This window comes from Paramisgurnus dabryanus, chromosome 6, assembly GCF_030506205.2.
Source record: "Paramisgurnus dabryanus chromosome 6, PD_genome_1.1, whole genome shotgun sequence".
NCBI classification, from domain to species: Eukaryota; Metazoa; Chordata; class Actinopteri; order Cypriniformes; family Cobitidae; genus Paramisgurnus; species Paramisgurnus dabryanus.
In genome coordinates, this window is record NC_133342.1 from 25033760 (window position 1) to 25145465 (window position 111706).

Here is a 111706-nt window from a genome sequence, read left to right on the forward strand (position 1 = left end):
ATTTTATTGTACTTGGTTAACAACACACACAGGTCAAAGTACATACAGCTCAAAGGACATTCCAAGCTTGGCCAATGTACATAAAAATATATAAACTCTTGCAAACCTACAGATACCTGCAGCAAACTAAGCAGCTGTTAATGTACACAGCCACTGCATTCTCAAACAGTTAATCCGGTCCCGCACAGGGTTTAGATTAATCCACGACTAGGCCTGTGCATGCTGATTAATTGTATAATTGGAATGTACTGTAAGTTGAAGTATCCTTTAAAGGAACACGCCCACATTTTGGTAATTTAGCTTATTCACCGTATCCCCCAGAGTTAGATAAGTCCATAAATACCTTTTTAATCTCTGTGCGTGCTGTAACTTTGTCTGACGCAGCCCCCGCTAGCCTAGCTTAGCACAATGACTGGAAGTGAATGGCTCCAGCTAGCATACTGCTCCCAATAAGTGACAAATAACGTGAACATTTTCCTATTACTGTGTTGTGATTTGTATAGTCACAGTGTGTACAAATATCAAGGTGATATGAGACACAGCGATCTTTTAACAGTATACATACTGAGAACTATATTCTCAGAAGGCGAAGCACTGCTAACGTTACTTGGGCGGAGTGATTTGCTCGCAGCACCCGAGAAGCCCCCTGGTGAGGAGCAGAGAGTTTAATCAAATCACTCCGCCCAAGTAGCAGTGCTTCACCTTCTGAGAATATAGTTCCCAGTATACTGTTAAAAGATGGCCGTGTCTCATATGACCTTGTTATTTGTTCACGGTGTGACTATACAAATCACAACACATAAATAGGAAAATGTTTGCGTTATTTTGTCACTTATTGGGAGCAGTTTGCTAGCTGGAGCCATTCCTTTCCAGTCTTTGTGCTAAGCTAAGCTAGCGGGGGCTGCGTTACAGCATGCAAGGAGATGAGAAAGGTATGTATGGACTTATCTAACTCTGGGGGATACAGTGAATAAGCTAAATAACCAAAATGTGGCCGTGTTCCTTTAAAAAGGCTCTAATACATACATAAATACATATTTATTTGAAGTATTACTTTTACTTTGGGGCTTTTTGTTTTATTTATTTATTTATTATAATTTACAGGATAATTCCATAATGCAGTGCAAAATAAATCATACATCAAACGTACATTATGATTATAATCAAATCTGCTTTTAGACAAATAACTCTTTGATAGCGATCTTCGAGCCCGCAACTGCTTTATTCTGTGTGCAACAGACAAGACAAATGATTCATTTAAAAGAGATTACCGACTCTCCCTGCAATTTCCATTTGCTCCGTCATGTTTCATTAGACAACCGAAAAAGATCAGAATTCAGAATGCAGTTCTTGTAAATCGATTTTCGCCTTACTGTAGCAGCTTCAAAGGAAGGAAAACAGAGCCCATGAAATTAAATCGCGAACAATTTGGTGCTTGTGACCCATCCAAAACCTACAAATACATGGCAGCTGTTTACTAGAGCAATTGCCTGCAGGTACACTTTACTGAAAATACAGGCCAAAGTGTTGTTTGTGTTGATTATATGCCACCGACAGGGTGGAATAACAAAGACACATCCAAAAAATCTAAATCTTTTAGTCTTCTAATATACTTCTAGTTTTATCAGTAAGCAGCAATCAATAACCTTATTATCACCAATTATATTTAAGAATGGCCCCATTACAATGAGTATAGTCAGGCTGCACTTTATCAAAAAATTTGACAAATGTTTTCAGTTAACTGCTAGACCATTACATCATTTGAACTTCTGGCAATCTAACGTTTCTAAATTGCCAAGTATCAGAAAAGACTGGAGGATCTAATCGATGTGGTAGGCCACGTAAAAACCAAACCATGTGTGTTCTGACTCAGTGTCGGCACCGATGCCTTCTCATAATGAAACTTTGCTTTTAGCATTAGACATCTTTCACACTGTGAAGATTGTAACATTCATTAATATATGAATTTACAAGGGACAAAACTGAGACATGATTAAAGGCAGAGAGAACTTAGAGACTTACAAAGATTTAAAGAAAAAGAAGCCTGTACACTGTAAAAAGTGAAAGTTGGATTAACTTAAAAATTGTGTCAATTGTTAACACCTTAACAATTTTAGTCATCTCACTTTAAGTGAAAACTTAGCTTGAAAAAGCTTAAAGTTATTTAAGTCTTCTCAATTGAAGTTAGATCCAACTTTTACTTCTTACATTATGTACTTTAAGTGACTCACTCACTTTACTTTCTGTTGTCGGTTTTCTCTTCCTCTACAGAAATTGCTTCTCATTATTTGAAGTAAGATTCAGTCATCTGACAGAGATACTTGGAGGATGTTTTTTAATGATCCCATGTCATAGTTTGAAGATGGTTGGCTAAAGGAAAATAATAGTTATTTATTTATTTATTTATTTATTTTATCATTTGTTATTGAAGAGACTTTAAGATAGCATTATTAATTATAAATAGCATTATTAATCTAAGATCAAATCTATTGTCTTTTAAGCCTTTATAACGTTTTAATGAACAGATCTTTTAAAGGGACATTCCACTTTTTTGAAAATAGGCTCATTTTCCAGCCCCCCTACATTTAAACATTTGATTCTTACCGTTTTGGAATCCATTCAGCCGATCTCCGGGTCTGGTGCTACCACTTTTAGCATAGCTTAGCACAATCCATTGAATCTGATTAGACCATTAGCATCACGCTAAAAAAATAACCAAAGAGTTTCATTATTTTTCCTATTTTCTTGTTATTATTCCTGAAATTAAATTTCAGAATCAAATGTTTAACTCTAGGGGAGTTGGAAAATGAGCCTATTTAAAAAAAAGTGGAGTGTCCCTTTAAGCAGTGTGTTTGTGTGTACTTGATGACCAAATTTCACGACAAAGATAGTAAGTAATACCAGTATTTTTTCAGTCCCCATAAGAAAACAAGCTTATAAATCGTTCAGAATGATGTTTTTTTGAAAATCTAAAATTGCAGTTTTCTGTGAGTGTTAGGTTTATGTGTGTGCGTGTGTTTGTGTGTGTGCATTGATAAACATCACAAAATTGAGAAACTCGGACACGGAGAAAAATCGAAAGTCCATCTGTGAGTCATGTTTTGAGTAAAGGTCCACATCTGTATCTCATGAGGTCTCTAAGCAATAACTTCTCCACATTGGGAGAGCTGAACTCCAGAAACAAGCTCATGTTACAGAGAGTCAGCAGGCTGCTGTTTGAAGCACTAGCAACACTGATTGTCATAAGGGCTCGAGCTAGCCTTGTTGATTTCTCTTGGGAGAAAATAAAACGCTTTCATATGATGTGATGGCATGAAATTCAGCACTGTTAATGAAAAAGTAAACCATAAATGTTAGAGCTACTACATTCAATGGCTTTAAAGGAGTATGTGACGTGGGTAGAGATGGGCAATGTGATGACTGAGAATGGTCTGCAGACTGCAGATACCATGATATGGGTCAATTTCTTGAGATTTGAGATATGAAAGCTGATAAATAAGCTTTCCATGGATGTATGCTTTGAAAATCTGGAATCTGAGGCTGCATAAAGAAATAGCACTTAAGTTATTCTATAATTTCGATTCAATGGTTTTGAATGTATGTTTTATTTGGTATGGGCTTGAATGCGTGTGCCTGTTTACTCTTAGTTTTACGGTAATATGGAATACATGTCGTCACCTTCCTAAACTAATTGCCTAACTAGTTATTTTTTCAGGTATCTCAGAAAACACAAATAAATGGAACTTACTTCAGAGGTTGAGTAGATTTGTGTGCTTCTTGAATCATCTGCCATTTAGAAAAGCTTGTAAAATTGCCTAAGTCTCAATGTCTTTTGACGTAGGCAAAAAATACAGCCTAAAACATTTTTGTCAAAAAATGACAGGCAATTAGTTTAGGAAGGTGACGATGTGCAATTAGGAAAGGTCTAGTGAGTTTTTTTTATTTTTTAGTTAGGAAACAGGCAACACAAATGTCGGGTCAGGTGAATTTTTGACCATTTTTCTCACTTATGTAACATTTCATGCTGGATTGGAAAGAAGGTAACCTTTGTTTAGGTTGTAATATTATTTACCCATAAATGGATATTTTTTTTTTATAAAGAAAGTGTCAGAAGTGCATACAGAGGGACCACCTGTTCACTCGATCCACCGCCTTAATTTGGATTGTTAAGAACCTTTGGAAGGCCGATACAAACCCATACAATGTATTTTTTGCTTTTGCTACAAATATTCCTGTACCTGGACTGGTTTTGTTGTCCATGGTCACATATATAGATGCAGATAAAATTAGATTTTTTATTTTCTAATGTAAACAATTAAATTTATTTTATTAATGTAGTTAATGCTAGAATTTGATATATTATTTGTATTATTCTATACACTTACAAAATACACTAAAATATGTACCCCAGCTGTCACTAGGGCAGTACCTTTTCAAAAAAAAAAAAAAAAAAAATCTTTAGGTGCAAAAAAATCTTTGCACCTAAAGAGTATGCATACAAATCTCAGAGGTAGGCTTCATTTTGGTAACAAATGAATACATGTCTGTACCTAAATTTGACACCTTTTTAAAGGGTAATGCTCCAGTGACAGCACTCTAAAATGGCTGGGTTATTTTTAACCCATAATGGGTAAAATTTTAGACAGAACAACCCACTTGCTTAAAATTGACCCAATGCTAGATTGTTTAAACCCAACTGCGGGGTTATTATAAACCATGGTTGCATAACAACAACCCAACATCAGGTTATTTTTAACCCAGCATGTGTTGGGTTAATAAAACCCATCTTTCCAATATTTACTCATTATGGGTTATAAAAACAGCAGTTTTTTAGAGTGAGCTTGCGACCATTTGACTATTTTATCCTAAAAAATTTGCTGTAATTATGCAGATGGTTGCCAGTAACTTACTGTAAAAGATAAAGACTGAAAATGTTTCATGTTCATTTAACTTTGAACACACTTGCCAGTAAATAACAAATGTAAAATCTACAGTTAGTTACACTGTAAAAAAATCCTTAGAAATTACAATGTTATTGTATTGTTATTGGGTTGCCGGTAATTTACAGTAATTGTTTTTTACTGGCAAGAGTTTGTTCAAAGTTAAATACATTTTAAATATTAACAAGTCTTCATCTTTACAGAATAAAACTATACAATAAAAGCCTCATGCAAATCATTCTTCCATCATCAACCTTTTTCTGTTTTTTGCTTCAGATTTTGTTTCCCAGAATGCTTTGCTTGATGCTGTTTTTTTAGTTTTACTCTGTAAAGACATAGACTTGTAAATGTCTAATGTTCATTTACTTTGAACAAAATATTGCCAGTAAATAACATACATTTAAATCTATGGTAAGTTACAGACAACCCAGCTGCAATAACACTGTAAATTCTACTGATTTTTTTTACAGTGTACTGGCAGCTATTTGCCAGTAATACCCAGCAGTAATACTGTAATTTCTACAGAAATCTTTTACAGTGTGTGTAGATTTTTGTTATTGTTCTTTAAAAATATGAATTTACCACAGTTTAAGCTAGTTTTAAGTATATTTGGTCAGTTTTTTCCACCTATGGACACTGTGAAGAATTCCTATAGGGCAAACATTGAACTTTAATCACGGGTTTACAGCACAATGAAAACTATTAGGTTCTCATGGAAATGCACTCTAAAATTGATACATGCCTTTATTCAGTCTTTGAAAATATTTCAGTTTGAAACAGCATATTTGCTGCTCTTTTAAATCAAACAGACACAAAACAGACATTTCCACTCATATTTGGGTGTAGTTAAAGCATTCCTATTCCTGGAGAAAATCATGAATAATCCTAGATGTTTTCATGGAATAATCATGCTTTGGCTTTTTTATCCCAAGAAAATGAATGGTTTTACCGGGCACATGACATTTGCTGCATACTTTGACAAATAACTGGGACCTGCTACAATCAGTTACCTCTATTTTCTCTGTTAAAGGTCATAATGTATGTCAAATATTACATTGAAGGTTCTTGATTTCTGCTGTTGACATGTTGTTAAGTTCACAACTCCCTTAGAGTAAAGAATCCCTTATTATGCTGTAAACCATGAAAACATGTGAGAGTAGAGATCTCTACTGAAACCGGCACAAATCTCTCACTCTTGCCAGATCACATCTTAACTGATCTGGTTCATTCTGATGAGTCAGGTTGGGTCAAAAGCTTCATGTCTTAGGGCAATATTCACTACGTACCAACAGGGGGCACTCTTGACCAGACAAATTAAGTGCATTTTTCATTGTATCAACAAACTTGAGCAGCATAGATTGTTTTATTTGATGTTGAATTGTGATCGAATTTAAAAAAACAAATGTATTGTGCTAATCTGCATATGACACATGAAACATGTTTGACAGTTTAAAATAAAACCACAAAATATTTTATAATGGGTAAAAATAATGAATATCATATTTAACATTACACAATACAGCAGATAAAGACAACTTCACAAATGGCACTTAATCAATGACATAAACTTTACATAGATAATTTTCTTAAACATTCACAAAAATCTCAATCACAGAAAAGATAGCAAGATTGCTCTAAAATTCATTTTATTGGTGAGTCAAGGATTTCTTCATACTCCTCTCTTTTGCTCTTCCCCACCCAGTAAAGCTTTAAGGCGGTCAGCACGACAACACTGATGATGATGATGAGACCCCCGATGATGTCATAGACCGAGGGAACCATATGGAGAACGATAAGCTGCAGAAGCATAGCCACAACAATCTCCATGTGCTGCACGGTGCTCACGAGAGCAGGGTGAAACTTGTTGAGGGCATAGTAGACACCTAGGAACGCCACAGTGGAGCAGAGGCAGATGCCGATGAGATATCCCCACGTCTCTCCATCCAATGGAATGATGGGTTCCTGCAGGATGAACATTGTGGACACACCCCATACCGATCCTGTCCATCCAAAGGTGAAAAGGGCTGTCCACATACTCACCCGCTCTTTGATTGCCCGATATATGATCATAGACAGTGCAGCCGTTAGGCCTGCCATTACCGTCATAGTGTAGCCGAAAGCTTCTTTCCAGAAACCCAGAGCCCTGTGCTCGCCTACAATATTAGGTATCATTACCAGGCAAAGGCCAAAGACGCTACTGATGACCGTCACCACGTCTGTCATTCCCAGTCGCTCATCGATGAGTAAAAACGCCAGCATTGCGCTGAAGACCGTCGTGGTGGCCCTCCACATGATGGTGCCGTTGCTGGGTGGCACTATGGCAAAGGAGGTATACGCACAAGTGATGGAAATCACATTGCACACACCATAGAAGAAAAGACGCAGTCTGTAGCCTTTGGGCCCAAATGGGGGCTCGTGGTAATACAACACTACAGCAATGGACAGGACCTGAATGACGGAGCGGATGAAGAGGAGCTCCAGTGATGGAACCCTGGAGCGGTCAGCAGCCAGACGCGTGATGAGAGCCACACAACCGTGAGCAAGAGCCGCCCCGAACAGAGCTGCCCACGTCATGCGTGAGGCAAACACATTGGCCTCCCCGAAGCTCTGCAACTGACCTCCGACCCCTTTATCCTTCTGATCCCCGGGCAGCTTGGACCGACTGTCCAGTGCTCCGAAAAACGTTCTGCCAGGTTTACTGGAAGTAAGATTCTTCTTTTCTGAGGTCTCTTCAATAAATGAGCCAAAGTCTTCAAATGACGGGGCATCATCGTAGCCCTCATCTCCAGGTTGGGGAAAGTGAGTGGCGTATTTGACTGTAACTGTGTTGGGGTGGATTTTGACTCTCTTCTTGGAGCCAAGCAAATGCTTTGTTGGTGGCTCGTCCATTTTGGTACAAAAGCAGCTGTCGAGTGGCTCCTGAATGTAAAGGGAAGGAAGAAAGTACAGAAAATGTATAAATGCTTGTACTATAAAATATTGGCGATGTTTTGTGGTTGGGTAAATATTGGACAGAACCTATGCAGTATTTATTTATAACCAAACAGCTGGTTCTGTCCAATATTAAACCTAATGCAGATTAAAACAACCTCAAATTTTTGAGCATGGTTACATCTCTTACCTATTTGCATTCTTGCATTCAAGGAATATTTTTTATTAAATTAAAAGATACTTTACAGGGACTATCCTCAAGCAAAGCATATTTAACATAGCTTTCTGGGATACTGAAGGGTTTTTTTAGGATCTGGAACAATGACATTTGTCTTAAAATGACTCTAACCTACATAGACTTAACTGCAGACTGAAATCTAAGGCAAACCATTCTTTACGTGAACTATTAAGCCCGATTTAGATTTTGCATTATTATACTAATTTTTACGTGTAATAACAGATTATACACGTATGGTGTTTATATTGTCACCAGTAACCTTTACATTTATAAAGACCAATACATGTGTAGCTTCTATAGTTTCTCTCTACTGCGCTTGATTCAACGGATTCAATGATGTCACTTGACGCAAAAAGCAGCAGATTTTATCCAATCTTTCGTTAATGACATTCATTAAAGAGCAGCTGATCCGAGATCAGATCTGATACTTCACTAATTTTATGAATGGAGCAGAACGCGGCGCGCGCTGTCAGTCTCTAGTACTACAGATCGCTGTATCCTATTTAAATCCAACGTAGCCTGACAGTTAAATTATAGCCTAGGCTACAGTATCCCTATTATATAATATAATATATGGGTTTTATCAAGCAAATGATTTGGACATCTGTTTAAAAGCAGGTGCGCAATGACACAGAAATCAGATGTTTAACTGAACATCTCACCTGTCCTCTCAGATACCTTTCGCCATTGGAGACCCTCGAACGTACAGTATAAAATCCTTTGGCGATTGCTCTATTTTTGAGCCAATATGTTTAGTCCTCCCATGTCGTTCTGTATGTGAAAACGTTCAAACCAAGGCACCTCAATTTCTCGCAGTGGGTTTTCTCGCAGGATGCTGTCACGAAGGCAACACAGGGTTGTGAATCGAGCCTGAGATCTCAGACGAGCTGCATGCGTGAACCGTGATGAGGAGAATGTGGAGAGGCGTGCGTCATCATTCAGGAGGAGCGTGTCATTGACGCAGTACAACTTCACATAACAACCTTTGTATTCGATGATCATCTCCTCAGATAGACACGCCATTATTGCAAAGGAATAGAAATAGTTTTGATCAACCACAATATTTATTTGCATTTTCAAGGCTGCGTGAAAATAAATAAAGAATGCATACTGGTCCAGGCTTACAATATGAGTCGAAAGATTTTATTTAAAAACGCACCAACATCGCATGGGTTTGTACAGTTCTCTTATGTTTTATTAAAACCTGATTTTTATTTATTTAAAGATAAAAATTAAACTTAGCACGTATATATTCAATCATAATATTGTATCATGCTATAGGTCTGAATTTATTCTAATTAATGCAGAAATACATTTCATAACTAATTATATCCTTATAAAATATGTCGTGTATTACAAATCTGTTATTATTTAATGATTTAAATGTTGTAAACAAAATGTAATACTGTAGATTTGCAGAGCAACAAATTATGTCATTAGCGAATACATTTTTTTAAACTGCTTTGCCCTTTACAGCCTTCAAAACATGCATTCAGAATGTAACCAGATTTAAGAGCCAAGAAGTGCATCATTCATATTTCATGATATGATATGATCCCCGTGACTTCTGTTAGCATAATGAGGGAAGATCTCAGTGGGAATTGACCACCCATTAACTGCCTGATTGTTTCATAGCTGTTCATATAGACATTGTGTTAGCTTATTGCTTATTTATTTAAAAATACGATTAAAAACAACCACCAAGAGCAAAATAAGTTTATATATATATATATATATATATATATATATATATATATATATATATATTTAAATTTATATAAACTTCTTTTGCCTTATTATTAGTATTATTATTTTTATTTATTTAATTTTTTGAGAAAGACAAACAAGATACATTTACTTTGTTAATCTTTAAAAAATTTGATGTCTTTATCATGTGATGATATGAATTTGCATGAATTCGCTGTTTCTAATTAGATGTTGAATGTTGTTTAGTGTTTATAATAGCCAACACAGGCATGTGAAAATAGCAAGGCCTTGTTACCATAGTAACTGCATCAGAGAGTTCACCAGAACATGCAGTTCAGTCAAGGAGCAGTCATTTCTCTTTAAGTATTTATTTTGCTTAAAATAGTCCGCATGTGAGGCTCCCGACTGTTGGGTAAATTGGGTTTTCTTGAGTCAGACAGGAAGCTTGATGATCTCACATTCACCAAGTCATCATCAGTGTTCTATTTCTATTGATTTCACAGATTGTTGGGGTGGATCAGGAAAATGATTTTTCAAGCATCTCTTTTTACCTCTAATGGATTAGAAATGCAGATTTTATGAAACTGTGTGTCTGCTGGTGTCCATTGTACTCCAGTTATTCACCACCGTGTGTCTCAGCAGACAGATTAGTGATTGAATAATCCTCAGACACCTCCAAGCTAGTTTTCTCTTGGTGCTGTGTGGTGAATGATGGATGAAACTAATTCCACAGGCACAGAAAACAAAAGTCATAATGTCAATGTTATTATCTCTATATGGCCCAATAAAATGTGCTTTGGTGCACTTAGAGAAACACATAAGCGAAGAGAAAGCATGATTTATGTGGCATATTTATGGAGTGTTTGGTGATTTTCAATATATATTTTTTCAAAGTGTACCGTTTTTATTTACAGCAAGTCAAGTCAAGGTAAATGGAAATGGGTTAATTTATTTGTCACATGTAAAAGGGTTACTTTTTCATCATTTCACTTTCATATAACTGATAACTTGTTTACGTGCAAAAAAAGAATCACAGATAAATTTACCACAGCATGCCAAAATGCACTTAGTCAAAGTATAATGAAATACTCAGTGGATAGCACTGTTGCCTCACAGCAAGAAGATCCACGGTTCGAGCCCTGGCTAGGTCAGGTGGCTTTTTGTGCATGTTTTTCCTGTGTCGGCATAGGTTTACTCCAGGTACTCTGGTTTCCTCCCACAGGCCAAAAACATGTGGCCTGAATTGGATACCAAATTGGCCCTCCCCCAACCTGTGTATACTAACTTCTGTGGTTCAACTTGTGTATGGATTAACCGGTTCTCTCCATGAATATAGCCATAGATGCTGGAATGGCGTAAAGGATTAAGAAAGACAGAACCAAATTGCTCTAAGCAGAATGTCTAATTTCTAAGCATGTTTTAGTGCACAATTTCTATTTTCAGGTTTTTACAGATTTTGACAAATGCACAATGTATTCCAGAATCAACCCTCAGGATTTATTTTAATACTTTTAATCCAGAAATCCATGATATGTTTTTAAATTTTACGCTGAGAAAAGAGGAATAATAACATTGTAACAAAGGGACAACAACTCCTAGGCAGGAGCAGAGCCACAGTAGTCAGTAACACAGAAAAGCAGAGAAGACAATTGTATATGAATATGTAAAAGAATTCAAATAAATGTTCAAAGGAGTTCACATGCACTCTCTTAAATTTTTTTTACAAAAGCTGTCATGACAGTATCCTTTACAAAAATGCTTAATTTGTACCATTTACGTATAGATATGTATGTGTGAGATAGACAAAATTATGCACTCTTTACGTAAAAATTATCATTAAGGTACCGCCCTAGTGACAGCTTTGTTCACAGAATAATGAACAACAACATAAAATTCAATAATTTAATTACTACATTTTCCAAATAAATATATTTATTAGGGTGTTTAGGGCCATAAACAACTTTGCACCAGCAGTTCATTTATTATATTACATTTCAAAGAGTGATTTGGCTTTGACTATAATTATGGATAATATCCATAAACAGCTCATTCATATTCAGAGAGATTCACAGCCTCATTGATTTTAACAATATTGAGAAACACATCATGTAACAAGGTTTGTGACCAACAAAATATATTTCAAAAGTCGTGACTGACCCAATATTTACACACAGATTTCCTGGGTTTTCACTACACAGGCCAGATGGTTAAACTGGATTAAAGAAGCAACCTATACCTGCACTAACACTGTTTGTTTTTCCTGGGTAAACAAAACCACTCTGTAAATGAAAGCCCCACTTTCTCTATACGAGCTGCTCATAATGAAAAGGCGACAGCTTTTCTGTGTTATTTAAAAGCATTAAACACAAATCAGATCACTCGAGCAGGAAAATGTTGATAGACTACAGCAAAAGTGCCGCAGGAGAATCAATATAAAGTAAATTCTCCTTCCATACACAGAAGAGCACTTTCATTTCTGCTTAATGGATTTAATTTTTACATTTATTCATTTGGAAGATATCCTACATTTTTTTATCAGCATTTGTGTTCCCTATGAATCAAATCCACACCTTTTGTGCTGCTAGCATGAAATATTTGTTACATCTATAAATAAGAGCATCCATTTATACATCGAAGAACAACAACACATAATCTGCATTACAAACAACTGTATTTAAACTCCATGTCCATTTAAGACTGTCATTCTCTGGTAATCACAAGTGAGCTGAGAGAGAGAGAGAGAGAGAGAGAGAGAGAGAGAGAGAGAGAGAGAGAGAGAGAGAGAGAGAGAGAGAGAGATGAGGCTGTGCCTGTAGCATACAGTACAGATGTAGCTCTCTCCTGCTCATTGACATCATCATGCTGTAATTGTTACTAAAACACATAAAACTTGAGACATTTCCTGCAGGAAACACAAATTTAATCTGCAGTAAATGTAATGCTTTCCTTCGGGAGCTACAATCTAGTCAAGCAAAGGCTATTTTAGTTTTCAATTCATGCTGGAAGTAGCTGTTTAACTAGGAAATTTGTCAACATGACAGAAAACAGTTATTGTTAGGTTTCTATGGGGTAACTTCATTAAATGAATTACTGATCAGTGCATTAAATATACAATTACTTAAATACTAGCTAAGTTCAATATGCTATATATATAATAGCCTATCTTAACTTAAAAATGCAGTACTATCAAGTGGTCCCAGTTCTCTGTGTTATGCTCTGTTTGTAACAATAAACCTAACAATCTTGCAAATAAGGCAATTTATAGCATATATTTCTTAAATGGTGTGGGCTCAGCTATCGAAATAAGTACAAAGCCCTTTAGGGCTACAAAATTCTCAGATAATAAATTTTCAACAGCAGTACATCATACAAGTCCCAAGCAATGTAAATGGCCTTTGACAACATGATTTCAAAATGCTGACAGATGGTGGAGCTTGTGGGCTCTGTATGGCAGATCAGTGACAGTCCATCATGACACTGAGTGTGTATATTGCTCTCAATCTCATTCATTTTTTATTACTGCAACACCAGTGGGGGGAAAGTGACAGCTTCAAAAGCTTTATGTACAAATTATTATTTTTGCAACTGCTCATAGAGCTTGCAATGTTGCAGAGGCTATAATGTGAATTTATGGATAGCTGAAGGTATAAATCTTGTTGGTCAAAAAGTGTAAAGCAACTGTTTTCTGCATTTTCTGCACGTAAATCGTCTGTATGGGAAAAATAATGTGGCAATATAACTCAAAAAAGGCAAAACATGTTTTGATCTACACAGCTGTGAAGAATACATTTCAGATGAAAATGTTTTATGATGAAGATAAGGTTCATATTCAGCACAATGTTTAACCATGCACTCTAAAAAACAAAACTTAAGAGCAGTTTCCCAGACTAAAATGCATGTTTGGGCTACCTTAAGGTATAGTTCACCCAAAAATAAAAATTCTGTCATTATTTACTCGCTCTCATGTTGTTACAAACCTGTATACATTTATTTTTTCTGATGAACACAAAGAACATTTTGAGTTCCTAAGACCCATTTAAATCCATAGTAGGAAAATAGAATATGCAAGTGAAAATCATAAACTCATATGCATAAATTGAAGATGCAAGGTTTGTTATATAACTAGTCCTGGATTCATCTTAACCCTTTCTGGGAAACTGCCCGTTAAGGTTTTTCACAGAAACTGTTGTTAAATGTTAAACTTATCAAACCCCAAGACAGCTGTGTTTTAACTTCTTTTTAAACCACAGGTCTGTTGAATGCTGTATTCTGATTGGCTGAGAAATGTTTCGTGGGTATGCATTAAATTCTGATAACCGTACACCTAACTTGTAAATAAAAATAGGCATCAGAGCAATGTTTGTGGTAACCGTGGTATAAAAGAAATAATTGACTCCGGTCCTTTGAATTATTTGAAAATAATGCACACCCACGGTGTGCATTATTTTCTTATAATTCAATGGCCTGTCGTTAATTATTCCTTACATATAAGTCCAAAGTTTTGGGTGTTGGGTTATCTATTAATGGTCAATTCCTATTTCATTCAGTTACTCCTTGTTCCATATGGGGCATTATCATACAAAACATCACCCCAATATGCTTCATTATTGGTCACTTTGTAATAACTAGCAATGACTTTTCCCTCTTACAGGACAGGTTGGTCCAATTTTATAACACTTGTATATATAAATTTGAAACTCTTTATTGTTTAATACCAGCATCTTGGTATAAGGCCATGAGGTCAGCCGTGTGAGTTAAATAGGTTATCACTGAGTTAGGTAAGGCTGTTATATTTATTTCCACCTACACTTGCCACCCACTACTCTAACTGTCTCCTAGAGGAAGGGAAGCAGGGGATAAACCATTTTCAAGGACTTTTGGCCAGTGTAATTACATCTCCTATGTCAAGTTGCTATGGAGACAAGAGGATCAGTACAAACATTTAATGCAGTTGTTCAGAATGGCTTTGCTTAAACTTACTGCTTCTCCAAAATAAGAGTTTACAATGTCAGAAAAAAGTGTAATGAAATGTACCCTAGCTGTACACCTTTGTACCTAAAGAGTTCATAGTCACTCAAAGGTATACATACTGGTACCAAATGTTTACATATCTGTACCCTAATGGTACATATTAGGACACTTAAAGGGTTCTGACCCAGTGACAGCTGAGGTAAATATTTTTACCTTTTTTCTTTCTATCATTCTGGCCAATAGATGTGTTTTATCGTAAATAAATTATCGCTGCACCCATTGATTCTGTGCATCACTGCGCACCATCCTTAGCAACCGAAACATGTGTGAAACATTTTCTTCAGGGACTGTTTTTCCAGCAGCATGAAGGATTTTAGTTATTTTACTTCAGTGGTGTATTGAAAAAGAGACACGACTGAAGGACGTTGTTAGGCACCATGCAAAGCAAAGTGCCTGCAACCCCCTTTAGCCGTGTCTCTTTTATTTCATGTCACTCATACCTTATTACATACACATACTGTATGAATTATGCACTTTATGATGCTATCCTACCTATGGATTAATAATACCCTCAATGGTCAATCCACTACTCATACTAAAAATATAAATAGATATCAAAGAAATGTTGATACTATCCGTACAGCAAGCAATAGCCGTCATCATCTAAGTTAACCAGACCCAGTATAGTCAGTTTATGAGTGACTCACTTATAGCCAAAATAAACTTGAATTTGGTTGTTTTTGACAAAATAACTTGAAAAATGTATGAGCAAAATCAACTGTGATTACAAGCTGTTTGGTTTCATTTATTTATTTATTTCATTTGATTTTGGGCTATATGGTTAAACATTGATTATAACATTTTCAATGACTGCCCAAATTTTGCCTTGTTTTAGCCTTGACGCCTGGCTGGGCTTTATTTGGGCAGCTATTAGATGCCTTTAAATTGCTTGCTGGATTACCAAAATGTTGAGGATGACGAACCGGACTTCCTATACTTTTTGTCCCTTTATTATTTGCCAGACCAAAAAAGGTTATATAAATAGATTGCTTATGGGAACATTTGGATTGCTTATTTAAGTAACACAATGTCCAAGAGGTTTGTGCAACATTCATTGCTTTAGCCTGCATATAATCATTAAGAGCTTCTACCATTGCTGGTCCCTGATTCCCATTAGAAATAACTGCCTAGACTTTGTTAATTCCTGTCTGTCTCAAAGGAGCAACGTGTATGTGTTTATATTTATCCCCTTTAAGCAGGAAACATTTCATCAGGGTGTGTAGCAGCAAATAGGGCTCCGTTGAGAGATGATAGCAAACTACATTTGCTATATGAACTCTGGAAAATGGAACGAAGATATCTAGTTGATAAAAGACAGAAGAGGGAGTAGAGCCCAGTGAATGAGTCACCACTAAATAACATATGACACATGTAAAGCCACCTAAAATAACATTTGTCATGTCACTGAAAAAGACATCAAAATTCACTCAACACTGTGGACCATAAGATGGTTTGCTACATCAGTGACTCACTGTTTCCACCCCTCGTTACTATTTTCATTACCCTGCCTTTTGGAGAAAAAATGAGGCCTAGTTAAGTCTTTTGTCCTTCTTATACACGTGAATACAGTAACTGGATTAGAAGTACTCAAATCCATTAGCATGAAAAGCCACCATTACAGACCATCACATACACAAATAAATACATTAAAAAATGATAATCATCATTGTATATTGTGGTCGTGTCTTCCACAGTAATGGAGATATAAAACAAGGTGAATTTGTATGAGAATAAAAATGACATTAAATAACATGTGCAAATAATTTATCCTGAATTACATTAATTTTTTCTTATCACATTGGCAATGCATATCTTATTTGATAATATATGTATATCTTATTTATAAGTTGTTTTTTTATTTTTGTAATGTATGATGCTTTTAATTTATCTGTATATATAGTGCAAGATCAATGTACATCTTTCAAAATGATCTGTGGTGTTTGCATGGCTGTGAATCTGGAGAAAGTAAAGCTGGTCTGTCTTTATCAACCTTACAATTGACTCCCAGCAATGTTCTGACATCTCTAAAGAGCAAATATCATATCTGCATCTTTCTATCTCCAGGCACTCCGTATCATTTCTGGTGTAAACAGTATGAAACATTAAACCCAGCAAATAGACAAACAGAATACTGCTGCTCCCTGATACAGCCTGCTAGTGAATATCTCTGCAGTGTATAACTACTTGTTATTACATTTCATGATTCATCACATACAGTATTTAACATGCACATTGGATAGGAAAAACAAAACATATAAATAGAATTTTAGAAATTTGTTTTTTTATGTTTGTGTCGTCTAGTCACATTTTGTAATGCAAAAGATGAAATATTTAAAAATAATACTGAAAACAAAAAAATATTATGTTTATTGAATTATAAATCAATGTGAAAATACAATACAAATGGTTGCTATTGGGGTTAAGTTGCTGTCAGTCTGTACACACAGTAAGCTCTTAGATTTGTGTTGTACAAAAAATCTAATTAAACAAATCTTGTTTCAGCTGAACAACATCTGTGGTGGTCCGATGGCTTGTTTTCTTTGTGGGCATTTTATTTAATTTTAAATGACTCAACAACAGTCTGCAGGCTACAGGACAAGAGGTCAATGTTGGTGTGAACCCCAACAACATGAACATTACTTTAAAACTACTATAGTAAATTACACAAAGGTCACTATTGATTCGTCAATTAATGGTGAAGGAAAGCTTTAATATGCACAAGGAAGGTAGTCAACAAGGTTTTATTAAAACAGTGGTTCTCAAAGTTTTTCACGTCCCCACCCGAATAAAATTCATGACATAAAAGAAATCTCAAACTTAAATTTAATGAAAACAAATATATTCAATGATACAATTCAGTGCTATTGGCCTTATTTTTCTGAGAATTACACAGAATTTATTCATTTAAAGTACTTAATTTTTTTTATAAAACTGGGGCACTCCTGTCACTATCTTATGCCCCCCAAGGGGGACCGTCCCCCAGTTTGAAAAACACTGCACTGTAAAGTAACTCAAACAAAAAAATCAATTGATTAATCACTTGTATATTCTGTCAAATTTTCTCTGTCATTGAAAACATTTATCAAAGAGTCAAAAAGGGCATTCATTATATTTTATGTATTCAGAATTTAAAAACAAAAAGTTTTCTCTTGAAATATCAATAAAGCGATGGTTTACTCAAAAAAATAAATTATTTTAACACTTACTCATCCTCATGTTATTTTAATCAACACAGTATGATTTTATTTCTTTGAAGATCACAGAAGATTTTGATGAAGTTTGGTAACTAAAAAACAATGGCCCCCATTGACTTTTATTGTAGACACAACCCAATGAGATATTTCTTAAAATATCTTCTTTGGTGCTACTATAAATGACATGAGGGCGAATAAATAAAGGAGGATAGCATTTGGATGAGCTATCCTTTTCAACCGAATCAATAAATCTTATAAAGCTGACCATTTTACAAACACACAGTCAATATAAATTATGAATTGCTTCTCTTTATAATACTAAAGCAAATCAGCGCCAAATATTGAGCATTTTACCGTCTAGACTGAAGACACGCTCGGCCTGCATAAGAGGGTCTCCTCGTCCTCCCCCTCCGCCCGCAGCGCCTCTGTTGTTACCGGCTGTGTCCGCAAGAGGGCACTCGGGCTCCGGTATCAACACGCGCCATTCGATTGTGGAAAATGCCACCAGATGGCGGTTTAGGATTGCTGCTCTTCTGAAAGGCGCGGTTCCTTCTCCCGGTCCAATTTGCAATTAATAAATCCATTTATACATAAACTTTTGTCCAATTTCGAATCGCGGGAACGCCAATGTACGCGACCATGAGCACCTCAGGTGAGTTTTGTGTGTTTTTGTGCCGTTAGTGCTGTGTGAAAGCTAGCGGGTCTAGAGATTAAAGATGGAGGACAGCGGGGTTGGTGGGGGATGGGTGGCTTCTCTTCTCACACTGGCTGCATCTCCTCAGGCCAGATCCACGCATCGGCAGCCGAGCTTTAGCTGCTCATCCTCGGCTCTGCCTGCACACATGACCCGGTCGGGATGAAGTTGTATGTTTGTGCAGAAATGTGACTGACATTGCGTGTTTGCAAACGTGCAACGGCTTTGTCGCAGACAGTGAGCTGCGCTCGTTATATAAGCATCAGTTTAATGGCAAACACTGATTACTGCGGTTTTGCGCTGATGGGTTGTTAATGGTTTATATTATGATACACCAGCAGTCATAATGAAGGTCCCGTTATATGATGTGTGATATCGTCCAAAACCAAGAATAGATTTCAGAGTTTAACTTCATCAATATCTAATCTTGTGTGTTTTCCGTTATATATTCAATCATCTGAGTTTTAGTTAAGTTCAGTGTAAGATACAGTGTCTGCAAAGGTTAAAGAGCGGTACAGGTGTGATGTTGTTGCTATAATATACGCATATGCATAACGCTATGTCAATAATACAGTACGTGTGAGAGGTTTTCGCGGGTAAATGTGTGTGTATGTAAGGGGGAGGGGTTGAGTTTTCACCTTTGTTTTCATCTGTAGTTGCTGACTGAAGGGAGATTACACTTGTAGTGAAACTTCACGCTCACTGTACACATCAGTTGTGCTCTTTTACACTCTTGTCTATTTGTATTCATTTAAGGTTTTATCCCCTTTCAACTTTGCCTAGACAAGTGAGAGAGTTTTTATATTTTTAAGCACATACACAGGCTTTTTGTGTTGACGTGAGAGTCTTGTAAAACACCTGTTCAATATGTCTATCTCTCTTGAGATTTATGCTAAACTAAAGTTTTTCCTTCAGAAAGGTTTGTCAATAATTTTATAAGAATTTTATATGGCAAATTCTCAAAGCCTCTGTCTTTACAAACAAACGCTGTTATTAAGCTGAACTCTGTATAGGGTTATTATTACAATTTTTTTTATTTTGCCCATGGTTATACAACAACGATTCTTTGTTTTGCATAGGACTGGATAAAGATATATATATATTAGCTATAGACTCTTTATATAGATATAAAGAGTCAACACCATAGGAGAACTGTGTGTGTGATGGATAAGTGAAAAACTCACATCCTGTACTGATCTTTCGAAGATCTTTCATCATCAAATTCAGAGAAGCAAATTAAACTGCATTTAGACATGTTATGCTTGTTGCATATGTGTGAGGGGAAAAATGATTGTATCAAGCTGTGGCCCACAATCGTTTTTTAACATAACCTGAAATGATGAGATGAAGCGCAATGGATTTTTATCTATAACTCGCATTACATGGACGAGAAAGAACATCAAAACATGTGAATCGAACTAAAGTCGTACAATCTGCATATTTAGTTAAATAAGCTTTTTGGAAAGGTTTTGCTCATTAATGTATTTGAAAAATAATGCAATGCAAACTTGCATTGTTGTACTATTGTACACCGACAGTGCATTCCACGCTTTGACACTGCAGGTAACCTTTATATATACATAACATTATACATTTATAAAACAGTTTTTTCTTCATTGACAATTGATTAAATTGTACTTAAACTTATCATCAAGAACTAAGAAGAACTGTGGCTCCAAAATCGTCATATGAAACGAACTGTGGCATTGGTGTATTTTTGCCCCCCCCCCCCTACTTAATTCTGTTATGGTCAAACTCTGTTTTCAAGGTAGAGTAAGGGCATGCTTATATTATTCTTAAAGCGGAACTCCACCCTAAAACAACATTATGCTCCAAAACTATATTTCATCACACATGTAGTTGATTTTGCTGCCATCAAATGTACTAATTCCATATAAAAAATTAAAGCTTTTAACTGCTAAAGTAACGCTGGTTTGATGCGTCGTCATTTTTTTTCTTCATTGACATTTGATTAAATTGTAATTAAACCTATCATCAACAACTGTTCAACATAATCTGAACGTTCTGAATGGGGCGGGTCTTGAGGCGAGCTGATTGACAGTAGATGATAACGTTAGCTTGCTTTGGTCGTGTTTATAATAATAACATGATAATAACTTTCTATGTAGTATGTTTATCGTAGTTACACAAAACAAGCAACAACTAAGCCAAATGATGTTTTAGATATTTTGACCATTTTACATTATCTGAGTCTGCGGAAAAACTGGGCTGAACAACAGTACTCGAAAGCCTCCTGACGAAAGTGCTGGCTGCATATTCTAATTTTAGTGGTGTGTCAACTGAGAGTCGCATTGAGGTAAACGATAAAAACTTACTCCTGGTGGCCTGAATTTGTTGTCCTTACATGCACATACTGCATACTGGTTTTGGTGATTTCGCCTTTAGAGGCGGTAAAAGCAGAGTTACTCTTTGGTTGGGTTCGTCGGCTGGTTAACTTCAAGTTGACTTGAGTTGATTTGAGAGCAGGTTGAGCGGTAGAAGAAGCTATTAGGCTTTTTCGACTTTATGCGGTGCCTGAATCGACAGCCGGATGACGTCAAAGTACAGCGAGAGCGATTTGTGAAATCACATGGAGGAGTTTGCTTTTAAATCGCTCTTGCGGAAAAAAAATCGCTCTTGCGGAACTATCGGTTTTTGCGGCGCTGCATGAAGTCGACAAGCCTCAAGGCTGCAACAATCGGTTAGTGGGTGGAGCCTATTACTTAGTTTCACGCAGTGCATTCTTGTTAAATTAGTCCATCAAAGACCTTTACGATAATTTCGCTTTAACCCAAACTTACTCACGTGCGGTTGTCCCCTCTCCCCACTTCCCTGCTGCTCTGTGCTCACACTACACTATATGATCCATACCCAAGTACACTTGCTTCAATAAAAGATGCGATTGTTTTGGACAAAACTGGAATATATGCATGATGGAGCTAATCGTAATTCTGAGTATATGGTTTATTAGGTTTGTTGGAAATCATGCACGCTGCACAGATTGATTGGTGTATGAGATTAAATAGAGAGTTCAGTGTAAATTTTATCGTCCGCTACGTCCTACCCTAAAATTCTCTGGTGAATGCGCTTTGACTGCTGCCGGAAGGAATTATTAAAGTTTATAATAATAATAGAGCCATTTGGATTACTTCTGTAAAGGATGGATGCACTTTTCTGAGCTTGAAAGTCATGGACCCTGTATTTCACAGTCATTTTCATTTTTTGCTGAAATATCCCTTTAAACTAAGCAAGCAACAAGATAGTGATTGCAGAGCAGACTGCTGCTGTATGCTTTTAAATCGTTGCGGTGATGCGGTGCGATGTTTGTTCTGCGCATATAATTTTTTTTACAGTGACAGCTAAAGTTTCACACATGTGCCCCCCCTGAATCAAAGCGCACCATGCCAGAGATCACCTATGCAAAGCGTACCAGCCCAAACACCCCAACAGTGTGTACACACACACACACACACACACACACACACACACACACACATCAACATATACACACATTACTGTCAACACTCTAACTCTGCCTTGGTAACAGATTTGACATTGACTAATTAGGACAACATGAAATCTTATACTGTTATGGACTGTAATATCTTGTGATCTATGACAATTAGTTCCAAATTACTAAAATAATAAAAAATACAACCATTTGAAAATGTATCCGCAATTATATAATTATTTATCACCCATACTGAAGAGAGGAAAAAGGAAATATATCCATTTACATTACATCTTCTTTAAATCATTTTTATCTTTACAACAGCTTGATACAAGCATTTCAGTTCCAATGATGTGTTTAGAGGGCGAACAAAACAGAATGCACTTTATTGCTTTATATTAACTGATAATAGTGTTTTACAGTCATAGTTTCTAGATAAAAATGATATGGCAGTTTGATGAAATATATTGACTGGACTGTAGTTTCATTTTATAACGGCAGTATTACAATTGTGTCGAAGTGTCATTTGCTGCGCATAAAGACGACCAGCGGCCTGGAAAATATCTAACTGACTTTGTCTGTGATTTGCAAATGATGTAACTATTTTCATGCAAAAGAAGTCAGCAGGAGTGCAAAGCACATCCTGTGGTAGATGACAGTCATAAAACATATCTTGACAAAACTGACCCCAGTTAATAGGAGCCTGTCTGAACAAGCCAACATTAGAGTTGCTTTTTTGCTTTACATTACATTTAAGGCTAACCGCACATGTAAAATTTCTATGCCCGATCTGCATCCTCTGCGTTTGAAAGGACGAGTGGCCCGAGTAGTGTTTTACTAGTTGTGTGTGACTCCATTGCGATTATTTCGCTGCTCCCCAAATTGAATCTTGATCGGGCTGCCTCCGAAATGACAGTTGCAGTAGCCAATGAGAGCGTGCAAGCTTCAACCAGATGTTGCATGCTTTTATAGCTGAAACAAGACACCCACAAACATGACACAAAAGAGGAGTATTGAAAAAGAATATTGACTTCTACAACTATGGTAACAGTACAAATGCTTTTATAATGTGACATTTGTTTTTCTCAAGTCACATTTGGCGTTTCTGTGAGGATTCGTGGCATCTTGAAATCGTTACTACAGAGTCATTATCACGTGTGTGATCTCGCAGTCTGGTTGAATCATCCAGTGTGTCCGTTCTGAGGATTATGTTGTTAAAAACCATTTAACACTGTCCCTATGGTTGTGGTCTCCCATGGATTTAAAATGGTTTAGGATGTATCTGTTATATCTGTCTGTGGTCTGGCCACACTGGTGAGAATAAGTAAGGCCTTATGATTAATCTGGAAAACACGGATGAAATCATGGAATCCAAGCATTAAAATGTCACGGAATAGGCAAATATTGGATTTAGTCATTTTTAAAACCCATTATAACTCATTTTCAAATGCCAGTTTTTTGAAAATGGTTTCATTAATCTGCAAATGAAACATTTCCTTTTGTGTAATGTTGGACATAAATAAAGGTACGTCCATTTTTCATCATGGATTGCAAACAATGTATGACAAGTGTTGCATCATCATGGCCCGGGACACAGCAGGCACAAGAGGTAGCCACGATCTGCAATTTTTAGATGTTTTTAAAGTCAACTTGAAATCAAAATCTATCGTGTGTTTAATCCATGGTCCTGGTTTTATGGTGAATGTGTCATTGGTGCTAGTTATTTCAAAAATAAATTCCTAATCTGATCAAATTGTAGTAACTTGCTTTTCCTCTGAAACACCATTTCTACATTTGGCAGATGCTTTTATCCGAAGTGATTTTCAGTGACTTGCAAGACTTGCATTTTTAGTATGTGTTCCCTGGGGATCGAACCTATGGCTTTTGCACTGCTCTACCAATTAAGCTGCTAGAGAAACACTGTGTGTGTTGCATAAAACATCAACCAATAGAATGATTTTATCTTGACAAACTCATATTTATGCCACTCATTCTGTTCTAGTACCTAACATCCACTAACAGTTCAATGAATTGCCAGTTAATAAAAATGATATACAGTACTGTGCAAAAGTCTAAAGCCACCATCAGCTTTGTTGTTTTAGCAAAGTTTATCCATAATTATTTATTTTTACCTTTTTAAGGAGATTGAAGTTATTTGATTAGAATTATAGGATTTAATTTCATTAAGGTTTAAGAGATCTTGCAGCTGCTGCTATTGCTCAAGTGGAAGGGAATATTAATTATTAATATTATATTATTAATAGTATTATTAAATATTAATTAATATTACATACCTATTTTCTAATTTTGTGTTCTAAAAGAGGCCGACAAATAATTATATATGATCATTACAAAAACAACAAATCTAATAGTGACATGCTGGCCTAAAGGGAGTTGCACACCGGAAAAAAAGCGCCGTGCCATGTCTAGGACAACTCGGAGGTATCGTACACCGGAAGTGCACATTTAATGGTGCAAGCTTAGTCAGATAGCGTCTACTTCAAAATGCAAAATATAGCAGCCAATGTTAATCATGAATGATTTGTGACAAATATGATGTTATTAAATGTTAAACTATGTGTGTGGCGCTCTGTGGCGCGACAGGGATTTGAGCAACTTCGTAGCTGGGCGCCGCGGATAGGCGCCACCTGTCGGCACCAGTGTGCATATACTCATAGAAATAATGTGTTCAAATTTTTATGACGCCACGCTGAGCTGCGCGTCCGGTGTGCTCCCCCCCTTAAGATTTTGCACAGTACTGTGTATATATAGGTTACTGTTCTACAGTTTGTTACATTGTACTGTAAAGTGAGTTTAACGTTGACCTAAACATTGAGTCCCATAGCAGGCATAAACCTGTTCTGTGTCGGCATATCCAGCCGTTTACCATTATACCGCCCAACACATAATGACATTTTCCTTCCCGTCAGTCTGTTTAAATGGATAGTTCACCCAAAAATCTTCATTTACTTATCCTCATTCTGTTCTTAACCTGTACAAGGTTATTTTTTCTTTTGAACACAAATTAAGATATTTTGATAAGTATTGGCAAGCACAAAGTTGAGGGTACCCATTGACTTCTGTAGTATTTTTTTTCCTACTATGGAAGTAAGTGCCTTCAACTCTACATTTTTTTAAATAAATAAACATGCATGAGTGGGGGATGTGCAGAACTTTATAAATGACAGGTGTTACATTTCTGTGGAAATCCGCTGAGTTGTCTTTGGCCACGGACTTAGCATGGACTTGTTAGTTTTGATAGCTTCTATTTATAACTAGACCAGCCTAGACAAAGTATTCGTAATGTTGTCGTGTTTTTAGGTCATAATGACATGAACCTTTTTAATTTTAATCTTCCTTTTAAAGGGAGCATGGTTAGGTTTATTGTAGTTTGTATATGGTTGTATAAAAGCTAACTTCTCTTTCTAGCATATATATTCAGCTTTGCTTCAGATGTCTACAAAAATGAATCACATTATTGAATGTCTCTGCTGAGTAATTACTGTGCACATGTCTTTTATCATGCAAAACCATAAGCATAAAATTAGCTTTGCACAGAGTAAAGGTTGTGTTGAACTACTTTTAAATTCATACACTTGGCTTAGAACAACAGTTTCTTTGCTGGCAGTTAATCAAAGTCTTACTCAGACCTAAAGCCAAAGTCTCCCTAATGAAAAGAGTGAGCTAGTTGAAAAGATCAGTCTGATTAAAATCATATTAGCATCAGAAAAAAGCTATTTAGGGACTTTAAAGCATATTTATTAAAAATATAAAAGCATATAAATGAAACGGCTTAAACACAATGGGGCAGTTTCTTGTACAGGTTTTAGATTAATTTAGGACTAGCCCTTAGTTATATTAGGACATTTAAGTAGTTTTGACAAACATACCTTACAAAAAAGAATATTGTTGTGCATCTTGAGACAAAACAATAACACGAATATATGTTAAGATTTGTCAGTGCAAAATGTTTTTAAATTAAGGCAGCTCAAGTATGCATTTAAGTCTGGGACTAGGATAAGTCCTGTCCGGGAAACCATCCAAATAAGTTTTTTCCTTACTGTGTTGAGAGAATTCCTATATAAACATTAAGTTAGGTCTCCCTTTTTAAGAAAATATAGACACTTTGCTTTAGTTTACCTTTAAGCTAGCTGTAGATCATTATTTACTATCTGCTATTGCTAGCCAGTGGCAAGTGGGGGAAGGGCAGTGCCATTCACATTTTGGCCTCGTTTATACCTGGCATTACGATAAGAGCCCGACCGATAAAGGATTTTGAAGGCCGATACCGATACAAACGTTCGATGGTTTAAAATCAGATATTCCGATATATCGGCCGATATATTTTTAGAAAACACAAAAACAACAACAACCAAATCAAAGTTACCAGTTTTAAAAGATTTGGTTCATAAATATAACTTTGAATAGGACTGGAGACAAATTCTGTTAAGTTCTGATAAATAACAACAACAGCGACATATAAATTGCTGATCACTTGACTCAGGCAGTGGCTAGACGCCTAAATCTGGACCCCACCAGCAGCTACTGGTTCAGAGCGCTCTGTCAAAAACAACAACAGTGAGGAAATCTAATGAAGGCTTTTTCATACGTTATTTTTTAAAAATATATATTTTTCGGCCATTATGAATGCCGATACCGATAGTTTGGAAAATGCCTAATATCGGCCTGCCGATATATCGGTCAGGCTCTAAATAAGATGGGTTTTGGTCGATCGGACCTGGTGTTTTAATCCATCCTCTTTGGTACACTTTCGGCCGCTTCTGTCATGATTACTTCGAGGGGATGGTCTTTGGGTGAGTGGTTGAAACACGAGTGATAAAAATGGGGGGGGGGGTTAGTTGACACGCACATATATTATGTCAGAGTGCCGCTGCTTGTGTTGTTAGTAGGGGTGACCCCGAATAGTCGAAGATTCGATGCATCGATAGGAGAAGCCTGATTCGACTACCAATCTCATAGTCGAATCGTCGCAGATGTGTTATGAAATGAGGATCATTCAATTTTGGCCGTATATGGGTGCACATTATCTGATTTCACATATAACAGCTTTCTCACAATATATTAATATACTGCATATTATGATAATGCTGCAAATAATATGTGAAGTAGCAGCTTTCAATAAATATTTTTAAAATGCGTTAATAAATCCAACAACCCCTGTGACCGGGCTTCACGTCCATAAGAGGTCTCTATGTTAATAAAGCCTTGCCTCTTTGTTTCGACATTTAAAAGACAAAGCTGGCAAATTAAACTATGACTTTCGTTCTTTTAATAATTTCTATATTTTATTTTATTTATAAATCACTTTGGGTTATCTGATTTAACTATTTGGCTTGTGTTTTGTTTCCGTGCACTTGAGGCATTTTGCATATTTGTTCTGCACTTTGTTACTTCTGACCTTATTTTATTAAAAAAAATGTATTTATTATAAACGTAAATTCCGATCTAATTTAAGTATGTAAATTTTGGATAGCTTTTCGTTGTATGGATGTTGCGCTATTGCGTGCTGGCCATGCTTGCGCATGTAATTTAGCCGAACGGGTTAGGTGTGCTCTGCGTCTCATATTTAGGAGTTCATCAAACTAAACATTAAAAAAGGATGTTTTTCGACGAGTATAAGTTTTTAAAATGTATTTAAAACAGAGTGGTTATATTGTCTATCTTAAAGTTAAACTACAAAACAGGTAAGCCGTTTTTTTTATTTCGGTGATGAAACGGAAACTATCTGCACCGAACCTATTTCTGCCTGACACAACCTATTTCTTATTTCTGCCGTGTTCACTTTCAAATGATAGCAAAGAGACTCCTGAAATAAATAATATCATCCGGTCTTTCTGTATCTAAAGTGAATACAGAGATGATCAAAGTCAAAGCAAGCAAGCAGGTATTTCTGTGCTAAATAATAACGCGTATGTCTATAAAATCATTAATTTCAGTGTTTTTCTTGTTATAAATTAAAATTTAATAAATTGTATATAAAGATTAGTTTTTATAATTTACAGTCACAATCACAAATTATTTTTCATTTCTCATTTGTCGGGTTTTTTGGTCATGACTGCTTTGACGCGCTATCTCCAAATTAAATAAAAACACTGAATTGTAGCCGGAGTTTCCAAGGCAGGATCACCTTTGTTATTTTTTAGGTTTAGTTATCAAAATTTATTTTTGTGTGATGTTCTGTAGATCGTGGCTTTAAAATGTTATGAGGAATAATTAAACAAATGTTGCCTTTCATTTTACCTTAAAAATATATATATATGTAAATGCATCGTCAGTTTTGTCTTCGTTTATTACTTGAAAGACAGTTTTGGTCACTTTATCAGACAGTTGTTTATGTGTGCTGCTTGTGAAAGAAAATAAAAGTTACCAATTTGTACCTGGTCTGGCCCCCTCCCAACCCATGCACACAAACATAGATGATTCGACTATCGGTCGACTATGGAAAGATTCGAAAATTCTGATTCGAATATGTAAATCCTTAGTCGAGGACAACCCTAGTTGTTAGTAAACATGTACAACATTTTGTACATATGTACTCTGATATTTCAAAGCAATTGATGAAGTAAGCTCACTCAACTTACTCACACGCTTGCAAAAAGAAACAAAAATGAAAGAGACTGCCACTTTAGTTTTATCAATAAAAGCCTAAAAACCTCGCTGAACACTGCGGGTTCACTCTAGAAGTTAGGACCAATATAATCATACTGTGCTCGGTACATCACATATATTAGATAAATTTGCAGAAATTAGGCGATCTTTTGTGGCTGTTGTCACAGTGCCGCTTTCTATTTGAGCACGCTTGCGGCGCAGATACATTCAAGGTAATGTATTTAAACATGCAAAAGACACGAAATGTGAATCGCCCCTAAACTGCAATTCATTGAGTCCTCCCATTACAACTGTGAGGGCGGTGAATTTTTAAATAAAGTAAATATGAAGTCTTAAGTTAAGTTCTGCTTTGGTCAATAACATGGAGCGGGCGTGTTTCAGCAACCAGGCGCCTCAGCTCCACCCACGTCCTGCCTTTTGCCGATTTTCAGTTATCTGTGAGTGATGCACAGTGACGTGTTGCCAAGATGGCGACTACAGGCCTTTCCAACTATTGGCTTAAAAAAAAAAACTCTTCACAAATCTAAGGGTGATGTCACAGATACGACATCCATATTTTTTACAGTCTATGGTTTAAACTCATTCGACCACATGAGCATCCATAAAGCACTGCATAAATGATGGGTTTATTATTATTCTTAATGAAAAACACAACAACAAAACGATCTCACTTATATTTAACATCATATATGTATATTATAACAAAAACGAGTAAGCACGCGGCTTCTGCCATGATCGTCTGGTCAGTAAGCTTGCCGCAGTCTGACAGGAATAAATGAAGTCTGACACCTGCTCTGTGACGTGACGCGCGTTGAGCTCCACTGAATTCAGGCAGCACACACATTCAGTTGTTAGTGTGTTTGCTCTCTCTAACGAAACTAAATTATTTAATTACAAGAAAATATCAAAACGACGGTGAAAGACAGTGTCGTGGTGGGCAAGTTATCCAACCGGTGAGAGGCTGAAGCACTGGTAATCACCGTTTCACTGACTATCGCAACAAGCCTAAGATGCAGAGCTAAAAATTAGATTTTATGGGCCCTATCATACACCTGGCGCAATACAGCGAAGTGTCTTTTGCTAGTTTGAACCCGGCGCAATTATCATTTTCACGTTTAGCATTGTTTAAATAGCAAATGCATGGTTCTGGTCTGAAAACAAGGTGTGTTCAGGCGCATTGTTGGTGCGTTGCTATTTTGAGGCAACTAAAATAAACTAAGCCATTGACCAACTAAAACCTGGTCTAAAGTCTAGAGTCAATGGCACAATATTGTTTTTGTTATTTAAACAGGGTACCCGCGGAGTCTTAAAAGTCTTGAAAAGGTATTGAATTTCATTTTCCCATATTAAGGCCTTAAAAGGTATTGAATTTCACCTCAAAGTCTTGAATTTTTCACGGAGGTCTTAATTTTTCAAATGATCAATAGATTTATATGCTGTTAATTCATATACAAAACTCACGTGCACGAAAACCACGCGCGAGCGATAGATATGAGCGCAGAACACTATCCATGTTTGGAAAAGCATCTTAGCAAGCGCGCAGAACAATATTCGCGCGCGGGAAAGCATTCTCGCGTGTTCACAGAACACTATTCGCTCGCAGAAAAACGTCCTCCCAAGAGCACACCTCTGTTCAAAGTGCCAAACACAGCCACGCGAGCAAAGTAAAAAGTTAAGTAAAAAGGCTGGGATGATAAAGTAAAGGCTGGGATGAGCACTCGCTCGACTTTAACTATGCGCTCGCAGCTGCACAACACGCACTTGCTCGATCAAGATGACTTGGGACTGTGGGGGCGGGACAATGACGGGTGTCCAAGCACCTGTGATCGGTTGTTTGATTTAATCAGTGACACACACAATCTTCTGTTCCACAATCCGTCTCTAGTAAATCTAGATAGAGAAGACACGTTTTTATATGATCATTATGTCGAGAAGGTAATTTATATGTTAAACAAAAGTCTGTGATCCATGCAATAAGCTGCAAACAATAACGCAAATTTGAAAGCTAATATATATTTTGTTTACTGTTTAATTAGATAATATCATCTTGCAATATATACTATAGGCTACATATTTACATTGTCACACTAAGTTAGCATTATAAAACTTTAGAATGGTCCTGTAGAAAGATTAACAGAAAAGATTAACAGAAATATATCTGTATATGAGCTTGTGTCCAATTTTTTGTTTGGTGCAGTGAACAGATCTCTTGTCTTTTTAGGGTCAAAATAGCATTACATTTTAATTTGTTGTTGTGTTTGAGGGGTTTTTGTTTCATTTGCCATAATATGGTTAATTTTGTTTGTCAGTATTATTCTGGTTCAGAGCATTACTGATGAGTGGTATTACAGTAGATGTTGTTATTATCTTAACTATATTAAACAGCAAAAAAAAATACCTTAAAAATGGTGTTATTGTTTGGTTTGCAGCTTATTTCATGGATCAAACAAGGCTATTGTTTTAACATAAATTACCTTCTCCGACATAATGGTCATATTAAAACGTGGCGGGCTGCACAAGATAAAGAGGAGGGCCGCATGTGGCCCCTGGCCCTCCAGTTGCCCATCCCTGATTTAGGGATTTTCAAATTTACAATAAATGTACATTTAAATCTATTAAATCTATTTGATTGTTGGTTTTGATTGTTGGGTAAAGATAAGGGTTAGGCTATTTGGGCCTTGGACTCAGCCTTTCAGAGGCATGTTGTCATGAATGTTCAAACACTTGTAAATAGTAATTATTTGAGATATATTACGTTATTTAAAATGATTTATTCTACCCGAATGGGTGCGATGTAGGTATTAAATTTCATTTGAAGTGGTATTAAAAAGGTCTTAAAAAGCCTTGAATTTAGGTTTGACAATCCTGGGGGTACCCTGTTAAAGAGCGCGTAATATGCGCCCATAAAAGGGCCGACAAAGCGCGTTTGCTTATCACACATGGATGCGCAGCAGCACACAAACGTTTAGAAATATGAAAAATTAAAGGATTAAAATGTAAAAGATTATTATTGAGTCTCTTGGACATAAATGAGGACCGATTACAGCGCTCCAGACTTACTTTTTTCACTAGGAGCACAGTGGCCCCCAACTGAAAATTTTAGGGGCGAAACATGAAAATTTAGGGGCACACACCGTAAATCAACATCCTAACCAAATATTCACATTTCTACTTATTTCCACTGTATTACTAATAAATAATTTAATGATAGATGCAGAAATTACAATGAGCTGTTTCAAATTCAGTGTCACATCACAAAAAAGGTCAAATTTACTTGTCGCACATGTGCGACTGGATGTAAAATTCAGTGGCACACTCTCAAATTTTGGTGGCAAAATGCCACCATTTGGTGGCAGTCTGGAGCCCTGGATTATTAGACGTTAGATGGCGTAAAGAGCTGCTTCACCTGTAGCCTGGTAAGTAATTACATTTTTTGCTTTAAACAAATGCTGCAAATATTGCATCTAAGTTTTTTTAAATGCTACTCCACGGATTTATTGTATATGATGACTTTGTGAATGACTTTGTCTAAATAGGAAATCGGGATGAGAGCTTAGACTGTCATTGGTTTATTGCTCGTTATGCCGAAAAAACACCCATTACGAGAATAGGAACAACCCTTTTGGACCGTGTGCACAAACCATTTTCCCCATCGATTAGCTAAAGTAGAATCAGACACGTCCGTTTAGACCTTGCGCAGTGCGCTTTAGACGATGCGCTTAGATCGTTAAAATGGGGCCATGGTCTTTTAAATTAAACACTAGTCCTATTTCTAAATCTGAACAAGATTAAATGAAATCCAGTAATACATGCATCTATTAATGCAAATTAGGTTTGGTATACATATTTTGATATGCTTTAATTGTACTGTACTTATTGTGTTTCTTTAAATATTCAAGACCTTATCAACAACCAGCCAGTAATTACGTCCATTGTAGTCACACAAGTCAGAATGAAACTGTAACAGTCCTCAGTTTTGAGTTGCTCTGAGTCTGGCCTTTTCAGAGAGTGAGTGATTTGTTAGACCCATCAAACCAGTACCTCTTTTTTACCCATTTATAAAATACATTTTGAATCTGACACCAGTATGTCAAGTCATGCTGTTTGTTTAGTGTTTCAAATACAGATGTTTGAAAAACAATTAATGAACCAATTCAATTTCAGTAAATACTTTTTAAAAACAACACCTGTTTTAAATGGGAAACAATTCTGGATTAGCACCCCTATTCATAAGCAATTGTTGCCAGTAGCTGTTTTCCTCCTGGCGGTGTGTGTTCGTACCGAGCTGTAAGATTACCAGTTATTTCACCAGACATTTTTAGTTTGTCAGTAATACTGCTGTGATATGTATGACTGCACAGATATGTGATTATCTCTCTCTGGCATTACTCTGAAAGCAAAGTATAAATGGGGCTGTTGTGTTCAGTGGAAGACTCTGTTTGAAGCTTGTTAAAAAGAGCAACAGCTCTGACAGACGACTCCATGCTGTGGCTCTCCCTCTCTTTTCTCTCCAGCAGTCTCCATTTTGTGAGCCCCGGCAGTAGGGCAGCCATGACTGCTTCTGTTCTGACATTGGCACAAAAGCTGACTGCCTGTCACATTCAGCTACATGCAAGGGATGTTGGGATAAAAGTACTGTTGATGTTTAGATTGTTGTTCATAAAGGATTTAATGGTTTAAAGGATTGACAGGATGGTGAATAAGCTTGTTTCTTGCGAGACACAATTATAAGCACATTGCTAGCTAGCTCCCAGTGGATCTGTCTCATCAGTTATTACTGTAGTTTTTCACACATTCAGCACCAGCTGCGCATGTGAGAGAAACACAGACATGGGACTTGGGACGTTTGTCCCTTTTTCATTGTTAACCCTAACCGGACATGGCGTTGCCGATACATTTAACCAAGCTCATTTCAATATGCAGTTACTTTTTAATCATTGGCTATAAAAAAATCTAATTGCTCCTGAAAATCGATAAATTGCACTTTTTGACCATATGTTTTTTTTATCACGATAATTTCTTGCTTTCTATCAACCAATCACTGCTGTTTTTGTGGAGAGCGAAATGGGGCAATTTGAACTGCGAGTCATGGAGCGTGTTAGGTTAGAAAGCACCAGAGTGAATGTAGTAAAAATGCCTGGAGAACTGGGGTAATAAAACTTCTTAAATGTAAACTGTGTACATCAGTAGCACTAAAAAGACTTGTATGTATGTACAACAGTATATTTTTCTAGTCTAAAGTGTTAAACTTTTGTTCACTAGTTAAAAAAAAAAAAAAAAATATATATATATATATATATATATATTTCTAAATAAAAACAGTACATTTTTGTCAATTTAAAGTCTATTTACAAACTCACAACACACAGTAATGATAAATAATTGTCATTAATTGAAAGCCCTGTGTTTTCTAAAAAAATGTATACCTTGCACTTAATGATAGCACATTGTGTTATAATTTGACAGTCCAAAAAAAAACTAAATGTATGAAAACAACCTATTTGTCATTCAGGTTTTAAAGGGTTTTAAGAGTTTAGCCTAGAGATGTACTGATGTTAAATTTTCTAAATGTTATTCATTCAAATAATGAGCATTAATACTGAACCTTAAACTGTTTCTTTACATTTTCTATACACAGAGGGTCAAATAGCATTTATAGCATTTTTCTGTTCTCTTTTGATTAAAAGGATATATCATCCATGACTATGGGTTGTTTTGAAACTATCGGACTATAGCGAGAAAAACTTATTTTATTGTCCAATATTGATTATTGGATGGCATATCAGTGCATGTCTAGTTTATCCCAAAATTTTAATTTTATTATTTGCTTATAGACCGTTTCAGCAGTAACAACATAAACAAGGGTCTGTCACGGTCCGCACGTAACTTCCGGTAAACTCCGCTTAGAATAAATAACAACAAAGTTCTTTAAACGTAGTTTATTTATATAACAAGCAAAACAACAACACATAGATTACCTAGGAAACCAAAACATTTGTTATTTTCGACGAGGCATTTGTTCAAGAGATCAGTTTAGCAACTACTCAGACCATTAAAAAAACGAAACCGGAAGTAAGATTTGGATCCAGACGTGTATCGCGTGCGTCCGATGAAACCGTCTATATCCATACAATGATATAGTGACAATACAGCATGTTACGGCACCAAAGTCCTTGATTATTACCCTAGCAGGAGAGTATCCTTCCTAGCCATATCAGACTAGAAAATCGCAACTTTTAATTTTCTGTCGGTCATAGTACACGATGTAACTACAGAAGAGTCAAGTTTTAAATAGGAAAAATATTTAAACTCTTTGGTTATTTTTTTACGTGATGCTAATGGTCTGATCAGATTCAATGGATTGTGCTAAGTGCTAGCGCCAGACCCGGAGATCAGCTGAATGGATTCCAAAACAGTAAAAATCAAATGTATAACTCTAGGGGAACTTAAAAAAGTGGAGTCTCCCTTTAAGTCTGAGGAAAAGAGTAAAATTTAAGATGTTATTTTCTGATCGTTATTTTCTGATCTTTAATTTGTGTTTATACATACTACATACTCGAGTCAAGATTTTTTTTAAATTGAGCAACATTGAACCATCATGTGGTGACCAAGGGGCAACCTTCCGATCTCTCTGATGAAGCCAATACGGAAGTGATTTAAACTGCAATTCATCAACCGACCGCTTGAGGCTGACTCCAAAAGGGAGTCAATTCCCATAGACCCAAATGTTAAAATGCCCATCTTTAGAGCAGAAAATAATATGTTTACAGCCTAGTCTGTATAGCTGATTTTGTCCTTCACGACAACTGGGAGGGGGTGAATTTTTTTGTAACTCATCATCCGTTAAATTATATTAAGCTTTAAAGTTCTGCATAATTAAGGGCGTGGCCACATGAGTGAAGGTTTCAGCAACCAGCCACCTCAGCTTCACCCACGTCCCGTCTTTTGACCTATTTACAGATATCCACGTGTGACACGCGGTCAAGATGGCGACGGTAAACACCACCTACTTTAAGCTTCAAAAACGATCTTCAAAAACCTATGGGTGATGTCACAGAAACTACGTCTATATTTTTTTACAGTCTATGGTGTTAACAAAACATAGTGCATCAATTTATATGTGGACGTGAACAAGAGATAAATGCAAACTTTGGGGGAGGGGAAGATTACATATCTGTCTGTTCCTTAAAGCTAAAATATACCAAAGCTAAAGGTATAGTATGACTTTAAATAAGATTCGAGGACTGAAAATAACTATTGTATAATATAATGGTATAAATATATTTAGTTGCATAAACTTCTTTTGGCATAGACTAACGAATACGTTTTGGTAAAAGGGTGATTGAGTAATAACAAAACTTGTTCTTTTTGTGTGCTGATCAAACCCTACTGAAGAAAACCAGGAAGTCAGCACAATGACTTTCTCTCAGAGTCACAGCTGCATTTGCATGCCCCACCTAATAAAGAGTTTTTACAATGGAGCCTACATTCTGTGTGTTTGTTTATCAACTTTGATGTGTACTAAATGTAGTCCATCCGTTATCCGGTCAGTTTGTTGTGACCTAGTATACTGGACCATCTTTTAGACCAGTGGTCTCCAACACAATGCACATTCTATTAATAGCCTCAATTTTATTATTTATTACGTATGTTTATATTAGCTTGGTTTCTTTTATGCATGTTAACATTTTAAATAATGATAAAACATAATCACAAGTAAAAAAAATTAAATCAACAAGTACAACAAAAATGTTTTGAGTAGACAAAAAAAGTAATATTCTTTATTATGGTCTTTATAGAGGTACTTGAGCAGGTTTGAAAAGGTGCTTTAAAAAAATTAGGATTTCACTTGTTTTTTCTGTTCCATTTTAGGGAAAGAAAATCCTAAAGAAACTGTATAAATTTTGTATAAGAATTAAAGGTTGGATAAGTTGACACTGATGTAGATAGATTATAGCATAACTAATCCTGTAGCCTCCATCACTGGAGAAACATCCCTGAAGATTTAAGGTGCCAGAAGTCCCCTGGGTCAGTCATCTGTTGCTCTTTTAATTTAAATTGTGTGCTGTGGTACAACTTAGATGTTATGTTAAGCAGAGTGATTTTTGCGGACATCGGCGGTTTATAGTTATACACTAACGCCCTATGAAAAATGCATGAATCTTATCGCATTAAGTAATTTCATAAAGTGGCATCTTTGAAATGTATACAAATAGGGCTGGGACAACGCGTCGACGTAATCGACGACGTCGACGCAAAAAATACGTCGACGCAAAATATGCGCGTCGATTCGTCAGACCCAAAAAGCAGTAGTAGCAACGCGAGTTGCTTCAGGTCCGTGTACCTTTTGATAGTTTGTTTTTCAACTTCAAATGAAGTAAGCAGAAACGAGAAAACGGCCCCTTTGTTCGTTTTTTCGTTTTTTACCGAAAGACGAAAAACGAGATTTCGGGTTGATTTTTCGTTTTTTTGTTTTTTGGTAAAAAACGAATAAACCACTCTAAAATTCGTTGTGACGTGTGGGCGGTCGCTAGACGCACCTCTCCGCCAATTGGTCAACCAAAATATGAATATGTGACATCATCCGTTGTTCCTCAAGTCTGTTCAACAAAATAAAAGTCCTCCGCTGCTGTAGCCTACTGATCTGTTAAATGTACAGGTCCTAGATTGAGCTATCTTCTGTGTAACCTAAGTTTTGAATAAATATTTATTTCTGGACTGTTTAATGTTATTATGTTATTTTATTTTAGATGTTTGGTAAAGCGCGCTTCCCATATACAGCGGCGACTAGAGGAGGTAGATAAATGTTCAGCCAAGTGTAATACAGTCATAACTTTTCTTAAACTTCTTAAAATCATGGAGGTAAAAGTGAAAAGTTTTTTGGATGCTGCAGCAACAGCTAGCGTTGCCACATATCACATAAAATACAGGATTGTCCGGAATTATTTATTAGATAAATAATTGATGTGTACAGAATCTTACCGTCTCTTATACAGTACACAAATTTAATAAACACACAAAGAAAATAATTAGGACCTCATAGTAAATAATCAATTTCTAAAATAAGAGAAACTCAAAATATCCAGACAGAAACAGTTCTGCGGGGGAACTTCTCCTGATTGAGCTTCACGTTTCTTTATTGTCGGAGATCACCCGCATTGGCTTGGCTAAAATTTATCACGAAGGAGGCATACATATTTCTAAAGACATCCTCATGAAAACAATTTCGTCGAAATAGGTCTATAGTAACTGCCTACAGTTTACATTTTTGCTCATAAAATTGTAAATTTCAATATTTTTTAATCTATTTAAGCTCTTTATCTATTTTATATTATATAGGCCTATATAACGTATTCGGCTTCGGGCAGATCTCAAGTTTTTAGCAAGGCAGAATAATATTCACAGTGCAATATTTGCTACTGGCTGTATGAGTACATGACTAAAATGGCTTGTTTTTAGTCACATGTTTGTATTGAGGCCAGTCACGCATGTTTGGGAAGTAACAATGCTTTTACGTAAGTAGATTTTTCAGTATTTCCACCCCTGCAAACATGACTCTTGCAGATATAATAGAGAGTAGGCCAACATTTTTATATTTCTCCATAAACCTTCGAATAATAACAAAAAATGTTAAATAAACGTATATATTATATATTTATTATTGAAATATATTTTAATATTTTTCATATAATTCCACAAATTCTATTTCCCAAACTCAGAGCAATAAAACACAGGCCTAAATAAGAAACATTTTTGCAAAATTGTTCTCGACTGTGTGTAGATCACCCGGTTCTTGCCATGAATATACTCAGAGATGTTAGAATGCCTTAATAAATATATAAATAAATAGTCAATAAACGAAGCCAATTAGGAAACCTAAAACATTCAAAACATAATTTCCCGAGAAAAGATTATAAAGATTTATTTTATAAGTAATGTCAAACTATTCATTATATTCCTTATCAGTTGGTGTTGCAACCCTACCTCAAGGCATTATGTGGTATAATTACGAAATATTTTATATTTATTCGTATTCATGGACACGCTTTTCTGCTTTTTTCGTGTGACCACATTTATTTCTATAAATAGTTTTTCGTGTCCCGCCCGGCTCGCACGACTTTATTTTTAATGTTATTTTAAGTATTGTTTTTCCTGTTTATTTTATTTTTAAATTATTGCTTGGTGTTGGGGTTAGATTTGGGGTTTGGGTTAGGATGTAATTTTATGTATTGGTATTGCAAAACTATGAAAATCATAGCAGATTTTTTTGTTAGTATTCGAAGGTTAAGGTTTATGGAGAAATATAAAAAGATAGGCTACTTGTGCAATAGTCATATTTGCATGAGTGGGAATACTAAAAAAATCTAACGACTGAAAAGTACTGTCAAACTTCCCAAACATGCAGTGTGACTGTACTAAATACAAATCTTTGACTAAAAAGAAGCCATTTAAAAAGTACTCATGCACTGTAAACCCGAACAGTACAATGTACTCATTTAAAATGAGTGAACTGAACTCAAAACTGTGAAAAAGTTTATTGAGCTTAAAATTTTTGTGTGTTTTCAACAAGTTCGCCATTTTAAGTTCCACAAACTCAAATAAAATGAGTCAAAGAACTCAAAAAATGTATTTATTACTTCCAAATAGAGTCATTTCAATACCACAGCCTCATTGTAACAAACACTGCAAATAATTACAAACTTTTGGTGATTGTGATCAGTTCAATTTGCCAGGTTAGCTAAGAAAGAGTCTGGCACTGCAAATTTACTTCAGTTTAAAGTTAAATCAACACGATTGGTTGAGGAGGTTCCAGTTCCCAGCATGCTTTGAATGAGCCTGCAATACGAGAGCATTTTTTGAAATTAAGTGCTTTTTTATGTGGTTTTTAGTAAAGAGAAAGACTCAATAGTGTTAAACATTTATTTATGTTGGAGATTTAGAAGAGTTTGCTATTTTTTAGTTTTGTGGTTACCATTGTTCAGAAGTGAAGTGCCTGTGCTTAGGCTGTAGGTCGGATACATGTTGGTTTATCATATAAACTATGACTGTGTGAAAGTCTGCACTGAGTTCAGTCTCAACACACTTTCACTGGTATTACATTTTCATGAGTCACATGATCTGTTTCTGTGACTTGTGAACAAAATTTAATGGTAAAAAGAAGTTTTAAGTATGGTATACATAAAATATATATGGTAAACAGTCCTTATAATAAACAGTAGTTTTATGAATATTGTACTTGAAGAATTAATAAAATGAAGCGTAAACTTTTAAATTTGGGTTAACTGAAATTTTTTAAGTTATCTTTACTTAAAATGTTTGATGTTGGTTTACTTAAAAAAATTTATGTAATCAGTTTCAACAAAATTTTTGAGTACTCTGAACTTGTCGGGTTTTACAGTGTGAGTATAGCCATGGCAAATATTGTACCGCGTGAATTCCGCTTGTTAATGTACCATGTAATTTGCAAATGTATCTTTCATTCATGTTTTTTTTTGTTGGTGCTAACACTAAAATTAGAGACATAAAAATAAATATATCTAAAATTATTATATTTATTTATTAATTAATTATTATTATATATATTGTTTATAAATAGGTCTAACATTCAATATTAATATAAATATAAATGAACAATTATTACAAATCTATTTAATTAATAATGTCTTAATAATTATCATCATTCTTACCAGCAATGAGCTTAGCTCGATCATTATAAGCCAAGCCAATGCGCGTTATCTCAATAAAGAAACATGAAGCTCAATCAGCATTTATGCATTATGCAGAACTTGCTTGTCGTATTCTGTCCTCTTATTTTGAGTTTCTCTATTTTTTAGATATTGATTATTATTTACTGTTAGATCTTGTTATTCACCACACAGCAAATATCATCGTGTGTTTATTAAATCACGTGTACTGTAAGAGATTGAATCAATCCAATATTGATTTGATTCAACATCAATTCTTCATAAAACAAATAAATCCGGCAAAAATGTGCCAAAGCTTTCTGTTGTTGTGTTGAAGCATCCACCAAATTACTTGCTTTTACATTCATGAAGTAAAAAGTTGTAATAAACAGATTAAAAATAAGATAATTTCCTCTTCACAAGAACGCGATTTGTGGTTCATTATTAAAAAACAAAAGCGCGCACACAGAAATCAACCGAAGACAAACCGAAATCATCACTTCAACAAAATTACCACATGACATTGTATTTTTAATAACTTTTCATATCTGTCATATAAATCAAACTTTATCTCTTGTCCAAAACTGAAGAAAGGTACGTATTTACACTTGGTTGAACATTGCACTTAAGAGCGCTTTCTACGAGCTACTTAACGAACATTTGTGGTTCATTTGCGTTTCCCAAAGATGCACGTAACGATCGCTCGCATCTTTATTTAATATATTAAATATAATAAATATTTAATATAAAATACCAACTTTTCCAAAATACAAAAAAAAAAACTTTTACCAACTTGTACCAAATACGTTTTACTTCTTTATTAATTTATGTTTTGTCGTTTAAATTTGATTTCTCATTTGAATTTTTAATTTTTATATTATATATTTAATATAAAATATATTATATATTTAATATAAAATAAACAAATAAGAACCCAATAAATAAATATAGCCTACATTTAAAACATTACATTATCGTCATTGCAGGAGTGCAATTTGCTGGTTGTCCTGCAGGTGTCCTTGTAACTCTGTTGTCTTACGATGCACTTAAGAATTAACGATTACTCCAGACCACTCGTAGATCTTCGATGATTTTCAAGTGCTTGTTACGAAGCTTTTGGGAAATTCTAAGATGATTCGTACGATCGTTCCCTTACGAAAATACTCCATGGTTTTACTACAGTTAAAACTAAAAAACCATGGTTACTGTAGTAAAACCATGGTAACCACAAAATAGCATGGTTTTGACAACTATGGTTTTTAAAAACCATAGTTAAACCATGGTTAGTGTAGTAAAACCATAGTTTTGCTGATAGTAATCCATTCACCAAAAACATGGTTACTACAGTTTTACCACAATAAAACCATGCTTAATTTTCGTAAGTGTTTTTACGATCTAATTAGCCTTATAATGCTTTTGGGAAACCCTATCCTATCTGCGCTGTTTATAAAGGGTAGCGCGGCTTCACCAAATATCTAAAATAAAATAATAAAATAAAACCATGCAGGTGCAGATTAATATTTATGGGGAAAAAAATGGTCCGAAACCCGTTAAGTTACAGAGAAGAAAGCACAATTTAAGACCTGACCTGTAAAGTTTAAAGATTAGCCTATTGCTACAGCAGCGGAGGACTTTTATTTTGTTGAACAGACTTGAGGAACAACGGATGATGTCACATATTCACATTTTGGTTGACCAATTGGCGGAGAGGTGCGTCTAGCGACCGCCCACACGTCACAACGAATTTTAGAGTGGTTTATTCGTTTTTTACCAAAAAACAAAAAAACGAAAAATCAACCCGAAATCTCGTTTTTCGTCTTTCGGTAAAAAACGAAAAAACGAACAAAGGGGCCGTTTTCTCGTTTCTGCTTACTTCATTTGAAGTTGAAAAACAAACTATCAAAAGGTACACGGACCGCTTCAGTCCACGCCGGTTTCACACAGCAAGGGTGAGCAGTGGCTGCGGCCGCGCGGCGCGTGGTTTTCTCAGCACCCATGTTAACAAGCATGCACCCCGCTGCATAAGCAGCGCGAGCTCGCGGCTCGAAACGGATATAAACGGAGGTCGGAGCCAGCCGCAAATACTTGGGCGGCTCTGTAGCAACAGTGCTGCAATCGTTTCTGCGTGGTTCTGCTGCGCTGCTCACGCTCAATTAAAGTGAAAGTGCTTTGTTTATGGTTTAAATGCTCGTGGATTTACGCGAAAAAGTGTCATTTTACCATAAAATCATGAATGTGATGCCAAGTGTGTTTTAAACAGTCATTTGAGCAATTTAACAGAAAGCAATGAAATATGTCACTGTTGCCAGAAGACTGCGCTTTCATTCACTCTCTGTCCAGCAGTAAATTAGTCCTAATCTATTTTAACAAACTTAAGAGAAAGAGATTTAATAATATATGTGCTTCTTAAGTCTATAATAAGTCTATCTTAAGTTTATATCTGTCATTAAATGGACTAGAACAGCACGAAAACAATGTGGATTAAACAAATCTAGTTATAAAAATTACACAGACCATCAAAAGGCACACTGAAGAGGTTTTGCTCATAAATGCATGTAAAATAAAGTAATTTGAACTTGAGATTTTTATACGGTTACTTAACTGCACAGTATGCACTGCAAATGCTTTACTGAATGCTACCTCTGTCTAAGAATGCATTATTTTGCACTTGTATAGTCTTTTTTTATTTTGAAATTTTAAGAGCAATAAAGATATATTGAAATGTTTACATTCAGATATGTAAATCAACATGTATAACTTGCTATTAGTTAATTAATGGGGAGATAATCGAGAATCGAATCGAAGTCGAATCAGACTGACAAAATGAATCGTTAGATTAATCGATGCATCGAAAAAAGAATCGCTAGATTAATCGTTAAAAAAATAATCGTTTATCCCAGCCCTATATACAAATATGTGTGTGTATATACCTGCATGTATGTAAGATTTCAATATTGAAAAACATTGGTGAACCATAGCATTTCAGTAGTGGTTATTATGTCCCAACCGTCCTTTTTAGCTTTTGTAAGTATCTGTTCACTTGAAGTTATGATTTCTAAAATGTCTCACTGCTCAGACACCATCTCTCCCACCCTTTCTTTCACCTGGCATTCCTCTTCTGCAGGTGAATAGTCCCTTTGTAGTGTACAGCTCAGAGCTATGCCACGAAGCAGGCTTGTCTTAACAAAGCTCTGTTGTTAATACTCTGCACTCGGCTGCTTAAGTGCACACTAAGGATTTTACCCAGTCACGTTCCATATGTTCGCTAGGCTAGAGGCTATTTCTTGAGGACGAAACCACAAACTGAGGGCTCTGGAATATCTGTGATTCGAGGAGAGCAGATGGTATTGCAGAATGTGGTGTACAAATCGACAGAAAACTCAAGCTGCTGTCTAATAGAGATCTGGTTTCAGTGTGTTGTGCTTTGTCACGTAATTCTACTTGTAAGGTAGAAATTGTCCACTTACCCTGACAGCCAGATAATGAGTTAGGATGAAAATAGTAACTGCGTTCGTATTGCACGTTATTACTTCAATATCGCACACTGCCTTATTATTTCTCCCTCTGCAGAACAGATGGCAATTTTAGTATTCAAGCAAATGCATAAAGGTGAAGTGCGTAATTTCCGTGCCATCAGCGTCACAATAACTGTTTTGCCTACGTGCAACATGGCTATCTTGAAGCATATATAGCCAAAACAGGTTTTAGATACTTTGATCTTTTCCTTTCTTTTAGACAAAATATTGTAATAATTAACACTTGTCTGGACATTTCCATGTTAAATGCTCTCTGATTTGTAAGTCGCTTAAAGCATCTGCAGAATGGATAAATGTGAATACAATAGTACACAAAAAATAGCCCAGTAAATGCTAACAATGCTGACTTAACTAAATATGAATGGTTTCCTAAACTTTGTTTGTCATTGCCTGTACAAACAGATACTCCCACTCACACACTGTTGGTGGAGCCAGTGTGGCTTTTCGGGCTGGTTAGGTTGTTAAAACAAACAAAGCGAAATCAAAATTTCCAATTGTGCCTTAGTAAACATCTAATGACTTAAATAGATAGTTCACGCAAAAATGAAAATTCTGTCATCATTTACTCACCCTTATGTTGTTACAAACTTGTATAAATTTCTTTTGTCTGATGAACACTGATTGAGAAATGTTTGAAAATAACCTGTTCATGAGCCCCATTCATTTCCATAGTATTCTTTTATCCCACTATAGAGTGAATGGGATTTTTGATCGGTTTGGTTACAAACATTTATTAAAATATCTTTCTTTCAAGTTTGTGACAACATAAGAGTGAGTAAATGATGAGAGAATTTTCATTTTTTGGTGAAGTATCCCTTTAAAGGCTGGGTCCATGATCTCTAAAAGCCAATGTTGACATTTGAAATCACCTAAACAAACACACCCCTACCCCAATAGAATCTGGACCTTCTTTTGATAGAGCCGCCCAACACATACGCAGCTCAAAAGAGCGGAAATGTATTGTCGGGGCTCACGCCTTTAGTTACTTTAACGGGCTGCTTTCGCGGCTCACGTACGCAGTCCGTTCGGCTACCGCAACCAGCGGTACACAGTTCAACACAGTTACAAATACAAGAGTAAACAGATGTTTAAAATCTTATTATTTAATAAAGAAATTTAAGAAAATTGGTTTATTGGTTTGTTTAGTGGCGTTAATTGACCGATTTGTGGCCAGAGAGCCGTGCATCTGTTTGCGTATCCTGTGCGCTTTCGTCATTGGCGGAGAAGTCGGTCAATCCCACCTTTCCAGTAAACACGACTTGTGATTGGACTGTACGTCAGCAGACAGCAAAGCATTGGCCAAGAGCAGAAGGCTCTCCCTCCACGCTTTTTTTTTAAAGTTGTGAGGTTGCGAGGCTTCATTTTCGCTCAGTCTGAGTTTCAGAGTTTCAGAGCAGAGCTGCGTGACAACGCTGCCACAAATCACGTGAGTCGCAAACTCGCAACTTTGTGGGCGTATCTCCGCAAAGTGGGTGTTGTAAACTTAGCTCTGAAAAAATGTGAGTGCAAATGTAATGTAATGTAATAAGTTTAGCCCTTTCAAACCTCAGTTTTCAGAGTTTCAAAACTTTTTTTAACCTATTTGCACACCAGTTTTCAGTTCACCATTTACAAGGTTTCAAACCTGGAAAACAAACTATACAGTGGGAGAACACTGACAAATTTGAAACTCTGAAAAATTGTTTGCGCAACATCGTAAAAAAGATGTTGCGGTTCCGAAAAAGGAAATCTCAAAAACAACATAATGTTTGCAGATATATTTTTATTTTTTTACATTTTGCAAGCTTGCAAATCTTATTTTTCGATGTTGCAAAACTTTTTTTTGTAAGATTTTGAGTTTGCAAACACTAAATTTCAACCTTTCAGAGCTTTATTTTCAGTTTTGAATCCTGGCAGGATTTAAATCCCATAAAAAACAATTATGACAAAACATTTTTTTATATGTGACCTAGTCTGTAATAACCATACTACTGTTTTAAAAATCAAATTCTGAGATAATGAGCATCAAAGTCTGATTTTAGCCATTCATTTCATTATGATTTCAATCTTTGACGTGACCTTATTCAATCAATATTACAGATATAATCAAAAATAAATTTGACACACCATTTTTGATAAGACAGGCACATTTTTTTGTTGGCAGCCAGCAATTATAAATGTTTAAAACATTTAAAACAACTGCAAGAATTACGCTAACATTAGCCCTTTCATATCATAATAGCTGAGGGGTTCGTTGTAACACAGCATTGTGGGTGAAAATATATTTAAGCCCACCACAAAAGTTGCTAAGAGCTGCAGACATATTTCAAAATGATGCTATGTTTTAGTCAACAAGACACTGATTAATATGACATAGCATTGAATTTGGTATCACACACAACCAACCTAGAAACCTAAAAAAAAACATATGATGAAAAAATGTACTTACATGCCACCACTTGTTCATCCATTACTCTCTGGGAAAACATTATACATTTCCAATAATTTGCGAGAGATCGGTTTTTTGGCAGCGTAAAAAATACCGGAAATACAAAACGCTCGACCTTGTGCAACAATGTAAACAGTCTGTGTTACAACTAACCCTGCGTTAGTTTTTGCCCCGTGCACCCCTACACTTATGCTAAATATTGTGTTCATATATTTATTTGTTTTCACTGCAGTCATCATCCTTTTGGTTCCTTTTTGTGTGGTGATGATGGCCTTACACATTTCATAGCAGTGTGTTAAAAAATCCCAGGCAGAAAAGATTCGGGCTAATGTGTAATCACAATACTTTATTTCTGCTTAGTTCTCCTCAGAGACATCAGTTTCTGTATCCCAGCACATTATTTCACCCTTTTATCCTGCCCTGTGTCAGATTAAAAGGCGATCAGTTGCGCCAGGCTCCCATCACCCTCCGTTGATTTACTCTTAATGGGGATTCTGCCCTTGACCGATCTGGGCGAAGGACTGTTCAGCTAATGCCATCATCGTACTCTCAAATCGGCTGCAATGTGTAAATCATTTCAAAACACCAGACAGAACTTTTTTATTTTTATGTAGTCTACTGAAAACTAATGTTTGTTAAAATCTGCATGAAACCCCATCATTAATTATTCTATTAATGTAAAGTGATCTTTAGTGATTCAGGATTTAACAAGAAAAAATATAGGAATTTATTTAATATAGCAGGAAATTGGTTGGATTGTAAGAAGTGTTTCTTACTAGTATGGAGCCAAACCTGGCGTACAGAATTGCATAAACGGTGCCTAAATATTATTTTTGGTTATTTAATAATATAACCCAATTGCCTGCATGGCTTTGTATTGGTTCAGAAAGGGTAAATAATAGCCAAGCAAGTCATACACTTTATTCTTCATCTTGGGCTTCTTGAGATAGGAATCATCCCAATGTTTTCACATTTAAAGGTGCTTTTAAATTTCACTGCATCTTCCTTCGCCAGATCTGTCTTGATAATTGAACAGCTTGCTGATGCTGCAAAAAGCAACTCGAGCGAATGGGTAGACATTTTCTCTTGATCTGTCTTGAGATTTTACATTTAGCAGACTCATTGCAGTAGACAGCAGCGGTTTCTAGTCAAGTAGTGCTGTAGTTTAATGAAACCACATTAACTAGTGTTTTCCATTCACTCATAGTTGTGGGTCGTTGAATCTGGGTCATGTTAGGCCAGTTAACTCTCTTTTAATGCAGCGCAACCTTGATGTAATAAGTCTGTATAATGTATACGTTTTATAGATTCATTCTGAAAATTCTTTTAAAAGTTAACATTCTTCAGTGATCCAACGTTTAGTCTGTAGTAAAAAATTATTTCCCTTTTTTGGCTGCATACAATTTTATTGAAGTTGAGTGTAACTGGATATAATTTTGTTTATCTCTTAAAATAATTCATTCAGTATTGAATATTATTACTTTGTAAAGCGGCCTGGCTACTGTCTCTCAAGCACACGTGTGCTACTTGTCAAGGTCTGTAGCCATTTGTGGCCGGTGGATTAATAGGTCCATTGTGTGTGTGAGTGCACGTGTGTATGAGAGATAGTAGTGCTTGCCGGGGATGTGAACGTGCTTCACGCATGCGCATGCTGCTTTTACTGTACAGCACTTAACATGCATAACATGTATTCCAGAAGGCAGGCGTTACCATGGCAACCCTTTTAGGTCATAAGCTGCAGGTTTGATGTGATTGGCTGAATGAAGAGAGCACACACAGGAGCGTGCAGTATTGTTTATCTACAGGATGTCCTCTTGGATCTGCGTTACCAATCTTATTTTTTTTCTGTATTATCTTTAGAGACAACTTAGATTGTTTTGGCTTTCATTATTTAAATACGTTGAGCATGTGTTTTACTTGGGGATATTAACATAGAAGGGTGGGATTAGGTTTGGTTCAGTGCAAAATTCAGCTTGTGTAAAGTTGGGTAACATATTTGCATGCAAAAAGAGTTTCTCAATTTGTTCCTTGTACTGTTCAGCTCATTACAGTGGTATGGGTGGTATGAACAAAATGTCATTTCGTAACATGATAACAGTGCCTATGCCAATATAGGTATTTATTCTAGTAACGGTATCACTGTGCAATCCAGTAATTTAATAACAATTTAAAAGAATTTATTTAAATATTTGGTAATTTCCTTTTTAACAAATAGCAAATTAATGTGGCAACTAATGTGCAATGTTTTTCAGAAAATGTAAATGACTAATATTGTGCACAAAACACCTCTAATTAGTTTGTACACCAAAAGCAAATTAATTTTTTTGCGCAAGTAGATTACATACAAAGTCAATGCAAAGATGCAAATTACGTTAATTGGGCAACCCAATTTCCGTGAATACACAATATTTGCCTCATCACGTCTTCCACGCAGAAAAATGTATCAGCTGGAGTGGAAAATTCACATGACACTTTGTCGTGCGAGCCTTGTAAAGAGCTTATTGCAGGCCTTGACCTTAACTACACAGTCTCACGGAGGTTTGTAATATAGACACGTAAAGTTTTGATAATTTTTTCGTGATATTTTCATGAATTTCCGCGTTTTTTTCGTGATCGTATAACGAATTTCTGTTTTCGTATGATTATCACGTATAGACCCTTTTACAGTTGGTAAACATTGTGACGTATTTGTGTGGGCGGGGCTTAGCTGGAGGCAGAAAGAGCCACATAGGCTATGTTGACAAGCTTAAACTAGCACGTTTTAGGAGGGATTTATTAAACATGGATGCAGAAGAAGTTTCGGATCTGTCCGAATATGTACAGTCACTGATTCTGCGGGACCGTGACGGTATTTTTGTAAATTAACTCTTGTGATTTTAACCAGGTTTTAGATATTTCCTAGACAACATATGAATTACTTTCAGGTGGTTTTGGGTAATTTTGTCTAGGCTTACTGTCTTATGTAACCTATCACTGGGCTAACTATGATTAGCAATGTGGATTATTTTAAGAGACTATTCAAACGATGGCATACACATCTATCGCTGTATGTTTGTTTAACATTTAAGCTAAACAATAGCGCGGTTGGTGACTTTTCACCTATAAAACAGAAACTTGCTGATTTGTACTAGATAAAACCAACACAACAGTACATATGCATAGATTATTTTACCTGATATGAAGTGTGCACTGCAAACACGAGCATTATTTATTATCGTCTCCGTCTAGTCTGTACGCCTTAATGCATTCAACCACAATTGTCTTCTTGATTTCTGTGAAGAAATGTCTGCCGGGATCCGGTAAAACTTTATTTTTGAACCAAAAGTGCTGTTCCTTCTAATCTGGCAGCCAAAAACACAACAAGATGACATTTTAAAGTCAAAAACTCAAACTTTTAGCGCGCCGGCTATGAGTTCCTACTTATTTTTTGCCTCCAGCTAGAGCGGTGACGTCACAGTGACGTGGGTGATTAAGGGGTCTATTGGTTACTCAACTGCTTTTTCCTATTTTCAAACCATTCTCGCTTCAGTTTAGGGTTAGATTTGTTGTTTGCATTAGAATGTCACTTTGTGTATTGGTTTATTTTTTTTCTGATTTATTTTTTTATATGTCGTCTGGCCTTAGGGTTAGAGTTGTGTTTGGGTAAGGATGTCATTTTATGTAAATCTAACCCTAAACCGAAGCGACAATGGTAAGAAAATAGGACAAAACAGTTGAGTAACCAATACATGATAATCATGCGAAAACAGAAATTCGATATAAGAGCACGAAAAAATGCAGAAATAAATGATAATATCACACAAAAAGAATCAAAAATGTATGTGCCTATATAACGAAATTTCGGGGATGGAATTTCGTCTGGGACAAGTGAAGGTTTTCAATGGGCGAGTGAGAGAGAATTTTACTGCCGTGCACAGAATTTTTGTAACTTGCGTGTGGCCTTTGCATACCTGACAGCATATTAGTTACCCATTATTCACCCATCCCTCTGTTGGATCGAATGCCACAAAACTGAAATGTCAATGCAAATAATGTATTATAAAAAATAACTGCTTTATTTGTGATATAGCCTTTGTTCTATACCAATCAGGTATAGGGCTGGGGCGGTTTGGATTTTTTCTTACCGCGGTCGGTAATCAACAAATTCCCGCGGTTTTGCGGTTTATTGGCAAGACAACGAGTTAAATAACATGCATGATTTATTTATCTTCAATACAAAACATGTGCAAATTACTTAAGGAACATGTAAAGTGAATATTATTTCCTTCCACATTTCTTCAATTTCAACATTCAACAACATGAACAATTAATATTATCAGTTAAAAAAAAAATGTTAACGCATTGCACGTGTCTAAACGTGCCTACAGACATTTCGCCACTTTTCTATCCTTAATTTATGAATGGCATGTAAATGACGCAAATTATTGCTGCCCTGATGGTCTGGTAAAGTAACCATTTGTATGAGAAATCATTTGTACTGCATATGTATCCGTGCCTGAGTATAGCTGTGAAGCTGCACGGAGACACGTGTATGTGCGCAAGATGATGCGGTCGTCATTATAATTAATAGGAAATCACTGTACAAGTATGATTGGTATGAAAAGGGCATTGTTTTTGTAATCGATATTTTAGATGATACTGGTAACCTTTTGGAATATAAAGCTTTCCTTGAAAAATATAAATTAAACTGCACACATAGTAAATACAAAATGATCTGTAAAGCAATACCAGTACAGTTATTACAGTTAATTCAAAACATATTGTTTTATGCTAGTACAAAACCCTCACCAACTTTACCAAACTTAGTTATTAACGAATGTACTTTATTTCACAATAAATGTAATAATAAATTTATTAGTGATGCTTTGAAATCTAGATTGTTCTTTGGCTATAACAGAGGATTGTGTGTACAGGTTCCAAACATGGATACATTGTCCATAGAAAAAACACATTTTAATTTTATTAAATGGCCCATCTCCCCAAAAGTCAAAGAGACCCACTTTAAAATAATTTATAAGATATATCCAGTTGCTGAATTTCTTAGAAGAAGATTCAAATTTGATGTAGACCCTTGTGTTTTTTGTGAGGAGGCTGATGAGACTCTGGAACATATGTTCTTTTTTTGCCCTGTTTCTAACAGCTTCTGGTCTGAGATACATAATTGGCTGTCATTTAAAATGGATAATATCCCTACTATCAACCTGTCACACATACTCTTTTATATGGACAATTTAGATTCATCAATATCAGATTTGCTCAATATGATTATTCTGTTGGGTAAATATCATATTCATTGCTGTAAGTGGAGGTCTTCTAAGCCTTCCTTTGTCTGGTTTATAAATGACTTTAAATTGTTTGTTTCTTCACTGAAAAAGATCCAATCTACTAAAATTGCAAGGAAAATGTGTAGTGTCATATCTAAGAAATTACTATTTTGATAAATCTCTCCTTATGTACTGCTCTAACTATTTTTTGTACTTTCTTTAGCCTTTGTCTTTGACCTGTATTTAAGCATCTCCCCTTTTATTTTATAATTTTTTTTTATTCCTGGCTGTTCCCTTATCAGGAAATTCTTTATGTACATTGGCAACATTAATATTGTATGTATGTATGTATATTTTGTTCCCCAACGAGAATTTTGTATGTTGGTGCTTTTGTTTAATAAAAAAAAAAAAAAAAAAAAAAAAGATGATGCGGTCCGTCTCTGTCTCGCGCGCGCCCGGGCAGTCCGCGTCTGTCTCGCGCGCGCCCGGGCAGTCCGCGTCTGTCTCGCGCGCGCCCGGGCAGTCCGCGTCTGTCCTACCATAAACATCTGTCTTTTTTCCACAAACGGAGAAAGAAGACGCAAAAGCAAAACTTTTTGAAATGTGTCCTGCTTTAGAAATGGCCACTGTGGTAGGCTAGATGAAAAAGAGACAATCTAACCTCTTTGGATATCAATCCTCGGACTGATCGCGTGCTCTATGTTGCGTAACAATTTAATAATGTATGAAACCTGATTCTGTTGTTGATCTGTTGCGGCTGAATGACAAATTAATATTAAAAATCATATTAGGTTAATGTTCAGTTAACAAGCTGCGGTTGTTAACAAGCTGCGTGTATAACTTCCCCACATATACACACAAGTGCAAGCCAATGTTTCAAGTGTATTTTTTTTTTTTTTTTGCGGTTATGACGGTAAGGAGCTCAGACCCGCGGCATGGGTCACGTGACCGCGGTATGGCGGTAATTCGGTTACCGCCCCAGGCCTAATCAGGTATAACAAAATTTACATGGCAAATCTTTTTCTTCGGACAGTAACTTTTACTTGAACATTTACTTGTAAATGACAAATTTACTTGTCTGAAGAACAACAACATGATCGTGCTTAAGTCCTGTTATTGACACATCTGGTTTAACATGCCTGGTTTGTATCAAAAATCGGAGGATTAGTTTTATTTGTGCAAATATGACGGCATATTCATCCTGACATCTGTGAAACCTTTAACAATCTGATCTGTTTGGGTTCACACTTACGTTTCTTCCCCTCCCATTAAAAGTACAACACAAGCAGTTATGTGGTTTGGTGTCTCTCAGTGCATGTAATCATCAGGTAATCATTGTAGTTTTTGATTTGGGGTAAAAGTAAAGTTGGAGATACAGATCACAACATTACAATGTTGAAATGTGCAGCCATTAGTACTTTATATACGTTTGCTATTGAAACCATGCAGATTATATTTCTACAGTTAGATTTATAATGTTATGTGATGAGGGGCTGTTTAAGTCATCACAGTGAGAACAGTTACACAGAGGTTAACAAATGCCCCTTTTATGTGATTTTACATGCTGTGTGACTTTTCACTATTAGAATGTTACTGTTAATGAAGTTATATCAGTTATATGACTTGTGTGGGAACTGATTGTTTTTTAAAATGTATGTAAAAAATGTAAATGTATGATGTGATTTGATGTTTTTATGGATGTGGTTATGTTGCAAAATAATGTGATTTTATGTTTTGAATAGATTTGATTTTGTATTGAAAGCACATGCTTAGATGAGCAAATCAAAATTCCCAAGTAAACATGCTGCTTACTGGTTTTTTTACGTTTTTAAATCATTGCCTCAAAACTTTCGCATAATTTTAATTTTGAAACCTTTTCTATAGACAAACTTAACACGTATCAGTTATTGTTGTTGGGAACAAAAAACTTTGGTCAGCATGACGCTTCAGCATGACACAGGGAGCACATTAAAACTTATCTGGCAAAAAGACAATGATTGGTTCTTATCTGGCAAATTGGTTCTACCACCTGACTGATTTGAAAAGGAAAATGGAAAAATATTGTCAACTAAAATCATTAAAATGTTCTGACTTGTGTTCAATAAACAACTTCTCACACACATATGCATTACATCCATTTTTTTAGATACCTTTTTTACGAGCTTGTTTTCTTATTGACCCATATATCTATTTCCTAGAGGAGCTTTGCTTTACTAAGGTCCAGGCCTATTACAAGCACTAAAACTCAATGTGCTTTACACTGCTGAATGCCTCTTTGGAAACTTTTATTGGCTTTTTTGTGGGTCTGTGCTTTTAGTTATGGGCCATTATGGATTAAAGTGTAGCCGATGATCAATAATATTGTCCCAGCTCGGTTTGGCAGTCATCCTGAGTTGGCAGCCAGTGACTGAAGGGCAAAAAGGAATACACTCACAAACATAAACATAATTTATGTGTCTCATTTTAAAGGGTGTTGCACAATTTCTGGTATGCCCTCAAACCACAAGTGTAATTCAATTATAATCTGTGCAAGTAATAAGATATAACAGTGAGCCGATGCATTTTTTTCACATTTAGCATAAAGGTCAAAAATAGCTTTAAGTGAGTTAAGAAAAAATGCTATGTGCTATGAAAGCTAAACGGGGTAATTGATTTTCCGTCAAGTTTAATAGAAAATGCAAAATAATTGTTTTTTAATTTAGTCAGATCTCACTAATTTAATTGACCTGAGCAATTAAATCTGTTTAAAACATGAGTTACATCTTCTAACACCTCCAATGCCTCCGTTAACCAATTTACAGTTTAAATTTGATTATAATAATGATCTATGACCTTTCGTTAATGTTAAACAGGAAATATTGCTTGAATTAACTCACTGCAACACAGCCACCTGTTTTGTGACAGGTTTTATATGATGATATTGACTTTTATATATGAACAAATATCTTCTGCTGTTTGTCAAGAAAATTCAAGAATAGAAACTAAACTTCATGGCTGATAAGTAATTCATGATATCCAGTATTGTTTCTCACTTTATCAAAGGAGTTTTGAATCCTACAGGTGCGTCCAAAGGTTTTAAGGGAGGTCATGTTGTTTGTCACACTTTTCTAAATGTATTTAAAGGGTTGATAGGCTTAGGAAGAAGGAGGGGAATTGCTCAGGTGGTCTCAGAGCTGTGAAGCAGAGGGGATTATATTTGGAAAGACAGATCCCTGGATAAAACTGCACTTTTTTTCCTCACAGTACAGTTCATTAATCATATCTCCACGAGAGAGAGAGAGAGAGAGAGAAACCCGCTAAACTACCTAGAGCCAAATTACCTGCCCGTGGTGACATTTTTCAGTTTTCATGTTTATCTTTAGGGCTACAACAAAGGGTTGTCAATGAATATAGTTGACAACAAATATAATTACCTGTGAGTCAGGTCTTTAGAGATGTCGTCCCTAAAGGCACAATATGTAATTGCTGGGGTCTTAAACAATAACAAAGGCATATATTGATGACACCTGAAAGAAGCGTGGAATGATGAGAGAGTTATTGAGATATAAAAAAATTTTTACCTTACAAAGCAACAGACTGGAGTGTTATACTAGCATTTTTTAATGGGATGCAATGTTTTGCCATAAGGAGAGTTTAACTGTAGATGGTGCTGCTCAGATCCATCAATATATGACATTATTACACGGCTCTCTGGAATGCTTGATTCTGATTGGTCAGTTGAGACATTTGCAGGTTCGTTCTTTTCAAATAATAACCTCTCCAAAATAATAACGCATAGCCGGACTACTTGCACGAGTAAAATCGCTCCGCGCCAATAAAGATAAATAAAGATTACTGTCTGTTTGGCGCCATCTTGTGACAAACACTCGACAACCACGACAAGAGACAGACAGCTTACTGAGACTGAACTTGACAAAATAGAGCATGACAGCTACGAAGCCAACACACAAAAAAATACAGAATGGGCATTAAAACTTCTCAAAGACTGGCTAAAAGAGAAAAAAATGGAGACAAGTATGAAGCAGAGGATCTTAATAAGGTATTACGATCAGTTTATGCATCTGTGCAAAGTTTCGCGGAAGGATAAAAATTTTAATTTAAAACAAATATGCCAATAAAATGTTTCAAATTCATATTCATGTCCAGTTTTTTTTCTTATGTGGCAAGTAGCCGTGTAATAAGCGGGATAATGTAGAGGCAGCCGGTAGTTATTGGGAAATAAGCCCCTTCAGTGTGATACAAGACCCTCCGCTTCGCGTCGGGTCCTGATCACACTGTCGGGGCTTATTTCCCAATAACTACCGTCTGCCTCTACATTATCCCTTACTTAAAGTATCACCAGGCTGCTTTAGAATCACTCTTGCGATACTTCGATGCCATGCGCCAATTGGTCTGTGCAGTGCCACATTAAGACAAACACACCAAATTTTTTTCTACGACTGTAATATTGGAAACAAAGGACAAGGTGGACATGATACCATTGACAGGCGATGCATTTTACTGGATTCAAACATTGTTGGAAAGTATGATGCAAGTAAACATGTGAACAAAATATAACGCAGTGCTTGTGATTTTGGGGAATTTTTAAATCGTACATATGATGTGCTTTTGCTGTCACTTTAAATAGTTAAAAAGTAATAATTTTTATGAAAAACACTCTTAAACTGGCACAGGCTGTATAGAATAAACAGCAGAAGAAACAAAAACATTCAATCACAGCAATCTGGATTACAGAGAGTTCAGCAGCATAATTTATTAAAATCCTATATATGAATTACTTTTCAGCAAATAAATTTGTCTGATAATATTATCCAAAGTGACTTGAAATCAAATGATCTTTGTTCCGCTAATGCAGTGATATACTAATTGAGCTGCAGGAACACGTAATTGCATAAATGCAATGCAATAATAATCCTTTAATATTGATAGTTTTATTTCTAAATCAATTTTGTACACACTGTGCATACTGATGTGTGTATAATGTGTGCTCTACTGCATTTAAAAAAAGCATGGACAAGGTATAGGCCCTACAGGTGGTATGTAATTCAAAACATATCTAGTAAATAGACATTACCTCCAGTACTGTTTGTCTTCTTTAATGCTTTGTTTTGTATTATTGCTTTAGCAATAGGAACAGCTTTGCAACAGCAATGAAATGGTTTGGAGAGAGAGAGGGAGGCCATCTCGACCTCATAAAACCATTCAGTGTGCTTCACATTGAACACGAGGAACAAGTGAAGGACGTCTGTTCACGCCCACTTCTTTTACACAGTAACTTTTTGATGGTTGTTGTCATTTCTCTTATAGAAATACTCATGGTGTAGATTTAACACAATCACTCCGGCAGCTTTCAGTTTTGATGTTGGTTTGAAATATATATTTGATGTGCCTGGGTGCATGACTCATGTTTTCTCAAGCCAAGTCGGGCTGTGAATTCAGTAACAGACAATCAATAAAACACAGCCAATGACTCACTGAATCACTTCCAGAAACACACAGAAAACACCTTTATTTGGACATTTATCTCTCCACTAGCCCCTCAGTCGACAGAAGCCAAAGCCACGGTCTGGAAAGTAGTTTGATGTGAAGGATTAGTGTGGCATACGGCTACTGTGTTATTCTGTTACTCTGTTCATTGAGAAAAGCAGAGGATTTGATGAGTTCGTGGGTTTAAAGCAGTGTATCCAGCTTTGCTTGTAAGCCGTTCCCATCTGTCCGCACTGAAAGTGAGTGATGTGCCAAAGTTAAAATGTCAGAGTTGTAATCACCAAAGATTTAAATGATTGCAGCGTTGGATGGCTTTATTGAATGTGATAAGGACCTTTTGGTCCAAAATTAATAATCACTTAGTTTTTGAATGTGAATAAAATAGGCTTTGGTGAGTAAATTAAGTTACTCATAACTGCTAAACAAAAATGAAACTCGAATCAGGTCAAACTGTCTAATAAAAAACTACTTAATCCATCATATCAATTCAATTTAAGAATATTCAGATTTTTGATGCTCCATAAGGCCTATGTGAAATAATGCTCGTAAAGGCCACCAAAACAAATATATGTTAAGAAAGTCATAACATCTTTTCACTTTAGTTTCATTGGGATTGTAACATTGAGTAGTTTCATTGAGATTGTAACATTGAGAGTAACATTAAAAACCTGTTGAGACTAAATACATTTTTATAGTCATAATGATGAAAATGTTTTTAATAAAATGCAATAAGCTTTTATGACCAGTAAGAAATATCTTGCCTGTTTCCAGTGTCAAATAAAATACATTTTATTTGTTTTTGAGCAATGTGCTGTTAAGGTTATGGTATGGTTTCCCAGACAGGGTTTAGACTAGTGTTTCTGTTAATCTCATGTTAATCTTGAGTACCTATGGAGTAGTATTGCATCCTTCATAACGCAGAAGAGTAACAAAGTGTACTGCTACTACTTTCCCCCCAAAAAAACAGCCTTTGGAGGCATACCGTGGCTGAACAAATCACGAGCACACAACACACACAAAACATTATCCCACTATCTCTGGACAGCTTATGATTCTCTACATGTTGATTAAGTTTACGTTAGTGATGCACCGATGTATCGGCCGCCGATATTAATTGGAAACCATCGGCCTATCGACAATAGCACGAGAAAGACTGATACTGATTGTTTATTAATTAATTGGATAAAGAAATCCATTATATGTAAAAATGAGTTAATGTTGTTAATAAAATAAATGCTGTCTATCCAAAACCACCTTTGAAGGTTGTCATGCTGTCTTATTATATTTGTTTTAGCTTAATTTGTGCCTCTCTTATTATGTTGGTCAGTTGAATGTTAATTAGATCCAATCCATGTTCAGTAAAAATAATTTGATGCAGAAATAAACTAGCTAATAGACCAACTGTATAGTATTGTATACAAGTGTTTAATATCGGTATCGGCCAGAAGTTTTCTGTTTAAATCGGTATCGGCCCAAAAAATCCTATCGGTGCATCACTTGTTTACATTATATGCACTTAGGTGCCAATTGCAAAAAACCTGACATTCGATGCAGTTTTTCTTACTGCCTGCGACTCATTACCCAGTTGGGACCACACCATTTCCATGAAATCTGGTTAAACAAAGTCTTATTTATCGGGAAGCTGAACAAGCTGTTGGTTTGTGTGTGAGCAGTTGAAGTTCCCATATAAGGACTTCCACACTACTTTCAGCACTGAAATGATCCATTAAAGAAATAAGGCAAGATTGTTACATATGAATCTCTCATTTTCAAAAAAACAAATCGCCACAGAAAAACGCTGGCATACGTCCCAACTGCTTTTTTGACACTTTGCCTATGTTTTGCATTAGGAACTCCAACTCTTTAGTCAGAATGCATGAACTTTAGACACCCCCAAGCTGAAAACAACGTGCACTGACGTATCCTAAAATAAATCATTAATTCATTGCTTTGTCTTAAGATCCATGCCAATAATGTTTTTGTAAGGTACGTTTGTAAAAACTACTTAAATGTCCTATTTTAACTAAGGCCTATACCTGTATTAATCTAAACCTTGTCTGGAAAAACTGCCTGCATATTTTTATAACAGAGACAAAGTAGGAACCTACAGGGCATTTTGGTCACTTTATTTGGCTGGTTTCACTCTGTGTGCCGTGGTTAATTTGTAATCTGGATCTGTTCTGTGTTGTGTTGCATGCAGTGTGATCGGGCTGTGTGCTGTGTCATCATATTGTGTTTAGCAGTCCAGAGTGACATGACTGGGGGAAGGGAAGGTCATATTTAAACCTCTGCCACATTCACAGGACGGCAGATGGGGGTCAGACTGAATCCAGACAGTTCCCCTTACTTACTCAAATTACTTAACTTTACTCCTACATTTTTTTTTTTTATGAAAGTTCTCACTAGGGACACTTTACAGGCTAAGTGAGTTTTAGTTAACTTTTTGTTGAACTTCAGTGCAGTGCAGCTCTCACACCTGTAAGACTGAGTCCTTTAAAGACACCTGCAGTGTACAGCCATCTAGTGGCAGCCATCTGTCCTCTTAAGAGGATAATCTTCACCTCACCTGTACACCACTGAAAAACTGATAAACACTGACTATTTACCCTACTGTAACAACATGATGTAGTGAAATCTTACTCTATTACTTACTTATTAATGTACTACACTTATCACACAGTGATGGTCTATATTTTTGATACATAATGGGTTTGGATTTATATTATTATTACTTTTAAAACAATGATGTATTAGATGTTATTTTCAAATGTTGTATTTTTCTTTTTTCCCCATATCTATATTGATTTTGCCTATATAGGGGCAGTATATACGGCCTGCTCTGTGAGAAAGTAAGAGTGTATTGTAAGATTCAATCCTTGTGCATTTTCTTTGTAAGTATTAGAGGGAATATTTTAATGAAAACTTTCTTAGCCTGCCCCCTACTGTTGTCCAAGAAGTGCTTTACATTCTTTAGAATTAAACATTCAATAAAACAGTTATATCTGACACTAAACGTGTTTTTATGGGCGGTGCTGCCTGTTAGACTTGACCGAATTTTTTTTTCTATTTTTTAGGGCTTAGAAATTATATGAAAACTCATGTTGGTACTTTATCAAAGAATGATTAAAGGTCAAGTACTTTATGGTTCATACTGCCCCTAGTGGTTAAAGTTAACTTTTGTCAGATCAATGCATATCTACACTCAAAGTCTTGTTTTATTATTCTTCTGCTGCATTTTATGAAATGCATAATACTTTTCTGTTTTGTTTTGTTTTGTTGTAAACCATCAAACAGTTCCCTCTTGTGTTGGGATGTCTACATAACAAATAACAAGGTTATCAAATAATCTCTAACCAGTCTGGCACAAGTTCATTTTATGTTTACCCTTGACAAACATTTAGCAAATCAAATTGCCAAAATGTCCATTTTAAAATTTGGACGTGCTTTATTTAAACCTACAAATTGAAAAAAAAAATGTATTCAAAAAGTGATATTAACATAGAAAGATTGTATTATTTATAATTTAATTATTACATATTTTTTTATAAGCTATATAAGGTTTTCCTGTATTGTGTAGTAGAGATTGACATCTCTGTTAATGATGTGCTGCTGCTGCTGCAGTTCATAAAATAGCCAGTTGGTGTCACTGTGTAACCCTTTTGTCCACATGACTCATCCTTAATGTCTCAGCAGGTTTAACTAAATATGAGTTTTTGCAGGGTATTCATTTAAAAAAATAAAAAATGTACAAATTATAAATAAAAATGTGCATCACCAACTGTTTAATAAGTCACATAAAGTCTAAATAATGATTTATATGTTTCTGTTGTCTTTTTTACAGACTCAAAATAACAGTGTTAATACTGTGATCAGCACTTCAAACACAAAGACCTCCAACAAGCAGAGCTCTGCAACATACAGTGCTACACAACAGACCTGTAACACACAACCTGGCTGTACATTACCATGATCACCTCAGAGCTGCCAGTGCTACAGTGAGTCCCTGCTATCATTCATGTTGTGCATGAGTATATATGACCTAACAGAGTAGGTTTACGATAAATGTATGTAAGCTTTAAAAAATATCTATTTGTGTTTGTTGCATCTATGTCTTCTTAAAGCTCGTATATGATTCTTCAAAACCTCATTGTGTGTTTTTGTCACAGGGACTCCGGTGAGTCGGGTCAGGACACAGTGGGTCTCAGCATGAGTATGAGCGAGCTGGATGACCCTGGAGATGGAAAGACTAAGAAGAAGAGAGGAAGACCTGGCAGACCACCTGTACGACTCTTGCTAATTCTATTTACGTGATTGACTACAGTGGGTGGTCTCATCTACATGTTATTTTTTATTCAATTTGGTGTTTCCCTTCTCCCTCCAGGCTCCCAACAAGAAACCCAGGAAGACGCCATCGGAAAAGGCTTCTATGGGGGTGGCACGTGGACGTAAGGCCAATGGGATGTCCCAGCAAAACGGAGAGGGAGATCCTGTCACTCTATTTGACGTGGTCAAACAGGGAAAGAGTGCCATGCAGGTATAGTAACAGACTCTTATGTAATCATGAAATGTATAATAACGCTATCATTTCATAAGACTTTTTTAAGATTAAAAATAAGTCTTTGGTGTCCCCAGAGTGCATGTGAAGTTTTAGCTCAAAATCCCATATAGATAATTTATTATAGCATGTTAAAATTGCCACTTTGTAGATGTGCCGTTAAAATGCAAATTAGTTGTTCTCTGCACTAAATAGAAGTGCCGTGGTTGGATAGTGCAGATTAAGGGGCGGTATTATCCCCTTCTGACATCACAAGGGGAGCCAAATTTGAATGAGCTATTTTTTCACATGTTTGCAGAGAATGGTTTACCAAAACTAAGTTACTGGGTTGATCTTTTTCACATTTTCTGGGTTGATAGAAGCACTGGGGACCCAATTATAACACTTAATCATGGAAAAAATCTGATTTTCATTATATGTCTCCTTTTAATATCAATTGTCACAATATAAATGTCATTATGACAAAGTATGTGTGCCTAATATTATTAAACAGGTCTTTGAAATACATACATTGGATAATATATTACGTCTGTTAATAAATATTTGTTTATAAACATTGTAAATGCTGACATAGCTACCCATGATTTTTTTCAGTCGGTGGTTGATGACTGGATTGAGTCGTACAAGCAGGATAGAGATATAGCACTTTTGGACCTCATAAATTTCTTCATCCAATGCTCTGGCTGTAAAGGTACTAAATGACTGGCATGCATAAATGTCACGCAGTGTTATTAATGTGTCACAAAAATATAATAGTATGAGCTTTACTCATTATTAATAATTACATGCAATAGCATTCACTTGAGAGGCAGGAAAATTGTTTGATTATCAGTTATTTATTTATTATTGAGGAGGAAATTAACTTAAAAATGTCTTTAATAGAGGTGCATGTGATTCCCACACACACAAACTTTAATAATAACAGTGAGTGCTTTTATGACTGTTATACAGGGACTGTTAGAATCGAAATGTTTCGGAACATGCAGAACGCCGAAATCATCCGCAAGATGACCGAAGAGTTTGACGAGGTATGTGTTTACAAAAAGTTGCTCAGTTATATATTGTGGCACTGTAGGGTGAGTAGATCATTCTTCGCTTGTTATCGTAGGACAGTGGAGATTACCCCTTGACCATATCCGGTCCATTGTGGAAGAAGTTTCGCTACAACTTCTGCGAGTTCATTGGCGTCCTTATCCGACAGTGTCAGTACAGCATCATATACGACGAGTACATGATGGACACGGTCATCTCTCTGCTCACGGGTCTGTCCGACTCACAGGTCCGAGCCTTCAGACACACAAGCACTCTGGCAGGTAAACACTTTTTATTCAAATTTCTGTGCCTTTGGCATCACCAGATGGAATTGCAAAAAAATATTGACTTCCGTTGGTTGGCCAAACAGATTGGGTTGCTGTGTTAGTTTGGTGGGTGTGTTTTGATTGTACCTTTTTTGGGAGAATTAACCAATAGCTTACTTATAGTTGTCATGCATATTAAAATGTTGCTCAGCATTTGACCCTCCATTGTTTTTGCCCTCAGCCATGAAGCTCATGACAGCTCTGGTGAACGTCGCACTGAACTTAAGCATTCACCAGGACAACACACAGAGACAGTATGAAGCAGAACGCAACAAGATGGTGGGAAAGAGAGCCAATGAGAAGCTCGAACTCCTACTTCAAAAGAGGAAAGAGGTAAGACAGTACTGCTGTCTTACTTAATATAAAGCTTTAATAGCCCTATTCATAGACTTGAATAAAACCAGGCTTACGCAGAATCTGTTGTCACACAAAAATGGAAATGTGCACACGATTTTCTTCATGTTTGTTTGTGTTTATTAGTTACTTTGCCTAGCTTTCAGGTACCAAAAGGTTTGTAGTATTTCCAACTTATGGTGCTTTTCCATTGCATTGGTTTGGGTTAGTTCAGGTAAGCTCACCTCTCTTTGGCTTGGTTAGCTTTTCCATTGAGTTTAGTAACACTTTGGAGTGGGAGGGATTGTAGGAGTGCTGCTATATTTGCACCTCCTATTGCTGTGACATCATACAAGTGAACGCGTCGTTGTACATTCCCATACATTCATTTATTTATCAGTCCGCCACAAAATTAAAATTGACCACCACAAATAGATGTTTGCACATCGCGTTCATCACATCCTCTGTCTCACATGACTGTTTCTATACAAACACCCGTGGCGTCAGTTCATTTAAGTTGCATTTAAGGATATATGCAGACGTGCGCGTTACAGATGTGCTGGCACAAACTGTTATGGTGTTCCTGATTCTCAACCTGTGGATGTTTTTCATCGCTTAAAGGGAATTTGTGAACTTAGAGCAAAGCAAAGATGACAACAGGTTTACTCGAGACAGCCCAAACTAGCACGAAGGTAAAGCTAATCTTTAACATTATAGCGATGATGTTGGTAGTGACGATTCTCAAAGACAAATCAGTGATCTACAGTGTTTTCGCGTCACATTTTGGTATCAGCTCGGGGCGCTTGGAACCCCAACGAGGTGGTACAAAAAAATGATTGGGTACTAGGTACTGCACCCAGTGAGAAAAGTCCCCAAAAGTAAGCTGACCCGACCCAAACAAAACTATGAGATCCTATGCAATGGAAAAGCACCATTGGTATTGCACATTAACCATTAACAGGGATTTAAGATCCAGTTTGTAACTTTTAGAAGGATCTGTTGACAGAAATGCACTATAATATACATGATAACTATATTCTCAGTGGTGTATAAAGCCCTTTCATAATGAACCGTTATGTTTTTATTACCTTAGAATGAGGCGTTTTATCTACATACACCATTTTGTGCCACGGACACATTTTTTTACTAAGTTGTCTCTGCCGATGACATGTTTGTCCTGTGGCGGCTATCGTAGCTTCTCTATGCATTTCAAAAGCGAGGGTTGAGCAGTGGAATGAGTCGTTGTTTGCAATTGGCAACTTTACCACTAGATGTTGCTGAAATTCACACACTGCACCTTTAAATCCATTCTGCAGATTTTCCCAAAAACTATGAATAAAGTCTGCAGATTCTGCCACAGCCTAAACTTAATTCATTATGCGGTCATTATATTACAGAGCATTTATTTATATAAAACACTCTCTCACCAGCTTCAAGAAAACCAAGACGAAATCGAAAACATGATGAACTCGATCTTCAAGGGAATCTTTGTTCATCGTTATAGGTGACTAATCCCATAGACCCCTACAATTCATATCCATGTCACAGTCGTGAATGTTTAATCACGTTTTTTGTGTGGTTGACAGGGATGCGATAGCTGAAATCAGAGCGATCTGTATAGAGGAGATTGGTGTGTGGATGAAAATGTATAGCGATGCCTTCCTGAATGACAGCTACTTAAAATACGTTGGATGGACCTTACATGACCGGGTATGCTGTCTTTGATTACAGCAACAAACACACCTTGTGCTCCTCTAGCATTACTTGTTCAATTTAGTAACATCAGCATCCTCCATCTTCAGCAAGGTGAAGTGCGCTTGAAGTGTTTGAAAGCCTTACAAAACCTCTACACAAACCGTGAACTGTTTCCAAAACTTGAACTCTTCACAAACCGCTTTAAGGTAAGAGGACATTTCAGACACACTGTAGCACCTTCTCTGAATCTCTACTTCATTTTGATGTCACTAATATCTCTTTATAGGATCGTATTGTGTCCATGACCCTGGATAAAGAGTATGATGTTGCAGTAGAGGCCATCAGACTAGTGACGTTGATCCTACAGTAAGTGGCATTGTAAAGTGTAGTGTCTGTAGTCTAGGATCTTCTCTTAATTGGATGTCTTCATTTCTTTAGGGGTAGTGAGGATGCTCTGTCCAATGAGGACTGCGAGAACGTCTATCATCTGGTGTACTCTGCTCACAGGCCCGTGGCTGTGGCTGCTGGGGAGTTTCTACATAGAAAGTGAGTCAGCTTTCTTCCTCAAGCTACAATTGAAGCTCATTTTTATTGTTTTACTCTAAAGTGGTCTAAAATATGGTCTATAACAGCCATTCCCAAACTGTGGTCCGCGGACCACTAGTGGTCCGTGAGGGTACTGCAGGTGGTCCGTGAAAAGGCAAAATAAGAATATGTATATTTTAATATACAAACTCGTTCATATTTTGGGCGAACGTGTACTGCTGCCAAATAAACGTTACTGTGAACTCATTCATTCTGGTGCCTGTGAACGGCACGCTCTCTCAGTTTAACGTCATTCAATAGGGTGCCAGATTTGTATATTCTTCCAGGCGAAAACCCGACTAAAACACACTGTAAACAGGCCTTAATGTGTAGCGGAAAAAACACCCAATCTGGCAACACCGCCACCACTTAGTGTTCACCAGTCACGCTGCATGCGTCATCACAACAACACAGACGCTGGTGGAATTCCTGCCGCGCAACTCAAATAGTTTAACATTAAATAACATCATATTTGTCCTAAATCGTTAACGATTAACATAGGCTGCTAACGCATATTCCGCATCTTGAAATAGACTTTGACTAAGCTCACGCTATTTAACGTGCACGTGTGGTGTGCAATACCTGTGAGTTGTCATACACGCAATGCCTCGCAGCTCTTCTCGCCCGGGGTGCGACCCCCACCCAGCTAGCCTTTCAAGGTATGTGTAAGCAAATACAAAAATTAAAAGACAGTCAATGCTAATTTAAACCCTGGTTGGATAAGGATTTAAAGTTGGACATGAAGATGAAATCTGACCCATTTAGCTTCAGTGTTAAAACTGATCAAATAATTGCTGTCTGTGGTGGTTCTATATGGGCTATAATGGCAATCATTTAAAAATAATAATATGGGAAAAAATAACTATAAATTAGTTCATTTTTGGAACTGTGACCTAGTTTAACATTTTCAAATATGAACTATGAACTGAACTAGTTCATTTTAAAATTTGTGAACTGTGAACTAAACTAGTTCATGTAGAAAGTGAACTTTCCCAACACTAAGAATATGTATATAAATAATTATGATATAAGGTTAAGAAACCTGTTGTACTGATGTGATGACCAGTTATAGTTTTAGTGCTAGTAAGACTATTTTGATGTGCAGATTAATTCAGGACTTTGTGTAGACATATTTTATAATAAGTATTATGAGGTGGTCCGCGAAAATTCTTGATTACAAATAGTGGTCCACACACACAAAAAGTTTGAAAACCCCTGGTCTATAATATATATAGAGTGTATATCTCTCATGCATACTACACTGTCTGTGCTTTATTTTATACTAATGCAATTACTCTAGGAAGTCTGAGAAGAAACATTCAATTATACGTAAAACTTTAGAACATTTGTGCAGTAGGATATTTACTTTTTTAGTAAACAGGTTCATTTTGGTTAATCCACCTTATGTCTTAGTCTCATGCAGAAAGCACACAGATCTTTGAGTCTTGAGTAGTTGGGCTGTATGCAGACAGACTAAATATGTTATGCGCACCATTCAGAAGATAGCTGAAATTTATTTAGGCTAACGAATTAAACCGAGAGATCAGATGCATAATACATGAATTTAAGTCACTCTGTTAACTCTGTTCACTCTTGTGTCATATATATAGGTTGTTTAGCAGACATGACCCTCAGGCGGAGGAAGCCCTGGCCAAACGTAGGGGCAGGAGCAGTCCGAACGGAAACCTCATCCGCATGCTGGTCCTCTTCTTCCTGGAGAGTGAGGTCAGGCTGCTTTTACACATATAGGTGAAAGCATCAAGATAAACAGTAATTGTATAAACATACCTGAACAATCTCTTTGGTATTGGTTAAAAAACTACAGGGAGAGCAGGACTGGGTTGACTTTTATTCTGCAGGAGTCGGGAGCAGATTTAATATCCCGGTTTGTTTGTGTATTTTCAGCTGCATGAGCACGCTGCGTATCTGGTGGACAGTTTATGGGAGAGCTCGCAGGAGCTGCTGAAGGATTGGGAGTGTATGACAGAGCTCCTGCTGGAGGAACCAGTGCAGGGTGAAGAGGGTACGGACACCATAACAGGGACTTAGGCAGTGCCACTATTATATTAACCATCCATTTTTTACAAGCTTATAAAGATTTAAAGGCACCCCTTTTATTGTACAACAGTACAACCATTGTAGTTTGGATATGTACATCGGTAACAGCATTGTCAAATATTCTGTTTTACTGCAGAAATGGGGGCCGTTCACATATTGCGTCTTTTGCACGCTCAATTTTGTTATTTTAAATGTAGGTGCATGGTATGCGTTTTTCCAGGCACGTCTGCACTGCATCGAATAAAAACATCTCAACTTTGCAGAATGCCACAAGCGCAACACAGGTCATGTGACAAGAACCTTCGCGCCTAGCATTTTAGGTGCGACGTAAACGGCCCCTTGGGCTACTTTTTAACTGTTGCTATGGGTTGTTTCTTCTGTGGATTAAAAGGATTATGTTCATCAGCTGCCCACCTTAAGGCATGACGATTTTTTTTTTAAACAGACTCTGTGTGTCCAAAATCGCATACTGAAGTTCCTACTTTTTGACTGTTAAAACAGTATGCTCTATATATTATGAATATGGGTAGTGTGAATGAAATTCGGATGTACTACATTTGCAACTTTGATATGCTGATCATATCGTCATAAAAATAAATTTACATTCACATTATAAGCGACTTTGTCGCTGTGTGTCGCTTGTCTCTTTCAAAAGAGGCGTTTCTGAATCTGGTTGTCATAAACAAATGAGTAACGTCCACTCCAGTAACTGACAAGAGACAGATGACGTGAACTCCACTGCTTCGTTCTCATTGGTAGTCGCGCCCGAAAGTAGTCCATAATTTGCATAAAGTTAACAATTTCTCAACTTTGTTGCGCGACTGGACACGCCTTAAAGGGATAGTTCACCCAAAAATGAAAACTCTGTTATCATTTACTCACTCTCATGTTGTTACAAACCTGCATAAATTTCTTTGTTCTGATGAACACAAAGGAAGATATTTTGAGAAATGTTTGTAACTGAACCATTCGTGGACCCCATTCACTTCCATTTTAGGAAAAAATAATACTATGGAAGTAAATGGGGTCCACAAACGGTTTGGTTACAAACATTTCTCAAAATATCTTCCTTTGTGTTCACCAGAACAAATACATTTATGCGGGATTGTAACAACATGAGTGTGAGTAAATGATAACAGAATTTTCATTTTTGGGTGAACTATCCCTTTAATCCAATCGCCAACGGTACTGTTGCTTATGTCGCCGAAGTTGCCAAGCTTTCATTGAAGTTAATAAGATTGCATTGCTATGCCACTGCTAGTCGCTGCTAATGTGAATAAGGCTTTAGTGAGGAAAAGTTAACTGAGGTCAAACGATCCAAATTTAACCACAAAGAAAAACTCTTTTGCATATGTATTTACATTTAAATAGAGTGCCGCAGGCATGACATATTTTTGTTGGCCAACTGCCGAAAGTGAGCAGGACACTGGTTCCCTCACTAAAAAGCCCATTCATTTTTCTTGTTGAGTTTTAGATTATTGTAAAAAAAATAAGCTCTGTGTTTAGCAAAAGTTTATGACACTTAGACGTTTAGTCCAACAAGATAATCTTCACAGATACATTTTGAAGTCTATAGACGGTTTTATCAGGCGCAAGTACGGTGACGCAATTACGTGTTTGGTCAGAACTTTACTTCCGTTTTTTAATGGTCTGACTATTTGCCAAACTGAACTCTTGAACAAATACCTCGTCGAAAATAACAAATGTTTTGGTTTCCTAGGTAACCTACGTTTTGTTTATTTTGCTTGTTATATAAATAAACTACTTTAAAAGGAGTTTACTGGAAGTTACGTGTTGACCACGAAAGCCGTTGTTTATGTTGTTACTGCTAAACCATCTATAAATTTTTTTACTTTGTAATTACTTCTATACAGTGATTGCTCAAGATAAATGTGTAATGCATAACTGACTGTTAAATATGTATTATGGTTATGGAAGTCGCATATAAGTGTTTGGGCTAGTGTCAAACGGGCAAGTTGTGGACTAGTTTTGATTGGGCATTGGGCTGGTTTTATTAAGCAGACCTGGCAACCCTGCTTGGTAGTACAATAATATTTTTAGAAATACTATAACAGAAATCCCATGGTGTATTCATTTCAGTGTGCATTAAAATACTATGTTTTAACCATCTTATACTATCACTGTAACATCTCAATTTTCAGTTTAAGTGTGAATTGATGGGACTGTATATTTGTATATCCAAAGCATTTATAGTTAGGCTATGTACAAGCAGTGCAAATACTTTGTGTTTACACAGAAAATACAATCTATCTCTGTCTCTGTGTCTTTAGTGTTAATAGACAGACAGGAGAGCTCTCTGATCGAGTTGACCGTCTGTACCATTCGCCAAGCTGCAGAAGCCCACCCACCTGTGGGGAGAGGGACTGGGAAAAGGGTAATTTCATCTGCTGTTAACAGTTTCATAGAAAAACACTGATAGAAAACAAATATGAAGATACAGAATATGTACGGTGACCATTTGTGCCATTTCCCTCGTACATGTCTTTGCCAGGATTTCAGGTGTGTCCCCCAGAAGTCGCATTTGTCCACTGCATACGTCATTGAAGTTTAATATATTTCAGGTTCTGTTTCATAAAAACAAACATTACATTCAAGGTTAGAATAAAATTACAATGATTGTATGTCTTAAGATCAATAAATCTCAATTTTATAATGTTTTATAACTGAAATGTGAGTACCTCTATGATGTATGCGGTTGTCAAATGCGACTTCTGGAGAACACACCTGAAAACCTGCAAAATGGCACGTATGGTCACCTAAAGTATATGGCTAATGTGTATATTATTTGTAGAAAAATTAGAAAAATACTTAATTTGGAGGTGGTGGGTGTGATTTCATGTTTCTCTGGCTGTTATTTTAGGTCTTGACTGCAAAGGAAAGGAAAACACAGATTGATGACAAAAACAAACTAACAGAGCACTTCATCATGGCTCTTCCTATGTTGCTGTCAAAAGTAGGACCTGTTTCAATATTATATTTCAATTCTCGCACGTTTCACAACGTAATTGTTTGTTTGCTAAAAACTGTCTTTCACCCACAGTACCAGACAGACGCAGAGAAAGTTGCTAACCTACTTCAGATACCGCAATTCTTCGACCTGGATGTGTACAGTGCTGGGAGAATGGAGAAGGTAAGCCACATACCTGTATACATTGACTATTATAAGCGTCGCCCGCACTTTACTGACTTGGTGCTTAATTTGAATGTTCCAGCACTTAGATGCGTTGCTTAAGCAGATCAAATTTGTGGTGGAGAAGCACACGGACACAGAGGTTCTGGAGGCCTGCAGCAAAACCTACAGCATCCTGTGCAGTGAGGACTACACCATCATGAACCGCGTGGACATCGGCAGGAGTCAGCTCATCGACGAGCTGGCCGACCGTTTTAACCATTCGGTGGAGGAGCTACTGCAGGCGGTGAGGGACGGATTGAGAGAGAGAGAGAGAGTTTGCTAAAGTGTTACTCTAAATACTCATCACAATCAGACAGCACGATAATAAAGAGGCTGCGAGTACATTTGATACGGTTAGAGGTATTTTTGGGTCTTGCCTTCCTTGACTGCTTATGTGTGTAACCTACTGTGGCCTTATAAGGGGACACTTGAGACACAGAACAATGTATAAATGTATTAACATAACTGTTAAAAGTGGAAAAAAATCATTTGGACTCTTTATGATGGTCATTAGAAATTCATAAACAAGTTATCAGTGGTTTGTAGTGTTTGTGACTCACTGTATAACAGATTAGTGGCAAAGCCACAGATCGAAGCTCTCCCTGATTGGCTACTTCATTTGCAGGGTGAAGAAGCGGACGATGATGACATCTACAATGTTCTCTCAACACTAAGGAGACTCACTGCCTTTCACAAGTATGCTGTTTTGTTAAATCATGAAGCCGAACCTCATTACTTCTGACTGCTTGACGTCACTGAGTGCTTATGAACTGGCCGTCTATCTGTCTCTTGTTTCAATCAGTGCTCATGACCTGACCAGATGGGATTTGTTTGGGAACTGCTATAGGTTGCTAAGGACGGGAATAGAGCAGGGCTCTATGCCAGAGCAGGTGCGTCTGTTTTTTATATGATGATGAGTTAAGCGAATCTCTCGCAATCTCCCAAGAACACATCCAATCCCTATCTAAAGAAAACAATATATATGTTTATGTGTGCATTTATATATACAAAAGAATTATACACAGTGCACACACATATATATTATGCAAAAACACACTTTTATTTTGTATGCGATTAATCACAATTAATCTTTTGACAGCCCTAATTTTAATAAATGATGGTAAGCACACAGTTGACGGTACCCACTGGTTCTGTCAACCAGGACTAGCCCATCCTACAGACAGTACAGGCAGTAATACGCGAGTCAGAAGCAACTGGTATGCTTGCAGAGACTTCGTTACTTGACATAAAAATGTACAATGGGGGCTTTCTTAAATTGGGGGAGTTTCCAAAAAGCTGGAAGCAGTGGAAATTAGATTTTTACCCCTGTGGCAACAGTTATAATTGAAACACCTTAAATTTGGCAAAAAAATACCTATCAGTACTTCATATTTTTCCGTGTAGTAAACTTGATATGTTACTTTTTTCAGGTGACTAAAGAAACATTGATTTGATGTATACAAAATCACATGTGACATTGATTGGGTTGCGTTGTGTGATTTGTAGATAGCAGTGCAGGCACTTCAGTGTTCCCATTACTCTATACTGTGGCAGCTGGTGAAAATCACAGAGGGCGCTCCATCCAAGGTCTGTAACCTTTTAGATTTAATGACTTTTTCAATTTAATGATATTTTTAATTTAAGCAAAGTCTTACACTTATTAGACAGTCAGTACTCTTTTTGAGCAGAAATTGGTTTGAACCTGAAACCCTTTTTATAAGCAGCCCTCAACAATGGTGCTAATCTTTAAAAGTCTACACATTAAAGGGATAGTTCACCCTTGTCATCATTTACTCACCCTGTCATGTTGTTACAAACCTGTATAAATTTCTGATGAACACAAAGAAAGATATTTTAAGAAATTGGTGGCCCCTATTTACTTCCATAGTATTCTTTTTCCTACTATGTAAGTGACTGGGGTCCATGAATGGTTTGGTTACAAACATTTCTCAAAATATATTTTTTTGTGTTCATCAAAACAAAGAAATGAATACAGGTTTGTAACAACATGAGGATGAGTAAATAATGACAGAATTTGCTTTATTGGGTGAACTATCCCTTTAAGAAGTGTATAGTATTATCAGCTGAGGTGGGTAAAGTAACCAAACCTTTACTTAAACTTAAAGAAACAATAGAATTAACTACTCATGTAGACAAAAAGTACTTGAATAAAAGTACCCATCTTTAAATTTACTCTTAAAGGTGACATATCATAAAAATCTGACCTTTTCCATGTTTACGTGCTATAATTGGGTCCCCAGTGCTTTTATCAACCTAGAAAGTGTGAAAAAGATCAACCCAGTAACTTAGTTTTGGTAAACCATTCTCTGCAAGCATGTGAAAAATTTGTACCCTCTTGTGATGTCAGAAGAGGATAATACCGCCCCTTAATCTGCACTATCCAACCATAGAAAAGCCACTGAGTGCAGAGATTAACTCATTTGCATTTTAAAGGACACACCCAAAAACTGCACATTTTTGCTCACACCTACAAAGTGGCAATTTTAACATGCTATAATAAATTATTTATATGGTATTTTGAGCTAAAACTTTACATATGTACTCTGGGAACACCAAAGATTTATTTGACATCTTAAAAAAGTCTTGTGAAATGTCCCATTTAAAGTACATTTTCCTAAATGTTACTTAAATAAGTGTTACATAGCACGTTAGTCCCCACATCTGGTTATCATAATTACAAAACATCTATTAAAATTGTGTTCAACAGTGTGTTATCAGTGAAAAGACATCATCTTTTTTCTTTTGTCAACTTTAGGATGATCTTCTAGCACTAAGGAGAGTTGTCAAGTCATTTTTGGCTGTATGCCAGCAGTGTTTATCAAATGTCAACACACCGGTCAAAGAGCAGGTGAGATGAAAACCTTCATCCTCTTAAGCCCTTTTCACACACAAAGCACATTAACATCTGGATTTGGTCGATCGTGTCACAACTGGACGAGAAAGAAGCGTACCCTTTTTGCACCTGGTGTTTTAATCTGTCTCTTTTGTCCACTTTCAACCGCTTCTGTCCTATTTACTTTGAGAGGATGGTCTATGTGTGAGCTGTTGAAACACGAGCCAGAGAAATAGCAAAGTTGAGTTTACGGATATAATGTCAGAGTACCGCTGCTTGTGTTAGTATTTGTAAAGGCTAAGCAATTGCTGAAATAACAGCAACTTTTAGTCACAAAATGAATCAGAGTAGCTTTATCAATGATAGCCTAAAGACCATGCCGAACACTGTGGGTTGGCGCTAGAAGTCGATATAAAAACAATGTTTTATGTAAGAAGTTATGTGGAAAAAAATTCCATAATATTCCCTGTGTTGTGTAGGATAATATAAAAATTCTAGACTTTTTAAGCACACATGCTAAACTGTTCGCTTTAAAGGATTTTATCTTCTTTATGCGAATGTTGATTCATACCAAAATGCTTTTTTGCATAGTTGTGTTTGACACATGAAAACGTATCGGGTTACGTATGTAACTGTTGTTTCCTGAGAAGGGAACGAGATGCTGCGTCTCCCTTGCCATACTTCCTGCGTCCCTGTATCGCCGTCTTTGGCAATATTTCAGATAGTGATATACTTCCTGGCTCCCACGTCACCCTGTCTTTGTTGTTAAGCCTCACCATTGGTTGAATTTGATATTCACATTCAGATGCACTTACCCCTGGAGGCGTCCCCAAAGGGTCACTACAGTGACGCAGCACGAGTTCCCTTCGATAGGGATCTGTAACAATGTATCTTAAAAGGTAACACGATGTAACCTTGCTCTCACTTGAAATGTCTCCCCACGTTTAGTCCTTGAATTTGAGGGTATTGGACCTAGAAAGTCCTTGAATTTGAAGTTAACGAAGATGTGGGAACCTTGATATTAGATCAGTAGACGGAAAGTAGGTGGTCTGTTGTGGTATTTTGTACCACCCCTATCTGATCTTCCTTCTCCACAGGCGTTCATGCTGCTGTGTGACCTGTTGATGATCTTCAGTCACCAGCTCACCACAGGGTCCAGAGAGGGTCTACAACCTCTAGTCTTTAACCCAGACAGCACACTACAGAACGAGCTGCTCAACTTTGTCCTGGACCATGTGTTTATTGACCAGGATGATGAGAATCAGAGCATAGGTGAGCATAACATCACTCCTTAAATACATGCAGATAGTTCATTTAATTCACTTTTGATCAGATCACATAATACACGGTCTAATGGGTAACATTATTGCATGGAATTTAACGCATTGGGGAAAAAGTCACCCTATAATTGAGACTTTAAACAGTCTAAGAAGAAGTGTTTGGTAGACCAGCTGACAAGCAATGTTCTCATGCAATGTATGCAGAAGGTGACGAGGAAGACGAAGCTAACAAGATCGAGGCCTTGCATAAGAGGAGGAACCTTCTAGCTGCCTTCAGCAAGCTTATCATTTACGATATAGTAGACATGCCTGCCGCTGCAGATATCTTTAAACACTACATGAAGGTAGGATGGCCATTCAACAAATAACTAAGTATAAAACTGTTACCAGAACAGCTGTGCACTCAAAATAATGTTTTGTAGTACTACAATGATTATGGAGACATCATCAAGGAAACGCTAAGCAAGACCAGGCAGACGGACAAGATACTGTGTGCCAAAACACTCATTCTGAGTTTACAGCAGGTAAAAACGTAGCCTCCTATTGTGGAAGATATGGCATTCGAGCTGTTTTAAATCCGCTTTATTCCTCTTCTATTCCTCAGCTATTTAATGAACTGATCCAGGATCAGGGCCCTAACTTAGACAGGACCTCATCTCATGTCAGTGGCATTAAGGAATTGGCCCGTCGCTTTGCCCTGACCTTCGGATTAGACCAGATCAAGACCAGAGAGGCTGTGGCCACACTGCACAAGTGAGTTTTTGTGCCACGTGATTTTCAAGAGGGCTTATTCAGAATCAACATATTTAGACCCAACAAAACCTTTATGCTTTACTTTTGGGTGTCCCATATAGTGGCATGAGTGTGTTGATCACAAATTTGTTGCTCTGTTACAGAGATGGAATTGAGTTTGCCTTCAAATATCAGAATCCGAAAGGACCGGAGTATCCCCCTCCAAATCTGGCTTTCTTAGAGGTTCTCTGTGAATTCTCCTCGAAGCTTCTTCGCCAAGACAAGAAAACAGTGTAAGTCTTCATAATCACAATAATTATGTCCATCAAGGTCACGTGCTTTCCCCAAATTCAGAGAGAGATATCACAAATTGTGCACTGCAAGATCATACAATCCATTGCAATTGTTTTATTTTATGACTTCACAGGCACTCGTATCTGGAAAAGTTCATGACAGAGCAGATGATGGAGAGACGTGAGGACATCTGGCTCCCGCTCATCTCCTACAGAAACTCTCTGCTGACGGGTGGAGACGAAGATCGCATGTCCCTCACCAGCGGCAGCAGTAGCAGCAAAGCTGGTTCTGTACGTAGCAAGAAGGGCCGCCCAGCCGTGCACAAGAAACGCATCGAGGGTGAGGATGCCAAAGTGAATTGGGTTTTAGTTTTGGTGATGTGGTCTTGTAACAAGTGTGAATGTGTGGTATCTTTATTCTTCAGAGGAGAGTGTGGAGAGCTCTTGGATGATGAGAAACGACACCTTACAGACCCCAGGAGGCCTGCCGGCCCCCCAGCTTACTTCCACCGTACTCAGAGAAAACCCTCGGCAAGCTGCCGAACACATGCCTGATCCGGACTCAGAGCCTGGTTCTGAAACAGACTACATTCATAAGTGAGTGGCGGTGCTCTCATCATGAAGTATTATTTTGTGTGTCCAGAGGATTAAGTATAAATCGTCTTTTGCTGCCTCAGTCCTCAGATGCAGATGTCCTGGCTTGGACAGCAGAAGATGGAGGAGGTGAACAGGAAAGAACGCACAGCCATGAACTACATGAAGCCCAGAAGTGGAGGAGTACGACAGACTGTGTAAGTGGAGAAACCAGGTTGACACAGTATGGGATATTCAATCTTATTGAAGACCAAAATTAAACGAAAACACTACAGTTTTTTTATATTTTACTATGTTCTTACCTCAGCTTAGACAAATTAATACATCCTTATCTTTTTTCAGTGTGTGCACTTAATCTTTGTACAGCGCGTCGTGAATGTGTTAGCATTTAGCCTAGCCCCATTCATTTCTTAGGATCAATATTACTGCACCTAGGTCGAAGTGCTGCAAACTAAGTGTTTTTCCGCCATACAATATAGTTCTCATTTTTTATCCGCTTAAAAATACTCGTTTTATTTTGTGCCACCATACTTACTCGTGTAACTACTCATGTAACAGTCTTTAAATAATGGAAACATGGAAGTGTTTGATGGCTTCTAAATTCATCCCTTTTTGGATCCTAAGGAATGAATGGGGCTAGGCTAAATGCTAACACTTTCACGACGCGTTGTACAAAGATTAAGTGTACGCATTGAAGAAATTTATTTATTTAAGATTATAAGTGATAAGTGTTTGTTTGTATGTAATAATGAGGTAAAAAAAATTTTTTTTACTAGACGTGGTCTCATGGAGGACGACGCAGAGCCCATTTTTGAGGACGTCATGATGTCTTCTCGTGGACAGCTGGAAGACATCAGTGAGGAATTCGAAGATACTATGGTGATTGACCTGGTAAGAAACAAGCAGGGTTTAGTCGTTGTTATAATGAGGGGTGTCATCCATCAAATGATCAAATAACATGAAAAAATGTTGATATGATTCTTAAATACTTTGCAGCCTCCATCCAGGAACAGGCGGGAGAGAGCGGAGTTAAGACCGGACTTCTTTGATTCGGCAGCCATGATTGAGGACGAGTCGGTAAGACTGAAGTTTTTTCATTTAAACTAGGGATGCACCGATACCGATACTGGTATCGGCCTCGATACCACTTTTTTTAAAGTACTCGTACTCGATAAAAGTCCCCTGATACCTGGAATCGATACTACGATCTGAGAAATGTCTATGTTTGAGCGGCGTGTAAGGGGTTAATGCCTATTGTGTTGTCCAAAGAGGCAGAGTTTACAACAAACTGGAAAACTAGTCCTTTGTTTTTTTGTTAAATTATATGACTAAAGCTGTTACCTGTTAATTTAAATCATGTTTTTTTATTAAGTACTCGGTATCGGCAAGTACTGAAATGCAAGTACTCGTACTCGTACTGCAAAAAAGTGGTATCGGTGCATCCCTAATATAAACCCTTAGGGTAGGGACACACCAAGCTGATGCCATGCTATGCGGTGGCATTGCCTGCCTGCCCCAGACTGGGTCCCGGTCCAAAGTAGAGGTCTTCACGGGTTTGGGTATAAAAGTTTCACGTGTGCCTCGTACATGGGTCTGGTATAATATTAACGGCACCAGGTCTCGGGTCTTTTAAAATAAATGTGTTTTTGCCAAATGGACAACAGGAAGACCCGAACTATTTGCGTGTGTGTCCTTTTTTAACCCCTCCTCTGTTTGCCAAGAGCGCTTGCGACATTGTGTGGCTGGTGGTAGGTTAATTTTATTTAAGACAGACCTGTCAATTTGACAGGTCTGTCTTAAATAAAATCTTAAATGCACATTTTAGCGGTTACCTTGGTGTCGTTGTCAGATAACAAAGGAAAATAAATGGAGCAGCCGGCCAATTTCGTTTCGAGGCCGACGGGATTTCTTTCTGTCTGACTGGTGCGTGTGGGGTTGCAGACTACACACACACACGTTGGTGCCATTTACATTGGGGTTCAGTCGGGTTAAAAAATAAAGTTACCACTGGGTCGGATTTGGGTCTAATTTTCTCTGGTTTGTCTCAGATTGGGTCTTTCTCAAAAAAAAAAAAGATTTATGCATGCCGGGTACGGGTAAAAAGTGATTTGGTATTTCAGGTCGGCTGTTTCTTTGGACCCGAGAAGACCCCTAGTGCAAGGTTGCCCTGACACACTAAACTGTCTTGGCAAAAGTAGTATGTCCGTTCTGTACCAGCAGATGGCAGTAGTTGGTATAAATTACTCATCACTTGACGTCATCATTTGCTTGCTTTGGCCCTGTCCCAAATGGCGCACTTAATGTGGACTTTCGGTCTCGTGTCCTTAAGTTGCACATGCTCGCTTAGTCTACGAGTCCGTAGGGGGTTCCATCTGTAATTTTTACGCTCTGAAGTGTGCATCATCGCCCCCTTTGCATCCTTGATGCAGTCTTCGGTGAAGACTTTGCGCACTTTACCAACACAGAAGTCCTTGTGAAAGCGCAATCAGATGACGGAGGGGAGGAGTTCACGTTAATGGGCAACTTCTTTTTCTATTACGGTGTGATGCTTGAGTCTTTCCCAAAATACGACTCCAGTGTGCCCTCGTGGACTCGCGTCAAGAGTCCCTAAGGTCTGCACTACATGATGTCATCAAAGTGTGGACTCTGAGGATGTCCATAAGTCCGGAGTGTGCCATTTGGGACAGGGCCCAAGTCAGTTCCGTATTTCTTCTTGTGCATTGGTTGGCTATGTTGAACAGCCAATCAGAATGATCTGACTTTAGATGAGTGCCACCACCAATTCATCATGCTGAATCGGCCAACTTTAAGGTGATGGTGACTTATTTAAGCCTATGGTGCGGAACACACTGATACACCAAGTCAAATCATGACACTCAAACCAGCTTGGTGTGTACTTAGCTTTACGCATGGTTATATAGTCAAGTCTATTCTTCTTTTTTATACAGGAATGAACTGTGATTTTAAGGATTAACTAAGAACAAATTGATTTGACTCAATGAATAATTGAAATTATTATGTACATTTACTGAGAATGGAACCTAAAACCTTTGCACCACGTGATCTACAGGAAACACTAAACTACCTCTATGTTCTTCCTCAGGGTTTCACAATGCCCATGTTCTAAGGTGCCACAATTGGAGGAGAAAGAGTGAATAAGACGTTATAAAGCGCGCACTGAGACGACATTCACAAAGACGCAAACATACTCCAGGAGTTATAGCACTGACGCCCAGTTTGAGTGATTCTGGAATAAAGTTCTTATCAATCTTTTATCAATCACCTCATCAGAGGAGCTTTTATCCACAGAGATTATTTTAACTGATACAGTCCAGTCATATCAGATTTGGTGAATTGTTCTGCCTAGCAGTGTTTCGACCAGCTCATTTGCATCACACTGGATGGGATTTACATTGTGGTACAGATTATCATGTAAGAATGTACGGTCCCATATGTTCAAGTTGTACATATTTGTGTTCATCCATCCTACTGTGTAGATGCCCTGTACAGTTAAATAATGAAGTCGCTTTTGGTATCAGGTCAAATAGTTTCTTCCACCCAAACCAGTAGTAAATGTTGGTCAAACTTCAATTTCTAAATTTATACTTATAAGTATACTCTTGAATGAAATGGAGGCAAGCAACAATATGAAAATGATATATAATTGATATCAACTACAAAGCCCAAGGTCTTTTCATAGTACACATAGTCGGCCTGACTGAGCTTTACACAATGTGTGTTTTGGCTTGCAAAATCATCTGAATGGTCAGTTCTTTGTGTTTATTTTCCAGTAGATTTAGTTTTAATGAGGTGAAGTTTATTTGTGTGAAATGTCTATACAGGTCTGTTTAAACATGCAGGTATTCTTGTCTGAATCAAACGGCATATCCTGCTATTTCATGTTTTAAGTGAGGCCTAATCCAAGTATTGTGACGCTGAATGCCTCAGTTTAAGTGCTTTATGGTCATGTGATGAAAAAGTGTTATTCTGTCCACAACATGAGTGTTGCCATGATTGTCATTACTTCCCACCCCGAGCCCTGGTTAGTTTTGCTAGTGTACCTGTAAATTGTACAATTTCAATATAAAATGGTTTTTCTTTTGTACAACTTAGAAATGATGTACCACTTTCCCTTTTAATGGAAAACTGTTCTAAAACTTTTCTTCAGTGAACTTATGGAAAAAGTCACTTTTTCAGAAAAAAATTAAATATGTAATCACGAACTGTGGGAGTGTTTTTATTGTTTATGAGAATGTTTAAATAACCGCATGACGTATACAGGTAACGAAGATAAGGCACAACAAACCATGTATAAAACATGATTTTTTTACTACTTTACTACAGTTTATGTCTGAATAACGACAAATACTGAGATGTGTTATAAAACAAGTAATGCTAAGATTTACAAAGGAATGTTGGCATGTTTTTTCCAGGGGTTGGTCTGTTTCTTGCTGGCCAGCACCTCCAGGTCTCTACAGATCCTCTTGCGTGTGGTTGAGGGCTGAATGATGTCATCCACAAAGCCTGTTTAGTAAAATGACATATTAGAAGACCATAGTAAGTGACAGAGTCTAATGAAGTTGCCTGCGATCAAATATGTTTGTGCTTTTTGTGCACCTCTGACAGCAGCTGGGAACGGATTGGCAAACTTCTCGATGTATTCAGCTTCAGCCTCGGCTTGGCTCTCCTTTCCTCTGAAGATGATTTGAACAGCACCCTTAAAAATGAAATCACATATGAAAAGTAATACAATTTTACTCAAAAGCACAATATTTCATTTTCGCCTCTAGAGGTCGCCCAACAACACAAGCGGCTGCAGCTTGCTGATGCTGTTTAAAGAGCGTAGAACGATAGGAGTTGTAGTCTTTACATTCGATGTAAATAGGAATCGACTTGACAGGACTCCTTGGTAACTTTCTATGGCAGAGGACTATTTTTGGGGACTGCGTAATATCCTTGCGCCTCCTGCAGCCATGTTACGGCAGCAAAATCCTTATTTTATTACGCCAGAATGAGAGTATAGTTCCTAGCTGTATCTGCCTAGAAAATCACAACTTTTAATTTTCTGTCGGTCTTAGTACACGATGTAACTACAGAAGAGTCAAGTTTTAAATAGGAAAAATCAAAACTCTGGTTATTTTTGTGTGCGATGCTAATGACCTAATCAGATTCAATGGATTGTGCTAAGCTATGCTAAAAGTGCTAGCACCAGACCTGGAGATGAAAATCAAATGTTTAACTCTAGGGGAACTGGAAAATGAGTATATTTTCAAAAAAAGTGGAGTGACTCTTTAACTCGCCTAATTTACTCTTAAGGTTTACCTTTGCACCCATCACTGCAACTTCAGCACTGGGCCATGCGTAGTTGACATCGCCTCGTAAATGTTTGGAGCTCATCACATCATAAGCTCCTCCGTAGGCCTAAAGACAGCAGATACAGATTTAGTTAAGAAGCCGATTGAGAGGAACATAAACCCCAGGTGCACATCTGCCTCCCACCTTCCTAGTGATGACGGTGATTTTTGGAACCGTCGCCTCTGCAAACGCATAAAGTAGTTTGGCTCCGTGTCTGATGATGCCTCCGTACTCCTGAGCTGTGCCTGTTACATCACAACACAGTCTTTCATAAAAATTTTTGACTACTGAAAGTTGCCGGAAACTCAGGCTAAGGACAGGGCTTATCTTAGTCCCAGACTAAAATGCATGTTTGAGCTGCAAACGTATCTTAACATACTTCAGTACCATTGTTTTGTCTCAATTTGCACGCCAGTATTGTTTTTTGTAAGGTATGATTGTTAAACTATTTAAATGTCCCAATATAACCAAGGCTAATCCTGGATTAATCTGAACCCTGTACGGGAAACTGCCCATAAATGTCTTAAGTCCCTCTCACTGTTCTGCATGTATGGATCTATTTAGATACCTGGAAGGAATCCTGGCACATCCACAAAAGTTATAATGGGAATGTTGAAGGCATCACAGAACCGAACAAATCGAGCCCCTTTAACAGACGAGTTTATGTCCAAGCAGCCTAAGAAAAATGCAAAAAGAAAAAAGCTGAATTTATTCTGAATTAAAACTGCTGTAAAGCCTAAGAAAAATAAATTCTTATGTAAACACCCACCAGACGCCACTTTAGGTTGGTTTCCTACTATGCCTACAGTCCGGCCATTCATCCTGGAAAATCCCACCACAATATTTTTGGCATAGTTGGGCATAATCTCAAAGAATTCTCTTTCATCTACTATCTGTTAGGAGGAAATATGAATCATGTCTACTGCACGATGTGTATCTGACTCTCTTATACTGTCAATATCTACATACAGTGCGAATGATGTCCAGCATATCATACGCTTTCGTGCTTTCAAGTGGAACAACAGTATCCAGACCAGGAGCCAGGCGATCCCTAAGGGACATAACAGTACAGGCTATCTCATAAAAGACAATGGTTGAGATTTTGTAAATTGAAGATAATAAATCTGGTGCCATACTTGGGATCTTGACACTCAATGACAGGAGCTGCATCCTGGTTGCTTAGTGGAAGATAATTGAAAAATGCTCTTAGGTTTAAAAGGGCATCAATATCGTTCTCAAAGGCCCGATGGGCAACACCTGAAACGGTAAAAGAAGAAAAGACAAAAGTACTATAATGTTACCTGTCAGACTAGCAAACCAAGTGTGTAACAAAACATAAAAAACATGCTTAATAACATGCTACATAAACAATTCTTCCTATGTGCAAGGAAAATCCAATGCGTGACTTAATGTACCAGATACTGTAGTGTGGGTTTTTGCTCCACCCAGCTCCTCCTGCGTTACGTCCTCATTTGTAACAGATTTGACCACATCTGGCCCGGTGATAAAGAGATAAGAGGTGTCCTGCAAATACAAGTTAAAGATGTCTGCTAATTTGAGATGGTTAGGACTTATTTTTACTATTTATTATTGTAATGAGATTATTGACAGACTGAAACATTTTACATAAAACACTATCTGGCCGAAAACTATTTTTATTATGCCAGACACAAAAAAACTTGAATACTTAAAAAATTATATCAACTGTTTAGGTTAGAATGTATTCAGTTAGCATTTATGGCTTACCTTCACCATGAAAGTAAAGTCTGTGAGAGCGGGTGAGTATACTGCACCACCTGCACATGGGCCCATGATGAGAGAAATCTGAGGAACTACACCTGATGCCATCACGTTACGCTAAGGAAAAATATAACTGTTCAAAGTCCTTAAACACATTCAAATATTATTTTTGTCACACTTTCTATCTTACCAAAAAAATGTCAGCATATCCCGCGAGAGACTCCACACCTTCCTGAATGCGGGCACCACCAGAGTCATTCAGACCGATAACTGGAGCTCCCACCATCATTGCCTGGTCCATGATCTGTCAAGTAAAATTTCAGGGCTTTCATTTTAACTGTGTGTGCAACGTTACGGTCTGCATCGGATCTGCATGTCTTTACACAAATGTTCCTGTAGCTCAGTTGGTAGAGCACCACAGAAGTCATGGATTCGAATCCAAGGGAACATGCATACTGATCAAATGTATACACGTTAGATAAAAGCATAAAAGAAATGCAAATAACTTGAGTTACCTTGCAGATTTTCTGAGCATGAGCCCCTGATAAACTGCCTCCAAACACTGTGAAGTCCTGAGGACACGTGACACATTTGAACCATGACAAGCAAAGTGAGCTATTCACATGTAGGTGTTTATTATTGAAACAACAGTTTTATACCTGGCTGAAAACAAAAACCACTCTGCCATTGATTCTTCCTTGTCCAGTCACTACACTGTCACCTGGATACTGTACAAGCACACAGAGAAGAGCAGGTAATGATTAACCATGATGAACACAATGAAATATAGCACAAATCTGTTTGATTTTGTCTGCAGTTCACTGACCTTATTACGATCTGCATCCATGCCGAAGTCAGTACAGCGGTGCTCCACAAACATGTCATACTCCACGAATGAATCGGGGTCGAGCAAAAGTTCAATTCTCTCTCTCGCTGTCAGTTTACCCTAAACAGATACACGTTAAAGCTATTATTGCAAAGGCTCGTGCTTTCTTCACCATTTGTGATGTTACTTGCTATTATGTTTGTGACCTTACCCTTTTGTGCTGTGCATCTATCCTCTCCTGTCCTCCTCCAACAAGAGCAGCATTTCGCTTCTTATCGATTCTCTCTTGGACAGACAGGTGGCGAGCACAATACCATCTTGCATTTTGCAACACGTTTGTCCGAACAATTGCCCCAGCGGTTGCACCATAGGGAATATGCCCTACGCTTTTTAAGGAATATTTAAGACTATTTAATAACCCTAGACTGCTTCGCATTAACGCGAGAGTCGCCATTCCTGCAACACAGAGGGCATAGGATTGCGTGAAACCTGCCGGTGTCTTTGGCCAATCACCGACGAGTAAAGATTTTTTAACAGCCAATTGTTACTCACGTAGCTAAGAGGCGTAAATGAGGGAACCAATCATTGTGGAGAAATGTGTAGTTAGACTAACTTGACTGATGTAGTCCTTACTAAATGTCAATAAGTATAAACTACATTTCCCGAGCATTGCGGTGGATTCCTTACGTTTAAGTGTGATAACTTTTATACATGTTACTTATAAAATATTGTTTTATGTCAAAATCCTAATTCCACAATTAATGTAGCCGTTCAAAGTTATGGATTTTACATTTCTGTGTTACAAAAGTAGTTCAAACTTTCATTTATGGTGTTATTTAACGTTTTATTGAAATTACTAAAACTTTTATAAATTAAAAACGTTTAACATTAATGCAAAATCCTCAAAGTCACATTATGTGCAAAATCTGATCAAAGGGAGTTGGCCAGTAGAAAAAAATTAAAAATAAATGTTTATTTATTTATGTAATTCATAAAATGTAAAAAGGTTGGAAAACGTCAAGCCAAACCACCAGAAAATGCCACTGAGGCGCTCCACGGGTTCCAAAAGCAGCATGTCATTTATACAGCCAGGCACTAGGGGGCTGTAGTCACCGCAGCTCTTGTTTAAATCGAGGCGCTCTTTACTCTTGTTTGGTATTGTCTCTCAGGATGCAAAAGTTAACAGTGAAATAACAACCTTGGTCTTTGTGCATATTTTTGCGTGGAGAAAATTGAACTAAACGCTACACAAACGTATCCCAGAAACGGGTGATTTTTGAGCTATTTATCAAGGGAAAAGCGCCCATATTTCAAAGCACGGAGAAAAGTGCACACATATTAGCTAGCACGCGAGCTAGCAAGCGTTTAGCGAATTGTGTTGTCTCTTTTTCGCCTCAAGTGCACGTCTACCCGCATACCTGGACTATTTCAAGGATACTGATTTTTGAACTTTTTCATTTTTTTTTTTAAATCTCGTACTTACGCACTGATAACAACACGAGCAGCAGTCGCGTGCTAGCGACAGTTAATCGTGAGGCCTGTTGTGTGTTGTCTATTAAAAATGCCGATTGACATCTTCCTCCGAGTGTGTTTAATCGCAAAAGAGCATCTTTTTGCATTTTGAGGTAATCTGGATCCTACACATGAGATGTAGGGGTTGAACTTAACCATAGACTGACTATAAGCTATATCAAGTATACAACCGCTTGTTTGTACTGTTCAGATTGATCATCTCTGGAGCAACGACCATATCAAGTGAATCTTTGACATGTTTACAGGCATAAAACTCAAACCGTCATCCCTGCTTGTGAGTCATGTCATCTTGCACTCTTTGTCTGTGGCGTTGGGTGAAGCCTGGTTAAGTGTTTTCTCACAGTTATTCCTCGTTGGGAGTCAGCAGCTTCGCTCCCTATAGCTGATCGGCCCGCTCCTCTCGGTTTGTTTATAGACTACAGTCGCCGAAATGAATCCGATAAACGCCACCTCTCTGTACGTGTCGGCATGTCGCTCTCTAATGCAGTGCGATCCACAAAACCCCGAAACGTGTGCAGAATTGTTCAACGTCCTGGCCTTTTTTAGAGATTCACTTTCCTGCCTGGTGTGCGGTAAGAATCTTAAAATTATTCAATGGAGAGTGCATTCTGTTTAATGGATTTCATTTAATCTCCTGCTCGTTTTATTTTTAGGGAATTTGCTTCAGGATCCAATTGCTCCCAAAAATTCATTCTGCCAGCATTATGTTTGCGAGGGCTGTAGAGGTAAAAAGATGTCACTTAAGCCATCGTGCAGCTGGTGTAAAGACTGGGATCAATTTGAGGAGAATAAACAGCTTCAGATCCTGACGGACTGCTATAGGAGTCTTTGTGAGTACGTCTCTGTGTGCATCACGACTGAGCAGGGCACCTCGGGGGTCAAAGGTTATCCCGAGGTGAAGAAATTGTTGGAAGAAGTGTTAGGCGTGAAGGAGGAAGAGGAAGAGTCCAGCGTTTTTGATGCGCAGAGCCCTGCGAGAGACACTTTGGATGCTCCTCACATTAAAACGGAGGCGAGTTCCCCAGAATGTACTGCTGACGTTGAAGAGTCTGGCTCTGATGATGTAACGGACAAACTGTTGACACAAACTGAATTAGAGACGCACGAGCCAGCCATTGTCAATGTGAATGAACCTTTAAATACTACAGAACTAGAGACAGATGCTGTTAATGTCACAAACAGCAATGTAGGTCAGGTGAGCGGCACTAAGCTACCCTGTGCTAGGAACACAAGTGTCGTGGAGAACCTCGAATCGGAGTCTGTGAGCAGGGACCACTGCAATGCTCAACAGCACATGCCTGGAGTATCATGTGGACAGAATAATACGGCAACAGAGCCATGTCAGCAGTCATCAGCCGGTGCACTTGCATCAGGCCAACCTCAGACGGGTATGACATGTCTCGCCGCACCCCACAGAAAAGTGAGAGTGAGCCGAAAACGCTCTCGCTCGGAGAGTGACAGCGAGATGCTCCAGCCTCTGCCCATCGCCAGCCTCATGCAGGGTCCGTCGGTGGCGCCCACAACACCTCCAAAGGCACCGTGCGAACATATAGCTCCCTCGTCACCTACTGCTGTGGTCACTAACGGAGGTATCCTAAAGGTCAACAAGGCCATGTTGGATTTAACGAAAAACATACAGGTAAACACAGATGCGGGTAATAAGAAAGTTCAGCCTAAGAGTAAAGTTGCGGTAACCAAGTCAAAGGGCAAGACGAAGGACCGGATGCTCCCCGCTAGCATGTTAGCGGGACAGCCCACCAAAGTGGTATACAAAAAGACACAAGAAAAGAAAGGATGTAAGTGTGGAAGAGCAACTCAGAATCCAAGTGTTCTTACCTGTAGGGGACAACGGTGCCCTTGCTACTCCAACCGAAAGGCCTGTTTGGACTGCATCTGCAGGGGCTGTCAAAACTCATACATGGCAAACGGTGAGAAGAAGCTGGAGGCTTTTGCCGTGCCGGAAAAAGCCCTGGAGCAGACGAGGCTCACGCTGGGTATCAACCTCACCAGTATTTCAGTTCGAAATGCTGGCTCCAACGCTGGGGTTCTCAGCCTTTCTGCAGGCTCCCCCATGGCCTCTTTTCTCGCTTCAAGTGCTGATGAGGACCAGAATTTCGAAGATGCTCTCGAAATGCATTTTGACTGTTGATAGCTGTCCTGCTACTGATATCACTCGCTCACGAGAGGGTGGTGACTTTAAGGCAGCAATGGTTGATTCCCAGTTTAGTCTGACATAAATTGTTTACCAAAATTCTTGTCTGTAATTTTCACATTTGACACACAACACACACTGCTGTAATGAAAAGTTACTGTGAAGCTAAGTGTTATGGCATTTTTATTTGTTGGTTTTATTTTGAAGGAACTGCACGCTTCTCTTTGTGACATGAACAGAACTTAAAATCCGATGAAATCTTTTTAAGTCATGTTAACGATGACCCGAAACTTAAAAGAAGTTTTTGTTTCATAAATTCCACAATGCAGTTTTTGTCAGCTAACATTTTCACCCGAAAAACTGTCCCACAACAACTGTTTAACATGCTGAAATTTGTTTACATTCTGCTGTGACGTTTTGTCATGGTGATTTAAGCTTATTGTTAAATATATATATATATGATGCTTCAAAATATTAATTGAGGGTAATATTATACACATCTATACATTATCTGTATTGTCTGGTTAAAGTTCTCACAAAGGAACTCACAAAATTTACTTTTGGTGAAAGACGTAGCACTTAGTCCCAATAGTGTTAATGGGTTTTATAGACCTGTAGACTTGTACTGGTTGCCATAGTGATCATTTCCTCATCGTTTTCTCTACAACTCATTTGTAGGACTGTTTGGACTGGGATAGTGAGGAAATTGAGTTAATATAGCCCTCTTTTAAAAATGAATGCTATAAAGAAGATGGTTAATGTTGCCCAGATGATTGTGTTCACATTTGACGTCTTTTAGCATGTAGTGTTGTTTTTTATTTTTGTAGGGATGGTATTTCAAAAATGGCAAAGTTCATCAAGTAATAGTATTTCTACATATATTGATGTTTCTCGCCAGCAGATTCATTTCATCTCCACTATTGTTAATTGTATAGTTTTGACAGAGCTGGCTTGAACTGACATGTCAACAGATTGCCACAACGATTTCTAAAACAAGTGAATGTAAGTGTGTTCAGTGTTGCCTGCGAATGTATTCATGGCAGTGATATTATTTAAGCAATATGAGAGTCAAAATTATTGATGATAAACAACTAGCTTTTATATCCTTTACCCTGAAAAAAAAAAGGAGTCAACATGTATTTTAAGATGTTTTTTTAATTTAAACTTGCCTGAGCACCTTTTAGCACCCGTGGATGCCTCAGACTTTAGTCGTGTCGTCTTGCAGTTGTGTTGTGATTTCTGTTCTAGGGACCAGAACTAGATGCATACATGTTGAGAAAGGTCATATTGTAACACTGCACCGTTTCATGTCTTTTATAATGAAATATAGTAGGCAGTGGTTCATCAGTATCTTTAAATATGCTTGAAAACACTATCAGTAGGGCTTTGACCAAATATTAAAAAAACCCTCTTAGTTAAGTCTTGGATCTTAGTGGGATATTGTGTTGTATTTTCAAATCCTGTAGTTTGGTAGCGTTGTTTTATCCTTCCTTTTGCTCTTCAATGGTCATTACTTGAACTCAGATTTTAGTTTCTTGATTTTGAAATTTTGGAGAACCTCTTATTATTGCTGGTTTGTTCACTGCCACATTTATGAAAATTGCAGAAAGCAACAAAAATAAATTATAGTTTTTTATTTCTTGTTTTTCAAAAAAGTGTCTTGTGTTGTGTCATGTATTGTGTTATTTATATTCAATGCAGAACTAAAATTCTCAAATATTGGAAAGTTTTACTTGCGTTGCGGTAAACTCAGGTTTTATCATTTGGCCGCTAGGGGGCCACATTGTAGTTTCTATATGCAAATCAAATCTTACAAATTAATGTAAGATCAATCAATTCAGTTTGAAACTTGAGTTTAGTAATAGGCAATATAATACAGGATCGCAATTTTTTTTTTTTTGAAGAAAGTCCTGTAACCCAGTATTATTGTATTACAATAGTTGTGTTTGGTTAAATAGCCTACAACATTGTTCAGTAATATTAATTTCCAGCTCTTGCAAGCAAATAGTTCTTGTTTGGAAATGCCCCAAAAAATAACAACATAATATTAAAAATAAAATAAAAATTAATTTGTTAAATTACAATTGGGTGAAGTATTTTATTTTTCAGTGCAGCTCTAATACATACAAACTCCTACTTCACTCAGTTTGTTTAACAGTTACATTTTGTAAGCTGGTAAATAGAGATTTTACAGTGAGATAAGACTTATTTGTTAATAACAGTATTAGTAGTATAGGTAAACTGTAAAAAGAATGCAGCATGAAGTTAAAACAACTTGGTTTTGCAAGTCAATTCACTGTACTGTTTTAACTTTTGACCTGTGATAAGTTGACAGAAGTTGAAATGTTTAACTTAATTTGTTAATTTAAAGTAACATAAAATATGTTGATTTGTCAAAACATTTTGTACAGTGTACTAGATGCACAGAAATGTAAGCATAATTTGAAATGAAAAGAATCTTAACCCGAATATGCGACTTTGTATCTGTGAAGACAAATCCTAATCTGTCTCATTCTAATTTTACATTAAATCAAATCTTTGACATGGCCTTACTCCGTCAATATAAAGATATTAAGGTAATATTTTCCCTGAATAATCTTTATATTACGTAGGATGATTTTATGTAGAAAACATTAAATCACAAAAATAAGGACTAGTTGGGTTTTCACCGACTGGGTCACATATTGCAAACATTGTGCAGACAAGGCTTAAAACAACGGTCCAAGACTAAAATGCATGTTTGGGCTCTCGTACATGAAAACCACGTGCCCTGACACCTAAAAATATATGTGCCATTATTATGTTTCAGGATGCACACCAGTAGTGTTTGTAGGGGCGGTTTCCCGGACAGGGATTAGACTAGTCCTAGACTAAAATAAATGTAAGAGCTGTCCAAACTGAAAAGAACTTGCACTGACATATCTTAAAACAGTGCCCTTTGTTTTCCCTTAAAATGCACACAAGTAATGTTTTTAGTAAGGCATGTTTGTTTAAACTTGTTATATTTTCTAATTAAACTATGGCCTAGTCCAGGTTTAAGCTAATCTCTGTCCTGGAAACCAACCCTAAGGGACAGGGTTTAAGTCTAGTCCCAGACTAAAATGCATATTTGATTTATTTTAACTAAACACAGCTTGCACTGACATCACTTAAAATACAGCATTGCCATTGTTTTCTCTCAAGATGAACAGTAATGCTTTTTGTAAGGTATATTTATAAAAACTACTTCAATGTCTTTAAATAACTAAGGCCTATGCCTGGCTTAATCTAAACCCTTTCCAGGAAACCGCCCCTATTTGTTGACATGCATGTGAACATAGTAGTATCAAGATAAAACTTTGTGTGTAGAAGATGAACCCAGTGTTAGACTTTATATGAAAGCAATAATAGTGACTCATAAAATACTTGAAATACATGAAATAATTAATATTGTGTTAGTCTGTTTACCACTTCACTCCATCTACAATACCAAACCACATGATCCTCAGTCATGTTAGGAATCTATTTTCTTAAAGGCCTGTGTGGTTTAGACTCCTGTTTTTCTCTCTCCTTCAACTGCATAAAGTATATCAAATGAACATTTAGGTTTCAAAGAACTACAGATTTTCCTCAAGCCAAGCGATATAATTCTGCATTGCCCTTATTCCTACCGAGAAATGAAGGGGCCAAAAAGCAACGCTCAAACAGCCATGAAAACCATCTTCGAAATGGTCATTAGTGACAGAGACCCCAGCCTGCTCCAGCCTCCGGGCGTACATGATCCCATCATCCCTTAAAACATCATGCTCACCGGTCAAAATGAAAGCACGAGGAACCATACGCAAAACTTCCTCGTCTGCAAGTAACGGTGCAGCCCTGGCATCCAGGAATGCCGGTACCTCCGTTAGGATGTTAGGCGACCCAGTTACCGGCACAACAGGCTTAAAATGTTTTATCATCCCTTTGGAAAGCAGAGTGGTCCAGTCAACCTTTGAACCGGTTAAGGACACATGGTTTTGGTCTAGGGCTGTGTGGTTGTTCATCAGAAGGGAGTGAATCAGGTCAGGGTCTGCATCTAGATACTCCAGCCAGAAACGAACCATCAGTTTGCGGTATAAGATGGGAACATTTTGGTTCTGCTGATAGGAAGCTGTGTTGAAGTCTAAGGCCTGGAGCACAGGGTAGATCAACACCTGAAGTTTGAATTTCACAGAGATATTGTCGTCTGTTCCAATCTATTGAGAAAAAAACAACTATTATGACAACATTATGTATTTAAAGTCCTCCCAGTCATGAAAGTGCAACCTTAAAAATCATTTTTCCCTTTGTAAACCTAAAGAAGTTAAAGCATCTGCCCAATGCATGATAAAATTTAAATTGGGAATGTAAATCTATCATGGTGGTGATGTACCCGCTGAGCCACTGCAGCTGCCAGATTTCCACCAGCGCTGTCTCCACAAACAGCTACTCGCTCTGGATCCACTGAGTATTTCTCCAATGTTTCCACGCTCAGGAAGTGTTTAGCGGCTTTCACGCAGTCCTCATACGGCACAGGAAAGTGCACATCAGGAACCATGCGATAACTGCCCGAAACAAAGCGCATATTCAGTGTGAGGATGATTTTTATATACTAACTTGAATGATGAAGTTAAATACTCACTCCACAGTCACAACCACTGCATCCAGATCAGCTACCATTTGTCTACAGAGACTGTCATATGACCCCAACTCTAAAAGCAGTGAGAAAATGTGCATAGGTACATGTAAGAGAGGCTTAAACAATAACGTTTGTGAGGATGGGCACAATTCTGCCAGGCCCAGTCCACAATTATTTTGTTATAAAAAATAACAGAAGAGGGTCCAACATTCCCTTATGGTTGTAAAACATACTTGGAGCACCCAAGGCCCATCCACCACCATGCATGAAGACAACCGCCCTCCTCAGCTCGCCTTCTTTCTTTCCGTTAGGGTGGTATACACGCACATGGACACCATCAAACAGGGTATCCTCCACCCGGATCTCATTGTTTGTGATTGGCACCAGACTCTCAAACCCGATTATGGCAGAGTTGATAACACGGACACTGTGACTCAGCCCCATCCAGTGAGCCACATCTCCCTAGACAAGGTTTTGAAATACATGCATGTTGTGATATTTTGAATAAGTGTCACGCAATCAGGGCAATTGAAAAAGAGAGAATAGTTCATAAAGCCAATGAGCAGAGAGCATAACATGCCGCCCTTGGGAATAATCTGTGAGTGTGCCAATTTGGTCACAGTTCAAATAAAAAACAAGCTGATCAGGGTCATCTCTTCAAAACAGACGCTGTTTAATTAATAATGTATGCTGGATTTTCTCTGTTAACTTGCAATATCCTTTATTCGTTTTTATGTATTATAAGCAGAAATCATAGTGTGAGGAGGAATTAGGTCCAATTTCAATAACAAAACTCTCATTATTGCTGTTATTTTGATTGATCTGTTTCAAATGATCTCGGCCAATCAAAAAAGCCATTTCACTTGCTCACCGGATGGACTGTGTAAATGTGCATGTACTCACCATCCACACGACCCCGCGAAATGTTGCATCCAACAGCATCAGTTTCCATGGCTCTGAAATTTGCTCAGGCAGTGGGATGTAGACGTAATGGGCAACTGCAATTGTTAATAAGGTAATACCACAAAGCAACTTCATCGTGGATTGCTGTATCTCTTCTTCAGTGTAACTGTGGCTGTCAGGAGAGTTAGACAACATGACATTGAGCAATTGTACTAAGATTTTTTTTGTTACTTTAACTTCCTGTAGTTTATAAAATAGCATTCTGGGAAATGTAGTAAAAAAAATTTTTTTTAATTAAGCATATTTACAATCCAGCGTTTTGTCAGAAAATTACGAAAGCTGTTGGGTTAAATTAACACAGAACGTGTTTATTATTGACTCAACAATGGGTTAAAAACAGCATTTTGTGTTAAAACAACTAAGAATAGGCTCAATTACAACCTACAATGTTCGTTCGTTCCTTTGTGACCAAACACTTTTTTTGTGCTCATTCAATACAAATTGTTTGATCTAAAAAAATCATTATGCATGTTTATATGAACATAACGTGAATAAAATGACAATGCTCAGTCAGTTGCATTTGGTCTTTTAAATTCACTTGTCACGTCAAATGTTCACCACTAGGGGTCCCTGTTGTTATAATAAATGTGCTTGGTTATGTTTAAATGTGATTGATTGGATTTTCTTCCTATCATATGATCAAATAAAAACATTTATTACGTGACAAAAAAAATGCAAAAAATCTATAAGCATGCAATTGAACTAACAATCAAACCAATTTATTCTGTTTTCAAATGTCTTTCAAATAATAAGGAATTAATTAAAATCTTCGTCGTCTCTTCAAAATGTTTACCTTATCTTTAACTTACATTTGGCATTATAAAGAATACGCAGAGATCTTAACTTTAATTATATCATAACTACGGAAACAGACAATCATGTGACGTCATCGGTAAATAGGATATGTTTTTTAAATATTGAATTCAGGTTTTCAGTGAGCCTTTAAGCTGTTTGCATTTTTACTGCTTGATGTCAAATAATGCTTCTCTGATTTGGTTAAACAGAGGAAGAAGATGCTGTTAACCCCCCAACATAGGCCATATAGGACATAATACATTTGATATATTATATAAATATAATAACATCATCTTTTATTATCAGAATCAGAATCAGTGGCGTCATCCGAGGGGCGCAAGTAAAAAATAAGTGTTCGGAGTGTCATGTTGCTTGCGTTTTCAAAATATATGTGTTTGTTGCGTCATGTGAACCATGTGCATCACGTGTTTTGTCAAAAGAAGTGCCTGCTGCACACGCGTCAAAACCGTTTATGATAAAAGAGACGATCACTTTCACAAAATACACGCAAGACACTCCCTTAACACTAAACTCTGATTACGCATGAGATTTGCAAGTATCTGGCAAATGCGAGCGTCTCTTTTATCATAAACCCTTTAGACGGATCTGCAACAGGCACACAAGATATGTGATGCACATAGGTTCACTCGACACGCCGAACACATATTTTGAAATGACAAACCACACACATGACGGGCTGCATACATGTTGTGACGAACTTCGCATTGAGCGCCCTCGAAAAAAGAAGTCACCGCAGCGGCCGCCACTGATCAGAATCAAAGTGCATCCATCTTAGTGGACAGACAGCATAGTAACAATACAATTCTAGTAAAGCAGTGGCAGTGCGTCCTAAGGAAAGTACTTTCACAAATGTTTCCGAAGTTCCATGGCATTATTGCTGATGAAATGAATTTTGTCACAAAAAATTACATATTCACCAAATGCCAAGTAAGTACGGGCTCTGTTAAGTAGAAATCCAGACAGTTTCTAATGGTAGGTTTGACATTTACCATAATCCTTCTCGACCACAGTCAATGCATGCAGTCTGTCTATATGATCCCTAGCCATGTAGGATTTCTGTTACTTTTGTGCAATGATTACTGTAATTGAAAAAAGACTGTGGCTAGCTCAATGCACCACTGCCAAGTCTGGGTAAAAGAGCAGACGGGGTTTCTATCATCCATTTAGCTTATTCAGGGCCGGAGTGGGACTCGTTTTCAGCCCTGGAGTAGGCCGGCCCACTTTAGTTCATGACTGACTATTAAAATAATATAATTAAATCCTACTCAGTATATAAGTCTGCAGTAGGGCACTGTTCTCTGCAGCCTTGCAATTCATTGCATTTTCAAAAATATCATTTCGAATTCAGTGCAAATACAGTATAGCCTAAACAATTATGATTAACAAATATGCCCTACTATAAGGTATTATAAAAACTGATCAAACGTATTACTGATAGGGAATAAATGTGTTTGTTTTCCCCCTATATTTCTATTTTTATTAAATTGTGGGTCTTTTGGGTTGGCCTAGCTACTGTAGTAGCATTGAACATGTAGCATTAGCCTGAATCCTAAATAGCTATAAGAAATAAGCAAAATTAAACACTGCTAAATGAAACCAGCTGTGGTGTGTAAAAAACTATAATGAAACTAATATTATCCTGAATACAAAAGGTTTTGATAGATTATAAGCCAGGATGAGGCTAAACTCATTCTGTCACTGGGTCTAAAGGTCTTGGTTAAAAAACAAACTCATTTTTCTTTGTCAAAGACATTACATGGTCTTTGACAAAGTCATTTCTTACAACTCTGAAAAATGATCAAAAGATTTCATACTGCTCATTACTGTAAAGATCAGCTGTAAACATTTCTGGTGACATTCATGCTTTAAAAGGCAATTTTCAATCCATCATCTTAGGCAAGTAAAGACTGCTTACCTCAAACCGTTGACACACAAAATGTCATATGAAATTCAGTTGCTACCACTGGATTTATTACCACTGGAAAATGTTTAATCACTCATCTTTAGTTCTGAAATGACATTTAAGTTAAACCATGTCTCCCACGAATGATCTCGGGAGTCACTTCACTAAAGGTGTAAAGCCTGATTGTTAAAGGCAACACCTCCCTAAATGCAAGTATGTGACTAATACGATGTTTACCTTGCTGGGAAACCAGGTTATACAAGCTGATGTGGTATCTGGTAAAGCTGGTTTCTGAATTCTTGTAGCTGGTTAGTGTTGCTTAACTAAAGTGGTCCACCAACCTTTGGGTTGAGCTTCAACCTGAAAACCACACAGTGAAAATGTGTGGTTGTTAAAAGGCCCCCAACCTATGTGTTTTCAGCAATAAAAAATAGTCTCTGGTATCCTCAGAATGTGTCTGTAAAGTTTCAGCTCAAAAGATCTTTCATTATACAATGTTGCAACATGGCCATTTGTGGCTGCAATGAAAAACAACCTGTTTTTGTGTGTGTCTCTTTAAATGCAAAAAAAGCATTTGTTCCCCTCCCCATATGCAAAGTAGGGGGTAGAGTGCTTACACATGTGCTTTAGACTACATCAAAACATGTGTCTCCAGCAGAAGGTTGAACTATAAGCTCATAAGGCTGAGTCAGTGAGCGGTTATGGTTGGGGCGTAATCAATGTGACATCACATAGGGGATCCCCAACAGCCTGTTTTATGTGACTGTTGCGGTTTAAAGGAGATTACACAAAGAAGAAGAGATGGATTTGTATAAAACAGGATGTTTCTGCACACACACTGGAGACTCATTTTCTGATAGAAACATTTAAAAGTGCATTTTACAGGTTAGGGGGCTTTTAACTCTAAAAAATGCTGCATTGTTTCAGCCAATGGTTTTGTAAAATATGCACAATAGGCACAACTGTTGGTTTAAATTGACCTAAATCTTCATATGTGACCCAACCTTCAGGCTTTCTCAGACATCACTTTATTATTTCAATTGGCATAAAACCAGCAAAATTGTTAATTTTTATGTTAGCATATGAAGTATATTTTAATATTTTATAGATTTTTATAGATAAAACTTTTTTCCCAATTATCCCGTTTTTAAAGTGTGACGTGTGTCAAGTATGGAACACATACTCGTACCTGTGACCACTCTAACCAGAATACGATTGCCCACCCTTATATTGTTTAAAACTTTTTTCTTTAAAACACAAGAAGGTTGATTTTGATGAATGGTTGTCTTGTATTATAGCCATACAATAAAAAAGAAATAGTTAGACATTAACATTCTGCTTAACATTGTGTTTTGCGTTCTACAGATGAAAGAATATCAGTGGGGCTGGAACAACATAAGGGTAAGAAAAAAATGACATAATTATTATTTTTTTTGGTTGAACTATTTTTACTAACATATCTTCAGTTCAAGCTGTCTTCACCTTATGTTAAACTTAACTGAGGTGAAAACAACTTGAACTGAAAAGATGTTAGTTCTTAATACAATTTTTTTATGTATATTTGTATATTATATTTATTATTTTATCAAGTGCACTGATGAGAGTAAAAGTTAAAAATATGTGTCTTATATTTAAATAAAAATATCAAAATTTTTCTAAAGCTTGGCAACAGTAAATTAAATATATAATTGATATTTACATAAGATATTATTTTATTATAACACAAAAAATTAATGGAATTTTAAAGGTCAGTTAACATTTGATTTAATTGTATTTATTTATTTAAATATATTCACATTTTAGTGAACCCTGTCAGAAAACAATGGTCCCGAGCTATGGGGCAGTTCCTTTAAAAAGGTCCTCATATGGAACATTTATTTGGAACCAATATGTACCTTTAAGGTAGGCTACTAATGTGCAAACATGTACTTTTTGAAGAAAAGAAAACTACAATAAAATGTGCTGAACAGTGTTTATGTGAGTAAACACAGATCACTTGAATGGGGCCTTCACAAAATTATCATTTAGGCTACAACAAAACAACATTATAAATATAATAGCCAAAACCTCTATGACATTTTATTAACAAATATTTAAGTTGTTCTTATTCTTAAAAAAAGCATAAATAGTCAAAATATTCAGGTCCAAAGGATTCTGGGTATTCCTTACACTCTAAAAACAAACGGTGCTAAATAGCACTTAAAGTGTTTCTTGGCTTGTAATCATAGAGGAACCATTTTTAGTGCTTTATAGCACCTATGAAGAACCATAAGGGGGTTATATAGCACCACTATAGCACGGTTCTACATTGCAAAATGTGGTTCTACACCGGTGCTACACAGGTACTTCATCGGTGCTATATGGCACTTAAAATGGTTCCTATGATTACGAGCCAAGAACCACTTTTAGTGCTATTTAGCACCATTTGTTTTTGGAGTGTACAACGTGTACTGATAATTTTAAATTAATTAAACTTTAATCTTTTATTATAATATTATATAGTATTTTATGTGCTTAAATGTTAATTGAACTAAGATTTTTTAAATACATGTCCAAAACACAAAATATTAAGTTATGTTAACTCATTGTTTAAATAAAGGCAATATCTGGGTTAACAGTGCAGGGACCATTTTTTCTGATAGCGCAGATGAAAAACACAAGGCCATTTTTATTAGTCTCCAAAGCTTTCTAAGAATATATTTATTTTTTTAATCACATAAAATTGCTGCATCAAAATGATTTTAAATGAATTATTTCTAAAAATCCCTAATCACAGAAGTAACTCAGTGAAAAGACAAAATTATTCTTTTGTAAGATCTGTTAATGCACATTGGCAAGTCAAATCCAAGGAGACACCAGTGCGAAAAGATGTGAGACGACTGGAGATAAAAAGCTCTTATAATGAACTTCACATGGTGTTATTGGATCATTAACAGCAGTCTTCCGAACAGCATGCTGAAATAGGAGGTTGATTTTCCCAAATGAGGCATCTTTTTCACACCCTGTATGAGAGACTGAGCTTGTTTCACTTACAATGACATCATCTCTCATCGTCTTTCTCTGGACTGGAAGTACACTGCTGGCCTCAATCAACACAGAAACATTCGCCAACTTTCATTTACTGCAGCTACATCTGAAAGGAGAGAGCTCGGGAAGATGAAGTCACAGAAAGTCCTTAAAAGTCAAAAGACTCCTTTGTCCAAACCCTTACTGTGTTAATCCACAACAGAGGGACTTTAATGAGTTTTTGAGATTTAAGTTCTTTGATATCCCCATCGGCAGCTTTGAGAGCCACCGATCTCTTCTGTCCCAAGAAGAATCAGATTTAGGATCTGAGCTCTAAACAAGTAACTCTTCCTTTAGGCCCAACCATTGTTTATTGTGATTTTTTTTTAAATCTGGAAATCACTTGCATGGCTGACACAATGCATTTAACTCCCAGCATGACCTTGAAATCCAGATGGACAGTTGTTTGGTCACTAAACATACTGTAACCAGTTTACAAGTTGCACGGTATACTGGATTTTGGCAATAATGTGTGGAAATGAAGCGATGATGGATTTTGACTATGGACATTAATTCTGGAAATGACTTGAAGATCTTTAAATATTACATTCAGGCACGGCCATGGAAATATATCTGATCAAAAAAATGAAATGAATTGTACCTGCCACATTAATTTAGTAAGAAACAGCTCAAAGCAGTTCAAAAGTTCAGTTCAGAGAAATTTGAGCATGATGTCAAGTATAATGAAGAAATACCTGAAGATATAGCCTACAGGCATCACAACGAAGCCACGCTAACCTTCACTTATATTTGAATTTTCTTGTCTAACATGTGCAAACAGGCACTTCATATTTCCATACAGATGTAGAGTTTATGTTTCCCATCTCTTTGCATAAAAGCATTAAACATCAATTAAGAAAATTGCTTTGTAATGTCTTCAAACACTACTTACATTTGATGATGAATTAAAGTTTACCACCTTAGGTTTTATATAGTGAAGCAAGCAGATGGAGTTATCACAAGCAAGAGTGCTGTTGTATGGATTTTAACCACAGCTGTAATTAGACATTATAGGCAAAACTATACAGATATACATTACAACAATAGGTTTGGACACAAAGAAATTAAAAACAGAGACTTATGATGTGATACAAACAATGATGCTTCCCCATGCTGTTACTGTATACACCATACAAACAATGCATAGCCATTAAATTATGAGAAGCAGAAATAATTTGAGAATAATCAGCAGTGCATCTCTTCATGATTTATTTTGTACCGTAAGACATTTTTTTTTAGCAGTGTGGAGGTTAAAAAGTTCTGGATCAAGTATAAGTCAAACAAATGACTTTCATTAATGTCTTAAGTTTTCATAATTCATTCTGAGATCTTTCTGTCAGAGTAGCTTTATTGCGTTTGTCTCATGCCAAGGAAACATCAGAACATAAGGGTAATAAAATCTTTGTACACCATCTGCTTTTATTTAAGCAGGGAAGATGCTTCATGGTCAGCTCAGATAGCAAATGCATTTGCAGATATGTGATTAATGGTAGAGATACACAATGTGACACATATATTTCGTTTATATTTCATTTTACCTCTGGCAAATAATCAGGTGCACAATGTGACATTCCTGCATGCACGAGAAGAGTAACTTGCAGCTGCTGTCAAAACGTCTCACTTTCACACACACACACACACATAGCTATATTTACATTACAATTTTGTGTATATAAAGCAGCGTTCAAAAGTGATCTCCAACTTTGAAAAATGTTCATCTTTACTCTTTATTTAAATATTGAATGAAAGATGCATAAAATTTTGTATATGCAGTCAATGTTGCATTGGTGTGCTGTATAAACTAAGCTCAGCTTTGAGAAGAATTTAAGGAGGCTTGGCAGGTCAATGACTACAAAATATTACTACAAAAATATCAACAACACTACCAGATAAAATTGTAGTCAATGTATTGTTTAATATGCGTGACCGTATATTCAAATTAAACCCAGATTCTCCAATACCCTGTCGTTTGCCTTTCTGCCAAATTACTTTGTCCAATAAATACCTTAAAGGGGACATATCATGAAAATCTGACTTCTTCCATGCAAGTGCTATAATTGGGTCTCTAGTGCTTCTATTGACCCAGAAAATGTGAAAAATAACAAGCCAGTAACTTAGTGTTGATAATCCATTCTCTGCAAGCATGTGAAAACTAGCTGATTGAAATGTGTCTCCCCTTGTGATGTCAGAAGGGGATAATACCGCCCCTTAATCTGCACTATCCAACCACGGCACTGACATTCAGTCCAGAGATCAGCTCATTTGCATTTAAAAGGACACAACCAAAATGGCACATTTTTGCTCACACCTACAAAGTGGCAATTTTAACACGCTATAATAAATTATCCATACACTATTTTGAGCTAAAACTTCACATATGTACTCTGGAGTCACCAAAGATTTATTTGACATCTTAAAAAAGTCTTGTGAAATGTTTTATCCAGTTTGTAAAATACATCTCATACAAATTGACATCTCAAATATTGTACAATTCCCCCCAGACATCATTTTTGGCCCCTACTGTAGTTAAATACTGTATACACTTTGAAATGACCAGTATATGTTGGTCCGCAGTATTGAATGCTGGTGTTCTGAATTACTTTAACCAGCAAGGGTTTCTTGAACAACCAAAACAACACACTGGTTGACCATCTTTTTTTAATTTATACTGGCTGAGTTTATCAGTAGTTGTTTAAAACATTCTGACAGGAGAGTTTGTTTTGATAATGTAGAAGAGATTGAGGATGAGGAGTTGTGTACCCTACACATACACACAAACACACACACTGCACTCCCTCACTCTTGTGCCTGTGCCACAGTTGGAAGATCTGCACACAAAGGATTGTTTCATTGAAGTGAAGGTACACTTGTACACTCATCCAGATCAGATTCCTGCAAATTCCACACTGACACTCCCCTCGGCAAACTGCCCTCATTCCGGTACAAATCTCAACATATTCAAAGGGCCGATGCAAGGAGATACAGTGAACTTAGAAAAAACAGAGAAAGCCTTTGACTTCAAAGGTGTTTCTGATGTTTTCCTGTTAAACATGATATATTGATGAAATGCTTCATGCAGATAAGAATTATATGTCTGACATCATTGATATGCCAATTAAAATAAGAATTGCATGTCTAACATTTTATTATCTGCTCACAATAACTGATTTGCATTAATCATCTATTGAAATAATAACCATCTTAACAATCCTGTTGTATATAAACAAATGGCTGTCACAGCTTCTGAAAAGCGAGATGTTGGTGTCTGGTGCAGGTTTCTTCAGTTCGAAAGCAAAATCAGAGTCATGAAATAAACAAGCCGCTATTAGAGGAAGCTCATGAGTGATAGTGAAGGGTGGTGCTAATAATACTGTGGACTGATAAGAATCAGGAGGGGAATCTCACTTGTTCAAGAAATGGGCCACCAGCTGGGAGTGTTATGGTTTGATCCTCATTTCTGCCGTTTCAAAACTCAGGTACTGTAATCTCTCAAGACACCTGATTTCCAGTCTGCCCCTGGGATCATGTAATAGTCGAAGCCTCTTGTTAAGAAGAAAAAAATACTCACTGGTCTGAAGGAGAAAGAAATGACAATGCATAGCTACACACACAAACACACACACACACACACACACACACACACTTGTATAAAGCGGAATAGATATGAATCATGGAATATTTTGGAGGGCATTTGGCTGGCACTGTTTGGGTCAACTTGCATTGGAAAGGAAAGCATCATTATAAGTTTTCCTAGAAAAGAAATACATTTTAAATGTGCAAAACCTGAATAAGGCACATTGTTTCTTTAATGCATTGACTGACTAGTCTGTGCTATAGTTAACAGCAGTCTGGCCCTGAGCCTTGCACACATCACTGCTGACATTCATCAGCAACCATTAGAAGATCACACATCCTTCAGCTGGAAACCTTCAGCACTTTTACAACTATCTTTTATCTCACTCACTCTGTTATACCTTTTACTACTTGTTTTTGAATTCCTTGGCCATTTAGTCATCATTTTACTTTTGGCTCTTTCTTGTTTTAATGTCATTTTCCTTTATCCATCAATACAATTGTACATTATCTTACAAAAAGTAGACTACAAAATGTACAGTCAATGCTGAGTAAATCTACAGTAACTAAAAAAATATTTCTTGGTGGTGGCACCGTGGGTAGCACTCTTACCTCATAGTAAGAAGGGTTCCAGCTCAAGCCTTGGCTGGGTCGAGAGGGGTTTCTGTGTGGATTTGCATGTTCTTCATGTGTGAAAATGAGTTTACTCTGGGTACCCAGATTCCTCCCACAGTCCAAAAACATGCAGGTTGGGTGATTTGGAGATGCCAATTGGAGCGCTGGAATGACATCCACATAACAGTGCAGGGGAGTTTGATGCCCTTTGCCTTCTCTCCTCTGCTGGCATAAAATAGATTATGCAGTTCATAGAGAAAAGAAATGAGCCTCTCTGTATAGGGGCCAATGAGTGGTTTGTGTAACAACAAACCATCATTGGACAGTGCAAAGATTGTGATATTACGTTACCTTCTCTTTGGCCTGGAGTATCCACCGTTGCTCTATGTTCAATCAACTTCAGCTTATTTATTTGTATAGCACATTTAAAGGCAATTTTAATTGCCCAAAGTGCTTTACAATAAAAAAACATACAAAAAAGCATTTAACAGCTGAGCAAAATAAAAAAATAAAAAAATAGAAAAGAAAAACAAAAGGAAAAGAAAAAGTTACTTTAATTATATAAATTCAAGATTCCATCCAATGTCTATTCTCTAGAAAAGCTAGTGTAAAAAAATAAGTTTTAACTGAGACTTTAAGGGCTAGTTCGGCCAAAAATGATATTAAACCCATGATTTACTCACCCCCAAGCTGTCTGAGTTGCATATGTCCATCGTTTTTCAGACACATTTTCGGATATTTTACAAAATGTTTTAGATCTTTCAGTTGATTAAATGTAATGTTACGGGGTCCACGGCCTTCAAGTCCAAAAAAAGTGCGTCCATTCTTCACAAAATAAATCCAAACGGCTCCAGGATGATAAGCAAAGGTCTTCTGAGGGTAATCCGCGCGGTGTTGTTGTAGAAATATCCATATTTAAAACTTTATTAACATAAATAACTACCTTCCGGTAGCGCCGCCATCTTAGACTCCTCTGTATTCAGGAGAGAGTATTAGCGTTGTGTACGCACTTTTCTTAGTGACGTATGACAAATTCGGAGGGCGGGGGCAGAGAGCAGCAGCAGAGTAGCCTCCGTAGGCTGCGTAAGCTCTCATCCTGAATGCGGACGCGACTAAGATGGCGGCGCTACCGGAAGGTAGTTATTTTAGTTTATAAAGTTTTAAATATGGATATTTCTACAACAACATCGCGGATTACCCTCAGAAGACCTTTGTTTATCATCCTGGAGCCGTTTGGATTTATTTTGTGAAGGATGGACGCACTTTTTTTGGACTTGAAGGTCGTGGACCCCGTAACATTACATTTAATCAACTGAAAGATCTAAAACATTTTCTAAAATATCCGAAAATGTGTTTGTCTGAAAAACAATGGACATATGCAACTCGGACAGCTTGGGGGTGAGTAAATCATGGGTTTAATATAATTTTTGGCCAAACTATCCCTTTAACACCTTATAAAGAGGGAGGCTATTCCACAATTTAGGGGCAACAACCTTAAAAGCTCCATCACCCTTACATTTTTTTGAAGAGTGAGGAAATGCCAGCAATAATTTGTCAATTTGTCAAGTGATCTCAATGTCCTGACTTGGGTATTGTTCTCTAAGAAATTGGTGATATAACTTGGGGACATGTTGTGAAGTGCTTTAAAACCCATCAATAAAATCTTAAAATCGATCCTGTACTGGACTGGAAGCCAGTGGAGAGAAGATAAAACTGGAGTTATATGATCCATTTTTTTAATGATCCCAATTCCTTTTCTAGGATTTTCTGCTAAGATTTTCTATATATGAAGAGTTTTGTTGCAAAACGAGATAACTCTGTTTTTTTAATTTTTCAGAAATCTTGTTTTTTGGTTGTGCATTCCAATTAATATCAAATTAACTGCAGTTGGTTTGTTTTGATTTAAACCTTCATAACTTAAAAAATACAGCTCAGTAGCACCATAAAACAAAATAATAACATGATAACATAATAATAAACATGTTTTGACAAAAATGTTAAAAACAGAGTTATCTATGTTTTGCAACGAAACTCTTCATATTCAAATTTGCCATAATTCTGTTTGAATGTGTTTTAACCATTTTGATCAACAGTTTGGTCTGCTTCCCATTAGCATTTTAATATAGCATTTATCACCTTTCTAAAAGAATGCTTTTTAAAGAGCAACAATGGGCCGATTCACGATTTTACTTTTCCTTTTGTGTGTAAGTTTGTGTTAGTACATGTTTACAATATGCAAAAGATATAAACCCCAAAATAAACGATGACGCGAGTACGTCTCCAACGTAAATCTCTTTTCTTGGACTACAACAAACACACGGATTGCAGGCAACAGTTTACTTCCTGGGATTGGTGATGTAGACAAGATCAACATTATCATAATTCCTCCCGCTTGGACTCAGCCTGTAAGTTAACGCCTAACTGAATCTTTCAAACATTGTGAGGTGCATCACATTTCTGGTTGACGTCAGAGGTATTCAGGCCAATCAGAACGTACAGCTTAGCTGGCCAATCAGGGACAGGGTTTTTCACATCGATGAGTTTAATACAAAAATCTGGAGCTACAAAAATGTATGGTATGGGGAAAATAATGTGTTTTTTAAACATAAACCACGCGCAGACATTGTATTATACCAAATACACAAAATAACATTGTTTTTTTAGCCATGAAATAGCTGCACTTTAAAATTGTTGCTTTGTGGTGGCTTATGGGTGGTTTGAGTCATGTGATGATGATGATGGCGCTGATAAAGAGTGCATTTTCCCTTATTCGCACCTTATCAGCTCTCCAACATTTTTCATAGTCTGTCCACACTACATTGTCTGTCCAAAGGGAATGCATCTAGTTAGCAATTTAACGGCTCACAGAAATTAAATGAGTTGTAAATGATCCCTTTGAGGATTGTGGGTAGTATTGTGTGAGATGCCAGTTTTCCTATGTGGGGACATAAACCATGAGCTTCATAATGTATTTTTTTTCTGGTGTATAGTTTGGTTGTTCCCGTTGTGGTCATTAGTTTGTATTACTGTGAACAGAATGGCAGCCCTAAGGCCATTTTAAGTAAACCATAAGGAGTCACGTTCGTCACATAACCCATTTCCTGAAACCATGCTCCTTTTCTGTTTGTTACTGAAAAAAGAAAGCACTTGGTGAACGTGCACAGAAAACCCATCAATCAAACAGAGGAAGGCGTGAAATTGAAAGAGAGTGCAGACAGCTCGTGTTAGGCTGTGTTGATATGCGCTATCGTTTTGTTTGCTATTTTTGAATGATTACGTATCATAATTGGACACTTGATAATTGTTAATTCAGCTCACGATTCCTCCAATTCTTGAAGTGCCATTACGTGTTACGTAAATGCCGCTTTGGAAAGGTCAAACATTCAAAGCTGCTCTCAGCTCACGGGTCTTTCACACCAAAACTGGCTCGGCATCGGTGTGAACAGTCTGAACACATAACCTTATGCCATTTCGTGTCGAGTCTCGACAGTAACACATTCTATTTCAGCTGCATGTTCACACGTCAGATCATCAGCTTTTTATACTTGGGATTTGCAGCCAGTTGCGAAGCATGTTGCATAAGTATAGGCTATGTCCACCTACCTGACTTTGACCCTCCAACGAGACCAGACTTTCTCATGTTGATGTACACTGTATGGCTCTTTCTGTTGTGTCAGCGGTTAGAGAAAATATTAAATTTTATGTCAATATTTAATTAATGATATTCGAAGCCACTCTGTGGTAATGCAGAAGGGAGCCTCTGAAATTCAAATAGTGGTGCTTCACTCCACATCTATTTTCATAAGGAAAAATTATGTTCGTCTGAATTTTTCCTACTGGGACTCAATGTGGCTTTCAAGCCCACAAAGGCTTTGGATCAGGACGCTTTTAATTGGACTGTAGTTTCTGGACTCAGCTGCCATCCTGCAGACAACTAAAGCAAACACTTAATAAGTTATTGCACGTCTAGTAGGATTTAGTCACTGTTATGCTTGGCCCAGACAGAATGGGGCATACCACAGACCCTTAATGAATCGTCTTAAACTTTTATCAGTATGTTTTAAACTTGAGCAGTCAGCAAATTTCAAAACAAATGGAGGGAGAATTTACTGTATGTATTCGAAATACATAACTAATGGATGTGCATTGTTACTATAACTACAACATTTGAATAAGACTTTATACACTTTATACAAAGATGCAGGGTTATTTTCAACCCAACGTTTGGTCAAAAAAGGTCGAGGCCAGACGATTATATTTGACCCAACAAGGGGTTAAATCAACCCAGCATAGGTGAAATTTCAACCCAACAGAGTGTAACAAGGTTCTTTTAGTAAACATTAGTTTATATTATGCTAACAATATATGAAGAGCTTAGATGAAACAACCTCTAGGTCTGACATTTTTTTAATCCAGCTGTGGTTTAAAATAATCCAGAAAAAGTTTATATTTGACCCAACAACAATGGCGTCTCGTGGCTCATCCGAGGGGCGCAAATTCAAAATATGTGTTCGAGTGTCATGTGTTTTGCTCGTGTTTTCAAAATATGTGTTTGTTGCGTCATGTGAACTATGTGCATCACGTGTTTTGTCAAAATAAGTGGCTGCTGCACACGCGTCAAAACCATTTATGATAAAAGAGACGCTCACGTTCACAAAATACACGCAAGACACTCCCTTAACAGTAAACTCTGATTACGCATGAGATTATGGGAGTATCTGGCAAACGCGAGCGTTTCTTTTATCATAAACCCTTTAGACGTATCTGCAACAGGCACTTATTTTGACAATACACGTGATGCACATAGGATCACTAGACGCGCAGAACAGATATTTTAAAATAAAGAGTTGTTTGTTTGCGTTAGTTTATTGTGCACTTACATGCTAACAGATACAGCTTTCAATTAAAAAAAACTGTAAACAAAACAGGAAATGAACATAAACGAAGATTAATTCTGTAGTTTGCGGTAGTTAACTAATGTTAAAGCAACACTATGTAGTTTCCATGTAAAAATGACTGAAAGCTCCCCCATGTGGTTGAAAAGTGCAACAGTGCCTGGTATCAGACACTCTTCTGCAGGCAGGGGGAGGGGCGGGGCTGTGTTTCCTACCCTCCACTGTCACTTTCAGAGTGTGCTTGTAGCAGCTAGGAGGCTGCTCAGGTTGCAGCAACAGTACAATTTGTCCAGTTAAAAGTTGTTCTATCACTGAAATAATTTTAGAGACATTATTTAAAGGTAAAAAAACTACATAGTGTTGCTTTAACAAGTGGAACCTTAATGTAAAGTTTTTTATTCATTCAATGATCAATTGAGATGCCAGTTAAAGGAAGAACTTTCTCTGCTCATTTGCTTGATTTATTAAAATGAACTTTATTGTGAGAGGTGAGAAGAGGGTGTCCTGTTCTGTTCTGAAAATGTGTTATAGATGCTAAATACTAATTAAAATTCAAACCTGAGTGCAACAAAAACAGCTCAAAGCACATTACTTCATGTCTATATCACTGGGTAAAGACACCCACTGAGTCATCTGCAGAGCAAGGATGTTGACTGCAGTTATAGTATTCACTGTTGCATGGCACAAGAATGACTCTACTGTGACGTGTCCTGGTTACAAACAGTTTGGCAACTCTTTGCAGTAAACACTAATTATAGCATGCTATAAACCTAGTTTAAACATGCAGTGTTTTTATTTTGACTCATTTCTGTCTTGCCATTCCATTGCACCAGCACTGCTTATCTTCAATGGTTGTTTTTCATTCATTATTTACACTTTATAGCAGGGAACGACCACACCAACCGCATTAATTGTGTTTTTCTGAGGCATGGACTTCTAGTTTACACCATTACAGGGCCGTCAGAGTGAGAGTGTATCTGTGTTCATCATTAAACGGCCATGAGAAGAAACGTCATGTTCATTAGCCGGCTCCGAGACTCCAAAATCTGTGTGGATCCCAGCACGTTTCACTCACACAGCTTTGAGGCAGATCACTGGGGTCATCTTTCGTGGCTGAGGTCCAGTTCTCTAATGTGGAGGCCTTCATGGTTCAGCACTGACCCTTGACATGACAGTACAATGGCTGCTGTGTTTGGTTGCCAGTGGGCAATAGCAGCCCAGTAGCTTGACTTTGACCATCTCTCTTTGACAACAATGAAAAACTGCAGCACACCAGATTCTTGACATTTAAAGAGTCCTTCACTTCCTCTTCTGAGCAGCTGACTTTTCTGTCTTTCTCCACTCTCTTTCCCATCAGCCCTCTGGGATTTAATTGAATCCTGATGGTGGTTTTGCTTCTCTCTGTGGCCCAGCCAGTTTTGATATTCCCCTCCTCTTGTTTACGTTCCATCCCAGCTGCAGGTTGAAGATACCAAGTACAGATAATATGACTAAAGGGGAGCGTTATGAGGGAAACTACAGCATGACAGCGCCAAACAAATCGTTTTATTTATATATTTGTACCTACTTGACAAAAATGCTGTGGCTGAATAATATATGGGACTGTGGTCACACATTAAAGCAATAGCAGAACATTTAGTTAAAGGGATATTTCACCCAAAAATTAAAATTCTGTCATCATTTTCTCACTTACAAACCTGTATCAATTTCATTGTTCTGATAAACACGAATGAAGACATTTTGTTTGTAACCCAACTGACCATGAGCCCCATTCACTTCCATAGAGGGGCTCATGAACACTTTGGTTTATGAACAGAAATGGGACATTTATACAGGTTTGTAACAACATGATAGTAAATAAATGATGAGAGAATTTTTATTTATTCTTGGATGAAATATCTCTTTAATTACAGACAAACATCTGTCTTGTCAGTAATTTGTCTTTAATAATTGTTTTCCAATCGCCTCCCATATTGTTGTAATTACAGCAAATTGTTTCTTCTATTAGTGTCATGTGCTTAGAAATCTCAGAACCAAAAGGCGGCAGGAATCTTCTGTCCCCTACAAATGTTGATTTTGGGTGAGGGGCCGACCTTGTGGCTCTGCTTTCATACTGAGAGGAATCTTTTCCAGTGAGCTCAGTCTTTAAACTTTCTATTGTTTTTTCAAGGGGACTTCTATTTAGTAGTATATACATCTCACAAAACCTTAAATGTATCTGATTAGATTCAGGCAACGCAAGCAAGGTTATAACCTAATGTTTAAGATTGCGTCAACAGTAAAAGCTTAAGAATATGTGTTTAAAAAGTCTTTACTGATTAACTACTAAACTAAATATGAGAGGTATGTTTCCTCTTAAGGTTCATGGTGGGCCTGACGCCAAGTATAAGTTGGGTAGATCAGTTTTTCCTAAATTTTCTCTCTTATGTATCCAGACAACCGTAAGGTATTTCTATAAGATATTTAATACTAGATTTTCCTAATATAAACTGAATGTTAAAGCATTTGCAGTAGGGCAAAAAATTGTGAGATGAATTGCAATAATGTTTTTGCATTGACAGCCTTAATATTCTTCATAAATATTTATTTTAAAGGACTAACAAAGAACAAGCAAAACGTTGCCAAGTACTTGATTAAACACCACCTAATGTATTTTTTGGTTGGAGTTCAAGAAAGGGAGTACACGTTTTGAAAGTTAGTTGATAAAAACACCCAAACAAATCAAGATAATAAAAAATGTATTAATCGCAGACATGTTTAAAGTAAGGGAGAAATTTCATGTTAAATACAAGACTATGGTTCATCTGGGAGAGAAACGGTGTTGTTTAACAGAATGAATAATAACAGACATTCAACAGTTATTTACTGAGTAAACACTGTTCTGTATG

The 111706-nt window shown here is 37.0% G+C and overlaps 5 protein-coding genes across 5 annotated transcripts; 2 read left to right on the plus strand and 3 right to left on the minus strand.

Moving 5' to 3' along the window:
* Positions 1-6280: 6280 nt before the first annotated feature.
* On the minus strand, positions 6281-9037 carry slc35g2a (solute carrier family 35 member G2a). The gene is made up of 2 exons (XM_065276324.2): positions 8772-9037; positions 6281-7859 (listed from the first exon to the last, which is right to left on the minus strand). Exon 2 carries the CDS (start codon positions 7827-7829, stop codon positions 6582-6584), a length of 1248 nt encoding a protein of 415 aa, XP_065132396.1. The 5' UTR covers positions 7830-7859; positions 8772-9037; the 3' UTR covers positions 6281-6581.
* Positions 9038-18507: 9470 nt separating this feature from the next.
* stag1a (STAG1 cohesin complex component a) lies at positions 18508-80968 on the plus strand. The gene is made up of 34 exons (XM_065276325.2): positions 18508-18693; positions 61057-61210; positions 61382-61496; positions 61597-61749; positions 62365-62461; positions 62722-62798; positions 62879-63083; positions 63310-63461; positions 64892-64965; positions 65048-65171; positions 65264-65362; positions 65443-65522; positions 65595-65702; positions 67352-67466; positions 67647-67764; positions 70091-70194; positions 70681-70773; positions 70861-70950; positions 71033-71236; positions 71618-71688; positions 71795-71882; positions 72499-72579; positions 73769-73861; positions 74944-75118; positions 75331-75470; positions 75549-75650; positions 75731-75879; positions 76023-76151; positions 76286-76491; positions 76577-76748; positions 76829-76942; positions 77522-77636; positions 77742-77822; positions 79849-80968. The coding sequence occupies exons 2-34, from the start codon at positions 61182-61184 to the stop codon at positions 79870-79872; spliced, it is 3777 nt and encodes a 1258-aa protein (XP_065132397.1). The 5' UTR covers positions 18508-18693; positions 61057-61181; the 3' UTR covers positions 79873-80968.
* Positions 80967-85159, minus strand: pccb (propionyl-CoA carboxylase subunit beta). The gene is made up of 15 exons (XM_065276326.1): positions 84878-85159; positions 84667-84786; positions 84500-84568; positions 84356-84412; positions 84031-84144; positions 83847-83957; positions 83516-83624; positions 83237-83357; positions 83070-83151; positions 82870-82993; positions 82669-82776; positions 82245-82345; positions 82068-82166; positions 81363-81462; positions 80967-81269 (listed from the first exon to the last, which is right to left on the minus strand). Exons 1-15 carry the CDS (start codon positions 85118-85120, stop codon positions 81148-81150), a joined length of 1680 nt encoding a protein of 559 aa, XP_065132398.1. The 5' UTR covers positions 85121-85159; the 3' UTR covers positions 80967-81147.
* A 562-nt stretch (positions 85160-85721) lies between these two features.
* msl2a (MSL complex subunit 2a) lies at positions 85722-90361 on the plus strand. The gene is made up of 2 exons (XM_065276327.2): positions 85722-86771; positions 86853-90361. The coding sequence occupies exons 1-2, from the start codon at positions 86630-86632 to the stop codon at positions 88346-88348; spliced, it is 1638 nt and encodes a 545-aa protein (XP_065132399.1). The 5' UTR covers positions 85722-86629; the 3' UTR covers positions 88349-90361.
* A 77-nt stretch (positions 90362-90438) lies between these two features.
* nceh1a (neutral cholesterol ester hydrolase 1a) lies at positions 90439-96852 on the minus strand. The gene is made up of 6 exons (XM_065276328.2): positions 96682-96852; positions 93891-94062; positions 93221-93449; positions 92991-93060; positions 92742-92913; positions 90439-92565 (listed from the first exon to the last, which is right to left on the minus strand). Exons 2-6 carry the CDS (start codon positions 94023-94025, stop codon positions 91948-91950), a joined length of 1224 nt encoding a protein of 407 aa, XP_065132400.1. The 5' UTR covers positions 94026-94062; positions 96682-96852; the 3' UTR covers positions 90439-91947.
* Positions 96853-111706: the final 14854 nt, after the last annotated feature.

Excerpts from the sequence above, each read along its gene's own strand:
- pccb (XM_065276326.1), bottom strand. The coding sequence starts at position 85,120 with ATGGCGACTCTCGCGTTAATGCGAAGCAGTCTAGGGTTATTAAATAGT. Across the intron at positions 84,787-84,877 it reads TAGATGCACAGCACAAAAGG|GGTAAACTGACAGCGAGAGA; the intron begins GTAAGGTCACAA and ends GTATCTGTTTAG. Across the intron at positions 83,958-84,030 it reads GATATGCTGACATTTTTTTG|CGTAACGTGATGGCATCAGG; the intron begins GTAAGATAGAAA and ends ATTTTTCCTTAG.
- stag1a (XM_065276325.2), top strand. The coding sequence starts at position 61,182 with ATGATCACCTCAGAGCTGCCAGTGCTACA. Across the intron at positions 72,580-73,768 it reads CAGAGGGCGCTCCATCCAAG|GATGATCTTCTAGCACTAAG; the intron begins GTCTGTAACCTT and ends TGTCAACTTTAG. Across the intron at positions 76,749-76,828 it reads GAAACAGACTACATTCATAA|TCCTCAGATGCAGATGTCCT; the intron begins GTGAGTGGCGGT and ends TTGCTGCCTCAG.
- msl2a (XM_065276327.2), top strand. The coding sequence starts at position 86,630 with ATGAATCCGATAAACGCCACCTCTCTGTACGTGTCGGCATGTCGCTCT. Across the intron at positions 86,772-86,852 it reads ACTTTCCTGCCTGGTGTGCG|GGAATTTGCTTCAGGATCCA; the intron begins GTAAGAATCTTA and ends TTTTATTTTTAG.
- slc35g2a (XM_065276324.2), bottom strand. The coding sequence starts at position 7,829 with ATGGACGAGCCACCAACAAAGCATTTGCTTGGCTCCAAGAAGAGAGTC.
- nceh1a (XM_065276328.2), bottom strand. The coding sequence starts at position 94,025 with ATGAAGTTGCTTTGTGGTATTACCTTATTAACAATTGCAGTTGCCCAT. Across the intron at positions 93,450-93,890 it reads TTCGCGGGGTCGTGTGGATG|GGAGATGTGGCTCACTGGAT; the intron begins GTGAGTACATGC and ends AACCTTGTCTAG. Across the intron at positions 92,914-92,990 it reads GCAGTGGTTGTGACTGTGGA|TTATCGCATGGTTCCTGATG; the intron begins GTGAGTATTTAA and ends TGTTTCGGGCAG.